At 41.0% G+C, this 112639-nt stretch overlaps 1 protein-coding gene and 1 non-coding gene across 2 annotated transcripts; both read left to right on the top strand.

Moving 5' to 3' along the window:
* The first annotated feature begins 31875 nt into the window (after positions 1–31875).
* On the top strand, positions 31876–90827 carry LOC127214171 (multidrug resistance protein 2-like). Its single transcript, XM_051174575.1, is given in 28 exon segments — positions 31876–31942; positions 36092–36140; positions 37783–37918; positions 39965–40019; positions 42280–42471; positions 43172–43343; positions 44542–44666; positions 48178–48349; positions 54345–54458; positions 54603–54713; positions 54886–55011; positions 55101–55304; positions 55584–55754; positions 56803–56964; positions 58113–58286; positions 60338–60484; positions 61698–61805; positions 64612–64689; positions 67418–67501; positions 70362–70565; positions 78204–78304; positions 80110–80250; positions 80819–80975; positions 82734–82931; positions 85821–86027; positions 88530–88597; positions 88599–88674; positions 90290–90827. Coding segments are annotated over 28 exon segments (3798 nt in total). The 5' UTR covers positions 31876–31877; the 3' UTR covers positions 90491–90827.
* On the top strand, positions 60828–60934 carry LOC127214206 (U6 spliceosomal RNA). The gene has a single exon (XR_007833818.1). It is a non-coding gene; the product is annotated as a U6 spliceosomal RNA (small nuclear RNA).
* Positions 90828–112639: the final 21812 nt, after the last annotated feature.

Raw genomic sequence — 112639 nt, 5'->3', positions numbered from 1 at the left:
GGCCATCAGAATTCCCTTCCTCGGTGCTTATTGACTCATGCCCATCTTCCAGGAGCTACAATCTTGGATAGAGTTAGGACATAATTTGGGGCATAACTGGGAAGGTTAATGAACCTGGCTTTTAGTGTCCAGACTGGGGTGCTGCCCAATAGCTTGGGTATCCCTACTCAGCAAAGAGTAGTTCAGGCTTTGAACTCTGTTTCCTTAAACTTATCAAGCTGATTGTTACTGATCATCTATGAGGTAAGTATGAATGCTCATGGCAAATCTTTGCAATGTTTTGTAGAAACTTGGAATAATTTGATGTTTGTTGAAGCTACTAATAAAACAGTTGTGCCTATAAAAATAATTTCTTCTGCTCAAAAGAATAAGTATACAAAGTAACATCTGACCTGAACCTGTAGGAATAAAGGTCCCAAATAGCAAGGTGTGGAGGGTGAGAAATAAAGAAGACAGATGGCTGGGGCCAGGAAGTCTTGCATGAGGTAATGATTTATGCCAAGTATGTTTATTATATGCACAGCTTCTTACATACTATTTGAAGGAGGAAATGACCAAGGACCCTAGAGCACTAAATCAGACAATGTTAGCAAAAAGAACACAGGATGATTCAGAAACAGCTTTGTTGGAACTGCTAACCACAGCCCAGGCAGAAGAGATCGCCAGAAACAACATCTTTGATTTTTTTTTTTCAAGGCCATGGTTCCAGCCCCAGAGAGGACCTTGCCACATCTGCTATTGGACAAGGACACAGAATTTAATGTTTCCTTAGTCCTTTCTTCAGGGCCACTAGAAAGCCTTGGGTCTTCCTTGCTCCCAACAACATAGGGGCTCACAACCTTCTTGTAGGATAACTCCACATATGGTCAACATACTCTTCATCAGTCTCCCTATAAAAACTTGGGTTTGCATGCCATCACATTTTTGCCTTGATTTGTATGGTTGCTGGTTTCACAGATGCTTCGAAAAGCTTTCAGTTGAACTGAGTGATGAACACCATTCTCCTTGTCGATAGCATGTTTATTTTTCTCTTGGGAATTTCTTCAAAGACCTACAGAATGTGGCATTTAATATCTTTATTAACCCTGAGGATTTTCATGACTATTTTTTTCTTTTATTTTCCTGACAAGGATCTATAAGTCTGCCAGGTTCTGGCTTGAATATGTTTTCTTCTATCCATGGTATTCAGGATCTTTAAACAAACACCCAGACTACCTGTTTCCAAGACAGACATTTGATAATTAACATTAGTAATTAAGATTAGAATGATACAACTTGGAACTGGCTAACGAGAAACCTGGCACTAGGGAAATGTCCATGGATCCACAAGGATGACCCCAACTAAGAATCTAAGCATTCAAGAAGAGGCTAACTTAAGTGCCCTTCCCCGATAATGAGATTGATGACTACCTTATAAGCTATCCTAGAGCCTCCATCCAGTAGCTGATGGAAGCAGAAGCAGACACTCACAGCTAACACTGAGCCAAACTCCTGGAATCCAGTTGTAGAAAGGGAGGAGGGAGGAGCAAAGGGGTCAAGACCAGGTTGGGGAAACCCACAGAAACAGCTGACCTGAACAAGTGGGAGCTCATGGACCCCAGTCTAACAGCTGGGGAACCAGCATAGAACTGAACCAGGCCACCTGAATGTGGTGTCAGTTGGGAGGCCTAGACAGTCTATAAGGCCTCTGGCAGTGGATCAGTATTTATCCCTAGTGCACGAATGGGCTTTGGGAGCCCATTCCACATAGAGGGATACTCTCTCAGCCTAGATACTCAGGGGGAGGCCTAGGTCCTGCCCCAAATGATGTGTCAAACTTTGATGATTTCCCATGGGAGGCCTTACTCTCCCTGGAGAGTGAATAGGGGGGGGGGCTAGGGGGTTGGGAGGGGCAAGATGGGATGGAGAGGGAATTGGGATTGATATGTAAAATAAGATTGTTTTTAATTTAAGTAAAAATTAATAATAAAAATGATGACACAACCTGTAGTTCCTATGAATACCAAGTGAAATCAGGAACACTCAGTAAATTAAAGCCATCAAATTAATGTGGCTGAGAATTTGCTGTTACTTAGTAATGTCTGCCATGGTGGAATGACACCATGGTGACAGTGTTTCTTACCTGGCGCTCATGGCAATTAGCTTTACTAGGGCTCAGAAGTGGGAGAAGACTCGGTGAGTAGATCTTCATGGGGAGGACACAGGCAAACAGCATTCCTAGCAGAGTGGAGCACAAGCAAAATCCCATGCAGGAAGGCAGAAGACACCGGAACTGCACAGGCATGCAAAACTAGAGCAAAGGCTTGTGACAGGCACCAGGAGCAGGACTGCAGAGCTGTTGCATCACACAGAGGTGTTTGGAGGACACTGTCCAGGAAGCTGAGGTCACAGAAAGCCATCTTGCTCATTTTTTTTTCTGGCAAAGTTAGGGTAGGAGACTGTCTGGCAATATGAATGTGAATGAGAAGAGATTGACATCAGAGGCAAAAGCCAAGGGCCTGGACCATTTGTAGAAAATCCCATTTTTGCCTTCTTACTCTCTAAGCCTCTGGCCAACCTTCAGTAGGATGGACACCTTGCAGCCTTACTCTTTAATTAGCTCACCCAGGCTGTGGGGGACTGTAGGAGTGGACAAGGTGCTTGGGGACATTTCCTTAATAAACTGTATGGTGTAATGGAAGAGACAAAAGTAGAAGTAAGAAAACTCCAAGACAAAGCCAACAGTAAAGATTATAAATCTCCGAACTGCCTATCAAACAATGCAGCATTCCTTGTGTGAGACCACAGCACTGCTCACTCAAAAAACATCCATCCTGAATATATCACTATTTGGTCTGATGCTTTGTGATCATGGTCACTGGTGAATTACAAGTGTCATAGTCTAAGAAATGCGGCAATCTTTATCAGTGGAAACTTCCTTTAACTGGCTATATTTATTTTGTTTGGGAGTAGAAAAGATCACTTAGAATTGTTTGATCAAAGAAAAGATAGGTTATTAAGTATTATAATCAACCCCAGGGATAGTTGGACAGAAATCAAGTTTGTAGAGATCAGTCAATAAGAACAAAGCCTCTGGAGCCACAGTGCCCCAAGGTTAAGAGCACTGCCAATGGGCACCAGCTCCATGATTTGTAACGTCAGTGCCAACACCCTTTTCTGGCCTCCATGGGTACTGCACAAATGTGGTGCGCAGACACACACACAGACAAAACACATAAAACAAACGTAGAATAAAAATCTAAACAAAAAAGAACATAGCTCCTTTTTAAATTAAAGAAATGCAGGTTTACTCAGGCATAATGGTGCTCGCCTATAATCTAGACACTTGGGAAATTTAAGCAGGAAGACTAGGAGTTCGAAGTCATCTCTTCTATAGCGTTTGAGTTTGAGGCCAACTTTGGCTACAGGGTACACTGTCTCAAGAAATAGGCGGTGAAGGAAGGAGGGTGGAAGGAAGAGAGAGACGGAGGGAGTGAGGGAGGGGAGAGAAAAGTCCATGGCTTACATTGAGGAAAGATGCTTCTAATAAGGTTGCTACAATGTTATCATCTACATCTGATACATAAATCATGAAAGGATCAAACTTACAAAAGAAAAATAAAGCTACCTGGGCACAACTGTATCAGAAAATTTCCCCCTGAACTTGAAAGTCATATTGTGCTCTGATAGTTGAATTTCAAAACCTACATATGAGTCCAGCTCAGGGGGTGAGGGTGCTTGTCACCAAACTTGATGACCACCTGAGTTCAATGACCCCCAGAACCCACATGGTGGAAAGAAGGAGCTGAATCCCCTATGTTATCCTTCACCTCTATACACAGGTATGCCATGTGTGCACCTCAATACACACAGACACAGAAACATGAATGAACATATAGTGCTCAAAAACTTGAATACATCTTTAAAAATAGAAGAAATGTTTTTAAAACCTACCTACACATAGGAATAAGAAATAAATTGCTCTTCAGCCAAATAGGCATGACAATTGTCTGAATGACATGTTCTAACATGGAAATGGTTATGTGAACTTGTAGCATTCAGTGAAGAAAAGACTTCAAGGGAGGGAATTTTCAGATGCATTTGGTGGAGGCAGTGAGTAGTTGAGTTACAACAAAGAGGGGGAGTCTCTTATAGGTCTCAAGACTATCGGGTGACATTCTTAGCATCTCGGTTGGTAGAAGCCAGTGAGCACTTAAATTAATATATTGAAAAGGTTATACCTGGTAGTCTAAAGGATGTTAGGTCAGACACAGAAGTGGACAAAGAATGAGTATTTCGGACTAAAGGCAGCCCATGATAACTGCTCCTGGATCTGCAATCTTCCAGCTTTTCAGGTCACTGAGTTTTAACTATCCAGTGAGCCTTGTAGAATCTTCCACACAGATGTGGCTTGTTTTTTGTTTTTCCCTACCTGCTGGGAACTTCAGTTAGCACCCGGTTCTTAAAAGAAAGGTCTACTGAAAATCTAAAGGGGTTGGACAATTTGGGAAAGGATTGAAAAAATTGTGAAAGTATTTTGAAAATAAATGAAACTTCAGAACGATTCTATATAAAAACTGATGGGAGTTACTATAACTATTTAAAAAGACTATGCAGACATCAAAGGCACATTTCTATGGAACTAAACTGTAAAGGAGAAGAGCATTCTTGTTTGGTCTGTTCTTTTTTCTCCTTCCGCTTTATTTTTAATCATTTTTTAAACACAATCTTTTCTCATTTTACATACCAATCCCAGTTCCTACTCCCTCTCCTCCTGCTTTCCCTACCATCTCCTCACCTCACCCCCATCCACTCCTGAGAGAGGGCAAAGCTTCCCATGTGAGTGAATGAAGTCTTGCACATCTATTTATTTGAGGCAGGACCAAGACCCTCCCCACTATATCTAGGCTGAACAAGGTATTCATCCAAAGAGATTGGGCTCTAAAAAGCCATTTCAAGCACTAGGGATAAATCCTGGTCACCACCAGTGGCCCCACAGACTGCCCAATCCACATAGTTGTCACCCACATTCAGAGGGCCTAGTTTGGTCCTATACAGGTTCCCTCACTGTAAGTCCAGAATCAGTGAGCTCCCACTAGCTGAGTGAGATCAGCCGTTTCTGTGGGTATCCCCAAAATAGTCTTGGTACCTTATCTCACATTATCATTCCTCCCTCTCTTCAACTGGACTCACTGGACTCCCAGTGCTTAGCTGTGGATCTCTGCACCTGCTTCCATCAATTGCTGGATGAAGATTCTATGACGATAATTAAGGTAGTCATCGATCTGATTACAGGGGAAGGTCAGTGCAGTCACCTTCTCCATTAATGGTTAGGGTTTTAGCTGGGGTTATTCTTGTGGATTCCTGAGAATTTCCTTAGTGCCATGTTTCTAGATAGCCCCATAATGACTCCCTCAGTCAAGATATCTCTTTCTACAGTAGGTTGGGGCAGGATCAGGCCCCTCTCCCATGCATTAACATTGAGCATGACATCTCACCAGAGGGAATGGGCTCCAACAAACTAGCTCATGTACCAGATTTGTATCATGGTCCTACTGCACTGCATGGGAGCCCCCACCAGTGAGGAGGAGTGAACTGGGAGAGAGCTAGGGGGGAGGTGAGGGGATGGGAAGAGCTGAGGGGGTGGGAAGAGCTGAGGGGGTGGGAAAGTAAAATGAAATAAAAGAAAATTAAAGAAAACATTGTTCATTTAATAGGGGGAAAAGCAAAGAAGATAACTCTTTCCTTGCTCTGCCTCTCTGTCCTTCTCCAATCTGGGCCATCCCCTTCCCTCATGTTCTCCTCCCCCTGCTCTTTCCCTCCCTCTCTACCCTCCTCCCCGCCCCCCCCGCCATACTCCCAATTTTCTCAGGAGATCTTGTCTATTACCCCTTCCTAGGAAGATACATGTATGTCTCTCTTAGGGTCCTTGTTACCTAGCTTCTCTGGGGTCATGAACTATAGGTGTGTTACCTTTTGCTTTACTTTTAATGTCCCCTCATATGTGATTACATATTGTGTTTGTTTTTCTGGATGATCTGGGTTGTTCAGTCAGGATGGATTTTTCTAGTTCCATCCACCCATTTGCTTACAAATTTAATGATGTCTTTTTTTTTTTTTTAACACTGAGTAGTACTCCATTGTGTAAATGTATCACATTTTCTTTATCTATTCTTCAGTTGAGGGATGATGGGGAAGGTCCTTCTGTATATATGTTTCTCTTATTGGTTGATGAATAAAACAGTTTGGCCAATGAAGGCAGAAAGATAGGCTAGGAGATGAGGAAAATTCTGGGAAAGGCAGGCAGAGATACGAGAACAGTCACCATGTAGCTGCCGAAGGAGAAACAGGTCCTGGCATTCTTTGGTAAGCCAAGACCACATGGAAATACAGATTTATATAAATGGGTTAATAATTCAGACACAGCTAGTCAACAAGAAGCCCTAGCCATAGGCCAACAGTTTTATAAGTAATATAAGTCTCTCTCTCTCTCTCTCTCTCTCTCTCTCTCTCTCTCTCTCTGTGTGTGTGTGTGTGTGTGTTTTGTTTTGGCTGAAACCATGGGATTAGGATGGAAAAATAAGAAACTGCCAGCAACAGAGGGCTATCACATCTCCCATGCTCTTAGATAGGGAGGATCAACATAGTAAAAATGGCAATCTTACCAAAAGCAATCTACAGATAGTCCCCATCAAAACCCCAACATAATTCTTCATAGAACTCAAAATACAATACTCAACTTCATGTTAAAAACAAAAAACAAACAAACAAAACCCAGGATAGCCAAAATAACCCTGTACAATAAAGGAACTTCCAGAGGCATCACCATCCCTGACTTCCAGCTTTACTATAGAGCTATATTAATGAAGACAGCTTGGTATTGGCACAAAACAGACAGGTGGACCAATGGAATCAAATTGAAGACCCTGATATTAATCTACAAACATATAAACACCCGATTTTTGACAAAGAAGCTAAAATTATACAATGGGAAAAAGAAAACATCTTCAAAAAATGCAAATAGATCCATACCTATCCCCATGCACAAACTCAAGTCCAAATGGGTCAACAAAGACCTCAATATAAATTCATCCACTCTGAACCTCATAGAAGAGAAAGAGGGAAGTAGCATGGGTGCAGGAGGACATTTCCTAAATGCCATTAGCACAGATGCTATGAACAAAAATAAATAATAGGACCTCCTGAAACTGAGAAGCTTCTGTAAGGCAAAGAACACAGTCAACAAGACAAAATAGTTCCCTACAGAATGGGAAAAGATCTTCACCAACCTCACATCTGCCAGAGGGCTGATTTCCAAAACATACAAAGAATTCAAGAAACTAGACACCAAAACAACAGATAATCCAACTAAAAAATGGAGTATAGATCTAAACAGAGAATTCTCAACAGAAGAATCTCAAATGGACAAAAGACATTTAAGGAATTGCTCAACATCCTTAGTCATCAGGGAAATGCAAATCAAAACAACTCTGAGATACCATCTTACAACTATCAGAATGGCAAAAATTAAAAACACTAATGACAGTCTATGCTGGAGAGGATTTGGAACATTCCTCCACTGCTAATGGGAGTGTAAACTCTTACAGCCACTTTAGAAATCAGTATGGTGGTTTCTTATAAAATTGGGAATCAATCTACCTCAAGACCCAGCAATACCACCCTTTGGCATATACCCAAAGGATTCAGTCTTATACTACAAGAACATTAGTGCAACTGTGTTCAGAGCAGCATTATTTGTTTGATTTGTTCTTAAGATATGAATGACTTTAATTTCTAGTTACATCATCCCCCAAAGATTCTGTCATTACTATGCTTCTGTTGAAGGACCAAAGGTATAAAATTAATAAAAGTTTTAAAAACTTGGGCCCTAAAAAGGAAACTTCTAATGACTGGGAATGCTGTGGCTGGTGCCTAAGCTCAGCTCTCAAGAGAAGGAGAGGTGACTGTCTACCACTTGTGGCAACATTCCTTCTTCTGTTAATTGCTGGTCATAAAGGTCTTCTGCTGGTTCTAAAGATCACCTCCCCCCCAAGGGATAATTGACAGACCCTGTGACTCTGTAACCCTGAAACCCTGTGCCCTGTCTTATCTTACTCAAATGTATCTTGCTTAAAATACATAGTTACTGCTTTACTCTGTACTTTGTATGACCTTAAGTAACCATGGAAACTCTGAAATTTGTGGCCTTCAACCTTGTGGTTTGCCCCTTTAAAGGCTGGTTGGTATCTCATTCCCCCACCCTGCAACACCACCACCATGGAGTGAGATCCAAGCTGGCCAACTTGAACAATAAAAAGAAACCTTTGCTTTTGCATTAGAGGTGTTGACCCCTTGGGTTGGTCTGGGGCTCTGCAACCCTGGCACAACCCTGTAACTGAATTCTGGTATTTACATCTCCATGAGGCTAAAACAAGTAGAGTTTTAACATAAAAGAGGAGAAAGATTGTTACCTACAACAGGTTTTAAAAAAAAGATCTGTGACTGTTACAAGAGCTGTGCCCTTCTGGAGCAAAGTTCAACACAGAGACATATGGGGACATGTTTGAGGTTAACACATTGCCCAACATACTCAATTCGAAGTATATACTATATGCTCAGTTTGTTGTCATAGTTCAAGAAGAGGCAGTGGTAGAGAGGAAATCCCCAGCAGCAGCAGATTGTGTACCTCAAGATGGTGGTTTGGAGCACCCTGGGTGTGCTAACCTTACCTGATAAAGTTCACCAGTCTCACCAGACCAAGGTGCTGGATGTGCAGTGGCCTGCATTCTCTGCCTGCTCTTGTCCATCTTGTGGCATCCATGCATAAAGCACATAGGATATCTTTCCTGCCAAAATTGTACTGGCTACCAAAGGAGAGGCCACTCACAAGGTGAATCAGTGTAGAAATTTCCCCGGGGGCTGGGGGCTTCCACATTCATATGCTAGCCTTAACTGTGGCTGTTCATTTATCACCTTAGGTCATGCATAATAATGTCATTAATCAAAAGTTTTAATATGTTGATATGGTTTAAAACTCCAATATTGGGTCTTTGTGTCTAAAACTGACTTTTGAGTTTTCCAGAGAGCTCCTAGAAATCCAAAAGATTCATGAGCAGACCTTCATCTGTATGATGTGCCTACTTATCACTCCAGAGTTGTATGGATATGTATTTATTGCTAAAATATACAAGCTGTGTTAGTATACTAGTTATATTTGAATGTTACATTGTTGCATGCTTTCAAGCGATCAACTCCTCCACCAACTATGAATGTCACTCTGTCTTGAACCACAGCTATTCTAAGTCATTTGTTAGGCAGCATTTAAGATAAAATTCCTTTAACAAACAACTGGGATTGTTTGTTATTACTTTTGGGACCAGCCAACCTGTCTGAAAAGGGAAGTGAGGATTGAGAAAGAAAACACAAAAGACAGAAGATAGAATCTGGAGGGTTCTCAGTGACTATGGTAACAGCCCCAAATTTATTACTCATAGCCCTTTTAAACCCAAATCAAAATGGGAGTCCAAAAGACTTCCTTATCATTATATAAGGAACAATTAAGTGTAATACCTCCTTAATACTCAAAACATCTAGTAACCAAGCCTTTAGTCAAACATCCTGTTATTTGGTTTTGAGGAGCAAGACATTTAGTGGACATCCCTTTTGACCTAACATTCTGTTATTTGGCCTTGGGGAGTGAAAATAAGTTTGACCTCTCTGACCTTCAGTCAAGATGGAACATAGTCATTGTGGGCTCCCACATATTATACAAAATAGTATTTCTTGGTTTAAAACTGTTACAAAAATTATATATACTTGTGTTCCTCTTAGTTTTTACATTTCACTTTTAAAATTTTTTTGCCTGTCAAAATTCTACAAAAGTACAACTCCTAATGATAAGGCTTGTATAACTTTTGAGATGATACTCACATTGCACAGATTTAACTTAAAAACTGATTATAGAGTTTCTCCAAAGTCAACACTCAAAAAATATAGTATTAAAGGAATGCTAACCTAAAAAAGATTTTTCATGATCTATTGGAAGAGACATTACATGAAAGATTCTTTACAACCTTCGATAAAAGGATCCTAATCAGGTACAACTGATCACCTGTGTCCTACAACTCTTCACAGGATTGCTCCTGAATTCTCATCTCCCACCCTAAATGTGTACCAACACCTTCTGAGGACATGTCCTAAGTGTGATTAACTCAGTCTGATCCCAAGAATCTACAGTAGAAGGAGAGAACCAGGCCTATCCACTATTTCACATCTACACAACTCACACGTGAACACATGTTCACGTGTGCATACAAACACATACTAAATAAGACACTATATCTGACAAGTTAACATTTGAAGGAGAGGACACCATGTAAATAAAGTCTAGCGCCCTTGGCTCTTCTGGCACATCCTTGAGAAGATGATTCGCTATACCTTTGTCTAAAGCTTAAAGAAATTATTTGACATATTTCAGATTTGCTGTTGTATAATTTCTTTTATGAAACAGAATTAAACTGATGATTTTAATGGCAGCACAAATACTGAGGATACTTTATCTTCTCACTAATCATAATGTTATGATTGTTTCCTTACCCAAACCTATTTTACTTAATACCTGGAAAGCTTCACATTTTAAACTACTGATGCCATGCAATTCTATCACTATTTGGTATTCCTTAGATAAAAATCCTAAATTTTAAACTAAGAAAACCTTCCCTTACTTTCCAGTGGCAAAATATTCACACCATTTCTTGACCAAATAGTAGAACTAAAAGGCTCATCACTGTAGATATCAGGTTTAGACTAAAAATTTTAGGACAGTCTAAGTTTGTTGTAAAGATATCCTTTAAGAAAGAATTCACTTTGCAACCAGCAGGATATACAAGGGAATGGTATTTGGGTAAAGAAAAAGCTGGAATGCTTGCTAAAAAAATCCTGACTCTGAAAGATATTACATGATTTGTTTGTGCATCCTAGGATGTTTTTATAGATACATAAAACTTTATATGTACATATGTATGAAAGTAGACACAAACTGTCTAGGGACTCTAAGAACACTAACATGAGGTGCAAGGAGAAAGGGTAGGAAACACGACTAAGGTACATTGTGTGCTTATATGAACATGTCCTCGTGAAACCAAGAATATGTTCAGTGAATATCCATATGCACACATGTACAGGACAAGCTATATAGGACTACTTCTGAAATGAACAATGACAGAGACTTAATTTTAAAGTCAATAGTTATTGGCAATGGAGAAACTGGTAAAATCTAAAGTGATTATGAGATAATGGAAAATCCTTCTTCATATAAAAATTGGGGTAAGCATCTACACAAACTATGAAAAGCATCAACTGTGAAAATAACACATGGGACTTGTAACCTAAGGTATTTTTCCTTAAGATTTCAGGATTCCCTGGTGTATAGTTAGGGTGTCTATTGCTGTGAAGAGACACCATGACCATGGCAACTCTTAAAAAGGAAAACAATTGATGGGGTCCCTGGCTTACAATTTGGAGGTTTATTTTTAGTCCATTATCTCATGGTGTGACATGGTAGCATGCAAGAAGACATGGTGCTGGAGCTGAAAGTCCTTCATCTGGATGAGCAGGCAACAGGAAGTGGTCTGTCTCATTGGGTATGGATTTAGCATGGGAGAACTCGAATCCTACCGGCACAGTAACACAGTTCCTCTATAAGGCCATACCTACTCCAACAAGGCCACAGCTCCCATTACTGCCACTCCCATCATCTCCTCTTTTCTGTCTAAATAAAAAGAAGGGTTTTAACCTTAACATAGCAAAATATATCACACAACAGTTATCAAATAAGAACCACAGTTAACAATATTTAGTCCATTAACATTTAGTAAGATTTAAGAAAACATTTCATCATCTAACCTATTTTTGTGTGTCTAAAGTCTATCTATGTAACTTATCTTTAATCCTAATTAAGGAAAACTATAACCATAACTATCTGTCTTCAACTCCTCCAAAGACCACAGTTGGAAACTTAGCTGGGTGAGTGCTTATGCCTAAAATCACCATGCCCTTTATTCCCTTTCTGAATCTGTGAATCTCTTTGATCACAGGACTTAGCTTCATGACATATCCTGGTGCTCTTTTTCTTCTCAAATTGAACATTTTTTATTTTTCCTTGCTTAGCTTGCTCCTTTTCATTCTAAATCTTCAATTAATAACCACACAACAGAGTCTCTACTATGCAGTTTTGAGATTTTCTTAGCAAATGAAAAACTCTGCATTTTATCTCCAGGCAGACTTTTAAGATAAGGGTAAAGAAAAGCCACATTCTTCATTAAAATATCACTAGAACCATCTCTAGGCAACATACTCAAATTCTTCTTCTCTGAAACACTTTAAGCTAGGCTCCCACAGTTCAAATTATCCTCAGCACCTCTATCTTCCATGCTCTTACTTGTACCACCTATTAAGCAGCACTTTAAATATACCATTGCTTTCCTAATCTAAAGTAACATTGTACAAATTCCTCCAAACAAAAATATGGTCAAGCCTATCACAATACCCTAGTCCCAGGTACAAACTTCTTAGTTAGGGTTTCAATCACTGTGAAGAGGCACCATGACCACAGCAACTCTTATTAAGGAAAACATTTAATTGGGGTGGCTTACTTTACTTTCAGAGGTCCAGTCCATTTCATCATGTTGGGACATAGCAGCATGAAGGCAGATGTGGTGCTGGAGAAGGAGCTGAGAATTCCACATCTTGATCCATAGGCAACAGGAACTGAACAGAATAGCTTGAGAAAGGAGACCTCAAAGCCAACTCCCACAATGACACACTTCCTTCAACAAGGCCACACCTCCTAATGGTGCTACTCCCTTTGAGGACTATTTTCTTTCAAACTACCACACATGATAAGTAAGTCTTTAAGATATCACAGGCACAGTTAGCCAGCCCTGGAAAAGACTGTACCACATATACTTTGCCAGTGGAGAAAACATGGTCAATATTACCAAAAATCCCACACTAAGTAGAATTTCACTTCCTCTTATAATTATATTTAAAAAATTTGGCCACCCCCACAAAATCTATCTAAACAATTTTTCAGAAGTCTGACCTGTTGCCCCTATTTGCTCTTACTAACAATATTTTGCATATGAAAAAAAGAATTCAAAATATTGCTGTATATTTTTCTAACTTCTATAGTGGGACTGTCCATTTATCTCTCCATTCTAGGATCTGGTATAATAGAAACAATAGGACAAGCCAAAGTACTAACAACAGACACAAGTTACAATAATGCAGACAATAAATAAGAAACTTTGAAGCTGGAGGGATGGCCCAATGGTCAAGAGCACACCCTGCTCTTCTGAGGGACCTGAGTTTGATTCCTAGCACCTGCTTTTGATGACTCACAGACATCCTTAACTCCAGTTCTCTTGGTATCCAACCTCATTTACCAAATTCAACAGCCACCCCACCACACACGCACACGAACACATATCTTTCATAGAGCTACTTCTAGCCTCTTCCTATTATATCATACCTCTGTGATTAGAGTAGAATTTACAGATAAATCATTTCATAAGTCACATATGACTCAAAATAAACAGGAAATTTTCTTAATAGTAGTTTTCAAGGATATGATGATTCATGCAGAGGATGATTGGCTCGCTAGGGTTCCTATTTCCCTCACCTCCTACTTTCTCTTCATTGGTCACATTAAGTTTATTAGTCACATTTATTATCAGAACATTAGGTAATCTGCCTATTATGTGTCATGTAGATGACAGGCCAGATATAAAGACCAGAAAAAGAAGAAAAGAGAGAACCAGATTATAAAGACTGATAACATTAATAGATCCTGGGGGTTTTTTAATGGACTGAAAGTCTCCACTCACCTCCCTGCCTACATGGCCTCATTTTGTAGGATCCTAGACATAAGTCTTCCATAACTCCACGGAGTAAACATTGCCCCAGAAATGCTTCCCAAATCCAGTAGCCCCTCCAAGTACTCTCTCCCTCCACCCTCCCACCTGATACATCTTGTTCCCATTGCTATCCATCCCAGTCCACCTGTGGAACAGCATAGCATAGCATAGCATAGCATAGCATAGCATAGATAGAATAGAATCTGATCTCCTTTTCAATATGGCAGGAAGAAAGGCAAACTCCAATCAGAAAAACCTATGTTCTTAACATGGCCTCCATCCTACCTGAATGTATGGCACTGGTTCTTTAGCATTTCAGAGACTCAGAAGAATTCAGGACTGCATGAGATGACCTCCAAGTTCTTTCCAAGCCCAAACATCTAGAAGGTGGGATGTGAGAAACATCCTGTAGTAGAAACCATGTTAAACGCTTCTGAATTTCTAAGATCTTGCTTACACCACTCAAAACTCTCCCTATCTCTGTTCTATCTTGATGAAATGCCACTTCCCCTTTGAGATCTCCCCTGACCATGCTATTTAAATTTGGAGTTTTTCCCTAGATGTTGCAGCCAGTCTCCTCCATCAAATTTTCCACCCTTGAACACATTGAATCACTTCTTAAACTTCTGTCTTCTTGCATAGCCATTACATCAGACATATCTGAGCACAGGTTTTGCTTTGCTCAATCTTGTATACCTTTTATACCACTCTAGAACCGCTCATAAAATCTAGCAGGGCCCACTATTATTGAATGAGTGAGTTCCTAGTACTAAAAGATTCCCTAACTTGGCACAATTGTAAAACTCAGATGTAACCAACTATGCACTGGTCTATCTGAACATCACCTCTTATTAATTAAATATTTTAGTAGATTTTAAAAAAGTAATACCTTTCGAAAATGTCATAGAGTAAACACATACACACACTGATTTGCCTGTGTTTCCAAGAAAGAGCTCATTTGATAGTAGTTAAGTTCAAACTCTATGATCATTAAGCCAATTAAAAAATAAAATCAGACCTACCCATGTGGGATGACCCTGAGTCCCCGCCTGCCTGATCATTGACCCCATCTCTGGGCCTCTGCTGGTGGTGAGTCTGGGACCAGTTCAGGTCGAATCCCCACCCCCTCACACATCGTTCCCTGGGAACTCCCAGGGTTATTCCAGAATCTTGCTCTCCCCTATATCCTGTCCCCAGAGAGAGCAGTCCTAGTACTCTGATCCACAACCCCCCACCGCCCCAGTGCCCTACTGAGCCCACTGTTTCACTGCTCTGGTTGAGTTCTGGGCCAGAGAGTGGGTCCAACAACCTCTCCACCACTGGGGAAGTTCCTGGATCTGCTCTGAGCACATTAGACCTGCCTATCCAAGTAGGACCAATCTGATCTTTGACCCCCATCGCTGGGCCCCTGCAGGACGAGAGACTTCCTAGAGAGCTTAGACCACCCAGAGCTACAGACATTGAATTCCTGACACATCTACGCCCACCGGGAGAGTAAGAGGGAGAGAGAGAGAGAGAAAGAGAGAGAGAGAGAGAGAGAGAGAGAGATTCCACTTGCACCCACTGGAAGAAGGGATGGGAAGACGGCAATACAAGAAAACAACTAACAATAGAAAGGCAAGCATGACACCACCAGAATCTAGGAAGTCTACAACAACTAGACCTATACACACCAAAGCAGATGAAGCAAAAGAGAACAACTTAAAAAACAGAGGCCCTCAAACATGGTATGAGAAAATCCCTTAAAGAAATGGAAGGAAAAACAAACAAACAATTGGAAGAAATGAACAAATCTCTTAAAGAAAGTAAGGAAAGCCAAGAAAAAAACAATCAAACAGGTGAAGGAAACAGTTCAAAACTTGAAAACTGAAATAGAGACAATAAAGAAAACATAAAGAGGGAATGCTGGAAATAGAAATACTGGGCAAATGGTCAGGAACTACAGATGCAATCTTAACCAACAGAATACAAGAGATCAAAGAGAGAATCTCAGATGCTGAGAATAAACTAGAGAGAATAGACTCATCAACCAAAGAAAATCTTAAATCCAACAAATCCTTAACACAAAACATCCAGGAAATGTGGGACACTGTGAAAAGGCCAAACCTAAGAATAATAGGCATAGAAGAAGGTGAAGAACTCCAGCTCAAAGGTGCAGAAAACATATTCAACAAAATCACTGCAGAAAACTTTCCCAACTGAAGAACGACATGCCTATGAAAGTACAAGAAGCATACTGAACACTAAATAGACTGGACCAAAGAAAAAGACCTCTCGACACATAATAATCAAAACACCTAGCATACAGAATAAAGAAAGACTATTAAGAGCACCGAAGGAAAAAAAGGACAGGTAACATATAAAGACAGATCTATCAAAATTACATCTGGGTTCTCCATGGAATCTCTCAAGGCCAGAAGGTCCTGGATAGATGTTCTACAACTACTAAGAGTCCACAGATGCCATCCCAGGCTACTATACCCAGCAAAACTCTCAATCATTATAGATGGAGAAAAAAATATATTTAACGGCAAAGCCAGATTTTCCCAATACTGATGGGAGATGTCATTCTGTATATATGTTTCCCATACTGGTTAATTAATAAAGCACTGTTGGCCAATAGGAAAGGAAGATAGGAGGGACTAGGAGACAAGGAGGAAATAGGAAGTAGTAAGGAGGGTCAAGATGGAGAGTCTGGAGAGAGCAGTATGCAGCAGCTGGCTCCCGGTAAGAAGACCACGTGGAAATACATAGATTAACACAAATGGGTTAATACTTAAGACAGAGCTAGCCGATAAGAAACTAGTAACTGGCAACAGTATAATATCTAATACAGAGTCTCTGTGCGTTATTTGGGGCTGGTGCGGCGGCGGGACAAGACTAGGCAGCGGGAGGAAAAACCGTACTCCTTACACAATACATAGCTACAAATACAGCCCTGCAGAAAGTTCTGGAAGAAAAACTCCAACCCAAGGAAGTTAACTACATCATAAAGACTTAGGCAATAGATAATCCCACTTAGCCAGAACCCAAAGGATAAAGCAGGGCAATTATATTACAATACCACTGCCAACAACACATCTAAAACAAACAAGAACTAACAATCAATGGTCCTTACTCTCCCTCAACATTAATGGTCTTAACTCACCTATAAAAAAACAGAGACTAACAGAATGGCTATGAAGACAGAATCCATCCTTGTGCTGCATACAAGAAACACATCTAAGTTTCAAAGACAGACATTACCTCAGAATAAAGTGTTGGGAAAAGATCTTCCAATCAAATGGACCCAAGAAACAAGCAGGTGTGGCTATCCTAATATCTAACAAGTTAGACTTCAAACCAAAATCAATCCAAAGAGATGAAGAAGGTCATTTCGTATTCATCACAGGAGAAATCCATCAACACAAAGTCTCAATTCTGAACATCTATGACCCAAATACAAAGGGACCCACATTCATAAAATAAGGCTACTAAAACTCAAAACTCACATAAAACCTCACAGGCTCATAGTGGAAGACTTCAACATCTCATTCTCACCACTAGACAAGACCACCAGTCAGGAAATTAACAAAGAAACAAAAGAACTAACAGAAGTTATGTCCCAATTGGGTTTAACAGATATCTATAGAACATTACATCCAAATACAAAAGAATATACCTTCTTCTCTGCTCTACATGTAACTTTCTGTAAAATTGACCACATACTAGGCAACATAACAAACCTGAACAAATACAAAAAAAAAAAAAAAAAAAAAAAAAAAAAAAAAAAAAAATAGTCCCCCATATCTTATCAGACCACCATGTTTTAAAGCTGGAATTCAACAGCAACACAATTCACAGAAACCCTACAAACTCATGAAAACTGAGCAATGCACAATTGTACCATACCTCGGTCAAAGAAGAAATAAATAAAGAAATTAAGGACTTCCTAAAATTCAATGAATGAGGACACAACATACCCGGACTTATGGGACACTTTGAAAGCAGTGCTACAAGGGAAGTTCATTGCACTAAGTGCCCATATGAAGAAAATGGAGGATAGTCACATTAGAGAATTAACAACACAACTGAAATCCTTAGAACAAAATGAGGCAAACTTACCCTGGAGGAGTAGATGTCAGGAAATAACCAAATTTGAGGGATGAAATCAATAAAGTAGAAACCAGGAAAACAATACAAAAAATCAATGCAACAAAGAATTGGTTTTACAAGAAAATCAACATGATAGACAAATCTTTTTCCAAACTAATCGAAAAGCAGAGAGAAACATGCAAATGAACAAAATCAGAAATGAAAAGGGGATAAAAGGGGATATAACAACAGACACTGAGGAAATTCAGACAATTTTCAGGTCATACTTTGAAAACCTGTACTCCACAAAATTTGAAAATTAAAATTTCTGGATAATTATCACTTTCAAAAATTAAATCAAGCCTCTCAACCAAAAAAAAAAAAAAAAAAAAAAAAAACCCACAGAGCCAAATGGCTTCTGTGCAGAATTCTACCAGAAATTCAACGAACAACTAATACCAATACTCCTCAAATTGTTCCATTAACAAACTCTTTTTACAGGGCCACAATTGTCTTGGTAACCAAGCCTCACAAAAGTACAACTAAGAAAGAGAACTACAGACTAATAACCATCATGAACATTGATACAAAAATACTCAATAAAACACTGGCAAATCAAATCCAAGAACTCATCAGAGAAATCATCCACCATGACCAAGTAGGATTCATTCCAGGGTTGCAGGGATGGTTCAGCATATGAAAATCTATCAACAAGATCCACCATATAATCAAACTGAAAAAGAAAAACCACATGAACATCTCCCTAGATGCTGAAAAAGCCTTTGACAAAATTCAACACCCTTTCATGATAAAGATCTTGGAGAGATCAGGGAAAACAGGAACATAACTAAACATAATAAAAGCAATATACAGTAAACCAAGAGCCAACATCAAACTGAATATAGAGAAGCTTAAGGCGATTCCTCTAAAATCAGGAATATGACAAAGCTACCCTCTCTCACCATATCTCTTCAATGTTGTATATGAAGTTCTAGCTAAAGCAATAAGACAACAGAAGTAGATCAAGGGGAACAAATTGGAAAGGAAGAAGTCAAACTGTCTCTATTTGCAGATGATATGATAGTTTACATAAGCGACCCAATAAACTCTACCAGGGAACTCCTACAGCTGATAAACACCTTCAGCAAACTAGCAGGATAGAAGATTAACTCAAAAAAAAAAATCAGTAGCCTTACTGTATACAGATGACAAAGGGGCTGATAAAGAAATCAGAGAAATATCACCCTTTAAAATAGCCACAAACAACATAAAGTATCTTGGGGTAATGCTTACTAAACAAGTGAAAGACCTATATAGCAAGAACTTTGTGTCTCTAAAGAAAGAAATTAAAGAAGATACCAGAAAATGGAAAGATATCCCATTATCTTGGATAGGTAGGATAAACATAGTAAAAATGGCAATCTTGCCAAAAGCAATCTACAGCTTTAATGCAATCCTTATCAAAATCCCAGTACAATTCTTCACTGACCAACTCTGTACAATAAGGGAACTTAAGGAGGCATCATCATCCTCGACTTCAAGCTCTACTATAGAGCTATAGTCCTGAAAACAGCCTGGTCAAAAATAGACAGGTAGACTAATAGAATCAAATCGAAAATCCTGATATTAACCCACGTACCTACAAACACCTGATTTTTGACAAAACAGCTAAAAGTTTACAATGGGAGGAGGAAAGCTTCTTCAACAAATGGTGCTGTCACATCTGGATGATGGTGTGTAGAAGACTACAGATAGACCCATGTCTATCACCATGCACAAATCTCAAGTCAAAATAGATCAAAGACCTCAACATAAATCCAGCCACACTGAACCACTTAGAAGAGAAAGTGGGGGGTACCCTTGAACAAATGGGTACAGGAGACCACTTCCTGAACATAACTGCAGTAGCACAGACACTGAGATCGACAATTAATAAATGGGACCTCTCAAACTGAGTAGCTTTTGTAAGGCAAAGGACACAGTTGACAAGAACAAACGACAGCCCACAGAATGGGAAAAGATATTCATCAATCCTACATCTGACAGAGGGGTTATCTACAAAATATACAAAGAACTCAAGAAACTAGTCAACAAAACACCAAATGACCCTATTTAAAAAATGGGGTACAAAACTGAACAAAAAATTCTCAATAGAGGAAATCAAAAAGGCTGAAAGACACTTAAGAAAGTGCTCAACATCCTTAGCTATCAAGGAAATGCAAATCAAAACGACTCTGAGTTACCATCTTACTCCTGCCAGGATGGCTAAAATTAGAAACACCAATGACAACTTATGCTGGAGAGGATGTGGAGAAAGAGGAACACTCCTCCACTGCTGGTGGGAGTGCAAACTTGTACAGCCATTTTGGAGATCAGTATGGTGGTTCCTCAGGAAAATGAGAATCAGTCTATCACAGGACATGGCAATCCCCCTCTTGGGCATGTACCCAAATGATCCACATCCATGCAACAAAGACATGTGCTCAACTATGTTCATAGTAGCATTATGTGTAACAGCAAGTACCTGGAAGCAACCTAGATGCCCCTCAACTGAAGAATGGATAAAGAAGATATGGCACATTTACACAATGGAATACTACTCTGCAGAAACAAAACAAAAGAAAACAAACAAACAAAAAAAAAACAAACAGCAAAAAAAAAAAAAAAAAAAAAAAAAAAAAAAAAAAAAGGAATCTTGAACTTGAAATTAGCAGGTAAATGGATGGAACTTGAAGAAACCATCCTGAATGAGGTAACCCAGTCACAAAAAGAGGAACATGGTATGTACTCACTCATATATGGATTTTAGACATAGAGCAAAGGATCATCAGCCTATGATTCACACTGCCAGAGAAACTAGGATACAAGGAGGATTCTAAGAGATTCATACAAGGTCCCTCACAGAAGGGGAAAGGAAAAAGATCTCCTGAGCATATTGGTGGGGGGGGCATTGAGTGGAGAGGGGGCTAGGAGAAAGAGAAGGGGAGGAGAGGAAAGCACATGGGACTAGAAAGATTGAGTCAGGGGAGGAATAGATGAGAGCAAGAGAGAGAGAGAGAGATACCATAAAAGAGAGAGCCATTATATGTTTCCTCCAAGACTGACCCCAACTAACAATTTGAGCAGCAGTGGAAAGGCTACCATAAATGTCCTTCCCTGATAATGAGATTGATGACTAACTTATCCACCATCATAGAGCCTTCATCTAATAGCTGATGGAAACAGAAGCAGACACCCACAGCTAAACACTGAGCCGAACTGGAATCCAGATGCAGAGGGAGGACAAGACTAGGCTATAGAAATCCACAGAGACAGCACACCTGAACAAGGGGGAGCTAATGGGCCCCCGGACTGATAGCTGGGAATCCAGCATTGGACAGATTCAGGGGAACATGGGTCTCAGTTAGAAGGCCTGGGCAGTCTAAGGGACCTCAGACAGTGGAACCAGGACGTATCCCTGGTGCACAAAAGGACTTTGGGAACACATTCCCCATGGAGGGATACTGTCTTAACCTAGTAGCAGGAGGGAGGGCCTAGTCCCTACTCCAAATGACTTGACAGATTTAGATGACCCCTCCAGAAATGCATCACCCTACATGTGGACAGAGGGGGGTAGGATGGGATGGGAGGGTGGTCAGGGGGCATAGGAGGGTGGAAGAGAGGGAGGGAGGCTCAGAAAGGGAACTGGGATTGATATGTAAATAAGAAAAATAAATAAAAATATAAGCCACATAAATATGGATGTCCAGTTCCTAGAATAGAAAGGGAATTCTTCCCTCAAAGCAAGTAAATGTGACAATTACCCAAGGCTGAATGCTGTAGACAAACGGCTAAATATACACATGACCTGGAGCCTGTACAAGCATGCAGCAGAGAAGAAATTTCACTGTTTCTGTTAGGAAATGTTGAGGGCCATCTTGCAAAAGGAACTATCCTTTAATGATATGTCAAAAATATTATCTCAGGGTCATCATGGATGGCTTGCTGCTTTGACAGAGCAGCCAGCAGCCACAGGAGATGAGATAACCTTGACTTTAAGGCATGCCTTTGATACAAACTTGTTGTGCTTTTACAGTATAGATAATGCCTAGAGTAGATCAAAGATCAATTTTCAATTAAGTTAATGTATTATGATCCACTATTTCGCCCAACTTGTCACTTTGGCAGTGTTACTCAAAACTTAACTGGAATTCCTACCCTCTCTGATGTGACCACATTAGAATTTGGATTTAAAAAGAAACAGACAGAACAAAACAAAAAACCCACAAGAGTTTCAGTAAAATTCAATGTTATCTAATAAGGGTTGAAGCAGTCATTCTGTATCAATAACAATACTGTCCCTCACACATAACAATCAGTTAGTTATAAGTGGGAAGAGACTTCATTATGGAATACTTAATGTCTCAAGATACACAACTTCTTCTTTGCAGGTTCTTGGCCCATTGACAACAGAACTTAAAACCTGACACAGAATTTTTAGAATTTTTGGAATTAGAGGAAGTAGAACAGGCAAACTTGAGACCAGGGAGATGGGGAGAGGGAGAGGAGTTATCCTTTTCATAAGAGTTCAAGTAGAAAGATTACTTGGAAAACAAGTTAGACACACTAGAAAAGAGAGACAATCTGTCGCCTGGGGACATCATTCCTTGCATATTTTATTGTACTCTTAGGACAATATGGGCCTTGGGTGCAAAAGCATACCTGCCTTTCTAGCCAACAAAGTACAAAATATGTAACTTTAATACCATTTGCTTTAACCTTGAAGTCAGCTACAGTTGTCCTGTTTGGCAAAGATTTCAGTATGTGTCTAAGACAGGAAGGAATTAAGATGATTTATTGTCATTGGCTTACCTTTTGGCTGTGTGGCCAGGAAGGATTAACTAACAGTCTAACAGCATTTTGTTGTTGTTGTTGTTGTTTTTTGGTGTGTGTGTGTGTGTGTGCGCGCGCGCGTGTGTTTGTGTTTTGTTAGCTTTGGCCAGGAATGAAGATTTAATGGTATTTACTATCAGGTGTCTAGCCTTCAGCTTTGTGATGCATTTAAAATCCCTGCCTTTGGTTCATCTTTAACTTGCACTTAGGTTCAAGTACATTGTATATCTTTACCTCTGGTTGAAAGGCTACTTATTTCTGATGAATGGAAGGTCAGAACATGAAAATGTGTTATAAGCAGAGTGGAGATTGTTTACTATGGCATTTTAAACCTGCTTCCTTACTAGGGATTTTTGTTTGATTGATTTTAATTCCTTGTCTACCATGGTATCGCTATCTCAGATCATGGCACTGGTCTCAGGAAGCTAACACAGTGGTATTCATGTCCTATCCGGTGCCAGTTTCAAGGAACCCCAGACAGACCACTCCAAAGAGCCCCCAAGGAGCCGACAGTTCCAATGCAAATGCAAAGGTTTCCTTTCATTTCAAGCTGTCCGGCATAACGGGAAGCTTTCAAAGGGGCAGACAGACCACAGAAAATTAAGAAAGCTCAAGGAAAAGCTACTGCTCAAGAAATGGGCACCAACGTAAGACAAGTAAGAGACAAAAAATGTAGTGTGGAAGCAGCAAGAGCTAGGCCTTTCTATTGTCTTAAGTCCATCATATGGTGTATCTGTATTTTAACGTCTATAGAATACGTATTGTATGTTATATTATAAATATATTTTAATATTTTTGGACATATATATGTGTGTATTGAATGGTAAATATCTTAGTTACGCAGGATTACTATTGTGGTGATGAAACATGGCCAGAAGGAACTGGGGTAGGGAAAGGTTCATTTCGTTTACATGTCTACATCATTGGTCATCATGGAAGAAATAGCACAGGAGCTCGAATAGGGCAGGGACTGGGAGGCAGAAGCTGATGTGAAAACCATGGAGGAATATGGGTTTCCACAGATGGCACCACACACAACTGGCTGGGCCTTCCCACATCAATCATTAATTAAGCAAATGCTCTACAGGTTTGACAACAGTTCCAGTCCCATCTTAAGGAAGTATCTTTCTTTCTTTCTTTCTTTTTTTTTGGGGGGGGGCATGGGTTCTGTGCATACCCCTGGCTGTCCTTCTGTAGATTAAGCTGGCCTCAATCTCACAGAGGTCTGCCTGCCTCAGCCTCCTGAGTGCTGGGATTAAAGGTATGGACCACCATACCCAGCTTGGAAGCATTTCTTAATTGAGGGTTCCTCTTCTCTGATGACTCTAGCTCATGACAAGTTAACATAAAACTATCCTGCACACCTGTATCATTCTCAGGAGCATTTAGGACTACCCACAAGGACAGAACAGCACTAATATACTAAATATTATATACTATATACTTTAGTATATTCAGGACTGAATATACTAAAGGTATGGTAAGTGTATGCACAGGATGAGTAAGATGGAAAAGGCTTGTGATGAAGATGAAGGCTTATGCATTTGCCCCAGCTAGACCATAAAGTTAGAGTAAAGGCTGAAAGCAGTGAACAATCCCACTGCATAAGCACAGCCGATTAGAAAACTGAGATTAGTGTGCCTCATAGGAAGGTTAATTGATAACCTGTGACAAAATGATAACTTTATTATCTGACCAAGAAAACAGATAGATAGATAGATAGATAGATAGATAGATAGATAAATAGAGTAAAGGATAGAAAGAAAGTCATGGTGTTGATATGTGTTAAATATAGAAAGAAGAAATCGTATTACCTACCAATAAACAACGAAATTTACTTCTTCCAGACATGTCCAAAAGATATCAGGACACAGAACTGAGATCTACTACATTCATGCTGAAGAACTATACCACACACACACACACACACACACACACATACACACATACTCAGACTATTTTTTACTGGGCTGTACTCACAGCTGCCCTCAGCTGTGAGGACCATGGGTTGGACACATTGAAGAGGCAACACATGTCAGTCAGGGGATTTGGACTACATCGTCCCCATCCTGTACTTATAAAGAGTGAAAACCTGAGGTGTAAACACTGCTCTGTGAATCTGAATAGCAAACACTGAATTCATTTTTGAATTCAGCTTGAAAATAGGGGGCAACAAAATATTAAATTCTAGGAATAAGTTGTGAGCATGCTATGTCAGAATTAGAGAGGAACATGTCTGTCTCTGTCCACAAAGTCAAAATCTAAATCACAATAAACGTGAGGGACAGCAGTTTCACTGACAACAAATTGCCAAGTAGTCCCATGCTCCTTGATAGCAGACTGACCAAAACACAGATTATCATATTCCAATATTAATTACTCACATTAACTCACAGACTCACACTTGACAAGGTAAATATATCTATCTATGTAGACTTAGATATGTATATATGTAGGTTACAGAAGGCATGGGGGATGACAAAAGTCTATGAAGAAGCCACAGCTGAGTGCAAAGATTTTCCAAGGGGATGGAGAAGCAGAATTCTGGTATGTGAGAGTCTCTGAGAGAGTCAGGTGGCAGGCTGGAAGCTTGCTGGAGATACTGTGAATGCAGTAGAGGCAGGCTGCAGAGTCACGAGGAACTGCAGAAGCAATTGGAGAGATAAGGGCAGGTCTAGGTCCAAATGTATGAATGAGTGGGTAGGCAGATGGCTGTCAATTCCATGTAGATGAATGTGGGGACAGAGACTTGAACTCAGGGACTAAGTTGAAGTGAAGCCTTTGGGACAGTTGTATGGGCCTGTTGGTCCAGTCACACACACCCAGTATTCAGAGGACAGGTGGCTGGGCTGTTGCCTTTGCTGTGTTAGATGTCCCTCTTTATGGGACCCAGGCAAGGGAGCTGCATTCCTCTCCTGTGTTGGTGCCATGGAACAATCTTTGTACATTGTATGTATGTGTTGCTCTCATTGTTAATAAAAAGCTGACTAGCCTAGGGGTAGGCAGGTGCTTCGGGCAGAGAGAATGCTGGGGAGAAAGGAAGAGTCTAAGGAGTCACAAGCCAGAAGCAGAAGAAGCAACACAGATGAGGTAAATAAGCCTTGGGGCAGTACATAGATTAATAGAAATGGGTCAATTGTAAAAGCTGGCTGCAGACATGCCTAAGCTATTGGCCTAGCATTTATAATTAATAATGAATCTCTGCATGGTTACTTGGGAGTGGCTGCCAAGACACAGAGAAACGCCACCTACATGTTGGACCTGGTTTTCTCCATAAGGTTGTAATGTGCTCATGTGTTCTGACAGTGCTGTCTTACTTCGATAAGTTTCTACTTTTAGGAGTAGCTGTTTATCAGTCTGAATCTCAGGGTTCACACCAGACAGATGGTGCTGTGTCCACAAAGGTACAGAGTCACCTTCCATCCTGAAAAAGGAACCAAAAGCTGCTTGGGGAAAAAAAAAAGTACTCTGGGTTTTTTGTTGTTCTTATTGTTGTTATTATTGTTTTTTTAACATAATATGATATAACTTATAGCAGGGCACAATCTGTGCTCAACCAAAGTACTAAAAGCTTGTATCTAAAGTGAGGCAGGACAGAAAGATAGGAAAATTATAGGGACAGAAGGACAGAAAGGAAAGCACTGGGGGAATTGACCAGGTCAGGTCTGCCCTTTTTTGCTGAGAAACACCAGAAATTTTAGATATCCCTGACAACCTGTGTTTGCCAAAGATATTCTATCAATGAGAGTAAAGAAACCGTGCTGAGGCCAAAATGATGTATGATCCTGATTTTCTCCCCTGTCATTCCTAAATCTAAGCATTATCTTAGGAATCTACCTTACAGCTTTGCTCACAAAAGGAAATTCTTTACTATGTGCGTCCACAATCCTAAAATACATATATATCCATCGCGAAGACATCTAAGTTCATTGTTCCTTTGAGAAGTTCACCTTGGTGTCGAGTGCAGATTTACTTCTACTCTCTATCTCTGGCTTTGTTTTGTTGTTTGTTTGTTTTCTGAGAAAGGTTTCTCTGTGTAGCCCTGGAACTCGATCTGTAGACCAGTCAGCCTGAAACTCACAGAGGTCCACCTGCCTCTGCCTCCGGAGTGATGGGATTAAAGGTGTGCGCCACCACTGTCAGGTATCTGCTCTCTGTTGAAGTATCCTTGGGCTTGTTTTTAATAAATCCCACCTTGCTTCTTAATGGCTGTACCCAAAATTATTTCCTATGTTGAAGGTACAAATCTCAGGTTTTTTTCCAAATTGAAAGAGAACTTATCAAGCCACTGGAGAGAAGGTATTGGAGCCTTGACCCAGTCCCTACTGTTGGACACATAGAGCAGTAATATTCTAAAGTACCATGTTTACTAATTCTGGCAAAGCTCTCTGCCTCCTCATGCCCTCTCCCCTGCTCTTGAAGATAAGCCAGAGCTTGTAGTTGGATATGAGATAACCACACTAACCGGTGAGGCCAGTGAGGATGGCAAACTGCTCCCTCCCCACCAGAAGCCCTTGAGGCTAGGTAAGGCACAGTTGTCCTTTCATGCATTTTCACTTCTAGTGCAGCTAATTATACTATAACCTCCATCTTGTTCTGGAAGGAGGCCCCAGATCATCCTACAATGAGTTAACTAAAAATAGCTATGACTAATTACCAGCATCTGTGAGAACAGAGAGCTTGGAATAAGAAACAGGGGTGGCAATCACTTCTACCCTGGTGGTCAGGACACCAGACAAGGAGCTCTTTTTTGGGGGGGGGGAGTAATTTCCTCCTTTCTTTTTTTAAATTTACTATTTTTCTTATTTTACATATCAATCCCACTTCCCTCTCCCTCCCATGTGGTGAGATATTCACTTTGTCTGCTTCTGTGGCACTGACCACGCCCACTGGGGGGTGGAGCCAGGGGCGGAAGTAACCTGGGGAACTAGGTGTCAGAGGAGCCTGGGAGCGGTCTCTTGCTGTCTGGACGTGGAGAGGAGAACATCCAGTGGAACCTGCTTGTGTTCATCTGTCTAGATTGTAAGTTATTTCTCCCTGAATAAATATCTGTTTGACCTATTTGTTTATCATGATCTTATTAAACCACGATATCTCGTGTCAGAAGCGGGATCAGGATTTTTATGGGACCTGGGTTTCACCCAGTCGGCAGATGCCATTCCCTGCCCCCACCTTGAGCACTGATTTGGACATGGGGTCCTTTGTGCTTGCAGGAGACAAATATAAAAGACTGCTGAACCTTGCCAAGTCAGGGTAAGACAGCCTTTCTATTTCCCTGCTGTTGTTGTGGTCTGTCAAGTACTCTTGGCCTTAATCAAAACTGGGTGTACCAACATTGCTGTGAGACCTTGGGTGACTGTTCAGGTAGCCTGCTTTTTCTGTCCTTGCTGCAACTTTTGGAAGTTGCCCATCTGCACTTCCTGTCTACCCTAGTATTGTTATTTTCCTTCTCAGGTCTTGATGAGGTTGAAGATTTAACTATCACAACTATTATTCTCTCTTCCTAGTTAGATATGTTAGGTACTAGACTTAAGCTTTCCAGCTTAGGACAACTCTGTTGTAAACTCCGTAATGTCTTCACCCAAGGACTCAATATGTAGGTCATTTTGTTCTCAGTTTTCCTTTTCTTAGTGCACACTTGTTACTCACTGTTTTGTATGTAGTTTTGTATCAAGCCTAAATCTTTTCTTTAGACTAAAAGGGGAATTGTAGTGAGATATTCACTTTGTCTGCTTCTGTGGCACTGACCACACCCATTGGAGGATGGAGCCAGGGGCGGAAGTGACCTGGGGAACTAGGTCTCAGGAGGAGCCTAGGAGCGGTCTCTTGCTGTCTGGATGTGGAGAGGAGAGCATCCAGTGGAACCTGTTAGTGTTCATCTGTCTAGACTGTAAGTTATTTCTTCCTGAATAAATATCTGTTCGGCCTATTTGTTTATCCTGATCTTTATTAAACCACGATACTCCCATGCTGCCTGACCGCCCCCCCCCCCACCTCCTGTCACATTCCCTACCCATTCCAAAGGGAGGGTGATGCTTTCCAGGAAGGATCATCAAAATCTGTCAAGATATTTGGAGTGGGACTAGGCCCTCCTTCCTGTCTCTAGGCTAAGGGAGTATCCCTCCATGGGATATGTGATCCCAAAGTCCTTTCGTGCACCAGGGATACATTCTGGTTCCACTGTCAGAGGTTCCATAGACTGCCCAGGCCTTCTAACTGAGACCCACATTCAGGGGGTCTGAGTTGGTCCTATGCTGGTTCCCCAGGTATCAGTCTGGGGGCCCATTAGCTCCCCATTGTTCAGGTCAGCTGTCTCTGTGGGTTTCTGTAGCCTGGTCTTGATCCCTTTTCTTATCACTCCTCTCTCTCTCTCTACAACTGGATTCCAGAATTCGGCTCAGTGTTCAGCTGTGGGTGTCTGCTTCTGTTTCCATTAGCTACTAGATGAGGGCTCTAGGATGGCATATGAGTTTGTTATCAATCTCATTATCAGGGAAAGGCATTTAAGGTAGCCTCTCCACTGTTGCTCAGATTGTTAGTTGGCGGCATCCTTGTAGGTCTCTGTACATTTCTCTAGGATCAGTTTTCTCCCTCTGTTATCTCTCTCTCTCTCTCTCTCTCTCTCTCTCTCTCTCTCTCTCTCTCTGCTCTAGTCTATTCATCACCTTACTCAATCTTTCCTAATCCCACATGTTTTCCTCTCCTCCCCCTTCTCTTTCTCCTAACTCCCTCTCCACTCACTGCTACACACACACACACACACACACACACACACACACACACACACACACACACACGCTCCCAATATGCTCAGGAGATCTTGTTCCTTTCCCCTTCTGTGAGGGACCTTGTATGAATCTCTTAGGTTCCTCCTTGTATCCTAGTTTCTCTGGCCATGTGAATTGTAGGCTAGTGATCCTTTGCTCTATGTCTAAAATCCATATATGAGTGAGTACATACCATGTTCCTCTTTTTGTGACTGGGTTACCTCACTCAGGGTGCTTTCTTCTCATTCCATCCATTTGCCTGCAAATGTTCCATTTTTTTTTTTTTTTTTTTTTTTTTTTTGCTGAGTAGTATTCCATTGTGTAAATGTGCCACATCTTCTTTATTCATTCTCCAGTTAAGGGACATCTAGGTTGCTTCCAGGTTCTCACTTTTACAAATAATGCTGCTATGAACAGATGTCTTTGTTGCATGGATGTGGATCATTTGGGTATATGCCTAAGAGTGGGATTGCCATAGCACCAGCAGCACAGACACTGAGACTGACAATTAATAAATGGGGCCTCTTGAAATTGAAAAGCTTCTATAAGACAAAGGACATAGTCGACAAGAGCAAAGGGCAAAAAGATATTCACCAACCCCACATCTGACAAAGGGCTGATATCCAAAATATACAAAGAACTCAAGAAACTAGTCACTAAAACACCAAGTAATCCAATTAAAAAGTGGGGTACAGAATTGAATAGAGAATTCTCAGTAGAGGAATCTAAAATGACTGACAGACACTTAAGAAAGTGCAGAAAGTGTTCAACATCCTTAGCTATCAAGGAAATGCAAATCTAAACAACTCTGAGATACCATCTTAAACCTAAGAGCAAAAACATCAAGGACAGTTTATGCTGGAGAGGATATGGAGAGAGGGGAACACTCCTCCACTGCTGGTAGGAGTGCAAACTTGTAAAGCCACTGTGGAGATCAGTGTGATGGCTCCTCGAGGAGCTTTCTTAGGTGACTTTCTACATCACTGAGTTGCCAGCACATCCGATTGCAGTCAGGGACAACTAGATGGAGAAAGGTCATGTCACCCTCCAACACCCAAATCAATCAGAAGTCCAGAAAACGTAAGAACTTCATATACTCTAGGAAAAAAACAAGGATGTTGATTCCAGAGTTAAAAGTTGAAAATACTATGTACTTTAAAATATCATTTCTGCCCTGGAGTGCCCTTATTGTATAGGACGATCATCCAAGCCAAGAAAAAAAAAAAAAAAAAAAAATGAATGGAAATGCTTTAGGAAAATGCCAAACGCAAATGCACTGAAGAAAGACTTTTTGCTGAAACATTTCTACCAGCCTTAAAAACACAAAAAGAGAGCAGTGCTGTCAGAAGGGAGCTTTATGGAACAAGGAACAAGCAAGGTCCCTGCTTGCTTTATAACTCTAATAGGTCAGCTCGCTCAGGTAAAGTACCCTTTTAAGTATGACTCATTAGTGACCGAACTGTGCACTACCCAGGCATATACACTTCTTTAAGGAGACTTACCTGAACGCAGACATGTCTCACCAAGGATTCCAGCCACTTCTCCAAAGCTCAGGGAAGCCGGGAAGTGCCTCCGCTTTCGCAACCTCTCCAGCAAGTTTGCCCAATCCCGCCTACCAGGCTGATTGGCCACAGGGCCGTGGGGGCGGCAGCTGGCGACAACTTTATTCCCCACGCCTCCCCCCTCCCCAAGTCCAAGGAAGTCCTTGAGCTCCTTGCCTGAGCAGCTCTTGAAGCTCCGTGAGGCTGCGGCCACTGCTTCCATCTTCCCAGGCTCCGCTGAAGTCAGCGTCGCGTCTTCTCAGTTCCACATCTTGTGAACTTTGTGAAGGAAAGAGGAGGTAGAGACACGTGGAGTAGGCTTTTCCAGGAAGGGTCCGCTGCTCGGGATGCCTGAGCCTGGTCAGGGGGCGGGGGGGCCTTGGAAGCCCGTGGGGACTAAGTGGTCACAGCCCCAAGGTGTTTTCAGTGCTAGCCTGGCGCGGTTGATCCCGCTGCCCAGCTCTAAGCAGCAGGCCCGGCGGAGGAGCGCACAGGGGCCAAGCGGACCTGGCAGGGCGGGGCAGCAGGATCCAGAGCCCAGCACCTGGTCCACGTGGGTGATTTGGGAACTCCCGGGATCCCCAGGGTGAGTTACCTCCAGCTCCCAGGGCTGAGATCATCAGGGCTGGACTCCTCACGGCTGGGCTCTACAGGACAGTGAGGTCAGTCTAGGCTCTGGGCCCTGGGGCCATGTATTAGGCTGATGTATGGTTTCTCCCCAGGTGATGATGGAGCTTGAAGAGGACCTGAATGGAAGAGCAGATAAGAACTTCTTGAAGATGGACAGAAAGAGGTAGCCAGATTGTTTCACTTTCACCCTTGACAGGTCTTGGAGTTTGTAGCCTCCAGCACTGCACTAAATGATCAGTGGTTGTTATTTCAGCCTCCAGACACATAAACCAGTCACTGAAAAGAACTCCTATGCTTGGAGCAAGGCTTTCAGATGTGTGTGACAGAATGAGCCTCCTGTTCAGCCTCTAGACCAGCCATTGCTCACATCCTTTTAGTTTTATAACGTTATGAGCATCATTGACTGTCCATGCACCTGAGCCCAATGCAGCGTGGGCTGTCTGCCGTGGTCTGATAAACAGCTACACAAACACAGAATGTGGCATGACAGGTGAAACAGGACAAAACTGATTGCAGATCTTTTTAGGTTGGTTATCTATACTTCAGTTGGAAAAACTGACAATGTAATTGCTAAGAGAAAAAAATTATTTTTAGTATATTTTTTTATTACAGTGGACTGTCTATGACAGGAAATTAAAAACATAACCCATTAGGCACATTGTGTATAAAAATTGTAAACTAAGATGATAGGAATTAGTAAATATATTAATATTATTAGTAATCAAGTTTACAGTGTAAGGAGGGAAAGTACAGAAGTGAAAATAAATTTTATGTTTAAAAATGTGAAATCAGAATAAGGAACTTCACTATGAAGTCATGATTTGTTTTAGTTGCTCACTTCCAGTCCACCAAAAAGGACATTGAAAATAAACAACACTCTTGGTGCTTTTCGTTAAAGAAAGGGATGCCATATAGAACAGCTAATTCCAGCCAAATCTAGAACAGAGAAAATACAGTCTAAGTGTGGAATATCTAATACTAACAAGCAAGGAGTCAGGATTTAATAGATTGGGCAGATAACACAGGGGGACCAGCATGATGGGTCCTTCATAGCCTGACAAGCCTGAGTTTGAACTTTGTTTCCCAAACCAACAGTAAGTTGCAAGTTGACCCTGACCTCCATAGGCACTTGGAGTAGCATGTGAGTCTCTCTCCATTGTGCATGTATTCATACACAAATAAATGAAATGTAAAAAGCAAAGCAAACCAAAAAACAGACATAGGAGTAAGGTGGAAGAATTTCTACTGACCAATGTTGGGGCAGTTTGAACTTCAAAGAAAATGACTGCTCTAAGTGGCTTAGAGATGCTAGGTCCAATACAGTTAATGACTCAGCGACATTCTGAGAGGTAAATCATTCTAAGAAAGGTCTTTGCAGAAAAATGCAGCTGTCTGGGACATACACTATCCGTCAGGTGAGGACTGTCCAAGGGTCAGAGCTGTTCAGAGGGGAAAATGATCTTCCTCAGAGAGAGCGTTCACTCTTAGCTTCACCAAGTGATTCGATGCAGCTCGCTGAGGGTGGTTCAGGCTCTGAAGCTCTCTAGCACCTGGTGTGATTTGAGGAAGACTGTGCTTGCAAGAGTATTCCATCTGATCCAGCCAGGTTTCTAGGCTAGTCCCATATGGGAGAAATATATTATGAGATGCATTTGTAGTTTTGAATCCTCCTCCCATTGACATTAAAAAGTAAAGAATTGAAGCTTGGAAAAGTATTTAGTATCCCAGACATAGTAATTTTTATATCTGTAATAAAAAATGTGAATAAGATGACATTCTCTTTCACACTAAGCCCATATTTTGGCATTCAACATTCATGTCCCATTTGTGCTCAGCTTGAAACATGTATGTCCAACACATGGTATGTTTTAGAAGGTAATAGCTTAGCATAGCAGCTTAAAGAACTATGTCCACACACACTTGTGTGCCTGTGTGTACATTGGACTTGTCCCTAAAGGCTGGAATTCTAAGAGTACACCACCACTCAAGTATACTGCATACCAATTATTGCATGATGTTCAAAGAGAAAGGTAAAGAAAATAAATGGTTTGATTTTTACACATATCTTCATTTTATTATTGGTTCTGTCATGACTTCAAAGTAGAGAAACTCCTTTTACTTTTTGTGCAGTGGCTCTTAGCAAACTGCTCATCAGCACTGATTTTGTTATCCAGGTTGTTGCCTGGATGAGCCCCTAAGTGATTTTTAAGCTATAGTTCTGTGAGAGCGAATACAGTGTCACCACTTTGCACTCCCCGTAGATAACTCAGAACACCTGTGAGCTCAGAGCACAGTGTTCAGAAAGACAGATTGATTAGTCAATCATGTTGTAGAAATTTCATAGATAGTACCTTTCAGTACTAGGGGTTGATGCTACACAAGTGCCTGCTGCTGACCTCTATCTGTAGCCCAGTGTTGTATCACTTAACCCCATCCTGGCTGAAGTCTTCAGTCTGCATCTCCTGCCTCACAGTTTGGAGGTCCAGCAGCAGACTGCAGTCTAAACCTTAGTTTTTGATTTAGCAACAGGACCTGGGGACAAGTTAAAGTAAGTCTTCTACATGTTTTTATCTGTCAGAGGCCAACAGTATGCCTTCTTTAGAGTCCTTAATGAGTTGTTCTAGCTCATGCCTGGAATGAGTATCAGTGTCAGAGAATGAAGAGGTAAGGAAGAAGCCCAGAACTGAAGTGCATCGAGGCTGTCTCTTCTCTTGCATCCTAGGTCCGGGGCTACTGAAGCTGTGCTTTAGATGTGGCCACATAGGACCCATCCTGAGCTCATGTGTTTGTGTCCATGTTGTAGCACTAAAAACTGGACCACACCCCCCATCCCTTAATACTATCTTCTAATGTTGTTTAGTACGTGGAAGGAAAAAAAAAAAAAAAAACAAACTATAAACTTTTAAATTTAAAGTCTATGTCAAAATAATGTGTTTCTCTAAAACAGTTTATCCTAAGAGTGGTTTGGTGGAGCTTGCCATTCCTGTTGGCAGTCACAGGTGGTGACAAGTATGGGTTATGAGGTGAGGTGGTTATTGGATTTGCAACTTCGAATGATAGTTGGCATTTTTACATGTAAGAGCAGCTTTTTGACAATTCATTGTTTTTGTTTTTTTAAAGCATATGGCTTTTTTTTAGAGTTTCATTTGTGTCTGCTTAGGACCTCAGATGCTCTTGCAGAATTAGATTTGCTCGTAGAGTAATTTAATTACTTTTGAAGTTAGGATACTCATGTCCAACATTTGATCACTGCTATCTCTGTAGTAAGGAGAATGATTACAGATACTATCCAGAGCTCAAATAAATAAATACACAAGTAAATAAATAAATGTCTAGGTAGTAACTAAACTATGTCTATATTTACCAAGAAGGTAATTGGGAAGATTAATTATGGAACATGAGTTTCTTTCTTTTTTTTTAAATAGAGTATCACTATGTAGCCCAGGTTTTACTCCTGCTTGTAATATTCCTGCCTTAGCTGTCTTGGTACTGAACTTATAAATATGCTTTGCCATTCCCAGCCATAATATTCTAATTAGACTAAAATTAACCAAAAAAAAAAAAGGGAAAAAAAAGTAGAAAACTCTCTTTTTTTGAATGTGTGGTATTTTACTTGCAAATGAATGTGTGGGTGCATGTATTCATCATAAAAATTAGGAACTATCTAGCACACAAGAAAATATTCTTCTACAAATCCCAATACCTGGGACAGGGGCTGTAGCTTTGTGGGAAAAGTACTTGCTGCATCAGCCTGAGGACCTGAGTTATTGTCTCCAAGACTCATACAAAGCCAGACAAAGTGACATATATCTGCAATGCCAGCACTCTAATGGGGAAATGTGAAGTGGGAACAGGAGATTGGGAGGCTGTGGGCCAGCTGGCAGGACAAACCCAGTGGTGAATAACAGGAGACCTTGTTTCTAGCAGGGTAGATGGCAAGGAATGACACTCAGAGTTTCCATGTGTTCATCATCACAGGCTTGTGCATCCTACCTCCCCCACCCCCAATCGCTGTCCCTGTTGAGTCATCATGAGAACACACATTCACACAAGTGTAAAGAGTTAAAAATAGAAACACCAATACCCAGTGATAATCATTTTTAAATGTATAAAATATATGAACATTTGTATTTATACTTCATACATGACATCAGACTGTTTGGATGAGTACTGTGTAGACACATCTGTCTTAGTGGTTGAGTACTGTGTAGACATGTTTGTCCTAGTTGTCAGTAGTTTATAACAGGCTAGTTCTTTAAAGTTTCTGTAGCATTTTTGAAGTTTTGTATAATCCCTTTGTTGTGTTCTTCAGTGAAAAAGAGAAGAAAGAAAAGAAACCAGCTGTTGGCATATTTGTGATGGTGAGTTTGGCATTGATTCATTATGTAAAATACTTACCTCAAAACAGAGCTATTCCACATGCTATCATAAAGCTTTCTTAGGACATATAGAAATGTGGAGGTAAAGTTAATTGATTGGATTTAGTTTATTTTCAGAAGAATGCCAACCATAATTTGTCATGTACTGAAAGCTCAGCACCTTCCTCTTCCTAGCTTACATTTTAATTTTTTCCAAATTGGTTATGTTATATGTTATTGGTGATCTTTTACCTCATTTTTCTTGATGGTCATTGCCAGTGAGGTGGAGGAAAGTTTCTGTATCACATGCTGTCTGTTTGGTACAGTTTACAACAGGGTCTTGGCTATGTGTGTAGGAAGAATTGCCTCAAATTCCTGACCCTTCTATCTCCTGCCTCCCGGGTGTGGGGATAACCACAGTATACCACCATGCTTGATAACATTCCATTCTTCAAGGCCCTGAACTCCTGGGTGCTGGGATTTACCATTATATTACCACACTTGGTAACATGCCATTCTTCAAGGCCCTAATTCCTGGCATATTTGACTGAAAGTCCTTTGTATCCATGTTTGAAGTGTATATATAAATTTTTATTATTAAATAAAACTTGCAAGTCCAGTATTGAGGTAAAAACCTGATTGATCAGAGAAGTGGCAGAGAAGCCACCAATGACCTCCTCTCTCTCTCTCTCTCTCTCTCTCTCTCTCTCTCTCTCTCTCTCTCACTCACTCTGTCTTTCTCTCTTTCCCCTGATACAAAAAGAGTCCTCAAATCTTTCTAAACCTTTCCCTAGTACTTATTGTGTCTCTCTCTATATTCTGGGTCCTCTATGGTTAATTCTGGTCAGCTAGTTCCTAACTCCACCCATTAATTCAAGGTTAAACTTTATTGACAGTCTCAGAATGAACAAATATCTCTCAATACATGTTAATAAAGGTCACAGTGGGTTGTTAATTCCTAGGATCTAGCAGTCGGGTGTCTTCTTTCTCTTTAGTTAAACCTGGAGACACTCTCATAGTTGTAGGGAGAAAGGTATTTCTTCTCAGTGATTGTAATTCCAGTCCAATTGTCTGTTAATGGTAGCCACCACAGAATGAGAAAAGATTTCTGTCTCTTCAGAATACTAGTTTTTCTGCATCATCATTTTAGAAACTTTAAAATTTCTCTTAGGGTATTACAGAAGAGAAGACACACTGAATTCAGTATGAAGAATTAGTAGGTGGGGGCTGAAGAAATGGCTCAGCTGTTAAATGCACTTGCTGCTTACATAGAGGACTGGAGTTCAGTTCACAGCACTCACATCAGGCAGTTCTCTCCTACCCATAACTCCAGCGCTTTGCGATCTTATGCTTTCTTCTGTCCTTTGACAACACTTACATTCATGTGTCCGTACACATACACACACGCCCACACACACACACATGTGCGCGCACACACGCCCCCACACACACATAAATAAAAGTAAGAAAAAATTAAAAAGGAATTGGCGCAACCCATGGTGAGGTAGGTGATTGCCAAGTGAGAGGATAGCTTAGTATGAGACAGTAGCAATGACAGTCTAAACTGCGCGTGAGTTTGGGTCTACTTTGAAGCACCATCCATGGTTTCATGTGCTCACTCATTATGCCCTGTTTTTACTTCCAGTTTCGCTATGCAGATTGGCTGGACAAGCTGTACATGGTCCTGGGAACCCTGGCTGCTGTTATCCATGGAACTTCACTTCCTCTCTTGATGCTGGTGTTTGGACACATGACAGATAGTTTTACAAAAGCAGAAACCAGTAAGTATTCCACCAAACATTACTAATCCAAGTAAGGATTATTTGTGGTTCCAAATTTATTGGGTTCACTTAGCTTACCATTTGCAGGACCTTTTCTAAATATGCAGCGTTGTGTTCTGTGCTGTGAACGGTGGAGGATGAGAGCTCTAGCTCATGTTTGTAATGAGTTTGAGAAGATAATGTTTGTAGGTAGTAGGCGACCCACCCAGGAGAAGTGTTTGCTGGGACATATAGAAAGGGACGGTGTTCTATGAAGTCAGAAATGGCATTGAAAGCTTGAGGAGGAAGTACAGCTCTCTAAGCAGAACAGTGAATGGTGAGCTGCAGGGGTGAGGAGAGTCCATGGCTGTGAGTGTGAGTGGGGAGTTTAGGGAGTTTAGGATGATGCTAACACGTTCAGCCTGAGAAACTGGAAGGACATGGTTACCGAGGAAGGGAGAGATGTCTGGGCAGTTTTATATGTGGTCATGGTTTGGCCTGTCAGAAAGCAGATCCAGGACTGAGAAATGAAAGGAGGTCTGAGACAGTTGTTTACCAGGGGGAGGGAGAGGGGCCAGGGTGAGGAAGTGAGAAAGAAAGAGGGAGCGTGAGGATGTTAGCTGTAGGATGGCAGAAGTAATGCTTTTGTTCTCCATGAAATAAGAAAGTGGAAAGTTCTATTTGAAAGTGAGCATGAGATTTAGAGAGGGTCTCTGGAGGGCAAATCAGTGAGCAGGAGGAAATGCTTACTCTGGGCAGAGCCCAGGCAGCTCAGCTACAGTAACAGGCGGGAATAGTGGATTAGTGTCAGGATCCAAAGATGGGTGGCTGCATGAGGAGCTGGGAATCTACGCATGTTTTCTACTGTCTGCTAGAGATTGTTTCAACAGTGTCCTGTGGAAGCCTGAAACCACAGAGAATACTGAACCCTGCATATGTTTACAATGTATTTCTTTTACATGCATACCACTGATAAAGTTTAATTTATAATTTAGGCACGGAACCTCACAAAGTCTAATGTTGCATAAATAGAGGACTGTTAAGATTTAATTTTCTCAAATAGAGGACTGTTAGAACTTCATTTTCTCAAACAGTGGATTGTTAGGATTTAATTTTCTCAGTAAGGTTGAAAGCAGGAGATGAGTTGATAAGGAAAGATGTGAAAAAGCACCCCGGCAGTGAAGGTATGAGGGAGCTACTGAAATGCTCTGCCTCCATCTAACACAAGCATCCTTGATTTTGGCGCCACAAGCTGCTAACTCTGAGCTCCAGTTTTCAGTCAGTGCTGGTCATACAGAGATTGGTAGACTCACAGTTCAGTTTGTACTCAGTAAACATGTTGGCAAGTTATAGTTACATATTTAGAAAAGCGTATGTGTGTCTCATGTGTGGGAGAGAGCGAGAGAGAGAGAGAGCGAGAGAGAGGGAGGGAGGGAGGGAAAGAAGGAGGGAGGAAGAGAAAAGAGAGAATAATTAATGAAAACAGAGGCCATGAGTTTGAAAGAGAGCAAGTACTAGTATATGGCAGGCTTTGGAGGGTGGAAAAGGGAAGGGGGAAATGATGTAATTTTACTATAATCTCAAACAGTAAAAAAATTTGAAATGTTGGCAATGTCTATGTGTGGGATGAATTCAGGTGGACATGTGAAGCGATAGTTACAGGAGGCTGAGTGCTGCATACTATGGGTTCTGGGAATTGACATTGGGTCTTCTGTAAGAAACAGCTGACACTCCTAAATGCAGAGTCATCTCCTTGTCCATGGGCTTTTACTATTAGAGGAGGGCTTTTGATATTAGAGACCAAACCCATGGCTTTGTACATCATTTAAACTCATTTTTGAGGTGCTGAGAATTGAACTTACAGCCTCAGAGATAGTAGGCAGGTGCTCTCCTACTGAGCTTTATTCCTAGCCTGCTATTTGAATTAAGTCTATGATAAACTGAATCACTTGGTCCTGTTTTTTATAGATTTTCTAGTGAAAGGAGTTTGGTGTATTTATATATATTTCTATATATATATAGTGTCAAGAGGCATCAACGGGCCTGCTCTCTTTTCTGTTTGTCTAGGTGACACCAACAGTACAGAGGTCAGCAGCGGCAGTCTGGAGGAAGACATGGCCACGTAACTCGAATACTTCTTTATTCTTTCATTAATCTTTTCTGCATTAATCTGGTTATAATGAGCTATAATAATTTTCACTAAAATAATATGATTTGAAGTTGAGCTAAAAATCATTGTCCGTAGTGTTGTTCTTGCATAGTGTCCCTAGTAATAATAATAATAATAATATTGGCTAGCAGAAAAATTTTAAACTCAACATATAATTGTAAATAATGAAATGAAACATCCTGAAATAACTGGGTGGTGATGATACCCACCTTTAATCCCACCATTAATGGATCTCTGTGAGTTTGAGGCTAGCCTGGTCCACAAAGCAAGTCCCAGGACAGCCAGATCTGTTATACAGGGAGAACTTATCTTGAAAAAACAACCCCTCGCCCCCCCCCAAATAATTGTTTAATTTTGACTTTGGAGTTACCATGGGAAAATATTTTGTTAATGATTTACATGTTTTGAAGTTTGTTCTGAAGAATATCTTTGAACAAATGTGCAAATATCCATGACGATATTCAGATAATATGATTCTACATTATTCTATGAATGGTTTGGCATAGTTAAAGAAGGGAGACACGGTTATATTTGAACAATAAGACATGAATGTTCTGAACACTATCATATAGAGGCAGGTCTGACCTCTTGATGTAGCCCAGGCTGCTCTTAAGCTCGTGGCATCCCTTCTACCTTGGCCTTCCAAGTGCTGGGGTTATAGATTTAATGCCCAGTTAACAGCAACATCTTAATTATTTAAGATACATTACCAAGGTTAGGAATGGTGACACATCTTAGCACTGTGAAGGTACTGGCAGGAGGCTTGCAAGATTGAGGACAGTCTGGGCTATGTAGCAAGATTGTTTTAAAATAACAACAACAATATATATATATATATATATAAATAAATGAACAAATAAATAAAACTAAATAGCTTGCAGGTTGTTCCCTACAAATGTAACCATGAGGTACACTTCTTCAATGGGGTACTCTTGCTATATTATTAGCACATGAAAAATAATTAATTATAGACTCATCTAATAGTGAGAAGTGTTCTGTTGCCCCATAGCTTTTTGCAAGTCACAAGACGTAACAGGTTATGATATGATAGTAGGATCCCTGATAGGTTGATGCAGAACTGTGAACATGACATCAGAGACTCTCTTCCTTGTAAGTAACCATTTGATGCTTCCCAGGACACATTGCAATTTCCAGAAGATAACAGGTAGAACTTTTTTTTCTTTTTTTAGACAGGGAGAACTATATCCTGTATTTCATGTTGGAAGGTTTGCCTTTTATCTAACTGTTAACTGATTAGAGCCAGGTGGTGGCTCATGCCTTTATTCCCAGCACTCAGGAGGCAGAGGCAGGAGGATCTCTGTGAGTTCAAGGCCAGCCTGGTCTACAGAGCGAGCAAGTTCCAGGAAAGGCTCTAAAGTAATACAGAGAAACTATGTCTCGAAAAACCATGAGAGAGAGAAACATAAAATAAATAAATAAATAAATAAGTAAGTAAATAAATAAATAAATGTTAACTGATTGCAGAAGCCCAGGGTTTGCTATTGTGACTGTGAAGACTTGGAAAAAAGGAATGTCAGTTCAACTTTTTCTTAGTTTAATTTGAGGGCTCTTGATTTTCATTGTTTTGATTTAAATTAGAAGGGCTGCTTTTTGGACATTTTAGAATAGTTCAAAATTAACAATTGAGCAGATACAAATATTATTAATTTTCAACTGTCACGTATCAGCTGAGGTCTGTCAGTAGTTCGAAGGGCTGAGGAGTCACTTCCATCCCTGGTTTCAACTTTTAGACAGGTTCTGTCACAAGTCTCTTCACAAGCAGAGGCAGCTCATTACTTGAGGTTGATGCAATAGAATCAGGACTATGAGGGCATATCTCAGCAGACTGCCAGTATACCAAGCTCTGTTTCATAGTAACTGATGTTCCCTAGGTGCTGGCCCCACCTTTGAGATATATTGTATAACTGTTCTTACCCCCATTTCACCAGCTAGAACATTGGGACTGAAGATGTTAAGCATCCTGTCTGAGTTTACAAGGTAGTTCAGTGAAGAGCTGGGATTTGCCTCCAAGCCCTTCTTCTGTGTTGCAGCAGATATAGGTGGACGCTGACAGTTACAGCTCTGGTCCTCACAACCCCTTCTGGTTTGCTAAGGATGGTGGTATACCAGATAGCTGAAGAAGTGAGGCTCAGTTGTGTTCAGAAAGAAGGACCGATTAGAAAACAGCCTGTACAGTGTTCTTGTTTTTCAGGTACGCCTACTATTACACCGGGATTGGTGCTGGTGTGCTCATCGTTGCCTACATTCAGGTTTCATTTTGGTGCCTGGCGGCTGGAAGACAAATACACAAAATTAGACAGCAGTTTTTTCATGCTATAATGAATCAGGAGATAGGCTGGTTTGACGTGCATGACATTGGGGAGCTCAACACCCGGCTCACAGAGTGAGTACCTAGTTTTATGCTGAAGTCAGGTATGGTCTTGTTCTTAAAGCTGTGAGGTAGATACCACCAGCCCTGTTAGGAGTGATGGTGCATCACTGAGCAGAGTAAAGCCCTTGTGAGCAGTACCTGTGTCTTACACAGCTTCTTGATCACAGCGCCCTGGCAGGGATGGGATGGAGCTCCTGCTTGACTGGCACTCAATGAAGGATTAGACTGGCAGAGTCAAGAAGCATTCAGAGTTAGCACAGCAGTGATGCGCAGGGGGGCAACAATATGTCCTGTCCATCCCACTGAGCACCGGCCATCCTGCCAGGGTTCGTGGTGTTTTTGGGAAACACCAGAATGGAGGGGGGTGGGAGGAAGGAAGGAGTTCCTGTCTGTCATCCTCTGCTTTCACAGAAAAGGCAATGAACTCAAAGATTTGTGTTCATAGAGGGCAGCACCATTCACATAGGTCTCTGAGCAGTTTGAAATTTCACAGTGAATAGTCTTAAATATCCCATGTCTTTATTCTGAGGTCACATGCACCACAAAATACTGTTAATGACAAAATCTACTGGAAATAGTCTGTCAAGTGAAATGTATACAGAGATTCTAGATATATTAATTTACACGAGACCCGGTGATATGAAATAAAACTGGCTAATTTCTGTGTTTGTAAATCTGACATTATTTGTAACACAATCTCTTTCTTCTTTAGTGATGTCTCTAAAATAAGTGATGGAATTGGTGACAAAATTGGAATGTTCTTTCAGTCCATAACAACATTTTTAGCTGGTTTTATAGTAGGATTTATAAGTGGTTGGAAGCTAACCCTTGTAATTTTGGCTGTCAGCCCTCTTATTGGATTGTCATCTGCTATGTGGGCCAAGGTAGGTGAATCTACATGTCAGAGTCCTCACCAGAACCCATGAGAGAGAGGGTCTTTAACCATACAACCCTGATTGAGTTTGGCACTTTCTTTAAATTTTGGTTTAACGATCAACAGGATATGCGGATCTAGACCCACTGAACTGTTATTTGGGGAAAGAATAGGAAGAGGGGGAAGGGAGGGAGGGAGAGAGGAGAAGGGAGGGGACCTTGTATGTTTCCCGCCCTCATAGAAAAGATGTGCTGGGCTGGAAAGGTCTGTACTCAGTAGAAGACAGCACCGTATTCACTGTGAAGTGTCAGCCATACAAGTGGCCATACCATGTGTACACCACCCTCCAAAGTTTTGCAAGACTTACTATCACTCTCAGGGAGCAACCTAAGGCCATCAGGCTTGAGTTCTACTTTTACACAATGAGCTATCTTGCCAGGCTTTGCCAGCTTAAAAGCTTCTTTTCTTCAATTGATTTTCCTGTTTAGTAGAACATTGAACAAGTTAAGTTCAAACATCTCATGTCAACATTTAATAAAAATTATTTAAAATGTTTTAGAATACCTTGTATATAGGTAAGGAAAAGAGAGTGCAACTTAATCTTTAATTATTATACATTAGAAGGCTGGAGAAATGGCTCCACACTTGAGAGCACTGGCTGCTCTTCCAGATGTTCTGAGTTCAATTCCCAGCAACCACATGGGGCTCACAAGCACACATGATAGGATCTGATGCCCTCTGCTAGCAAGCAGAGCACTCATACATAAAATAAAAATAAATAAAAGTCGAAGAAGTAGTAATTTCAGCTACTGGGACCTTTGTTTTACTCCCTGCTCTACACATGTCTTCTCAGATTGTAGGCTCTATTAAAAGATATGTGCACTAGTTTGAGAAACTATTTCTTGCTATGGAGTTGAGTCTGTCTTCTTAACCCAACAAGTAAGGAGAACAGAAAGGACCCAGGCAATTCAGGCACCTGATCCAGAAGTCCCTTTGTGTCCAGGATTCTCTTCCTTGCTCAGACACTGGGTCAACTAGAGAGCACTGGTAGGGAACTCAATGAACTTTCTCTCCCCAGAGATATCTGGCACCCAAAGATCTTGTTCTTTGTATGATTTCTGTACAAACATATATATATAAAAATTTTTCCTCTGCAAAAGATAGAGTTGATTGGCATTTTTAAATGATACCAGATTGCACTTTGACAGGTATTGACTTCATTCACTAATAAGGAACTCCAGGCATATGCAAAAGCTGGAGCAGTTGCTGAAGAAGTCTTAGCAGCCATCAGAACTGTGATTGCATTTGGAGGACAAAAGAAAGAACTTGAAAGGTTTGGGTTTCTTTTGCTAGAAATTTAAAATTCTGTGTAATTACTACTGTTCTGAAAAGTTGCAATTTTAATTACGCTTTCCTAATACATGCCTTCAAGAGAGGGGAGTATATATCTTCTGTTCACTTTTTAAAATATGTTTGAAAGCCTATGTTATCATTCTTATAGAAGAAAGAGATGGTACAGAAAGAGATGGTACAGAAACTGCAAATAAGAGGGTATATGCTACATGGACAACCTATTAGTTTGAAAAATGAAAGACTCTAAGAGAGTTATGGGATGTTTTTTAAAAGACATAATATGCTTTGATAGGGCTAAAGAGATGGCTTAGTTGTTAAGATGGCATACTGCTCTTATGGAGGACCTGAGTTCTTATGGGCCTCAACTACCTGTAACTCTGGCCTCAGGGGATGTGATGTCCTTTTTTGATCACCAGGAGCATCTTTGCTCATATGCACATACACACCCTGTGGTGGTTTGAAAGAAAATGTCCCCAAAAGGGGGTGGCACTATTAGGATGTGTGGCCTTGTTGGAGTAGGTGTGGCCTTATTGGAGGAAGTGTGTCACTGTGGAGTTCTTGTATGCTCAAGCCACACCCAGTGTCTCAGACTACTTCCTGGTGCCAGTGGATCAAAGATGTAGAATTCTCAGCTCCTTCTACAATTCCATGTCTGCTTGTATGTCGCCATGTTTCTTTACAATGATGATAATGGACTAAACCTCTGATACTGTAAGCCAGCCCATTAAATGGTTTTCCTTTATAAGAGTTGCTGTGGTCATGTCTCTTCACAGCAATAGAAACCCTAACTAAGACACCTCTACCCCAACACGCACACAAACGTAATCCTTAAAAATAAGTTTTGAGCTCAACGGTGGTGACACATGCCTTTAATCCCAGTGCTTGGGAGGCAGAGGCAGAGGCAGGCAGATCTTTTGAGTTCAAGACCAGCCTGGTCTATAAGAGCTAGTTCCAAAACCATAGAGAAACCCTGTCTCAAAAAACAATAAAACAAAGCAAAACAAAACAAAAAAGGCTTTGATTAATACTGAGGAGGCACATTTAAATATAGTCAATGAAAGTTTCTTAGAGGAAATTTCAGTTAGCCTGAGACCTAAGAGATGAGACTAAGTGTCCTATAGTGAGGGTAGGGATGTGAGGTCTGTGAGGGATGTGAGCCAACTAAATCTCCTAACGTGGCAGAAGCTTTAGAATGTGGTGGGTTATATCATCACAAAGCCTCTGCCTCTGAAGCAATCTCACTCTCCCTTCAAATTATCAGGTGTAGAAGGAAACTGGCTCATATGGAATGGAAATTTAACTAACCACAATTGTGAATAAATTTAAATTTAATTCAGTAGTCAGGATAGTTTCAATGAGTTTAACCTTTTTTTTTTTTCTGCCATGTGTCTTTCAAACATATTTCCTTCTGTATACAGAGAACATTTATTTTCATAGAGCCCTGTTTGTTGATTGTTGGATTTATTTCATGAGTGACCAGAGCCCTACTTTGAGTCCTTACTCGTAGCAGTTTCAAATGTGCAGGTCTTATGTTTATACTGTTTTGTCATGGAAAATTTTGTTTCTCTTTCAATTTGACAAGTAATTTTTCTGGGTATAATAGTCTTGGTTATTAGCAGTGTTCCTTCAGAATTTAGACTGCCTCACTCCAAATCATTTTGGTTTTAAAAGCTTCTCTTGAAAAATCAGTTTTTACTCTGATTGGCCTGTCTTTGTATGTGATTTGTCCTTTTTCTCCTGCAGCTTTCTCTCTCCCTCCTTCCCGTACCTTTCTGTGTTTTTAGTGTTTTAACCATAGCATTACATGGGGATTTTTTTTCTGGTCCTGTCTCTTAGGTGTTCTTGCATGGTTGTATTTATATGTTTTTATAAGAATTTTTAAAAAAGTATTTTTAAAAATTATCAATCTTTGACTGAATAATATAATTCCTTTACCCTGATTCAAGTCTGCTTGGCTGACCTCTGCACTCATTATCCAGTCTCTTGGTAAAACTTTCCACTTGCCTTTTGATTTGACTTATTGAGTCCTGTGTTTTGAGTATCATTTCAGTTGATTTTTCTTCAGTATTTCTATCATTATTGAATTCTATTTTCATATCTTGAATTGACTTCCACAAGTGTGTTCATGTTCTCCTTAAATTCTATGGATGTCCTTGTAGCTGTATGTTTTAGTTCTTTGTTTAGAATTTCAGCTAAGTCCCTGTCAGTGCCATCCCTTCCCACGAGACTGGTAATTTTTGGAGCATGCATGCTGTCTTGATTTTTCATCTAATTTTTGGTTTCCTGTAGGGACTTGCACATTTGGAGTTAGTTTGTTAGTAGAAGCTGTGCCCGCCCCCCCAGAATTACCTCTCTTTGGTGAGGATTGACCCAGCATTTTTAATTGGGATGCTATGGTTCCTGTCACTCCTAGGGCACCCTTTCTATCAGTGTGCTCAGGTAGGAAGAGGAGTATGCTTGGTAGCTTAGTTAAGTTAAGCTTGAGGCATGCTGGGAGAGTGCACATCCGTAACTCAGCTCTTCTGTGAAATGTGAGCCTGATCCAGGCTGCATCCCTTCCATTGGAGCTGGGGTTCTTCACTGCCTTACCCCCAGGCCAGTTTGTGCCCCCCTGTCTGCAGCTTCCTTGGCCTGTATCAATTATATAGTCGTAAGGCAAAATAAGTTTTGTAGATCAGTGATTTTAAAGTTCACATCTATAGACATAAGTATGCAACTTGTTTGTTTTTAAGAACGAGCACTTTACTGTATGTCCCTGTCTAGCCTGGAGCTCTCAGTCTTCTTGCCTGGGTTTCCTAGGCTCTGGGATTGTTGGTGTGTGACTGGCTCTAGGCTGATTTAATACAGCTTATTTAAATGTCAAAAACGTGGTTTAACATGTCACAGTTTCCTAAGTGCTCTCCTGTGTAATCTCCTAGTTGGCCCTTCTAGAACCCTCAAGGGAAGCATGTTTTTAAAGCTTTTTAAAGGTCCAGAGCTTTAAATAGCTTTTTAATGTTAAGGTTTTCTAGCATTATATCTCCAATTCATTAACCATATGTTCCTCCTCCTTCCTCTCCTTCCTTCTTCCTCCTTCTTCCCCTTCTTTCTTCCTCGTTTTCTAAATTCTTCATTCTTCCCCCCTTTCATCTTCCTTCTCCCTCATTTGACATCATCATGCCTGCTCCTCTCCCCCTCCATCAAGTAGGACAGGCTGGCCTTGAACTTGTATTCCATAACCAGCTTTTTTCCCCATCTGTCTGGGATAACATGTGCTTTTGATATTTTTTATTGTTTCACTATTACTAAGGCCAGAAAAGGTTCAAGCCTCTGTTTACTTTTCTGTGAATGAATAAAATAATAGTATATCTTAGGGGCAGTGTATGGAGAAAAGAAGAAAGCATGGGGTACAGGGCTAGTGCATCCCAACTATTCAAGTATCTGCCTGGTTACATTGGCATAGTCCCTCGATGTTTATGACTACATACAATGACTTCTGTTTTTTCTTCTAGGTACAACAAAAATTTAGAAGAAGCTAAAAGTGTTGGAATAAAGAAAGCTATCACGGCCAACATTTCCATAGGTATTGCCTACTTATTGGTCTATGCATCATATGCACTGGCATTTTGGTACGGAACCTCCTTGGTCCTTTCAAATGAATACTCTGTTGGACAAGTACTTACTGTAAGTAGTATGTGATTTATAAAAGGATTTGCTAAAAATGCCATTTAAATTGAGTAGTTTAATCTGACCTTAGAAGAATGTGTTTTGAAACCTATTAAATACTATAAAGAAACATTAAGTCAAATAGTAGGTTAAGAGTAGAGAAGAAATTAGATGGATCCAAAAATCAATATTGTTTTCTTTTTTTTACAGATATCTTAATAAAACTTATTCTTTATGTGTCAATGTTGCATTAAAGAATAAAAATACCAAGTTTTCCTTTTTGAGCATTATAAACCAATGTCTTAGTTACTGTACCAGTACTGTGAAGAGACACCACAAGCAAGGCCACTCTTATAAACAAAAGCATTTAATTGGGGGCTTGCTTACAGTTTTAGAGGTTTAGTCCATCATTATCATGGTGAGGAGCATGGTGGCACACAGACAGACATGGTGCTGGATGGTGCGAGATGTCCTTCTATAGGCTGTGAATATGTGTTTCTTTTATTGGTTGATGAGTAAAGCTGTTCTGGCTAATGGACAGACAAGATTTATAGGCGGGAACTCTAAACAGGGATAGAGAAAGGTAGTAGGCAGAGTCAGGGAGATACCATGTAGCTGCTGAGGAAACAACAGGCCTGGGCATCACTGGTAAGCCAAGACTGTGTGGAGATATACACATTAATAGAAATGGGTTAATAATTAAGAAAAAATTAGCCAATAAGAAGCCTGGGCCATCGGCCAAACAGTTTTATAATTAATATAAGTCTCTGTGTGTTTATTTGGGCCTGAACAGCAGCAGGATGTGGTAAGACAGAAACTTCTGTCCACAGACAGACAGATCTTTGCGAACTTAAGCCATCCTGGTCTACATATCTATATCTAGTTTCAGGCCAGCCTGGGATATTCAGTGAGACCCATGTGTTGCACAATGTGAGGCTTGAACCCCTCACCCGGATTCAGAGTCTCATGCTCTAGACTAAACTAGCTGGGCTTATGGGTCTCATTGAATAGCCCATCAAAGACCCCAGAAGGATAATATATAAATTCTAGAACATCTTGCTGCCTAGACAGTCAGAACTGGACAGTTTCTCTGTAATGTTGGGGCATCCATCTTCAGCCCATAGGCCATAGTGTCTGGCAGACTTTTTAAATGAAGTAGGAAATTTGAAGATCTAGTGTGACCTGTAATGGCAAAGTTTGCCAATTGCTTTCTTCTGTAAAGGAGGAACCCTGAAGGACCCTGAAGGACCATCCTATCTCTTGGCAAGTTCAACAGTCACTTTCCGTTGTAACCTGCTTGTCCAGTTTGGACAGCATGCTTACTGTCAGCAGTTAAAGAAAGGGCAGTTCTTTGCTTCATTGAAGGCAAACTCCCTAACAAGTTTCTTCCATGCCCATTTTCCTCTCTGATGTATTTGGTAGTGCTAGGAATAGTTGTGTCTCATTGTCATAAAAAACATTTTAAATGCCATATTCTGTAGGTCTTTGAAGGGTTTTGAAGAATAGCTATTCATCTAAAAGTTATCTCTGTATATCTAGTAAAATTAACATAAGTTTTGACTATTGTAGGTGGCTATCTATCATCTTATTTAATTAGATATTACATTTTTAAAAGAGCTGTATAAACACAATACCGAAGCAAGAATAGAAATATACATATAACAAAATTGACCTAATTTGTATCCATAAACCAAAATCCATACCAATGCAAAATATTCATTTCTTTATCATAGTACCATTTTTCTTTAGAAAGTGATTGACTATGATCATTAGCCATTTATAGCCACCCCTGTTTAAATGGAAACAAACATTTATAAACAATACTTGGGAATTTGGGTGTAGTTCTCTCCAAACTGCTTCTGCTATTTTAAGGGTACTGTCAATCCCATGGGGGGGCCTGAGAAACCCAGAACCCTGGCCAAATCCTGGCTGTAGTGGTCTGTGAGCCTGCATGGTCTCAGCTGTTTTGGATGTTGGATCACCTGGGCCACTGCTTCAGGGGGTCTTTCTCCATCAAACCATATCAGCCTTTTCATCTTCTGTGGAGACAAAAGCAGAACCTCTTTTCCAAAGCAATCTGTCCTTAAACTTAAATTTAGAAGTCAAAGTACTTTCAAAATATATAGGTTGGATTTATCCAGAAGTATTTACAATGCAATGTCTTTTAGCAACTGTTGCTCCTTCCTCAGTATCAAATAATTCAAAGACAACATAACATACAGTATCCAGACTCTCTGTGTATTTTCCATTTTTACATGGCCTTTTTAAAATTACATTATTTCTTTTATTTTTAGTTTTTACTCTTTGGTTTTTTGAGACAGAATTTCTCTGTATATCTTTGGCTGTCCTGGAACTCACGCTATAAACCAGGCTGGCCTTGAAATCACTAGCTAACCATTGAGGTCGGGAGCTCTGTGCAGGCAGACAGGAAGTGAGATAGCTGGACAGAAAAAGGATATAAGCAAGGAGAAACAGGAACTCTTTTGTCTGCTGAGAGTTAGGGTGTAGCTGTGGCTTGCTCCTTCTCTCTGATCTTGCAGCATTTTCTTCTATATCTGGCATTGGGGGTTTTTATTATTTAGACTAATTAAGATCTTCATTTACAGCTGGAGAAGTAGTTGAGGACTACATCCTGATCTGAAAGTAGAGAGACAGAAACAGACAAACAGACAGAGACATGAACCTAATATAGGCTTTTGAAACCTCAAAGCCCACCCCTAGTGATATACTTCCTCCTCCAACAAGGCCAAACTTATTCCAACAAATCCTCATCCCCTAATCCTTATAATCTTATCAAAGACTTCCACTCTCTGGTGACTGAACATTCAAATATATGTGCCTATTGGGGTCATTCTTATTCAATTCACCACAACTAAGAGGCCACATTTGAATTCTCTATTTTTCTCCTGTGTCGTTTGTCTTGTTGTGACCTGATGTCTGTCTGTCCTTACAAAGGACTTTGCTCTATATTCATTGAATAGCACAGAAAAACATGGTATTGGATAAGAATGAAAAAAATTGTTTTGTTTTTTTACTGAAAATTTTGATAGAATTTTACGAGGGAAGATGCTGTTTTACTGATCCCAAATAGCACTCAAATCTGCAGGCAGGATCTGCCAACATTTATGTTGGGTACTGCTTTTCTTTAAAGTTGTTTTCAATTTATTGTCTGTCTATAACAAATTATTACCATAACACACATACACACACACACACAACACACACACACACAAATACATACATATACATTCTTCTGGGTCAGGAATATTGAAATGTAGATAAGATTAAAGCTATTCATTTAGCTTAGTTTATAAAATGTAAGTGTATCTGAAGTTCAAGGTATTGTTAGATGTTACAAGTTAAACTTAAACTGGATAAATACACAATAGGGAAACAGTGACTGTATGTTTTTAAATGGTCTTAAGGCATATTATTAACTTGGTTACAAGGTCTGGTAGAATTTAGTCTCTGAAGACATGAAGTATTTTCAGAAGAGGTGATTCCAACACCTGTAACCTAAATACCATTAGCAATAGCCACCTTTCTGCTATGAGCCTACGTTGAGTGAGATGGTCTCTTTTTGACAAACTTTGTACTAGGTGTTTTTTTGATTTAATATTCAAACAAAAATAGTAAAAGATCTTTTGAATGGCAGCTGGAACACCTCACAATTTTATAGAAATATAAATTGTTGTTCTTTATAAAAGCAAATTCTATTGGGAGGTTTTTTTTGCCTTGTGGGAATGCACAAGTACAAGGTGCTATTTTCTTTCATTTGAAGACAATGTAATAATTAATAAACCAAACTGAATCTGTGATAGTGGACTCATTATTCCCCTCCCTAAGTTCAAGCATGTTGAATTCATGACTGGCCACCTTTTCTTGAATCATTTAATGTAATACCTTTTTTATATCTTGATAGTTTCACCATGTATTTCAGGTTATCCTCAAACTCATGATTCTTCAGCTTCAGCTTTTGAGTTTGGCAATTATTCGCAGTCACCATGTGCCTGGCAAGCAGTTTTCTTTATCAACATTCTATAGAGTGAATTCTAATTGGTCTTAATAATAAAAACCCAGAGTCAGATATCAGGGTGAATGCTGAAATATCAGAGAAGTAAAGGAGCCAGCCACTTAAGTTCTTAACTCTATGAATCCTCAGACTGAATGAACCAGATCCTGTCTCCACCCACCTTATAGTCCTATCTCCACCTCCCTAGTGCTGAGATTAAAAGCATGTGACACCACTGCCCAACCTCTGTTGTTACCTAGTGGCTAGCTCTACACTCTGATCTTCAAGCAAGCTTTAAAAGTATCACCAGAAAATTCATATTTGTAATACAGATATAATAATTGCCTCCAATGTTTAAGGTAGTTAAAATTTTTATTTTCATTATATCTATGTGTGCCATGTACGTGTGTGTGCAGGTGCCATGGATGCCAAAAGAAGTTGTTATGGGCATTGGAACTGGAGTTGCAGGTAGTTATTAGCTGGTGGTTATGAACCACCCAAGTGGGTGCTGGAAACTGAACTCAGGTCCCTTGCAAGAGCATATGAGACATCTCTCCAGCCCCTAGGGTAGATTTTATTTCTAAGAAGTTAAGTGTTTTTAAGTAGAAGAGCTTAGGCTGTAATAAGAAATGTGTCCTGCTTATTGTGATATAGAGAAACATGGTTATTTATTTATATGCTGAGTATAGAACCTGTGCTTCATACGTTATCCGAGGGAGGCATCTCTTCTGCCCTTGAGCATCCCCACCTTTGGACGGAGTAATGTGCATCAGATGGTCCGGTCACTGTTTTACAAACAGGACCATCCAATTAGTGCATGCAAGATTTTATGTCAGACACACTGGGGTCAAATCCTGCTGGACCTGCCAGCTGTGTGATTTGGAGTGGCTGTCTAAAGCCATGTGACTTCTGTTACCTCTTCCACCAGCCAGATGACAGACAGGAGTGCTGCCATAACGTGTTTAGTTGTGAAGACTAAGTGTGATACACAGTTGTGTTCCTGTATGGCTTGCAAATGAGTATGACACTGGTTCTCATAAAGCTCCAGTAGAACAAAGATGAGGCCTTACTAACAAGAAGAAAGTGTTTTGAATAAGACAAAGAACAAAAACCCAAATACCTGTTCGTTAGACTTCATAGAAAAGACAGCATAGGGAAGTGAACTTGGGACAGAGTCATATCTCAGTTGTGTGTTGCATAACTGAGAGAGCACTGCAGAGGCGGTAGCATCCGATGCAGTGTAGACAGAGCAGGTCAACTCAAAGCCAAAGATTTGGAGAGAATGTCCCGAAGATGTACAGTAGTCATCTAGGAATAGACCCAGTCTTTTTGTGTTTGTTTCATTCTATTCTTGTGAGAATCTAGGTAAAACTGCTGGATCTTTGAAAATAAAAACTTTCTATTTAATATGTTGATTGTATAGAAAGGATGACCTTGGGTGATGAAGCAAGACTTAATTCTGAATTCTAAGTGCATTGTGTAAACTTAATTCACATTATTTTTTGTTAATCTTAATTGAAGAATGGCAAATATTTTACTTTTGGTGACTACAATGTAATATTCTGATATATGTGCATATATATATATGCTGATAACTGGGATTGGAACTTGAATCTCTTAGTCATAAAATATTTTAGTACTCAGCCGGACAGTGGTGACACACACCTCTAATCTCAGCACTGAGGAGGCAGGGGCAGGCCGATTTCTGTGAGTTCAAGACCAGCCTGGTCTACAAAGCGAGGTCCAGGACAGCTAGGGCCGTTACACAGAGAAACCCTGTCTCAATCCCCCAAATAAATAAATTAATAATATTTTAGTACTCAATATTCTTGCCATTTATTCTCATCAGTATTTTAGTACTCAATATTCTTGCCGTTTATTCTCGTCAGTTCGCTGTCAATTGCTGTCATTTTGAAATGAAATTTGCTATGTTAGAAGAAAAAGGAAGCATGAGAAAGATTGTGCAGAACACTGACTGCATGCTTTGGTCGCCTTCCTCAGGTCTTCTTCTCTATATTGCTTGGGACTTTTAGTATTGGGCACATTGCCCCCAATGTAGAAGCCTTTGCCAACGCAAGAGGAGCGGCCTATGAAATCTTCAACATCATTGATAATGTGAGTCTGACCTGCGCATTTACCTATCTAACAAAGCATTTTCCAGTTAAGATGGTTTCATCATCCCTTTATGTAGCTAATCAACAGTTCCATCTAAAGCCATTACTGTCAATTAATGACCTCCTGCCATTTTCTTCTGTATAGAAACCCAGTATTGACAGCTTCTCAACAAATGGGCACAAACCAGACAACATTAAAGGAAATTTGGAATTCAAAAATATTCACTTCAGTTACCCATCTCGCAAAGAAGTTCAGGTATGGTGACAATATTTTATTAGATGGAAAGTTCCTAATGGTTTCTAAAAGACTGTAGAGAAAGGCTTATGCATGAAAGCAACATGCTTTGAATAGAAATGCCAGCCCATAGAATCTGCATGCATCTGTGCCTGGGAATTGTCCTAACACTAGCTTCTCACCTGTCTGGCAGATCTTGAAGGGCCTCAACCTGAAGGTGCAGAGTGGACAGACGGTGGCCCTGGTTGGCAACAGTGGCTGTGGGAAAAGCACCACTGTCCAGCTGCTGCAGAGGCTCTACGACCCCACGGAGGGCGTGGTGAGTGGACATGCAGCCAGCAGCGGTTACCACTGCCCATCATTCTGACTCTGTGATTCTAAAGTGTGAAAACCACACTTCCATTTCAGGTCAGTATCGACGGACAGGACATCAGAACCATCAATGTGAGGTATCTGCGGGAAATCATTGGCGTGGTGAGTCAGGAACCTGTGTTGTTTGCCACCACGATTGCTGAAAACATTCGCTATGGCCGAGAAAATGTCACCATGGATGAGATTGAGAAAGCTGTCAAGGAAGCCAATGCCTATGACTTCATCATGAAACTTCCCCATGTGAGTTGTGCCTGCCCTCTGTCCCCCCCAAGGGCCAGGGAGTAGAGCCCTGGCCTGATTCGGTCCATGTGAACTTTAGAAACTTTCTTAGAGGGGAAATCAGTTTACTTTGGATTTTCCATGACTCATCCTACTGACTAGAAGTAGATATATGTTGCCAGGAACTGGACCTTATTGCTGGCGAGGCTACAGTGATGATTACATCCCCATTTGAAATGTGAACTGAGTAGTTTGTTGTTTACTATATTTTCCTTCTTATTGTTTTATTTTTAATTGTAGAAATTTGACACTCTGGTTGGTGAGAGAGGGGCACAGCTGAGTGGGGGACAGAAACAGAGAATCGCCATTGCTCGTGCCCTGGTGCGCAACCCCAAGATCCTTTTGTTGGATGAGGCGACGTCAGCCTTGGACACAGAAAGTGAAGCTGTGGTTCAGGCTGCTCTGGATAAGGTCTGTGAGCTGCACAGGTCTGAATTATAGGAATAATAGTATTCCATTGCTTATTTTTTTTTCTTGTATGTGTGTGTGCATGGGAGCATTAGAACATGTGTGCACATGCATGGATTATCTTCCTTAGTTGGTGTGCACCTTATTTTTTGAGACAGTGTGAGGTCGCTGAAGCTGCAGCCCTCTCATGTGGTAACCCTGGCTCATCCGAGTATCCTCTAGTCTCTACCTCCCCAGAGCACAAAGCACCCTATTTTAAAAAAAAAAGTTTTATTGATTTTTCTAACAGTTTTTATCCTTTGAGAATTTCATACTATATATTTTGATCGTATTCTTTGTTGTTGTTATTGTTTTGTTTCATGAGACAAGGTTTCTCCATGTAGTTCTGGCTGTCCTGGAACTCACTCAGTATACTAGGCTGGTCTTGAACTCAGATCCACCTTTGATCTGCCTCCCAAGTGCTAGGATTAAAGGCAGGTGCCATCCAACCCAACCCCTCCTGGATCCTTCCTCACCTTCCTGCCCACCCAGCTTCATAGTCTCCCTCTTCTGTCTGTTAAAACAAACATTTGAATGGGTGGTGGTGTGGCATACCTTTAATCCCAGCACTCAAGAGGTAGAGACATGCGGATCTCAGTGAGTTCAAGACCAACCTGATCTATAGAGCTAGTTCCAGGACAGCTAGGGCTGTTGCATAGAGAAATGCTGTCTCAAAAACAAACAAATAAAAAAACCCCAACAACAACGAAACACAAACCAAACCAAAAAGAAACAAACATACAAAATCAGAGCCCAGTTTGTATTGGCTGACTATTCCTGAGCATAGGACCTGCCCAGCAGTGTGGTTGATACACACAATTTTATTCAACTGAAGAAAACTGATTTTTTTTTCTATGCCAGTGCTATCTGTTATGAATAGCTCCTTGGCTAAAGTGGGACTTCATGACCATATATTATTTATTGAAATCGTAGACTATTTTCTGTAGCTTTACTGTTTTTTTTTTAAACATCTTATTATCATATATCAAAAGCCAGGTTTCTCTCTCTTCAGGCTAGAGAAGGCCGGACTACCATTGTGATAGCTCACCGCTTATCTACAGTCCGTAACGCTGATGTCATTGCTGGGTTTGATGCTGGTGTCATTGTGGAGCAAGGAAATCATGATGAACTCATGAAGGAGAAGGGGATTTACTTCAAACTTGTCATGATGCAGGTTTGGTGAAACTCTAGCATATTCCAGAATTATCTTGGTGATAACACACTACTATTTAATGCTATAGATAATTTGATTTGATTATCTTGAAAAGCAGGAAAAGCAGGATATTCAGGACCAGGCAAGTGTTTTGTGTTACTTTTTCTGGGAAAGAGAGGAGTGGGTTTAGAGGTGATCCACCCCTGGAAGTAGCTGCTGGCCACATGTGGCTCATGGGCATTTAAATATTGGTTAATCTGGATTTTTAAATGTTTTAAGTACAAAATGAACATTGGGATTCTGAAGGCCTATTATTTAAAAAAACAAAATATCTCAGTAGTTTTTTGGATAGTTACATATTGAATGTATAAAAAGTTGGACAACAATACTATCTTGGATGCACTAGATTAAATCTGTAACTAAATTGATTTCTTAAATCCATTTTTATATTTTCTAATATGGCTGGTGGAAAATTTTAGGTGGCAGATGTGACTCATTTATGGAATATATTACATTGCCTTTGATAGTAATAATTCAGAGCAAACTTGATTGACTGAATGCCCCAAGAAAGAGATTGTTTTAGTTAGCTTTCTGTTGCTGTGATAAAATACCAGGACCAAACAGACTTAGGGAGGAGGGGGGATGGGTTGGGGAGATTTTATCCTTCAGCTTGTAGTCAGTTCACTGTCCAGGGAACTCAAGGCAGGAACTGATTGCAAGGGGCCATCGGAGGCTACTTACTGGTTTGCTCCCTCTGCATCACTCAGTCTTTCTTATACACCTGGACCACTTGCCCAAGGATGGCACTTCCCACAGTGGACTAGTACTCCCATATCAATCGTAAATCAAGAAAATACCCCACAGGATTGCTGGGAGGCTAGTCTTATGAAGGCATTTTCTTAATGAAGATTCCTGCTTCCTGCGTGTTTAGGTTTATGTCCAGTTGAAAACTGCAGCAGCACAGAAATGGCTGTATGAGAGTCACTGCATTTCATGGCTGTCCTTTTCATCCTGTGCTTTTTCCATTTCACCACTTGAGAAGGCATAGCAGCTTAACCCCATCTTTTCCCATGATAACTTAAAACATTTCCTGATTTTCTTAATGCTGATGCTTATGTGCTGTCTATCTGTGCCTAAACAATTTCTCTGTCTTTTTTTTTTTTTTTTAGACCAGAGGAAATGAAATTGAATTGGAAAATGAAGTTTATGGATCCCAAGGTGATGCCAATGCCTCTGAATTGACTTCAGAGGAATCCAAATCCCCTTTAAGGAGAAAATCAACTCGCAGAAGCATTCCTGGTTCACAAGACCGAGAGAGAAGAGTTAGTGGCAAAGAGGCCCAGGTATGCATGTGGCTGTGGATTTAGTACTAAATTGTCCCCAGACCCCTCCTTGTGGCTTCTGTCAGTTGGATGAGTTGAGGCTGAGGTAGGAGGAAAAACAAGACACAACTATTTAGACTGCTTCTGTCATATTTATACGTGGTTCTAGAAATCAAAATCAAATTTTACAGTAAGCTCAGAAGAGGAGGAATTCATAGGAAGTTTTTTTTACATTTGGGATTTATGTAAAGAAACTGTAATGGTCTATAGTTCATTTTGTTTGTTTGTTTTCTTTTTTACTCTTTGGGGAACTACCACCCAGCTCTCAAATAAACATACAGAGACTTATTCTTATTTCTGAAGGCTCAGCCATAGCTTGGCTTGTTTAGCCAGCTTTTCTAACTTAAATTATTCTGTTTCTCTTTAGTCTTTGGGCTTTTTATCTCTATTTTTTGTATCTTGTGTTCCTTCTTTACTATCTGGCTAGCTGGCTATGTGGCTAGATGGCTAGCCCCTGGTGTCCTCCTTTTCTCTAGTCTAAATTTCTCCTCCTATTTATTCTCTCTGCCTGCCTACTCATTAACCATTCAGCTCTTTATTAGACCAATCAGTGTTTAAGACACTCAAAGTAACACAGCTTCACAGAGTTAAACAGATGCAACATAAAAGAATACGGCATATCTTGGCATCATTAAACAAATATTTCACAGCATAAACAAATGTAATATATCTTAAAGTGTATAAAGTGTAGCATATGTTCTAATAGGTCTTAATAATAAAAACCCAGAATCAGATATTGTGGTGGAGGGGGGGGGGTTAGTGCTGCTGAAAGATCAGAGAAGCAAAGTGGCCATCTACTAGGGAATTCTTACCTCTACCGATGCTCAGACCTGTTCTTCTTGTCTCCTCCCGCCTTATATTCCTTTCTCTGCCTAGACATATCACTCCTGTCTCCATCTCCTTAGTGCCGGGATTAAAGGCATGTCACTCCAAGTGCTGGGATTATGTTTGTGTGAGCTCTGCTTCTTTTTGAGACTGGACCAATTTTTTTTGTAGCCCAGGGTGGTCTTGAACCATCAGAGACCCATCTGTCTCTGTCTCCCGAGTGCTGGGATTAAACATGTGTATCACCACTGTCTGGCCTCTATGGCTGGCTAATGTGGTTGGCTTTGCACTCTGATCTTCAGGCAAGCTTTATTTGTTAGACCATAAATAAGATATCACCATTACACTAACATTCCACAACAGTAGTCTTGCTGAGAGAAAAATGAAGCAACTCACAGTTTGGGGGTGGTGCTAGACCTCAAACATTTAGTTTGGTACTTGACTCATGACATCACCCACCTCTCATTTTACTATCTATGATAGCTAGTAATATGCAGCCCTTCCTGCATGCCATCGTACTTTTAATGTACATGAAGAGGCTGGATAGATGGCTAGAGTTGGAGTCCAGCCATAATACCTTTGAAGAAACATATAGCCAACCAAGATTATGTTTATGAGAGCTTGAAGCACATATTCTTTTATAACATCAGATGTCTATAATATTGGAACTATTATGTGTTAGGGCAGTTTAATAATTTTTTTTTTTAAAAAGAATGAGACTCTGGTGGACCTGCCACTATTAAAGTTTCTATTCTCTTTGTTCTGGTTGTAAATCATCTTTTCTTGTGAATTCTAGGCCAAGAGTATTGGTAACAACAATAGTTTGTTTATTTGTTTTTTTAAATAAAACCGTTAAGAGTTATCTTCAGAAATAGTACTATCAGTCGATAAGGTATCATTATATTCATTAATGATAATATGGATAGATGGAGCGATAAATGATAAAGTTAACTATCAATTTTTAAGTAATACTTCTATATGTATGTTTTGCCTGCATGTGTGTGTGTGTGTGTGTGTGTGTGTCTGCTACCCCTAAAAGCCAAAAATCAGATCCCTTAGAACTAGAGTTACAGACAATTACAAATTGCCTTGTGGGTGCTGGAAAATCAGCCAGTGCTCCCAACTGCTGAGACATTTCTGTAGCCCCAACATGATCAATTTTGTAAACTGTCTTGTATGTTTTCTAGGATGAAGATGTGCCTCTAGTTTCCTTTTGGCAGATTCTGAAGCTAAATATAACTGAGTGGCCTTACTTGGTCATCGGTGTACTTTGTGCCGTTATAAATGGATGCATGCAACCAGTCTTTGCCATAGTATTTTCAAGGATCATAGGGGTAAGTGCTGGTGTCCTTTTTGTGCATTTGTTTGTGATTTGCTGATGAAGAGTGAATGAATTACCTCTATTTGTACCAGTGACAATAAGCCAGGATAACATGACTTGTCTAATTTGTAAAAGGAAACCTAATATTTTAATTTAGTTTTTTTTGAGAACTTCATGTAAGAGAGCTATATTTACATCATTTTCATCTCCTTTAACTCCATCCAACTCCACAGGTCTACTCACCAGCCCCTCTCAAATTCATTCACTCTTTCACAATTGTTATTGTTAAATACACACACACACACACACACACACACGAGTCCACTTAGTGGAAAAACAAAAAGAAATGAGGATAAGTGCTCACTTTGGCAGCACATATACTAAAATTGGAATGATACAGAGAAGATTAGTATGGCCCCTGCACAAGGATGACACGCAAATTTGTGCAGCGTTCCATATTTTTATGACTTGACAGATTTTGTTGATCCCTCCTGGAAGGCATCACTCTCCCTGTGGAGTACAGGGGGTTGAAGGGAGGGAAGGAGAGGGACTGGGATCGATATGTAAAATAACAAAACATTATATATGTAATAAAAAGACAGTTGACAAATGAGCTATCCCTTGGGGGAAGGTATGCAAGAGGCAGAGAACCAGGACACCTGTCCCTGGATGATATGAGAGCTACACCCGGGAAATCTCGGCAATATAATTGCCTAAACCAGATCTCTGTAAAGACACGCCAGCCAACATGCCAGTGTGGGTGGGGAACATTTCACAAAGCTCCATAATCAATGGCTGCCAAGAGAGGGACACTCTGCCTTCTTCAGGGGTGACTTTCGGGTAGACTATCCAGTCAGAAATATTCAACCCACACAACTTGGAACACCTGAAAATCTTTACATAGTAAAATAGTGAGTTGTTGAACAATATTGTTCCTTACCAAAATTCTGAGTGGAGAGAATTTATTCCATCATAGGGTGGCATGTATTAGTCTGTCTGAAAACCTACCTGTTCCCCAAAATGTTGGGGGCGTCAGTAAGTGACAGACCCCTCTGTCTTGAAGGAAGGCAGAATGCAGATATCTTAGAGGTTATCCTGCAAGCCAACCTTGTTCCAGTATACAAAGTCTGCCCTGTCCCCCAAACTGTGAGAGATGGGGAATGGGCTCCCCAAGAAATGCCCTCCTCAGTGATAGAACTAACAACCCCTCAAATATTTTGACACAGGTTTTTACAAGAGATGATGACCCGGAAACCAGACAACAGAATTGTAATTTGTTTTCCCTGTTTTTTCTGGTCATGGGCATGATTAGTTTGGTTACGTATTTCTTTCAGGTAAGTACATAATTTCTGTATCCATTTTGAAAGATTTTGCAAGCAAGTATTTAATTTTCCTGTTTGTATAGCTCCTCCTTCATTACCTGAGCTGTAGTAGTCCTGTGGTTCTGCCTCCTCTGGCTCTTTCCTCCCCTTTCCCCAAACACAACCCTAGACCTAATCATAGGAAGGGAATGGCCAGTGTGCTGCAGTGATAGAACAAAGAAAGAAACATGAGAATGATAGGCTGGGGGTAAGTTTGGAGCTGATTAATGCTTGTCAAGTTAGTGTTTAGAGAAATGTCTTTCTATATTTAAAAAAAAGAAAAACCAGGAAACTAAGAAACTCTGCAAGTTTAGAGCAGGTTGGCCTTGAACTCTCAGACAGCTGCATGCCTCTGCCTCCTGCGTGTACCACCAATGCCAGGCAGAAAGACCCTTTCAGTGATAGGAGAATTCCAGTCATTAAAAGGAATCACTTACATCTTTTTGCAGTTTGAAAATTCATATGACTCAAATTCAATAGCAAAGCATTAAATATTCTCACAATATAGTGTGGAAGGGCATACAGTGTAGACTCTGGAGTTAGACCTAGGTCTTTCTATCATTTGCACACAGAGCCAGTTATGTGTCTGTGGAAAAATTAGCCATTTTAGCTGCCTTTGTCTGAGCTCCCTTTCTCTGAAACATGGGAAATGTTGCCTCACTATGAGTGAGAGCACTTATGACCAAATGAGAAAGCCTGGATCTAATTGAGGCATTGAATGAGTCAGTAATAACCCACATGAAATCTTCTAGCTGAAATTCTGAGCTTTATTTTTTAATTTAAAATTTGATTTTATATGTATGCCTGTGTACCATTTGCAGGCCTGGTACCAGCAGAAGCCAGAAGAGGGACTGGAGTTACAGATGATTATGAACCACCATGTGGGTGCTGGGAACGGAACCTGGGTCTCCTGGAAGAGTGGCCAGTGGTCTTAACTGCTGAGCCATCTCTCCAGCCCCTATTTAACACATTCTAGACATATATTGATATTTTAATAGACAAGACAGTTTCTGAACACTTTCGGAGAGAAAAACTGAATAAAAGGGTTGACTGAATGCTTCTTAGATTGCAGAACTGTACCTTGCTAATATCAATGGGATACTGCCCACTTCCAAGAGGGTCGCAAATGTTTGGAGACGGTTCGGTTGCTCTATGTGGAGTGAGTGGGTAGGAGACTGAGAGGCAGGTGGCTTTGAGCTGGTCATCCCTGCTTTGGCAGTTGGAATGGTGAAGCTTGAGGAGCGAAAGGTATTCCCTCACAGTATGGCTGTGTTGGAGAAACAGTCTGTTATGAGTGAGTCTGGCAAGACTACCAAATCACATTGAGAAATAGCCAGTGGATCCCTGAACCTCAAAAGGGTTTAGCACAATCCATGCTGGGAAGAGGGTGGAATGCTCAGCTGCTCATCTGAGAAATAGGCAGGGACCTCAGTAAGGGGCAGGAGATTAGACTGGATCTCATGCTGCTCAGGAATTTGCATTTCTTGCTGTAGACCCTTATTGAGCTGTGGCCTCTGGAAATTTGTCAACTCTTCCAGCCTCCAGTTTGGCTCTCAACATGACAGCTATAGGATTATGAGATCATGTATGTACCCAATGTAACATAAGATAGCTCTCAACAAAAACAACAGTGACATTGCCCCGGGGGACATTGTAGGCAGCTACTAAACCATTTACTCTAGCAAATTCAAAGTAAGAAAGAACTTTCTTTCACATGTCATTTGGTCAAAAGCAGAAACCTGTCTTTAGGTTAAGGACCCATCTGTCCTTAACTTTCAAGGCCTTTCTGATGTTGCCCTCTGCCCTCTGCACATGCCTTTTCCCCTTCTTTCAGGGGCGCCCATAATGCAACTTGGGAACGAAAAAGAATACATGGTGGCCATCTTCCATGCCTCTGATACCACAGGAGGTTACATGGGGGAACTGGGACCCCCACTTTTTCCTTCCAGCACACTGCCTCTCCCATGCTGGCTTTCTGTATCTCATGCGTGTGTTAAGACTCCAGTTTCAGGTGGACATGGGAACACAGCTGCTTCCTTTGTTCTCACGGTCATCACAGGAAGGACTTGGTAGTCTTCCTTTCCCAGGTGTGGCCTGGCATAGCAGCACGCTCATGTCTTACTGGTCTTCCCTGCTCTCCTGTCTCTCCTCCAGATACTGAAGTGTATAGCCTTGAAGGGTGGGGAGATAGGCATGCAATAGGCTTTCTCTTGGTGAGCCACCTTCCTCAATCTGTTTTGGTCCCAAACTTTGGCTTTTTCAGTTTGAAAGCTAAGACTTGGTAAGTTTGTTCTCTGTCTCCTTTATGTGTGGGTGACTGTAAATTCTTTTTCCCAGATTTCACCTTTGGTCCTTGTGCAATCATTAACAGTGCATCTTTTCTGTCTCGGAGATGATCCAGTTAGATAGTAATTTTTGTTTACAGTTTCTTCAGAGCACCCCACTTTCTAAGTGATTGCTGTTGTTGGTTGGGGGAGATAAGTAGTGTGGGATGGGTGATGGGGTGGGCGGAGCATTTGTAGCACACCTCTGGACACCCTGTCACTAACTGGGAACTATGAGGTTACTGTCAAAACTGGTCTCTGTTGTCGTCTCAGCTGTGCTGGCCCACTGCAGCTCCATACCTGGCTATAGCATAGAGTCACAACAATACAGCAAGCCCAGGGATGTGACTTCGCATTCATCCTGCCCCGCAATAGTGTTGATCCCCTTCCCACTGTGAGCTTGGTGTCTGAGTCTCTGGCCAGCCTCCTGTGTGACACATTCTCCTTCTCCTTAGGGCTTCATGTTTGGCAAAGCTGGAGAGATCCTCACCCAGCGACTCCGATACATGGTTTTCAAATCCATGCTGAGACAGGTATGTAATGATGTATAGACTAAGATAACACTGGACGAGGATAAAATATAGGTTATATGTTTTACTCTGGGAGAAGTCACTTACATGAGAAACAATGACGCAAAAGTTCCTGCTCCAAGGATCCACACCCAGGCTGCGCTCTGTGATTCAACCAGAACCAAAAGATAAAGCCTGCTGGACTCCAACCCAAACACCACACCCTCACTTATGCACCTGTGACCACACCCGTTTGGGCATGATCAGTGCCATAGGTGCAGCCTGGTGGACCTCTCACTACAGATCTGGCTGGTGAGACTCGCATCTGGGGTAGGAGAGGAGGGATAACCCAGTTCCTGAGATAGGGATCCTGCCTGGGTCTCCCTCAGCCTCCTCTTGAGGTGATGGTGTAGATGGAGGCTGCGAAACCGCAGTCTGTTTGCTGTAGGCGGGCACAAGGAACGTGACTGAGTTGAAACAAATTAAGCCTCCAGGGTAGATTCTCCTCTGCTTTTGGTCCAGCACTGAAAGGCCACCCAAGCCAAAGTAATCTCCAGTGATCCTCAGTCCCAGCTCTTCCTTTTTCCTCCCATGAGCCTAGGGTACCAGTGCAAGACTCTTACCTTTCATTCCACAAATCCAAGGTCATCGTGGTGACCATTATCTCTCGCTGCCTAGTTTCTTTGCTCCACGAAGACTGGCGTAACTCATGTGCAATGTTAGCTCCCTGACTTAACAGGACAGAGTGCATCTCACACTTTGCACCGTCAAGATCTTCAAAACAGACAGCAAGGATATTTTCCTTAAAGAAAGTAGAGCTTTGGAAAGGTATTGCAGTACAGCTCAGTTGAAAGAGGAAAGATTTTTGGTTTTTATCAATTGTGAGAAATTTGCTTATGACTTTAAAACTTTTATGATCACGAGTCCTTTGCTATCAAATAAAAAGAGATGTTCAGGCATCCTAGCCCAGGCAAGCAGGAGGCCCTTGAACCCAGCTCAGAGAAGCACCAGTGTTCCACAAGGACAGTTACATGTCCCAGCTGTTGTTTTGTTCTTGTTTTAAGATTTATTTTTTTAAATTGTGTGTATGGGGAGGGGGGGTAATGTACACATAAAGGTAGGGGCCTGTAGAGGTACCATTGTCCAGACTAAAATTTTAATGACTCCCTCTCTGTTTAATATTTTTTACTTTTGCACCAATTGTTCATCAGCCTCCTCGCTGGTTTTATAACCGCTATTCCCATCCCAATCTGGAGGCAATGTGTATCTAGCAGGGAAAACTCCATACTCTCTTCAGTTGCCAAAGGCCATGCACAGTGTGCATCTCCCATCAGCCTCCCAGAGGTTATCTGCAGTGGAACCCCTGTCCAGCACATGGTATCTTCAGGACACCATAGGTAACTGCACACGCTGTACAAGAGAGCTTTAGGGGAACCCTGACAGGACAAAAAGATCCAGAGGAGGAGACAGATTCAGAGATAAACACCGTGGGTGTGTTGTTTGTTGTTTGTTTGGGCCACCACAGCCTGCTACATTTTGTTAACACTGGGTGGGCCTTGGCTCAGAGTCTTTACAAATGTTATATTTGCTTTCTCTTAGAAGCTCTCATCTCTTCTTTCATTTGCTTGTCTGCTTATACATCCCCTTGGAAAGTCCTTTGTAGTTGTTCTTTTTTTACTCTTTTGGCTCTTTTTTATCTTTGTTATTTTAGGCTTCTGCCACCCAGCTCCCAAATAAATACACAGAGAATTATTCTTCCTTATAAATGTCCAGCCTTAGCTTACCTTGTTTCTAGCCAGCTTTTCTTCACTTAAATTTTCCTGTCTACCTTTCACCTCTGGGCTTTTATCTTTCTCTACTTTTCTTTACTTCTTACTCTGTGGCTTGCCATGTAGTTGGATGGCTGGCCCCTGACATCCTCCACCCCTCCATTTTTGGTCCTTTTTCATGTTTTTCCTTGTTTATTTATACTCTCTGCCTGCCATGCCCTCCTATCCTTTCTCCTTCCTTGCTATTGGCTATGCAGCTCTTTATTAGACCATCAGGTGTTTTAGACAGGCAAAGTAACACAGCTTCACAGAGTTAAACAAATGCAACATAAAAGAACTACATGCCACCACATGCCAGGCAGTGGTGATTCATGCATTTAATCCCAGCACTCGGGAGATGGAGGCAGGCAGATCTCTGTGAGTTCAAGACCAGTCTGTGCTAGAGTGAGTGCTGGGACAGGCTCTAAAACTACACAGAGAAAATCTGGAAGAAGAAGAAGAAGAAGAAAGCAACACATTTTTGTATCACTAAACAAATGTTCCACAGCATGACAAATATGTCTTAAATATTCAAATAATATTCTACAACAGTACTATTCTACCTTGTCCCTTTCTTCTTTGTCCTTCTTTTATTTATTTTTGTCCCAAGTGTTATTCACCATCTGACAGTGTAAATTTGTTTCCTTGTGCCTTCCCTCCCTAGAGTTGAGTCTTTATGTCAATAGTGACACGTTACTTTTCACTGCTTAATGATTGGAGTTCTTCTGGAGACAAGTAGACATTTTTTATATAAATTAACAAATAAAATACTCCACTTACATGTTTGTGTATTAACTCTCTTCTGTCTATTGAACATTACGTTTTGAATACTAAATGTGTGTGTGGGGGGGTGTTACGTGAGAGCTGACGCTGCCCCTTTCTCCTGAATTTAAGTGTTTCATAAATAGAACATTACGTTTTTTAAAAGACCTTTTGTGTTACAGGATATAGGCTGGTTTGATGATCATAAAAATAGCACTGGAGCATTGACCAACAGGCTGGCCAGTGATGCTGCTGATGTTAAAGGGGTGAGCACTTCCTGTCTTGGATGTCTCTGTTCTGTTTTGATCCATAGCATGAGACTGCTTTTTCCTTATAGGTGTTGGTAACTGTCCCTAAGAAAATATAAATAGGGGCTGGCAGGAAAAAAATGTAAATATTTAACCCACTGGGACACATGCCTTGTAGCTAAGGTACACAATTAAATATATATATATATATATATATATATATATATATATATATATATATATTGCATAGTGTATAACTTTTTTTGTTTTGTTTTGTTTTGAGACAGGATTTCTCTGTATTGCTTTGGAGCCTGTCCTGGAACTAGCTCTGTAGACCAGGCTGGCCTTGTACTCACAGAGATCCACCTGCCTCTGCCTCCCGAGTGCTGGGATTAAAGTCATGTGCCATCAATGCCCAGTTGCATAGTGTATAACTTAAAAGCATCCTTTTGATAAGGTCCACCTACAATAGTTATTGGAAAAAGGACCTCTCTGTGGTACCCTGTGCAGGAGGCTTATCTGAGGTGTGAATGCTGCTAACAGAAGGGAAAGTATTAATAAGTCCATCTGTTTTACAGCTCAGTCAATCAACAGACAGTTGTAATTGCTACTTGTGAAAGGACACATTGTACCTCTTGTCAGGATCTTTCTAGGTGTTACAATTCAAAGCAAAGGGGAGAAAATCCTCCTTAAAATGATTGTAAAAAAAAAAAAAAACCACACATATTAAAAATTATAGCTGCATAGAGGGAATAACTTTGAATTCTCTCATTATCAGATTTTTTGATTTCTGTCTGAACTATAGTTTCTTCTATACCCACCACTTCATAACAATAGTCTTCAAGAAGATGGTGTGAAAGCTCGAACATGTGTTTGCTATTGTGTCCCCCTCAACCCTGAGCCTTTGTGTCAGTCCTTTACCTTTCAAGCTGCCTATAAGACAGAATTATACAGATGACTTTTCAGGTTGCAGATGGGGCTTCTGTTTAAACAGATTGGAATGTGAAATAACATAGGTAAGTTGGAAAGTTCTTCAAAGTCTTATAAATCTCAAGAATCATTTTATATATATATATATATATATATATATATATATATATCTTTTTAAATGAATAAATCAAACACTAAAGACTTATGATGTTGTGTAGGACAAAGTGTACAAACAATACTTAATTATGTATTTCATGTAACAGATAGGACTTTTGCCCTCATACAGTCTGCTTGGTAGGTCAGACTATCAATAAAGCAAAAGGATGATTGGAGGCAGGATATAGAGTTAGGTAGTGACTGCCTAGATGTTGGGAGGGAGAGAGAGAGGGAGGGAGGGAGGGAGGGAGGGAGGGAGGAAGGGCGGATGACCTCAGTGAAGTCATGCAGGTGGAGGCCTGATGGAAGGGAAAGTACTGTCCTAGTTCTTCTAGGAGGACTATTCTAATAAGATCGGTGAGCTGTCACACCTTCCTCAGATAGCAAGATTTTGTCATCTTTGGATTTCTTGATTCTTTGGCCCTGTGACCTAACAAAGCAGGATCTGCCTATGTCTTAAATGTACAGCCAGGGGCTGGGCATTGGTGGTGCATGCATTTAATCCCAGCACTCTGGAGGCAGAAGCAGGCAGATCTCTGTGAGTTCGAAGCCAGCCTGGTCTACAGAGTCCTGGACAGGCTCCAAAGAAATACAGAGAAACCATGTCTGGAAAAACAAAAACAAAAGGTACAGCCAGGGAAATGCCTCTGCTATACTCCTGGGAGATGCTCTAAGTGCTTCTGCCCATCATCAGCTGCATGAATTCTGTGTAGGATTATACACACCAGGGGCACCCTCACATCCCCATCCTGCAGTCTCCCTGCTTGCTTCCCTTGATCTTCACATAAGAAATGTGCAGAAAGAGCTTTTTAAAAGTCATTCTACTCCTTGACCTGTGCACACCGTAGCAAAGGGTCTCAGTATACGGTTAGGTGAATGCAACACACACACACACACACACACACACACACACACACACGCATGCATGCACACGCACGCGCGCACGTGCACATACGCACATGCACACACATTTTTCATAATTTTTTCACTGTGTATTTTTTTCAAATCCAAGTAAATGAAACTAGTGTTTCATATAAGCCCAGGTATATTTTAATACCCTTAATGAAAAATGCTAGTCTTAATTTATAAGCAATTAGGTGCCTATTGTTGAAACTGCCACCATTGTCAGATCAGTCTCTTTTACACAGCTTGCTTTAGTGATAGTGCTTTGATAGATGAAGATATCTTGGTACTGAAGAATCAGTCAGGCCAGGGGAGAGGGCTCAGTAGGTAAGACATTGTCTGCAAACATGAGAACCTGAGTTCAAATCCACAACACTCAATTAAAAAAAAAAAAGAAGCCAGGCATGACTGAATGTGCCTTTAACCTCAGCATTGGGGGACAGAGACAGGTGGACCCAGGAGCTCTTGAGCAAGCTATGGTTAATGAGAGCCCCTATTTCAAGGCAATAAGGCAGAGAATGATAGAGGAAGCCACCCTACATCCTGTTCTAGCCTCCATATGGGTGAGTATACCACATACTCTTAGAGATGCACCCTTCAAGCACACATGCACACATATAACTCGGCACAAACACACCAAATAAAAGAAAGGGGAATCAGAATAGAGAGGAAAATCTGAGTTCTGGGTTATTGATATATTTTCATGTTTGTGTAGAAGTAGGGGAAATTTTCATTTTAGAAACACAATAAACTCAAAGGTAAAGCAGTGCTTTAGTAACTGACAAGATAATTAGCATATTTGCATGAAAGAAAATTGTCCTAATTCTTAGGAGTACATGGATTTTACAGTTGATATAAAATTGGCTCTGTAATTTGTTGTGTTTTTCAGGCTATGGGTTCCAGGCTTGCTGTAATTACCCAGAATATAGCAAATCTCGGGACAGGAATTATCATATCCTTAATCTATGGCTGGCAATTAACTCTTTTACTTGTAGTGATTGTTCCGCTCATTATATTGGGTAGCCTTATGGAAATGAAACTGTTGTCTGGCCAAGCTCTGAAAGACAAGAAAGAGCTAGAAGTTTCAGGGAAGGTGAGTCAAACTAAGTGTATTTCTTCCCTAGCAGAAAAGCGATTCTTGGTGGTGGTGGTGGCTAATTTCCTGTTGCCAGCTGTGCTCTGGGGAAGTCGTGCTAACCATTCTTCCCGGAAAACTTGAGTTTCCTGCAGAAAAAAAAATGGGCAACACCTCTCCCAGCTGGAAGACTGGCAGCTGTTTTTCCCTTTGCCCTGGCTTCCAACTGCTTCCTCTGCCTTCTCCTGGGTTCCCATCCAGCCCTCTCTTTCCTTCCATGCTTTTCTTTCTCCCCGTTTCTTCTCCCCACCTTCTTGGGTTTTCTGTCTTTCTCTCTTTAAGCCATTCCTGTGTTCAGGGATGTAGACACATTTTGTGGTGTGTGACTGCAGAGATTCAGTATGGAAACGTTCTAAGAGTATTTATTCTCTCCATTTTAGACTTCTGCTCCTCCCTCCTTTCATGCCTCCTCCCTCTCACATCTGTTCTCCTTTCCTTGTCCTGTTTGTTGTGCTCCCAAAGCTATTGGTTAATTGGGGTTTTGTTTGTTTGTTTTGTTTTTTTCATAGCTTAACAAATGCTTTTGTGGGGCAGGTGAGTGGGTTTGGGTTTCCAGTGGGTGTGTTTGGTACTTTGTCCCCTAGCCATGCACCTCACTGACATCAATGATGAGGTGGGCCCTGGAGGTTGGTTAACCCAGGTCTTCATCCTTTGAGAGAAATACTTAAGGCCGGCTTTCTTGCCTCCAACCATTGTTTCTGGTATGAGACTCTGCAGCATGAATGCCCTGAGGGTGTTCTGGCTCAAGCAACTTTAGTTAACAATGTTTATTGTTATGTCTGTGGTTTCTTTATGTCTGTGGTAAAGACTTTTCATTTGAGGAAAAGTATTATGACTTTATAGTACTGATATGCTTAAAATGCTGTAGAGATGGTGGGGAGATGACCAGTCCTAAGAACCAGGTGTCTGATACAGGCTCCTCATGAAGTTACTTCAACATGAGTAAGGAAAGGGTACAGATGGAGATGGATGGATGTATCTATGACAGATTTTTCAGAGTCATGGTCAGGGTCAAGGGACTGTGGTACCAAGAGTTAATGATGGTGGCTATACCAGCCATCTTACTTAATATTAAGAACCAACCTCATTGTTATAATTCTCATGTTACCACTTATTATTAAATAGATGGCCTATAGCCACCATCATCTTATGTGTATGTGTATTCTCTTACTTTAATGCTGTCAGTGACTGTGCAGAATTATCGCTGTTAGAGAGTTGATGAGGCCCAAAGATTAGAGAGATCCTAGATCTTGTTCAAAGTCACAAGATAATGGACATCTCACTGGTCTATGCCCTCTAGTCTGATCCTCCTATATTCTATATTCTTCACACAAAATCCATTCTCATACCTATTAGATACAAGTCTGATTGTGCTAACTGGCACTTCCGATCTTGGAGTGCCTTCTAACCGGCTGCACACAGCCCAAGCTTTTATCCCCGCTGCAGACCGGATGTGGCCTAGTCCTTGATACCTGTTTTCTTCCTGCACTCCACTTCTCATTGTCCCCACTGATACAGCCACCAGGGGCCTTGTGAAATCCTTATTGCAGTCCTCTCTGATTCCCTTGGACCTCACAGATGGACTATTATATCAGCCAGGTCTCTGAGTTGTATTTTCAGGGGCCATTAACACTCTCGCTGAATGCATGCCTCCTCTCTGCCTTGGACAGTTCTGACCTATTTCCTTATTAGTGAATGGTGTGTCTTCCTTGCTAAAACATAAGCTCCATGAAGGACAAGCCTGAATCTAATGATTTGCCTCCAAAGGAATGAGGTAAACTTGAGATTTTAAGCAGTTCTGTGTAATTTCACAGAACACATATACTCAAATATGAGATATCAAGGGTTGCTCATATCCCAACTGTGAAATGTTAGGGCCTTCTTACATCCTGACGGTGTGGGATCACAGGTGGCCCTTGTTCCCTGTGTTTGACCTCAGAGCCTCAGTCATGGTGCCTTTGAAGTTAAGGGTCTTACCGTTTGTGTTCTGTGATATCAGAATGCACTCATAGCCTAGACTGTCTAAGGCTTATGCTTGGCAGTGTTCAGTCATGTACTGACTAATGGGCACTTACTGGAAACAGATGTAGCTTCTTTGTTTTGTTTTGTTTTTCAGTCTTGAAAGCCATAGTCAGACATGAACTTTTGAAGGCAGCATGAAAAGGGTAAAGTGGCTCATTATTTTTTTTTCTCCAAATTCATGTATTTTCCTTTCTCCAAAGCTATTTAGAAAATTATACTTTCTGAATGAAATAGTATCATTTTTTTATTCTTTCAACTAAAAGTTCTTCATTTGAGGAATTTCTTACTCTTAAAAACTTGAGATTGAAGCAATAAGGAATCAAGCTTCTAGTTAAGGTTTTTCCTAATTGCTTAATTGTGCCTCTAAATGAAGGGATAGTTCTGTCATTTCACTGACCATACAAAGTCTGTGCCTCATTTTTATTAGCGATATACACTGAAAACACATGATATTTACAAACTCATGAAAGTCCAAGCACCCTTGCCTTAGGAAATGATGCCCAGGAAGTCATTCAGACATTCATTCAGGTTGACCATGGAGCTTGTTTTCCATCACACATTGCTGTGAATTGTTCAGTTGTTTTACTAACCCACAAAAGCTCTCCCATTTATTTGAACCTATATAATTAAAAATATTTTAATGTATCTGAACAAAGATGGTCTGGGTATTTTTTCCCCGTAACATCTTATTTTCTTTCAGGATTTTCTAAAATGCATACATATTTAGTGTGTGAGTATGCAATTTAGTGTGTGGGTATGCAGTTGTATGTGAGTATGAGTGCTTTTGTGTATGTGTGGGAATGTTAGAGGTCAGTCTCAGGGGTCATTTCTCAGAAGCCATCCACCTTCTCTTTGAGTCAGTCCCTCAGTGGTTAGATTAGGCTCGCTCAGTCCCAAGGATCCTCCTATTCCCACTTCCCCAGTACTGATATCACAAGGAGGAAGAGAAAGTGTGTGTGTGTGTGTGTGTGTGTGTGTGTGTGTGTGTGTGTGTGTGTGTGTGTGTGTGTGTACTGAACATCCAGAAATGATCTGCAATGGCCAAACCTTCAGATTTAAGTGAATTTATAAGGTGAGCAGCTAGCAAACCAGAAAATAATAGCAGATAGATAGAAGCAACAGATAATTAGCAACACATCATCAAATACAAACACACAGCAGAAATGACTAAAGTAGACTGATTGAGAGAGCAAACAAAGGTAACATCGAACCAGGACTTACTTGAGTATTGAACTCAAGAACTGGGAAAGAAGCAGCCATGCTGGAGATACTGATTGAATGTCCTTTTCTTGAATGAGCTTCTTCTAGAGCACTGGGTTCCATTCCCAGCACTCACACAGCAGCTCACAACCCTCTGCAACTCCAGTTCCCGGGCATTTGATGATCTCTTTTGGCTTTCATGGGCATGGCATGCAGGTGGTACACAGACATACAGGAAGACAAAACACATTGATACTAAATATACATAAAATTATTTTTAAAATTTCTGTTTCAAATGTAGGTAATTCATATAGGATTCAATGGAAAAGGGGTTTTACATTCTTCATAAATTATAACATAATGGAATGTATCATTATTAAAGTCAGTTCTGACCTATGAAAGAGCCTGAGAGAATATCTGAACCAGTAAAAGGAATGTCTCTGGTGACCTCTAGTGTTAGAGTTAAAGAGATGATAGAGACCTTCTATTTATCCCCTTCATTTGCATGAGACTGGTAGTTTGTCTCTTGGCTGACAGACTGAAATCTCATTGGGGATATTTCTATTTTCCACATGCCTTTACTCACAATCCAAATTGTTGCAAAGAATGTATGTACTAAACAAATATCCTTGAGGGAGTTAATATATTATTAGATCATAATTGGATGAAAGAAATTTGGGAGAGTGTATCTGCCATGTGCCTAAGGAATAGTGAGTTTTCAAATACCACTAAAAGATATGTTAATGATTAATAGCAATGAATTAGACAGTAATACAGTAAGACATCAGACTTTAAAGATGAATAAAAAGGAACAAAGATATAAACAAGAAGAAAGTTACAGAATCTAGTATATATTTTTCAATAATAACTCTAAATGTAAATGGTCTTAATTCTACAATTAAAAACAGATTGGATAAATGGATTAGAAGAAAGATGCGACAATATATAAGAAAGCTCACCTATAAAATGCATAATCTGCAAGTAGATGGGTGGACAGCAATAGTCCAAACAAATGGAATCTGCAACCAAGAAGAGAAAACTCAGAATACACAAAGGAGATTGCTGTTTATGAAGGGAATGATTCATCAGAAGATAATTTTCAATTCACCAAGTATCAGAGCCCCTGACTTCACCAGTGAACCTGAAAGGAGATCTGGGCTCCAAGTAGTGTGTGAACTGAGGATCCCACTCTCTCTGGAACATTATCTGGACTTAATAGAATTAACAAGTTGGCTTTCTCTGATCACAGCAGGGGAAACTGCAAAAGCAATGCTCAGAAGGAAGTTTATGGCAGTGAACTCCTACACCACAAAGAGATCCCATCCTAGTGATGTATTCAAGTCTTAAGAAATCAGAACGAACCAAAACCAAAGGAGGATCAGGACACAAGCAATCAAAATAAGCAGAAAAGAACACCATAAAGGACCCAGGAAGAAAGATGGCTCTGTGGGTAAGAACACTCACTGCCTTTCTAGAGGACCCAAGTTTGGTTCCCAGCGCCAGCATCAGGCAGCTCAAGCCTGCCTGTAACTCTAGCTCCAGGGGATCCAACACCTTCTGACCTCAACACACAAACATTAAAATAAGTCTTTAAAAAAGTAGTTAAACAAAGCCAGTTAGGATAAGCCAAAAGATAAGATCAAATAAATAGAACTTAAGAAGGAAAAGTTATCCTTAATACTGCTGAGAACTCAGAGGATCATTGGGGGATTTTTAATTTTAAATTTTTTTATTACTCTTTATGTATCTGTCTTGTGCAGATGTAAGCAGATGCCCCCAGAGTTGGAGATACAGGTGGCCATGAGCCACCTGATGTGGTTATTGGAATTGAATTGGGTCATCTGGAAGAGCAATATGAGCACTTAGCTGCTGAGTCATCTCTCCAGCCCCATTAAGGGACATTTTTAGGGTAACATGTTCATTGTGTAGCAAATTTAGAGGAAATAGAATCATTTCTGGACAGATATGACCTACCAAATTTGAATAGAAGGAATTTAAGAAGCTAAGTACATTGAAAACATGAGATTGAATGGTAGTAAGTTTCCCAACAAAGAAGTGCACAATACAACAAAAAAGAGAAAGGGAAGGAACCTCTCCATATCCATTCTAGGAAAATAACATTACCCATCTACTAATGTCTGATAAGGACAGAACAGAAAAAAACAAACAAACAGAAAAATAACAACAATAAAAAAACAGAAAAATATATAGGGATGTCTCTGGTTAAACAGATGCAAACAACTTCACACAATGTATGCAAAGTGAACATGAAAGCTGGTTAGGAAAAACTTGTGCTGGCCAACATAGTGGATGCTAGTGATCTTGACATTCACAAGGCAGCCAGGAAGAATTCTATTTGCCAATCAGGGCAAATGAGTTAAAGATACTCCAGGCTACATAGTGAGACGCTATCTCAAGAAATCAAAACAGGAGAAGTACACCATGTTAGAGAGGGAATTATTCCTAGGATGCGAGAATAGCTCAAAGTGCACAATTCAGAAATGAGGTACATGAGTAAACACATAGGAGATCTAGACACAGCATTTGAGAAAATTCCACATCCTTTCTTGATGAAAGACCTTAGTGTAAAAGGATCATACCTCAACACACTAAAGGTTGTACATGGCAAATATATAGCTAATATATTGAACAAAGAAAAAACTGCAAGCATTTCTTATAAAGTTGGGAGTAAGACAAGGATATCTAATATTATCACTGTTCAATTTTAGCTATAGATATCACACATGAGAAAAATTATAGAAAGAGAAAAAAGTACAATCCTGCTTTCCAGATATTTTAGACAGAAAAGCACTTGCTGCCAAACTACCACAACTGGTGAATTCACTAGAGAAGCATGTACATGATATATATTCATGTGTATATATAATATACACTATATATATATTCATGTGTAAATATCTATAGAGAGGCATATACAATATGAAAATATCAGTAGCTCTTCTACACAGCTACCCACGGCTCACTAAGACAAATGAGAAATGCCATTCTTAACAGCTACAACAATCAAGTCTCTCAGAGCGATCCCAATTCCTGCTATATACTACAAATGAAGAGGGAACCTGAAGACAGCAAAGGACGGACAATCTGTGCTCCTGAGTTGGGAAATGAAGAGGTCCCCATTAGTCAAAGCATCTTGCAAATTCATTTTCTACAGCCCAAAACCAGAAAGATGAATGATCAAACAAAATGTGGTCTATGTATATCCTTGGATGTTATTCAGCCAAAAAAAAAAAAAAAAAAAAAAAAAAAAAAAAAAGTAAAATTCTGTCATTCTGTCATTTACACATTTACAGGAAAGTAGAGTTGGGGTAAGTTGTGTTAAGAGAGACAAGTGTATGTTTTGTTCCATGTGTAGAATGTAGAAGATGAGAGAGAACCTAGAAGGGATCTAGAAGGGCTGAGCAGAGAGTGAAGAGTAGATGGACATGATGTGTGGATATATGAAAGTATCAGTGAATCCTGTTCGTTTGTACATTTAATATTTGTTAATGACAAACAGCATTTACACTCTCTGACCTAGTGTTTTTATTTTCAAAAGATTTTCTTAGGAAATTCTTAGGAAATGTTCTTAGGAACATTTACTAAGTACTTAGTAAATGTTCACATTCAAAGATATGGATGGAAATAAGAATCCAAACTGCTGCTAGGAAAGAAAACACACTGCATTATTAAGGTTGTCTAAATTACCACACTGCATGTATTTAATGACCTTGGAAATCTTCTCTCAAAACTCTTAAAGAAGTCAGAATCGATTTTATTATTAAAGATGTGCATACATTGTCTGAGCAATGTTTAAGTGAATGTGTAAAATGTTTAACTTGAACTTTTATTTTGTAACATAACTCTAGATATGTTTTAAAACAACAGAACTTATGAATACATACCACAATTTTAAAAATTATGTAAAACCAAAAAAAAATGTTAAACTTGGTATTATAGTACATAGCAATATTAACAGCACTAAAGTTTTTGAGTTTTAGGTACGTGTTGCATACTTTGCAAGACCATGTCTTAATAAATGAATAAACTAAAGCAATCATAAAGTTAAAGTAAGTCCATTGTAAAAGAAACACCTATAAAGAACACACTGAATTCTCAAGTATGTTTTGTAAAGCCAAGTAAAGACAGTGGGTCTGGGCCATCTTCAGTTTTGCTCTCTATAAGGAGGGCTAAGGTTATTTGATCTCCTATACAGACCTGAAGTCCAGTTTGAGAAATTACTTAATATTCTCTTTCAGTAGAGATACTCATAGGTAATTCTAAATGCTAAATACATTATAAAATGACTGCTATTAATGTAATTTATGGAATTCAAATAACTGCCTGTTGAATCTCGTGCCTGTTGCATTACAGATTGCTACTGAAGCAATAGAAAACTTCCGCACTGTCGTCTCTTTGACTCGGGAGCAGAAGTTTGAAAATAAGTATGCCCAGAGCTTGCAGATACCATACAGGTAAGAAGCCCTGAAGAGTGGACCAGGGCTCTGGGGAGTTTTCTAGTAAGGACTTCAGGTTTCAGGATTGCCTTTGCCAGGTGGTAGCACACAGGAAGGAAGTACTAGAAACACTGGAGACTATCAAGAGAGATGAAGAGACCTGAGCTTAGGTGGGCACCGGGAGGAAGACGCAGTGACTGTTAGATCCAATGGGGGAGAGAAGAGGACAACTGTTAAGGCCTCTGGTGTCCAGCTGGGATAATGACCCTGCTGTTTGCTGGATTTGGGGTGAATGTTCTCTATGGAACATGAAATTGGGGGTGTTGTGGGGCACTGAGGGGATCTCTCAAGGATACTTTCTGTTCCTTTCTTTCCTGGGGAGACCTACTCTTCCCCTGTACCCCAGCTGTATCGGTGAGGGCTTTGAAAGAAAGGTGAACAGGGCATGAGCAAGCCCAACCTTGGAGTTTCAGCTTCTAGACCTTTCTGAAGGAGTTCCAAGCACCTTTGTCATAATCATGGCAGGCCCTCTTTTTCTGGGGAAAGTCTCCATTTGAAATCCCAGTAAGTGGCAAAGACAAGAAGAAAGTTGTGGGTTTAGAAGGAGTAGGAAGGTCCAAGGTCTGCCTCTCCCTACCCTGTTCCTGCCCAGGCCTCCCACCTAAGATCCTTGTTGCTCAGACATCCCTGGGACGTTCATGCTGTGTAAAGCCTCCCTGGCTGCAGATACTTCAGTGCACTGATGACATGTACCTCGTCTAGATCCCCAAGTGCAAGGACATGCCTGCTGCCCTGTCACCCACAGCTTGAGGTGTTGGGTTCAAATGGGGGGAAGGGAAGGACCATTCATTTGATAATGTAAAACAGCTCTTTTCAGGGATACAGGCCTGGTTATCAACCCACTGAGATGTAATAGTCCTACCTTAGAGTCTCAAAGATGAGGCAGCTTCCTAAGTTTATATAGCTAAATCAAAGGGGCTCCAGCTGAATTCTTTTTTTTTTTAATTCAAAAGCAATCTTATTTTACATATCAATCCCCCATTCCCTCTCCCTCCCATCCTTCCATGCCCCTTCTAAGCCCCCCAACCCACCCCCTACTCACTCCCCAAGGATAGTGATTCCTTCTATGGGGGATCATCTAAGTATCTCACACATTTAGGGCAGGACCTAGGCCCTCCTCCACGTATCTGGGTTGAAATAGTATCCGTCATAGGGAATGGGCTCCCAAATTCCCATTGTGCGCTAGGGATAAATACTGGTTCTACCGTTGGAGGTCCCACGGATCGCCCAGGCCTCCTGACTGGTACCCACAATCAGAGGGCTTGATTTTTGTTCAGTGATGGTTCTCCAGTTTTATGACTGGGGTCCATGTGCTCTCAGTTGGTCAGGTGAGCTTGTTCTGGGCTTCCCCTTGTTCAGGTCAGCTGTTTCTGTGGGTTTCTCCAGCCTGGTCTTGACCCCTTTGCTCATCTCTCCTCCCTTTCAACAACTGGATTCCAGGAGTTCAGCTCAGTGTTTAGCTGTGGGTGTCTGCTTCTGCTTCCATCAGCTACTGGATGGAGGCTCTAGGATAGCATATAAGTTATTTACCAATCTCATCATCAGGGAAGGGCATCAAAGCTGGCCTCTCCACTATTGCTTAGATTGTTAGTTGGGGTTATCCTTGTGGATCTCTGAACATTTCCCAAGTGCCAGATTTCTCTTTAAACCCTCTGTGGAATCTATTGTCCCTGTCACTCCTGTGTGCCCACTGCCAACCCACAGTAAGTTACTTGAATGACTGAGAAATGAAGTGGAGTGTATTTGGGTTCTTTTCTTTCCAGAAATGCTTTGAAGAAAGCACATGTCTTTGGGATCACATTCTCCTTCACCCAGGCCATGATGTTTTTTTCCTATGCTGCTTGTTTCCGGTTTGGTGCCTACTTGGTGGCACACCAAATCATGACTTTTGAAAATGTTATGCTGTAAGTATCGGGTCCTTAAGTAGATAATTATTTGATATATTGCTTTGTTCCAAGCCGTTGAACCAATGAAATTTGCTGACACAGCAGTCTTAGATTTGTAAAAATCCATGTTCTAATTATTAAAGACCAAAAGAACCTTGTGAAAAGTGGCCATTAAAAAAAAAAAAAATCCCACGACAGGTGATGGTGGCACACACCTTTAATCCTAGCACTTCGGAGGCAGAGGCAGGTGGTCTCTGTGAGTTCAACAGAGAAAGCCTGTCTTGAAAAACCTATCAAAAAAAAAAAAAAAAAAAGTTTAACATACGAGGGAATCAGGCCAGCTCCTGGCTATGGTCCTTCGTCTTTTGGTGTATCAGTGCCATTGCCAGTGGAGCTAAGCAGGTGGTAAGAGGTGTCATCTAGGCTGGCTCTGGAAGGGACCATGGTGGTGTTCTCACTGTTCTGTATGTTTTCCTCTATGCAGAGCAGTGGTCACCCAGCACCCTGCTCCTGGCTGTAGAACTGGCAGCTTGCTTCCACAGCAGCTGTGGTGGTGTGCACATATTCTTTTTCCTGTGTGTCTCAGGGTGTTTTCAGCTGTTGTCTTCGGAGCCATGGCAGCTGGGAATGCCAGCTCATTCGCTCCTGACTATGCCAAAGCGAAAGTGTCAGCATCGCATATCATCATGATCATGGAAAAAGTCCCTGAAATTGACAGCTACAGCATGGAAGGCCTGAAGCCTGTGAGTTCATTCTTTCAGTTACAGGACCTGCTAACCCCACGGATAAAAGTAGTTGAAGAAGAAATTTAATAAAATGTGTGCTTTTTAAGATATTGATTGTAACATGAAAATTTCCAGGTCATGGGTTTATTTCATTAATGTATATTAAAATCCAGTACACAGAGAGATTAAAAATACTATCCTCTCTATAGGCTAATTATGGAGGAAAAGCTTTATTGCATTTGTGTTATATACTTGGATGATGTTAATGCCTCGTGGCATGAATGCATAGATTTTTCTTTTTTTAAGTTTTTTTTTAAATTCCATTTTTATTTAATTATATATTCGTGTAGATGTCCTTTTGGCACGGTGCACATGCGGAGGTCAGAGGACAATTTTAGGAGTTGGTCTCTCTTTCCACCACGTGGATCCTGGGGATGGAACTCAGGTTGTTAAGCTCAGTAAAAAGGTCTCTACCCACTGAACCATCTTGCTGGCCATGGCATTGATTCTTTTAGAGTCTGTAATAAACAGACTCTTTTTGATATGAAGGTTAATCTCAGTAGAATTTTGCTACATTTGTCTAAGCACTTGACTGGGTCATTTGTTCTCCATGGACAGAACCCATGAGCATGTATGTTAGAACTCTTTCGTTGTTAGGATTCCTAAGCCCTTGAGTGCCTAAAACATAGGGGACTGAACTAGGAGGCCCTGAGCTTTGAGAGCTGGGGCGCCTATTGCTCCAGACTTTAGAAGCCGGAGACTATGGATACTAGGTGCTCGTGTTAGGTGTTTATTGCTCTGGGCTTTAATCATCAACTGCCCTGGCCATTTGAAACTATTATAAGTCTCACTGGCCAACAGCAGTACACAGGACTTGCTTAGTGCTACAGCTGCTGGACAGGACTCCAGCATTAGGACCCCTGGCTCCTACAGCAGGGAGTATTACACTCTTGAGCCTAAGGTATGGGGACCTTGGTCTTTAAGCTTTGCAGTTCAACCGAGGAGGGGGCCTAGAGTTCCACATCTGTCACTCTTCACAGTCCTCATCATCGCTACTTCCACTCCCATGCACGCCATCCTCTAGAGCTCTTCAGCTGCCCGTCCCTGACACTGCAGCCATTGCTACACTGGTGCTGCTGCTGTCTGTATTGTCAGCCCAGTCAACTATGCTAAGGAGAAAGAGCAAAAGTAGCAAGCAAAGACCTGTCTATCAAGACTATATGGACGGTAATTACGGGCCTTCTGCTAGACCACTAGTACCACTAGTGGTCCTGGGTGAACATGCTTTCTGGAGACCCTTGTGACTTCCACAGCAAGCTGTTTGAAACAGTTGTGGCAGGAAATAGTGCTCTTCCCCATTGAAACTGCTTTTGCAGCAGGTGGTTAATTGCAATACTTCTTTCTTCAGCCATTCATGTGTTCCACACAGCCAAAATGGCATGAAGGCTGTTCATGCAGCTGTCAAAGGGGCTGCTTAGCTGATAGCCTTCTGCTCAAGGAAGCCAGATAATTAGAAGGGCCTGTCAGAGAGCCCATTTTTGGACTCTTTTAGTCATTCATGGGATGGATTAAAGGGGTGTATGCAATAACAACTTAATACTTAGCACAGCTAACAGTACTTAATAGTATTTAACAGTGCTTAAGACTTACCCTAGCACTCAGGGAAAGTCGGGTCCTTTTGATTTATCTTACCTGGCAGCTGGAGGTGGCTAGAGTCAGCTCTACTCTGTTTTAGTATTGTCGTAATTAAATTGACTACTGCTGTTATCATTCTAGAATTGGTTAGAAGGAAATGTGAAATTTAATGAAGTCGTGTTCAACTACCCTACCCGACCCAGCATCCCAGTGCTTCAGGGTCTGAGCCTGGAAGTAAAGAAGGGCCAGACGCTGGCCCTGGTGGGCAGCAGTGGCTGCGGGAAGAGCACAGTGGTCCAGCTGCTTGAGCGGTTCTACAACCCCATGGCCGGAACAGTGGTGAGCATGCTTTTGTACTCAGAACATCTTAGGTTTCATCATTCAAATGCCTGGGTGTTATTAACACTTGTTTTGTTTTCACATCTTTAAATAATAACCCCACTGAGAAGCATCCTCCAGCTGAAGTTTGGGGTGTGAGCTGTACCATCAGTCCTAGACACCTTCTCCATCAACAGTACTCCTCTGTTTTCCTTCAGAAGGAGCCTACTTACCACCCAACTCTCTTGCCTTAGAAGGCATCAAAAATTAAAGTAGCTTGAGAAATAGAAAAGGGTCCTCTTCCTTCGTGAGAAGAATATGAAAGCTAATTTCTGTGTTTCAAGAAGGAAAGGATGTCAGTGAAGACTGGCAGGCTTTCTTTTTGGGCCATCGAACGGCTCCCAAATAAAGACACAGGGACTTATTATTAATTATGAATGCCTTATCTTATGCATGTCCCACTAGCTCTTACAACTTATTTTAATCTGTTTTTCTTCATCTGCATTTTGCCTCAGGGATTTTTACCTTTATTCTGTATGTCCTACTTTCCTGTTTCTTCCCTGTCTGGCTGGCTGATGGCTGGCCCTGGGCATCTCCCTCTCTTTCTTCCTCATTCTGTCTTCACTCTCCTACTTCTTCTCTCTGCCTGCCAGCCCCGCCTATCCCTCTTCTGCCTAGCTATTGGCTATTAAGCTTTTTATTAGACCAATCAGGTGCCTTAGTCAGGCAAGGCAAAACAGCAACACATCTTTACATCATTAAACAAATACAGCACAAGCAAATGTAACACATCTTTGCTTAGTTAAAGTAATATTCCACAATAGGAGTTTGGGTAAGATGAGGACTGAGAAGAATGATGAGGCATGAGATGGCAAACTAATGAACCGTCCCCAACACTTTGTACTGAGTAAATAGGTGATGGGAACAAAGGGCTTAGCATGCCTGCAGGATGGTTGGGAGGAAACATGGAGAGTTAGGGAATATATGGACTCTGAAGCAGTCAACACTGAAAGGAGAGGAAAGAATAGCAGTTGGGCGGGAGACACTTGAGGGACCAAGCTGGAAAGGAGAGATACGGAGGCCCGGGGAGACAGCTCAGCAGTCAGGGGCACTCACTGCCTGTAACTCTATTTCTAGGGGATATGAGTTCCTCTTCTGGCCCATTGGGCCTCCTGTATGCACATGGGACACATATATACACTGAAGCTCATACATGTAAATAAAAATGAGTAAAGCACATATTTTTAAAAGAAAGAATCTGACGCATTCTTTGGCTGTGAATTTAAATCAGTGTTTTGGGACATAGGAAAAAGTGCAAAGAAATAGAATTTGGAGCAGGAAGCTGTTATGTCTGCATTTAGTTACAGGTTGTCCCCATACTCAGAGCTGACAGCTGCCCAGAAATAAGAACAGTGACCTAAATCCTGATAGCCATCAGCTCCAGGGGACCCTGGCTGCAGTAATGACAAAGATGAGGAGAGAATTCACAATTGCCATCCATGGCTTTTTAAACTTCTACACAGTAATTATTCAAAACCAGGCAAACTTTACTCAGTTTATGCTGTAAACTGTGTAGATGTTTTGTATCTTTTTACTTCATTTTTTTTAAAAAAAATGTTGAGTTCTGGTTTTGCACTTTTACATTTTGTTGTTAAAAATTGACCACAGAATTCTAAAAATCCTTCATTACATTTGAAGCAATCAGAGCAGGCAGTGCAGGCATGCAACCAGCATTCTGAGAAATGCCCTCAATAAGTTTTTAGTATACATATATGCATGCATATGAAGGGGACTTATTAGATGGCTTACAGGCTGTAGTCCAGCTGGTCCAACAATGGTTGTTTCACTACAGGAACTCTGAGAATCCAACATTTGTTCAGTCCATGAGGCTGGAGATCTCATCTGGTCTTCAGTATAGGCCAGAATCCAGAAGAAGTGGGCTCTAATGCCAGTGAAGGACTGGACTTGCAGTTGGCAAAGGCCAAACATTTCTTTCTTCCATATCTTTGATACAGGCGGCCACCAGAAGGTGTAGCATGAATTGAAGGTGGATCTTTCCATCTCAAAAGATCTGGGTTAAAAGTGGGTCTTTCTACTTCAAATGATTTAATTAAGAAAAATCCCTCATAGGTGCAGATTGCTTAGGTTTCAATTAATTGCAAATGTGGTCAGGTTGACAACCAAGAGTAGCCAACATGATGGGATTATGTGCATGTGTCGTGAGTCTATAATGGCATTGGCTCTCCGGGAGCTGCAGTAAGCAGTCTATTTGCCCACCTCCTTCCCTCCCTCCCTCTCTCCCTTCCTCTCTTCCTCTCTTCTTCTCTTCCTCCATCCCTCCTTCTGTCTCTCTCTGTCTCTGTCTCTCTCTCTTACACACACACACACACACACAGGAGAGAGAGACAGATTGGGACTCTAAGAGACAAGGTGTTCTGCTTTTTTTCTAGGTCACAGTCCCTTCCTCCATCTTCAAAGCTAGCAGTAGCTACCTCGGCATAGCCCACTCCTGTGCCCCTCTTCCACAGTTAAGAACCTTGGGAATACATGGTTTGCACCAAGATAATCAAGATAATCATTGTATCTTAGAGTTAGCCAATTAGTAGCTTAATTCCACATGCTACTTCAATGCCACTCTCAAAATACACTCACAGTTTTGAGGGATCAGGACATGAGTAATTTTAGAAGGAAGGTCATCCTTTACTTATGGGTCAAAAGCCAAGGTTAAAACATGGGAAATGGGATATTTCTCCAAAGTGCACACTTATGGTATCCATGAGCGAACCTTACAAATCCAAAGTAGTACAAGCAAACCTTTCAGCTCATGGCAACCCCACAGTCTTAGAGTATAATTTTGCTAAGTCTGAATCATGCTAGTGCTGAAATTGATCTGTGAATCCTTGCTCCCAGTTTCTAGATGGCAAAGAAATAAAGCAACTGAATGTGCAGTGGCTTCGAGCACACCTAGGCATTGTGTCCCAAGAGCCCATCCTGTTTGACTGCAGCATCGCTGAGAACATCGCCTATGGAGACAACAGCCGGATCGTGTCCCAGGATGAGATCATGAGGGCGGCCAAGGAGGCCAACATCCACCAGTTCATAGAGTCACTGCCTGATGTATGTTGCTCTCCAAATTAAGATTATCAAAGAAAACGTAGCAGCCAAAATATACTCCACATGTATACAGAGATCTGGCCACAGTCTGTCAGATGTTAAATTTACCTGATCATTTGAGTCCTTGTGAGGAAGCAGCAAAGTTCCACTCAGGAACTGTCCAGGAGGAGGCCAGGTATAGAGCCAAGGCTTGTGGACTGGAGGCACCGACCCTTCAGGAGGATAGTCCCCATTTTCCAAGTCTTCATGGAGGGCCAAGAAGCCATATCTATGTCTTCTGATTCTCCCAAAGAAATAATCCTTACTGTCTCTCCCCATTCTCCATTTCTATCCCATCCATCACTTTGTAGCTCCTATATAGTTTTAAGCCTCATTGTGGAGTTAAGCCAGGCTGATAGCTGGACCCATGCCAGAAAGACAGTTTTCTAATTAGGGCTGAGTCATTGAGAAGACCATGTATTATACAATGTATTATCATTGTGAGTTTCAAGGGCCCCAGGCTATACTTATGAAGTTGATTATTAAAATGTTTCCTTCATCCTGTAAGTTAGACAAATGGGAACACTGGCTCTATCTTAAACTTTTTTAGTCATTTTAATTTTATTGTTTTTAATTCTATGTATATGGGTGTTTTACCTGATGTGTGTCTGTACGCCACATTTAGACCTAGTGTCCATAGAGGCCAGAAGAGGACATCAGATACCATAGGACTGGAATTATGAACAGTTGTGGGCTACCATGTATGTGCTAGAAATTGATCTAGGTCCTCTGGAAGAGCAGCCAGTACTTTTAACCACTGAGCCACCTCTCCAGTTCCAGTTCTTACCCAAACAATATCCTTCCTCTCATTATCACTAGTTGAGTTACTTATTACAGGAAATGCCCTCTATTAACTAAGATTTAATAGCCTCAGGGCAGCCAGGAAGGCAGAGGCTTCATGGGCAAGAATGGCAAGATAAAGTGGCCCTAACTCTCCCTAAGTTATATCTTTTCGTGTGGTTCCTCCCCCCAGATAACTGCTCCTGCTGAGCCCATGACCTGGAAGGAGATGTGTCCCCTTCCCCTCCTCAGTGTAGTCCAGCCATGGGTAATTGACTCTTGAGACTGAAATGCTCAAAGTACAAGTCTACAGACCCCTTTACTAATGAGATTCACTCTTGTCAAAGCTTGAATCCTCACCTTAGAGGTTGTTATTGATGGATATTTTTTGGTCCCTATATTAGCTCCTCTGAATGGAAGAAAGGAAGGAAGGAAGGAAGGAAAGAAGGAAGGGAGAAAGAAAGAAAGAAAGAAAAAAAGAAAGAAAGAAAGGAGGAAAGAACCTGGCAGTCAGAATAGAAGACACAGCAAAGTGACTGTGGTCTCCCACAAGGACCTGCTATTCTGGACTTCTGGTCTACCACTCTGCCATTAAGCCCTGTTCTATGAGCATCTCCTACTAAGTAGTTAGTCCTAGACTTACTCTGCCACCATGTGTTTCCTCTTTCCTACAGAGGTAACAGCATTATCCTCTCTGCTCCCCAAGGATCACTGCTAAGTCAATGCAGTGTGATAGCCTTGCACTCACCCAGGGCAGGACATGTCAGAGATCCTAGACTCTGGGACAGCTGTAGCTCAGGGGTAAATCCCTTCCAAACATCATTCCATTCTCACCAGAACGTGTCTTCTGCACAAATGCAGACCTTGTTCTGCCCACCACAGAACTGGAGTTGCCAGACAAAATAAAGAAACGTAGCATCTTTATGTTGAGCATGGATTTTATAATCAAACTCACAAGAGTCAAAGCTGTGTTTGTGGCTAGTTCTAGCCTGCCAAAGGCCTACAAATAAATAATGCTGTATGTTTTCTGGCTACATATGCTGTTACATTCCCTCCTGCTTCCTGATATTATACACTCTTTTAACCCATGTCTCTGTCATCATATATCAGAATTCGTGACAGTTCTCAGCTATTGAGATTGATAGGGGAATGATTTTAGGAGACTCTAGAATCAGATAAAGAAGGGTCTACTTTAAGTTTAGCGGGATTCCTGAACACATTAAAATCATTTAAACACTGGAGATAATTCAGTAGAAAGACAGCAAAAAGCTAATATTTTAAGGATTTCTTTGATCCGTTTAAAATCATGCAGAGGGTGTCACCTACTGGTGACAAGATGCTTCTGATACTGTGACCAGCTTTTCAAATCATTTCCTCTCTCCTGTCAATCTTTGTTACAAACCCAGTGAAACCATGAGATGGAAGATAATGGAATTGCCATATTCCTGCAGAGAGAAAGTTGGGCCTGTTTACATTAAAGCTTATAATTTGGTGGCCCAAATATTTACTTTTCATAAAGAGAGATTAAGCCTACCAATTAGAGGTATTTTGTTTTTCCTTGTTAATTTAGCTTTCTGTGGACCTATTTTTAGCCTCTGAAACTAAATTTATCTAATTATTCTATTTACTGTAGTGGCACTGTGTTTGCACAGCTCTATTTTCATAACAACCAAATTCTGTTCACAGAAATACAACACCAGAGTAGGAGACAAAGGGACTCAGCTGTCAGGTGGGCAGAAGCAACGCATCGCCATAGCGCGCCCTCGTCAGACAGCCTCACATTTTGCTTCTGGATGAAGCAACATCAGCTCTGGATACTGAGAGTGAAAAGGTGAGGATGTGAGGTGGTGTCTTTCTCCGCCACAGTAGAGAACGCTGAGTCAGATAGCTGAGTATTGCCCTGTTGGCTCCCAGTGGAGTTTAAACATGTCTGCAGCTGGGACTTAGGAGACCTGAAGTGATGAGAGGTAAATTAGTCTTGGACCCCACGTGTTCCAGGATGTCTGTCTGCAGGCTGTATGCTGGCAGTAGTCTGCTCCTGCAGGCGGGTCTCTGCAGCAGCCTGTGAAGAGCTGAAGGGACACAAGGCTGAAGTCCAGCTGTGCCCTAAGACACATGCTGTTGGTGCCTTCCAGCTTGAGAAAGGTTGAGTTTGGCTGTCTGAAAGGCAGATGGTCAGGGGATGTTTCTACTGCTGTAATGGCTTTGGCGTGTGCTTCAGCTTCCTGATGCTCTCTCTGTAAAGCTGGCTAGAGGACTGCTTTAGGGATGTTGTGTGTCTAGGCCGGTGGGTGTTTATACATGGTCAGATGGATGCAATTACCTTACATTAGAACCGCCTGTCTCAGAACTCATCTAAAGGGATTCATTTTTTTCTGATGTAGTAGATCCTTCAGTCTCTAAACTTTATGTTATAGTTCACCTATAACAGAGGTTTTAGATTTTTTTACTAATTGTTGTGGTTTTCAAGACAGGTTTCTCTGTGGTCTTAACTGTCCTGGAACAAATTCTATAGACCAGAATGGCCATGAATTCAGAGATCTCCCTGCCTCTGCCTCCTGAGTGCTAATATTAAAGGCATATATCACCCACACTCAGCATGTTAATTTTTATTATAATGGGTTTTGTTATATTTTATATATATTTATCATTGTACTTTGCTCATATTTACCCCCTGACTACCTTAGTTCATTCATCATCCCACCAAATAGTTCCCTTTCTTCTTGCACAATGTAAAACATATAGTTTTTGTTACACCTAGATCCACATATGAGAGAAAACATGATTATTTTGTCCTTCTTATTCCTATTGCCTACTTTTATTTTCCTCTTCTCCCCTCGACTCTTTCCAGCCTTCACATACCCTCCCTTCTACTTTTATATTGTATACACATTTAAATATGAATTATGCATATGAGAAAAACATGTGGCATTAGCCTTTCTGAGTGGCTTATTTCTTTATGATACCATTTAATTCTCCCTAATGGCCAAATAAAACTCCATTGTGTATATATGCCACATTTCTTTACTGATTCATCATTCATGCACATCTGGCTGGGTTCCTTTGGTGGCTATTACAAATAGAGCATGAGCATAAATGTGCGAGTATCTCTGGTACTAGGACTTAGAACCTTTAGGTACATACTCACCATGGGTGTGGCTGTTACATGTTTCTATTTTTGTTCTTCCACACTGATTTCCATGGTGGATGTCCCAGTTCATATTCCCGCCAGCATATTCTCAACCCTGCCAGAATATGTTGTCCTTTTTCGGTTTTCTTTGTGTTGGTTTCTGACTTCCATATATTAGAATCAGTGTAGTTTTAATATGCCTTTTCTGACAACACAATTAAAGAAGGGCATAGTAGAGAAATCCTGGGTCTGGATTCCTAGGAGGAACTAAAGGAGAATGGATTTTATCATAATCTTTTGTGTGACTGTGAAACAGGTTGTCCAAGAAGCCCTGGACAAAGCCAGGGAAGGCCGCACCTGCATTGTGATCGCTCACCGCCTGTCCACCATCCAGAACGCAGACTTGATCGTGGTGATTCAGAATGGCAAGGTCAAGGAGCATGGCACCCACCAGCAGCTGCTGGCACAAAAAGGCATCTATTTCTCCATGGTCCAGGCTGGAGCAAAGAGCTCGTGAACTGTGACTACTTGAAATGCTAAGTATTTTTAATATTGGTGCTTCAATATGCCACTTAACCAAAGTTTAAAAGGGTGAACACTGTTGAAGGTAATTTCATCATGATGTCAGTCTTCAGAAACTTCGTAATTTAATTAATCAAAATTGAAAAATGTCATTGAGTGGGTGGAGACAGTGTTTTTAATTGCATTATGTGAGCCATAAAAGAACTTAAAGAATTTTTAAAAACAAAATGTGCAATTTTGTTTCTGGTTTTTAATTTCAGCCCTACTTTGTTAAATGATTATAAAGATTTAAGAAATACTGAAATATTCCATAAAGTGCCTATAAAAACTAAGTTTTCATATACCTGGATCACCTTGTCTGTCCTGTGTCTGAATTTATATATTCTTCCAAATAGGATACTATAAATAATTTCAGCTTTCAGAAAGAGGATTTTAAGAACCTGTCCATTTTCTGTGGATGGTTAAGTGATTTAAGTAATTTCCATTCGGGATGTCTTTTCACATGGTGCCAAACAAAGCTACCTGTTTAACTGCTTCCTGGGTTTGGTCTGCTGGATTTTATATTGCCATTACTGGTAGATTTTGAGCCCAGTGCACAGAGCAGGAGATGATTGTGGGAATTGGAGGTAAGTATAGTATGAAGTATGAATTGTTCAAGAGTAACTTAACTTTTATAATAAGCTCTTCGATGACTCTTATAATTTTGTAAATTTAATTACTCTTTGATAACACTGTTCCCAGTTATTGGTCTCTTCCAAAGCTGACCTTCCTGATCAGAGATGTTTAAAATATGCTATGATTTTCAGTCCATCATGATACAAACATGAAAGCAAGAAGATATCACAAAATGTTTAGCCCTAACAAAGTATAAATGCAAGTGAGAATCACAAGCTCTAGGGCCATATTTATAGGTAATTGGCATCTTTAATATATAAAATGCTCATATAAAGAAAAAAATCTGGGACTGGGGAAATAGCTCAGTGGTTAAGAGCACTGACTGTTCTTCCAAAGCTCATGAGTTCAATTCCCAGCAAGCACATGGTGGCTCACAACCATCTCTAATGAGATCTGGTGCCCTCTTCTGGCCTGAAGGCGTACATGCAGATAGAGCACTGTATACATAATAAATAAATCTTTAAAAAGAAAGAAAGAAAGAAATCTGTGAGCAAATGAAATGATATGATCAAGTCATTCCCAATGTTAAGTGCATGACAAAAAACATACAATTTCAAAAACAAAAAATTGCAAGTTAAAGTAGCTGACTTGCTTAGTAACTTCCTGGTAAATAGAAGGTATCTTTTCTATGACACTTGTAATTCTCTAGGTCACTTATCAAAACTTATATATTAACAACATAACATATGTTTTTAATAAGAATATGTGTAAGGCATACAGTTTTTTTACCCACCGCCCAGTCTTGTCCCACCGCTGCACCAGCCCCAAATAACACACTGAGACTCTGTATTAGATATAATTCTGTTGGCCTGATTACTTGTTACTTATCGGCTAGCTCTGCCTTAATTATTAATCCATTTCTGCTGATCTATGTATTTCTCTTACCGGGGAGCCGGCCGGCATACTGCTTTCTCTCCTTACTACTTCCTTTTTCCTCCTTATCTCCTAGCTCCTCCTATCTTCCTTTCCTATTGGCCAACAGTGCTTTATTCATTAACCAGCATGAGAAACATTTATAGAATGACATCTCCCATCATTTCCTCTTTTCTGTCTAAATAAAAAGAAGGGTTTTAACCTTAACATAGCAAAATATATAACACAACAATTATCAAATAAGAATCACAGTTAACAATATTTAGTCCATTAATATTTAACAAGATTTAAGAAAATATTCCATCATCTATCCTATCTTTGTGTGTCTAAAGTCTATGTAACTTATCTTTAATACTAAGGAAAACTATAACCATAACTATCTGTCTTCAACTCCTTCAAAGACCACAGAAGGATAGTCTATAAACTCTAGAAATGACAGAGACAACTCACTGCCTGGTCACCCGAAGTTCTTTTGTAATCTTCCATCTTCAGCCCATAGGCCATAGTGTGTCTGGCAGACTCTTCAGCAAAGCAGGAAACTTTAAACTGTCTTCTTGTATTGGCAGTTTGTCAGTCACTTTTCTCTGTGTCCTGCAGACTGTCTGGCAGACTCTTCCATGAAGCAGGAACTCTATAGCAATGTCCATCTTGAATCAGCAGTCACTTTTCTGTGGGTCCTGCATGTCCAGTTTATACGGCATAAAGTCAAACAGTCCAGACAAGAGCAGTATCTTGTCCAAATGGCTAGTCTTGCCATATTGGAAGCAACTTTATAATGCATTTCTTCGATGTCCATCTTCCATCTTCCTTTCTGGTTCAGGTGGTGTTGCCAGGAGCATTTATGTCTCACTGTCAAGAAAAACCCTAAACCATTTTAAATGCCATATTCTGTAGGTCTTTGAAAGATTTGAAGAATTCCTGTCTATCTTAAATACATCTCTGTGTATCTTTAAAAACCTAACTAAACTCTAAGCTTTGACTATCATAGGTAATTATCTATAATCTGTACTACATTATACATTACATTTCTAAATGAGCTATAAAAACACAATACCTAAACAAAAGGAGACTATACACATCAAAAAATTGACCTTAAATTGTATCAATAAATGAAAATCCATTCCATAACAAAGTATTTATATCTATACCATAATCCCCTTTTTACCTTTAAAAAGAATATTGGTTGTGATCATTAACCATTTATAATCAAGCCCATTTAAATGAAAACAAACATTTATAAATAATATTTGGGAATTTGGGCGTCGTTCTTTCCAAACTACTTCCTGCTGACAGGGGGCGCTGTCATGGGGATCCTAAGAGGATGCAGAAATCCTGGTTGTAGTCTGCGAGGCTGCTTTGAATGTTGAATGTTGGATCACCAGCGACTCTGTTTCAGGGGGCCTGTCTTGATCAAACCACATTAATCTGGAAGGAATCCACAGCTTTTTATATTCTGTGGAAAGAAAAATAGAAATCCTTTTTCCCAGTAACTTGTTCTTAGACTTAAATTTTTGAGTCAAAGCATTTTTAAAATATATAAATTGAATTAATCCAGCAGCATTTGTTTTAACAGTTGTTGTTTCCTCAGCAGTCAAACAATACAAAGACAATATAACACCATACAGTAACCAGATTCTCTCTGAGCTTTTCATCTTTACGTGGCTTTATTATTACTCTGTTTATTTTACTTTTTATTTTTTGAGACAGGGTTTCTCTGTGTAACTTTTATCTGTCCTGGAATTCATTCTGCATACCAGGTTTACTTTGCAAATCACAGAGATCTGCTTGCCTCTGTCTCTCAAGATCTGAGATTAAAGGTGTGTGCCACCACACCCAGTTCCTCTTTGTCTTTTTAAACCCATTTTATTTTTTCCATGTCTCCTTATTTTAAAACACACTGTAAACCTTTAGATTCTTAATATGAATCTGTCTTTACTGTAAATTTTTATCTTTTTCTGGCCACGAGTCTTTTATCTGGTAAACAACAACATTGCTGAAATGAAAGTCATAGTTGTTTCTGCTGCGGATTACCAAAGATGGTGATGGGTACTTTTACCACCAGCACTGAAAGCTGTGCCCACTGCCTTGGTCTGCGCTACCATCTAGCAAGCATTCTGCCGGCGTGGAGATGTGATCAATGCCATTGCCAACTCTCCGACACAATAAATTGTTAGCAGTGCTTTTTTAAAGCCGTGCAGTTTTTTTTCGCTTATGCGAGTCAGGAAATTTCCCTTAAAGGAGCCGCGCAAATATCTGCTTGTCTCTCGCAAATCAGAGTCCAACCGAGAAAAATGCTGCTACCAAGAAACCTTGCTTATCTCTGTTCTTTTGTTTCTAAAACACTTTTTTAAGCTTTTGTTAAATTTTAAGTGGAAGTTCTTTACTAGCCACATGGGCGCCATCTGTAAGGCGTACAGTTTTTCCACCCGCTGCCCAGTCTTGTCCCGCCGCCGCGCCAGCCCCAAATAACACACTGAGACTCTGTATTAGACATAATTCTGTTGGCCCGGTTACTTGTTTCTTATCGGCTAGCTCTGCCTTAATTATTAACCCATTTCTGCTGATCTATGTATTTCTCTTACCGGGGAGCCGGCCGGCATACTGCTTTCTCCCGACTCTCCTTACTACTTCCTTTTTCCTCCTTATCTCCTAGCCCCTCCTATCTTTCTTTCCTATTGGCCAACAGTGCTTTATTCATTAACCAGCATGAGAAACATTTACAGAATGACATCTCCAATCACATATGCTCCCAACATAGAGACATCAATTTTTGAAATTTAGTTTACAGATACATAAAATGATGCTGTTGAACCATTGTCTTCAAATTAAAAATTGTAGTGCTTTGATGTTAACAGCAGTTGAGCATTTGAGGTAGGAGGATCATGAGTCTAAGGCCATCTTGGCTGTAGAGTAACTTCAAGTCTGGAATACAATAAGACTCTGCATCAAAGAAACTGGGAAAGAAGTCTGTTTATCTACATAGAGGACTTTTTTAAAGGGAAATAAAAAACTTTAAGTTTTCATTGTAGGTACAAGTATGTAATCTTCTGCAAAGCTAAATTGGAGAGCAGGCCAGATAGACAAACGGTGCCTAAAAATTGCCTCGCTCCCACAGAGACCTGGAATAACAGCCCAGAGAGTAGGAGAAAGCTTGCCAACACATGTATTCCTTGTTCTCCAGCTGAGGCTCCACATCAGGGAAGAGGGGTGTATGAGAGTCCCAGAGAGCCCATAGCTGGGGACAGCAGCAACTTCCCCCACCTCAGCAGGGACAGGTTGGCAGCCAGGTTCTGAAAGCTTCCTGGGGTCTGCACTGTGATTGTTCCAGAAGGGGAGCTCACATTGTTTTGTTAGGTAGGTTAGCCAAAGAACTAACCAAAGAGCACCCACTGCCCCCTTGTCCCCAGAACATGAAGAAGAGTAAGTGGCTGCAGTCACCAGGTGGGGACTCCCAGAGCGAGATAAACTGTTGCTTGGTGAAGATTGACAAAGACAGTAGGCAGTGGTGAAGGGAGAGCTGGCTTGGCAGGAACTTCGGCCTCAGAGGAGCATGATCCTCTGCTCCCTAGTGGATTTTCTTTAACTTTAGGGGGTGCTTAAATCCCTCTATCAATCTTATAAATCAATGTATAACAGACTGAATTCTGAGTAAAATGCACTTCCTCTCCTGAAGTGTCCACCCTGAGGGGGAGATGAAGGGAAGGGACATCAAGAAGAGGAGATAAGCAAGCCTGATAGGATCAAGGCCATTGCTGTTCTGCTCAGCCCACTTCTAAGGGAAGTATGCTTGCATTTTACAGTACCTAAAGATAAAGGAAGAGGGGACAGGCATAGGAAATTACCTGATAAAACCATACCTGAAACTTCTCTTGGATACACACCCAGGTCCCCAAGTAGACATGGCAAGAAGACATTCAGCCCACAATTTACTAGTCAAATGATCAGAAGTGTAAGATAAATGGAAGATACAAAAAAGAGGCACAATCGATCCAAGAGTCTGAAGCCACATCTAAGGACTAAGCCAAGCCACGCCCCTCACCCCATGTATTAGATTAGCAGCAAATTATGTGGGCAAATTTTTGTAGGTCAAAAGGATATGGAATACAAATAAAGACAGAAGACAAGCCAATGCAAAATGAGTCCATCACCTCCAGATGGGCCTTACAAAAATACATCTGGGACAATATTCCTGGGAGCTGTTTAAACTAGGTAAGCTGGTACAATTCAGGCTGAGGCTGAGGCAGGAGGATCATTAATTCCTAACCATCCTGTGCTTCATAGTGCTAGTCTGTCTCAATGAAAGAGGGAGAAAGAGTTTAAAAATTTAAATCTACAACATGATGGGAGAAACATTTTTTATGCCATTACTAACCTCGAATGTAAATGGACTAAATTACTGCAAGTAAAAGATACAAACCAGCTGGTCGACAAAGAGGAAAAAAATGTTTTCTGCAAGAAACTCACTTCATGTATAAAGGAACACAGACTGAAAGTGAAAAGATGGCAAAGATTTTCTACACAAATGAGCACTGGGAACAACCACAGCTGGTTACATTTATACAAAATAGACTTAAAGATGGAACTGCAGGGAACAAGGAGGGTCAGTGTGTAACACACCAGGCCTCCGGTGATGAGATATGACAACTTCAAATCATTTTCCCCTAATGTTACCAGCAGGTTTTCCCTCGGGCCTGGTCCCAGAGCCGCACCTGAAAGGAAGAAAATACAGCCTAACTCTCTAATGACCACTAAAAGTTAGCATGCATTTAAAAATCACCCTAGCTACATGCAAAGCTCAGGAAAAAGAAACCACATGAAATAGCTTGGTCACGATGATTGGTTTCTGGAAATCATTATTATTATTCATAACCACCTAGTTTCTGAAGAATGTTGTTATCTACAACAACAGTCTGGGAATTGTTATGGGTCATCCTGTCCACAAAGAAAATTAATAACTAAAAAATACAGGACTCATGGCAAGAAGGGAAAACTAGAAAGAACAAGTGCTTCTGCCAATAGATATAGATAACTCCCTGACTGGAGAGTGCATTCTCCCTTCCCCCCATTATCTTAAGGACAAGGCCACTGAGCCCTCTGGTCTTAGAGAAAGAAAACCCCTAACCTTGCAGGTGTGCTAAATCTCTGTAACTTAGGAAACCTTATTAACCATCCAAGTTTTTAACTGTCCCATGACCTTACTTTTAGTCCTAGTGAAAATAACAGGCTAGCTTTGAAACTGGCCTTGTTAGCTTTGATGTAAATCCTGTAAAAGCTATCTCAATTCTGCACTAGAGGTCCTCAGTCCTCTATCCCTGAATGGCGTATGACTGTGGACCCCAGTGCACTTGGAATAAAAATTCCTCATGCTATTTGCATCGACACCTCTTCTCGTGAGTGATTTGGGGTGTCGCCTTTCCTGAGTGGGAGCATAAAGGTCCATGCTCTGCAAGTCTTTCATGCCAACCCCAAATAACACACAGAGACGCTGTATTAGATATAATGCTATTGGCCAGTTACTAGTTTCTTATCAGCTAGCTCTGTCTTAAATGTTAAACCATTTCTAAGTGTTTCCACATGGTCTTATCTTACCGGAGAGAGGGCCCGGCATTCTGCTCTCTTGGTCCTACATGTTGAATCTCCTCCTACCACCTCCCGAAACATCCTTGTCCCCTGTTCCACCTATCTTGCTTTCCTATTGGCCAACAGTGCTTTATTCATTAACCAATACTAGAGAAATATTTGCAGAATGACATCTCCCATCACTCTAGTGCAGTGATATAAAGCAAACATTATTAGATATATAAAGAGAGAGATCAATACATGATAATGAGAGGCTTCAACGCCCTATTTTAGTGTCCACATCCTATCAAACCAAACAGAAAAAGTGGCAAACAAACCTTGCAGTTAGCTACACCATAGACCATAAGAAACTGAACGTGGTGTCTACAAAGCTGTCGATAGACAGCTGCAGAATAAACTTTTCATCAGTACACGGAACAATTTCCTGAGTATTTCCTACATTATGGGGTAAAAAAAAAATCAATAAATTTCCAATGAAATAATAATAGTTGTCTTTTCTGACCACAATCGGAAGTCTATAAAGGAAACCTCAGGAAGTACATATACTTGGAGACCTCACAACACTCTTGAATGAGAAACAGATTTAAAAAAAAAAATATTAAACCAAATAGGAATGGACACATAACAACCAAAATTTCTTGAACAGTATAAACAAAAGAAGTAGTGAAGAGGTAAACTTGTATATATGACTGTATATATCCACCATGCTCAACTCGTCTTAGTATATATATCACAAAGACTAGTTGGGCATGATGGATGAGGGGTAAAGACTGGTGGAGAAGTTGCTGTGACCCCCCAGAGCTGAGGGACTCCTTGAGCAGGAAAACAACTTGTTCATACAGACATAGGTATTTGAGTTGTGGCCCTGTGATAGCTATTCTCGGTTGTCAACTATATCTAGAATTATCTAAAAACTCAGTTCACTAGGCATGCATGTGAGGGATTTTTAGTTGTTTGGATCATTTGAGGTAGGAAAACCCACGTTAAATCTGGGCCACACCCTCTCATGGCAGCCTGTATAGAGGACAGGGATGAAAGAAGCCTTTGCTCTTTGCCTGCTTGCCCTTTGTTCTTGCTTCACTGGTATTAGAGCCTATCCCTTCACGGTTCCAAAGTACACTGAAGAGCGGCTGAAACATGCAGCCTCGTTGACTGAACAACTACTGGATTGTTGGACTTTCTGTTGGGAGGCAGACATTGTTGGATTAGCCTGTAAGCCACACAAATAAATCCCATATATATATATATATATATATATATATATATATATATATATATGTATGTATATATATATATATATAAAATTTGCTCTCACTATAGATTCATATATATATATATATATATATATATATATATATAAAATTTGCTCTCACTATAGATTCATTCTATAAGTTCTGTTCCTCTAGAGAACCCTAACTAATACAGGCCTCAGGACACTCACTCAGGACATTGGTTCCAATGTGTGCCATCTATTGAGTTCGTTCCTTTTCTGGCCTGGGCTTCTGGATTTCCCTTGCTCCATCTCAAAGTTACCCAGTGATGCCCAACTATCAGCAATGGTGGCCCTCTGTCTGACTCACCGGCATCAGACTCTGGAATTGAGCCAGTTCATGCTTCAACCTGTGCTGGTGTACAAAGCAGCCTCAGGAACAGGTCCCTTTATAAAAACCCATTCTACTTACTCTGCGCCTGGCTTGCAGATCTTTGGAGGGTAGGATCACTGAACAGCAATGTGCTCCTGAGGTTTGCAACCCTCTGGTCATATAGTTGAGGTGCAATAAGTACCAAATTCTGGTCCAGTTTGTATTCCCCTTGTGTTATCTTCCCCAGAAATTGGCATCTAATAAATCTTTTCTTTTTAAACCTCGTATTGATTATTTGTGGATTCACATTGTGTAGCCCGACCCCACTCATCTTCCTGCCCCCTCACTTCTGCCCTTTGCCCTTGCAGCCCACCCCCCTCAAAAATAAAAATTAAAAGTTAAAACAAAACAAACTTTAAAAATCTCAGTGTGGAAGCTGTAGGGTGAACTTTACAGTATACCCTTTAAGTCTTTACATCTTTACTTGTTCATTGTCATGAGTCATCAGGCTGGTTTGAGACCTCTGGCTTCTGTTACACCCTGATACTGGGCCCTCACTGGAACTCCTCTTGGATAGCCTTGTGTCCTATAGATACTGTAGCTTTGGATCTGCAGATCCAGCCCCTTCATATGCTCCAGGGGTTCATAGATGAGGTGGGTGTTGGGGTAGGCTGCCTCATAGTTCTGGTTCTGGGCCTGGTAGCTGGGTTGGTCAGCCTGCAAGCTTTCCCTCATCTTTACCACCTGTGAGAGCAGTGCTTCAGCTAGCCCACCCAATGTTCCAGACAGCAAGGATAGGGGCCAGTTCTCTCCTGCTCTCACACTCTTGGGTTCAGCACACTGGCACTCACACACACCACCAGGGCCAGCTCTACTGTGTTGCCCAGGCAAAGCTAATAAGTCTTTTTAAACGCAAGACATAAATAACAACAGGATTTTTACCTGAATTTTACACACGCGCACGCGCGCGCGCGCGCACACACACACACACACACACACACACACACACACAGAGAGAGAGAGAGAGAGAGAGAGAGAGAGAGAGAGAGAGAGAAACAGAAACACAGAGCAGCCACTGTTACTGTCAGACCTGTAAATTAGCCTTACCTACTCTCCAGAATGGAGAAAAGCCATGTCTAAGTTTTTAAGATAAAAGAAAATCTTTATAGAGATATGCATATGTGTGTAGTCTTATTTTTAAGAAACTGGAGAAACCCTGCACAGTTTGGTACTGATGTCAAAGTTCTGGGTTTCATTTTGAGCTACATTTATCACAGATTATTCCTAGGACAAGCTGACCCATGAGTACACAGGAACTCATGTAATATACCTGTAATTTCCTATAAGTCTTTATTTATTACAATCCTCAAGAAAAAAAATAAGACAACAGGTGGAAAGTCTAAAGGTTTTGATGCATTTAATAAGGGCTCAACTCTCCAAAAAAAAAAAAAAAATGAGCCTGAGTTTTGTTAGAAGAGATGAGAGGGAGGAAGGAGGGGGGTGAAAGAAGGAGGGGGGAGGGAAGAGAGAAGAGTGAGGATAGAGGGAGGAGGAAGAAGAGAGGAGGGAGGGAGAAGAGGGAGAAGAGAAGGAGAAGGAGGGCTCCAGTTGGAGGAGATAGCACCTGAAGGAGCATTTGAAGATCAAGACTGAGCCCTGTGGATGGAATGTGCTGAACAAGTTGCATGAGACATCTTGATGCATGAGCAAGGGACCTTTCCTCACCCAGCAAGCCCTGCCCAACAAAGTGGCAGTTAGAGTTATTTTAAGTTGAGGACAAGAGTTCAAGCTGTGGTAATGATCCCTACGTTCACTAAGCCAAGCCCCCTTCCTATGAGATGCCAAAGTCCTGTGAGGTGGTTACATGACTTGATCTTACAAAGCTCTTGATGTTCAGCTAGCATCACATGCCAGTCACGTGGACAGGCCTGTGGTGCCCTCAGGAGCCTGCAGCCTCAGTCAGTATCTGAGACAAGAACTGAGCCCAGTCAGTCCATACAACTACGAACAATCATAAACGCCATGTTTCTCAAGATGTTGAGTAACCACACCCAGTAAAATTCTGCATTTCCTTAAACTCAACTCTTCTGATAACTCCAAACAGAAATCCTGTGACTGTAGCATCCTCGCAGGTGACTGTTGTGCATTGTGCCTGACAGTTCTACCAACTACACACTGAAAACAAAAAGATGTGCTGTTCTTGGAGGAAAACTATGACTAAACAAATGATTGCCTTGGGACACTTCCACAATAAAACTACTGTGTCCCACTTGGAATGTCCAACACTAAGGTGAAAGACCTCTCTCTGTCCTTGGAGAAGTTAGAAAGCAAAGAGAAACCTCTGAGGAGAGGCAACGATAAATGATGAAATGCTTTCACCTGGGCTCTTTCAACAGCACCAGTGTCAGTCATACCTGACCTTTGAGTTGAAACCGGAGAGGCTTCAGTTTCTCTGTGAGCAGCCAAATTTAAATATTTTCTCTGTCATTGATTGCAGCTTATTGGCAGAGAAAACCTAGGCTCTCCCATCAGAGAACCCGAGTTTCTGTTTGGGCCCAGAGTTTGTTAGCATGAGGTCCCTTGAACAAGTTTTTTATTTTTCAAGAACCCCATTGGCAAAAACAAACAAACAAACATAAAAAACAGAAGGAAAAAAAAAAGGATTTTCTTCACTGGTTGCTTCACTGAGTTGCTTGGACACTAAATATAACAAAAACACTTAGGACAATGACCCATTATGTAGAACACAGCAAAAAGAAATGCCTTTCAGTCCATTGTTTTCTTGATCTTCAAACATACTGTTCTTTTGGAGGAAAGGAAGGTTTATTTGGTACTAATTAATTTGGCAATTATTTTAGTTTCCTTCTGGACTGTGAGTCTGGAGCACGGGAGCAGGAGAGAAGATGCTCACATCTTAAGACTGAGTATTGCTGTCATGATGCAAGACTGTGGGGAGAAACAGGATGCTGAAGAGAGACATCATTTCTGGAAGTGCCCTGGGGTTTCAAAGCTTCCTGAGTAACAAAGCGACTCTTCAGGAGACTGGAGAAATTGATTATGTATATTTATCCACTCAACAAGACATTATGGAGCATTAAAATGGAAAAATAAGGAGGAGGCCAAAATGCAAATAAGAGAAAGAAAGCAGCACACAGTAGGTTTCTCATCTATGACATCCTGGGCAAGGCAAAGCCACAGACATTGCTAGGTCACAGCTGCCAGGTATGAACAGGAATGGAGGCTGAGTAGAGAAGTTTTGCTTTTGGGGCAGTGAAACTATTCTATAAGATGCTGTGATGGTGGCTAGCTGTGGGCTTGCCGAGATTCACAGAATGTACAATATGAAGAATGACCCCTTCTAGAAAAGTACAATAAAGTGTAGACCTCAGATGGTTGTGGTACATCCTTGTAGGTTCTTCAGCTGTAACAATTATACCTATCTAGTGGGGAATTTTTAAAATTTGCATTGATTCTTCTTATTATTATATTATTGTGGGGATATGCACCTGTAGGAGGTCAGAAGACGACTTTCCAGAGAGTTTGTAGGAAAGCTCTGTATGTTCCACTCAGTTTTGCTGTATAAATCTAAAACTGCTTTAACAAACATAGCCTACTAAAGAGATCATAAAGGCTTCATGGAGAACAGAGCTCACACTTGGCAAACAGACAGTGGACAGGTATGAGCAAGAGCAGCTCTGGAAAACAACCCAGAAGAAGAGGAACAGAAGTGATTCGGGGCAGATGGAATTTGGGGTGTGGGGAAGGGTGTGTGGTGATCATTGCACAGATGAGATGGTGAGATAGGACCCAATGGTAAAGTCACATTTTAATGTCCGTACAGGTAACATTTTATTTCTTGAATTTATATTACAGAGATCAAAATACAGCCCTTGTACCAATTCTAAAAGAAGGTGGGAAGAGTACCTCTAGGAATATGAATGGTGGCTGTTGAGCATGTGAGTGGCAGGAGAGGGTGTTTGTCTTTAGCATTTCAGTGTCCATACATGGACAGATATACAGTGGCCTGGGCCCCTGGGCAGGAGTCAGACCATTTTATTTAGGGAAGAGGGGGTAGGGGGCTTGGAGGGGGTCACAATTCCCACCCCTCCTCTTTAGTCAGGAGCTAGGAAAAGAAACTGACGAAAAATAATGACAGTTATCTCTTTGGGGACTATTTTATTTCTGTATTTCGACCAGTGTACAGTGGAGGCTTCCTTATTCAGAATTTGGGTATGGAAATGTTTGTATCCCCAGAAGAGAGCTCACTGTCACTCTCCAACTGTGTGTCACGCAAAAAACAAACAAACAAACAAATAAACAAAAACAAAAAACAAAACTGTCCTGTTTAGGTGAAGGAACTGACTAAGAGGAGTGGGAAAAGGGGACAAATTGGGGGGGGGGGCATGGCCACACTGCATCAATACTAGCTTGAAAATGTTCTTATGAACCCAGTATTATGGGCAGTGAATATACAAATATACTACACACCCACATACCATACACACAGATCCTAGGAGACACACACTCACACTCTCAGTTTGATCTCTGGGGGTTGGATCACACTTTGTCAAGAATAAGGTCAATATGAACATGACTAGGGGAAAAATCTTGGCCAGCCTGGGCAATGACCCCTTTACTCCCACTCTTTATAGTTTAAACAGATGACTCAGGCGGAATTTACCCATGGATTGTTCCATGTTGTTTTGAGAAAGTACCAGTTTCAACCAAGCTATGCATGATCCTACCTGTGTGTCTGAAAAATCCCCATTGCTCCACTATGCAAGCACATGTGTGCTCAGGGAATCCGTGTTCCTGAACAAAGACAAAGCCAAACAGAGATGACCAGGAAAGTAGAAAAGCAAACTTTCATTTTGAATTTTAAAATATTTGGGGTGCATATGTGTGTTTATAAGAGTGCCTGTGTGTTTGTGTGTGTGTATTGTGGTATGTGTCATGTGTGTATGATGGTGTGTGTAGTATGTGTAGTGTGTGCATGTGTGTGTATGTATGGTGTGTATATGTGAGTGTGGTATATGTATGGTGTGTGTGATTTATATGTGGTGTGTGTGATATATGTATGGTGTGTGTGTGCTGTGTATGAGGTGTGTATGTGAATGGTATATGCATGTCTGTATGGTGTGTGTATATGGTGTATGTGGTGTGAATACGTATATGCTGTGGTGTGTTGTATGTGTACATATGTGTGTCTGTGTGTATGATATGTATGTGTGTGTTGCACACATAGAAAGGTCCAAGGATAACTTGTAAAAGGCACTTTTCCTCTTCTACCTTGTGAGTTCTGGGGATTGGTCTCAGATCTCACAGGTCCAGATAAGGACAATTTAAAGATTTCCTCTGGTACCTATTGAAGAAAGTCCTTAAAAACTGAGGTAAAGATGCTGAAGTGTAGCTCTTCGCAGTTGTTGGCTTCTAGTAGGGGTGGGGAAGGACTCAGTTGCTGCTAAGAGGCTGACCACTGGGAATGGGTCCATGCTCCTGTGAGTATAGGGAAACACAACCTGTATTTGGTGGGGTTTTTGGTTTTTGTTTTTGTTATTATTATTACCATCATTATTTGGTGTTATTATTATTTTGGATAGGGGTGAAAGTGTGGATCTGGGAGAAATGGGAAGTGATTGTGATCGTGGTGTGTTAAATGAAATTCCCAAACAAATAATAAAAATATTATGTTGGAAAAAATTTCCTCTGGAAGAATACTGAGAGGAGTGTTTAAATTTCAATGTAATTTTAGTTCTTGAATGTTGCGTTTATGCTATATACCAGTACTGTAGGTTAAGGTCAAAGTCATAAACTGGCTTTAAAAATCGCCAGCATTGAGCTCTCTGTACTTTCTATATCTCCATAGGTTCCCAGTCTATGTTTCAGTGACCTGTTCAGTTTTCACTCTGTAGCTGTTTTCACACACCGAGGGCCGAGTCTCTATCTGCCTCCTCAGGCCTCTGAAACTTAACCCATGTTTAGACACAGAAAGCAACACATAAATCCTGAGAGGACACCAATAGTCAGGAGATGGCCTGGGCTTCTTTGCCAGTTTCCAGATTTCTCAACCTTGAGACATGTCCCACAAACCTTCTGCTTGCCCTCCCTGTCTAGTCTCCACCCTGATCTCTGCCCTAGGAGTTGACTTCTGTGGATTCCGATGAAGGGGAACCCAAGAGACACATGGGGTGTCACAGCCCTTCTCCAGGCAGTTCTGACTTACGGCCAGCTTCTGGGGGGTACCCCCACCCCCACTCCATGCTGGTCTAGAAAGACAGTGCTCCTCTTCAAAACATTTTGCGACATTAGGATAACTCACTTTCGGTATAGAGTTCACACTGTTGCCTGTGTTTTGTCTATTTTGTTGTGAAACTTCTGCCACTGAACCATGCAAGAATGACCAAACTTGAGCATGATGTTTCTTTCCTTCAGAGACCCTGGCGGAAACAGATCAACTATTACAACAACAAAAATCCATAATTTGGGGCATGGGAGATGGCTCCATGGGTAAGAGTGTAGAGCAAGTGTGGAGGCCTGAATTTGAATGCCGTGAAAGTTGGACACACATTGGGAGCATCTATACTCCCCTTGCTCCTACGAGGAGATGAAAGTAGAAACAAAGTCCCTGCAATCTCAAGAGACAGGCTAGCCTAGGAGGCACAATCGCAAAACAACCAAGAAACCCTGTCCCAAACATCCTGAGGTTTTCCACCATAGCTTTTTTTTTTGTTTTGTTTTGGTTTTTTTTTTTTTTTCAAAACAAGGTTTCTCTGTGAAATAGTCCTGACTATCCTAGAGCTCACTCTGTAGAACAGGCTGACTTAGAACTCAGAGATCCTCCTGTCTCTGCCTTCTGAGTGCTGAGATTAAAGTCATATGCCACCACTGCCTGGCAAACCATAATTCTGTAGTGATTGCTTCTAAACACCTCAGAAAGTTCTGCAAGTTCTATTGTCTTCATCCTACTTGTGATGGTTTGAATGAGAATGACCCCCACAAACTCATGTTTCAATGCTGGACTATTTGGGAAGGATTAGGAGGTGTGGCCTTGTTGGAGGAGGTATGTTACCGGGAATAGGCTCTGAATTTCAAAAGCTCACACCATTCCAGTTGACTTTTTCCTCTGTTTCCTGGTTGTCTTCTCAACATGGGGGCTTTCAACTACTACTCCCACACCATGCCCTCCTGCCAGATGCCATGCTCCCTGCCATGACAGTCATGGGCTCCCCCTCTGAAATTGTCAGTAAGCTATCTATAAATGTTTTCTTTTATAAGTTGCTTTGGTTATGGTTTCTGTTCTCAACAATAGGAAGTCACTAAGACACTACTAATGTATCAAATCCCTTCCACATGACACTGTATTAGCTACTTTCCTGTAGCTTTGATGAAAACTTCCTGACAAAAAGCCAGCAAGGTAAGAAAGTATTTGTTTTAGTTTATGTTTCCAGAGTGGATACAGTCCATCATAGTGGGGAAGGCATGGCACGAGACAAACATGGGGCCAGGGCCAGAATGCTGACTTCCTCACATTTCATCCTCACCCAGGAAGCAGAAGGGGAGAAGGGGGGGGGAAGGAGAAAGGGGGAGAGACAGAAAGAGTTCAAGAATTCAAGAAGTACAGTTAGACTCTAAAACCTCAACACTGTTCCCCAGTGAGGGACTTCCCTGAACAACACCCCACCCCTAAAGGTTCTATGACCTTTCAAACAGTGCCACCATCTGGGAATCAAATGTTCAAATATGTGAGGGAGATTTGTCATCCAAACCATCTCAGCTACCCACCCTTAAACTAAGGTCATGCCTGCTTTCTTCCAAGGCTCCATTACTGTCCCCCATCTGTCTTTGGGGTTATTTCCTTTCTCTTGGAAATTTTAAAACATCTCTCTTAGGAGCAGTTTCATGTGTAAAATTAATGAATATTATGTTCTTTGAGTATGGTTGAACATGATGGCAAAGGGAAGGAAATACTTGCTCAAAAAGCTTAAATGACTTCTTCATTACAAGAGGTCTCCAAACCTTGGAAGTACATTATAATCCTCTAAGAGAGACACGAAGACTGTCTCTCAAGTCAGAAAACCCTTGTTGCCCCTACGCAATGGTTGTGACTCTTCAGGCCACAGCTGTACAACCTTGTTCTCTGAGTGTATTCTTCACTTCATCCTTCGCCTTTCATTTGTATGCATCAAAAAAGTCAATAAATAGGGACAAAATCGGCCACAGTTCCAAGAGATAACCCATCGGTTCTGCAATTATCAGAATCTCAAAAGCTGTGGGGTGAGGTGCAAAGGGACCAGTACTCCCTGCAAATTCTGGTCCGAGGCACTGGTGGAGACCTACCTGGTAATTCATTTAGATTTCACTGTTCTTATTTTAACTTTTAAGTGTGTGTGTGTGTGTGTGTGTGTGTGTGTGTGTGTGTGTGTGTGTGTGATGAAGATGTCTGTGGAGGCCAGAAGTATCAGATCCCTTGGAGCTAGTGTTACTAGCCCTTGTGAGCTTCCAAGTGTAGGTGCTGAGATGTGAACTTGGGTCCGTCTACAAGAACACTACGTTCTTTTAACCCTGAGCCATCTCTCCAGCCTCAGAGGTCTTTGCAAAACTAAACCTAGATTATTTGTAGATGAAATCCTCTTCCCATCTTTATGTTCATGCTCCTGAATTATATGGTGCAGAAAAAGAATGACCCTGAGGTGAAAGGGTAACAAGTATCATTGCTTGTGATATCCAGGGAGTTTATTTATTTCACTCCCCTTTCTGAAGAAGCTCACAGTCAAGTAAGAGAGGAAAGAACTGAAAAGAAATATAAATCATATAGTGACTGTGATGTAGCCTAACTTAACCACCATGGCTGACATCACAGCTTCAGTCCATTTTCCATTGATATAGTAGAATACCCGAGGCTGGATACTTTACGAAGAAAAGACTTGTATTTAGCTCATACTTTGGGAGGCTGAAAATCCAAAAATTGTAAGTTTTGTTGATTTGACTCATAGTAAGGTATCCCAGCTAGTACACTTCATATTGAATGATGTCATTGCGAAAGGAAATGATCACAAGGTAGACAAGAAGTCTGAGACCAGAGCTTGGAAATAAATTGAAGTCCCACAAAAACTACCTTGATTCTTGCCAAGGCATCACCCTAATAACCTAAGAAATGTGTATTTATCTGCACCTCTTAAAGACACCATGACCACATGTGACCAAGCACAGGAAGGATGTAAAATGAACATAAGTTATTTGCATTTTAAGCCCTGTTCTGCATATTACTTGGATTTTATTTTAATGTGGAGTAAGCATGAAGCCATATGAAGATGTTTGTAACAGCCACAAAAGGCTAGATATGTACTACGAGGATGAAAGAGTATGGTTCTGGGAAGCGAGTAGATAAATTAGAGAAGTCTTTTAATCAGTTGCTTTACAGCCCTTCTCCCCTGGATAAAAACACACAGATTGGCAAATACAACTTTAGAATTTTCTCTCCTTGTCTCTGGTACAAATGAGAGTAAATAGGTATATAACATCAGCGTCAAAGGTCCCTCTTTGCCACATGCTGCTGTCATCACCAGGTTCTGCCTCACCACGGTGTTCTGTCCTACCATGAGGTTCTCCCCCCAGGGGGTTCTCCCCTACCACAAGGTTATGCCATAGGATTCTCCCCCACTCTGAGCTTCTTCCCCACCATGGGATTCTCCACCATGGGATTCTCCCACACCATGGGATTCTCCCACACCATGGGATTCTCCCCCACCATGAGGTTCTTTCCCACTATGAGGTTCTCCCCCACCATGAGGTTCTCCCTGACCATGGGATTCTCACCTACTATGGGATTCTCTCCCACCATGATATTCTCCCCTACCATGGGATTCTCCCCCACCATGAGGTTCTCCCCCATCATGGGATTCTCCCCTACAATGGGATTCTTCCCACCATGAGGTTCTCCCCCACCATGGGATTCTCTTCATCAAAGGGCTCTGCTTCACCAAGGGGTTCTCCCCTACCACTGGCCAAGGATGAATAGAGCCAGGAGTGTGGATCAGAATCTCACGGAGTATGAACCAAGTAAACCATTCACCCTCCTTCCATGTTCTCCTAGGTATTTTATGGCAATGATGAGGACAGTGACTGATACAGAAACGCCAGAGACATGCTGCTGCTGTTGTGACTCTGTCCACATGTATTTCAGAAACTTTGTAACTGGTTTGTGGTAGGCATCCCAGGATGTTTGGAGGCATGTGCTTGAGAGGCCTGAGAAGGCTGGGAGAGTGTAACATGTGATTCTGATGGGGGCTCAGAACACCAGGATACTGATGACTATGGATATTGAATATGGACTTTCTGAGGGGACCTCCATTTGCAATTGAACTATACATCAATCCTCTTTGGTGAGTCCATATTTTGTCTAAGTAAATCTAAATTTAAAAGTAATGGACTATGATAGTTTGAATGTAATTGAACCCATAAGCTCATAGGGAGTAGAACTGTTAGGAGCTGTGGCTTTGTTGCAATACACACAGCCTTGTTGGAGGAAGTGTGTCACTGTGGATGCAGAATTTGAGGTCTCATATATGCTCAAGCCATGCCCTATGTCTCAGTTCATCCTATTCTCTTTGGATCAAGATATAGAACTCTCAGCTCCTTATCCATCACCATGTCTGTCTGCATGCCACCATGTCCTGCTATGACGACAATGAACTAAACCTCTGAACTGTAAGCCAACCCCAATTAAATGTGTTCCTTTATAAGAGTTGCCTTGGTCATGGTGTCTCTTTACAGCAGTAGAAACCCTAAGACATGGACTAATTAATTTAGAGGAAGACATTTTAAGCCAGCGTAACATTTAATATATGGCATAGGTTTTGCTGGCTGCTTTTAGCCAGTTTTATTGTGAGAATCAGAGGTAAAAAGCAAAATAGAATGATTTGAAAAATATACGGTTTTGGCCAGAAAATGAATATATTGAGAGCCGAGGATAAACAGAATATGACTATTAATGAAATTGTTACCATTAAATAAATCCACTAGGAAGATAGGGAAGAAGTGTTAAGGGCCTCTCATGAATCAACTAACCCTCACCCACAAAGTGATCACGGAAGAAAAGGTTTTATTAATTTAAAGACTGAACTGAGAAAAGGGCTTTGTACAGCCTGCACATACAGTTTCTCTTAGAGATCTCTTCCCCAGGGCCCAGTTGACTGGACAGTCAAGGACAAGGCAGACAGAGTCTGATGGAGCCTTGGCATTGTCCATGTGATTCCGGTTGTGTAAGAGTGATGGGGTTATGGAGGCTTCCGCTTTGATTAAGAGGCCAGGCAATGTGTGATGGGGTCTGATTCCTTCAGGCGGTCTCTGAGGTGGGGGCCTGTGTGTGAAGCTGTAGTAGTAAAGCCCAGGCTACAGTAGTGACCCCAGGACATAGATTGTTTGTGGATGAAAGCCACAGACAGTGAGCACAGCCCTGGAGAGAGGCCCCAGAGACAGGGCTGCCCCAGCCTGCTGGAGCTCAAATCTCACTGTTGCTGGATATGGGGTAACAGAATTCAATGTTCAGCCTTATGGGATTTTGTCTTCTTTTGGTCCCATCCATTTTTGCTTTTCTCCAATTCTTCAGTTTGGGGTCTGGGAATGTTTATTCTGTGCTACCAAATACTATAAATATATAACTTTCTTTTAATGTTACATGGGTTCATGGCTAAGACTTTATCTTGAATCTCAGAAGTCTTTGAATTCGGACTTTTGAACAATGTTGTAACTGATAAGAGTATATGGTCTATTGGAGATGGAACTTCTTATTAGACGTCTATGGTCTAGGGACAGAATATTATGGTTTGAATAATTAAATGTGCCCCACCGGCATAAGTATAAACACATGCTCCTAGACTGGTGGTGCTATTATGGAAGATATGAAAACCTTAGATGGGGCTTACCTGGAAAAGGCAGACCCCTAGTCTACATCTTTAAACATTATACTGGGCCTCAGTCCTTCCTTTTCCTTGCTTTCTATCCCCCACGAGGTGAAAAAGTTACTCTGTCATATGCCCTCTCACCACGACAAGGTTCTACCCAAATGCATGGGCCCGAGCCACCATTGACTGAACCCTCCTATACCAAGCATAACAATCACATACACCCTTAAGAAAATCAGTAATAACTTCTGGGGGAAAAACAGCAGACACATTGATTTCTATTTGTCTTGCTAAGTACAACTAAACATACTGAATGATATTTCTAAAAAATATTAAGAAGAAAATTTTTGAAATTTCTAAAAGTTCTGAAGGCTAGAGATAATAAGGCCAAAGGTCTTGGGGCCCAAAGGAACAGCACAGGGTAGCAAGTTCCTGATTTGTTGGTTTGTTGGCTCATATGTCTAAATCGAAGGAGGAAATAATCCAGAAATGACAAAATGTGGCCACAAAAGCTCCCGCTCTCAAGCCGAAGGACCTGGGAGGGAGCAGGCCAGTAAGGGAAAGCACTCTGAGAGATGAGTAATCCCACAGCTTCCTTGGTGCTCCTCAGAGCACTGCATGTCTGTGTTGGAGCATCACACACTGGCATGAATGTATGGCAGAACTAAACTGCTTATGTGACAAGTCAGAGAGCAAAGAAAAGAGGAAGGAACTGTGGCCCCACAGTCCCCTTCAAGATGCCCTCTAATGACCTGGACATCTCCCAGTAGGCTCCAGCTCTTAAAGATCCCACACTTCTCCAAAGTGCTACTCTGGGGACCAGGCCTTTCATACACAGGCATTTTGGAGCAAGCCATACCCAACCTTTAGCTGCCATAAAAGCAAAATAGTGTGATAAAACACCACAGAGCTTATCATCAAGAGTCAATGGATCTAGAATACAGTCCAGGGCACCCTCTTCAGAGAAAGCTATTATTGGTGTGTTTGGCAATATTTTGGCAGATTTAAAATATTTCAGTAAATGTAGTTTGCTTTCTGTTGACGTTTACTTATGTGAAATTTTTATTTGTAATACAAATATTTTATTGCATAGTTGAAAACATTGATTTATTATTCTGTACTCATGAATCCTCTTTATGCTAAGGGGCTATTACTAGAAAAACAAAACAAACAAAAATACAAGTGTGGGTATAGCAGAGTTAGGCAAGGAAAGAAGGAGAAAAATGATGTCAAAGAAGTCGGGGAAAGGGCAAAACACTGTGGGTTATGACTAGTGAACTGGGCCAACTCAGAGCTGTGAGGGGCAGAACAGCACAAGCTGACTCAACTCTAAAATCACTCCATACCAGACTGCTCTCTGGAAAGAAGACAGAAGCAGAAGATGGTGTAGGATGAAACGTCTTGTAGTAACTTAGGTATGGCATGGCCGTGGCTTGTGTGGTAGTAGAAGTAGACACATAGAGAAGGATTCAGATTTGGGGTATATTTTAAAGGAAAATCAACACAATTTCCAGACTGACTGATTACGGG

This window comes from Phodopus roborovskii, unplaced genomic scaffold (genome assembly GCF_943737965.1).
Source record: "Phodopus roborovskii unplaced genomic scaffold, PHOROB, whole genome shotgun sequence".
NCBI lineage: Eukaryota > Metazoa > Chordata > Mammalia > Rodentia > Cricetidae > Phodopus > Phodopus roborovskii.
Note: the sequence above shows the minus strand (reverse complement) of the source record. Positions and strands in the feature narration are given on the sequence as shown.